This window comes from Xyrauchen texanus, chromosome 11, assembly GCF_025860055.1.
Source record: "Xyrauchen texanus isolate HMW12.3.18 chromosome 11, RBS_HiC_50CHRs, whole genome shotgun sequence".
NCBI lineage: Eukaryota > Metazoa > Chordata > Actinopteri > Cypriniformes > Catostomidae > Xyrauchen > Xyrauchen texanus.
In genome coordinates this window covers 23,985,234-24,129,412 of record NC_068286.1, presented here as the reverse complement: position 1 = coordinate 24,129,412, position 144,179 = coordinate 23,985,234, and the positions used below count along the sequence as shown (strand labels likewise).

At 41.5% G+C, this 144,179-nt stretch overlaps 1 protein-coding gene and 2 pseudogenes across 1 annotated transcript; 1 reads left to right on the top strand and 2 right to left on the bottom strand.

Moving 5' to 3' along the window:
* The window catches only part of LOC127651334 (protein DPCD-like), a 33,626-nt pseudogene extending 25,666 nt beyond the window's left edge, over window positions 1-7,960 (bottom strand).
* A 24,579-nt stretch (window positions 7,961-32,539) lies between these two features.
* On the bottom strand, window positions 32,540-41,186 carry LOC127651333 (alpha-internexin-like; annotated as a pseudogene).
* On the top strand, window positions 40,250-92,479 carry LOC127651244 (cytosolic purine 5'-nucleotidase-like). Its single transcript, XM_052136991.1, has 18 exons — window positions 40,250-40,416; window positions 48,248-48,377; window positions 51,086-51,159; window positions 61,531-61,648; window positions 61,767-61,862; window positions 61,970-62,061; window positions 67,192-67,249; window positions 67,891-67,984; window positions 81,304-81,357; window positions 81,455-81,538; window positions 81,701-81,742; window positions 81,893-82,000; window positions 82,564-82,630; window positions 83,054-83,224; window positions 83,398-83,449; window positions 84,047-84,107; window positions 84,759-84,935; window positions 89,429-92,479. Exons 2-18 carry the CDS (start codon window positions 48,274-48,276, stop codon window positions 89,654-89,656), a joined length of 1,680 nt encoding a protein of 559 aa, XP_051992951.1. The 5' UTR covers window positions 40,250-40,416; window positions 48,248-48,273; the 3' UTR covers window positions 89,657-92,479.
* The last annotated feature ends 51,700 nt before the right edge of the window (window positions 92,480-144,179 follow it).

Below are 144,179 nucleotides of genomic sequence, written 5' to 3'. Positions count from 1 at the left end.
CTAGAATTGTTGTTGATTTTCGATTTTATAAAGTAATGAATAATTTATTGAAGTTTGAATCTATATGGTGTTACAGAGATGCCTTGTGTTCAGTTGTAAACGGAGAGTTGTGTTTTGCTTTAAGATTGTAAAAATTGATTAACTGTGAAAAATTGTTTTAATGGTTGGTATTTCTTTATTGTAATAAAAGTAATTTTGAAAAATCAAAAAATATCTCTCTCTCTGTTTCTTTTCTGTTTCTCCAAGACTCTGTATGAACAGAGCCCTGCACATTGCTAGAGGCCCACGTCTCCACACTCCTGTGTACTGACTGAATAAAGCAATTTGTCAAACATAAGTAAATGCCTTAGGGGAGATAAAAGGCCTGGAGAGAGAAAGGAGCTGAGCATTTAACACAGTTCTTTCACAGGAGCCCACACAATGTGTTATAGAAATGGCCATTTAGAAATTGCCAAATTTTTTACTTTATAATCCTGTAGTAACATGCCATATTCTAGATGTAATGGCATATAGACAACATCTCAGTTTAATCAATAATATTATTATAAAAATGAGCTCCCTTAATCCTGTCATGAGGAAGCATGTGAGAAACAATCTTCGGCAGAGGCTATTTGCTCTAGGTGTGATAAATAGTTATTTACAAGTGTATTATTATTACTATTATAATTATGTAGTGTTAAAGGAAATTTTAAGAGTGGTGACTGGAAACAGGGTGGGAAAAAGTAGGACAAAAGGGAGAATCAAACCTTGCATTGTCCCCATGAAAAAACACATCTGTACCTTCATTATACCCATGTCACTGCAGTGATGCTAGGGGTGCTGTTTGTCTGCAATTTCTGTGTTTCCTACATACTATTGAAGTGCAAGTAGATGCGCTGTGTGGCAGGTGCTATTTAAACTTTGTGCAAATAATCACTCCGTTCATTTAATCACATACATACTGTGCTTTTAATGTGCACTGCATGTTTAAATCATCTTTCAGCCAGTACTATTTCTTTGGAAAGGAAATGACACTGGTACTTTCCTCTCAGGTCATAGGGGTCAGATCAGGTAGAAATAGATCCTTGTGGTAACAATTTCAATTATTACTTTGTTTTAGAGTGCAGGCTATCCTTGTTGCATAATGACTTGTTAAATATTGAGACAGTTTCAGGAAATACAATTATGAATGTAACCGGTTTTTATATTATGGGGTGGTTCTCTTTAAAGGAATCTGAAATGCTTTAAAGGAAGAATGTGTTTTTAGATTAAATAACTTCCAGATATCCTCCCATCTTTCTGTTTTATCTGACGTTACTTTTAGGAAATAGGATTTGAGAAAGCAAACTGTTAATTCACTTCTTAAGGAAAAACAGCAGTAAAACAATTTGTGCCCACAAAATGCTGTTTGACAACATCAAAATACATAAATAAAATAAAACGCTTTGGATCAAAAAAAAGTTTACATGCTCATATTGTTTCATGGTTTTTGATCTTTTATTGGACACACTTCTGTAGCATGATCATTTTGTTGTATTCAAATAAATTGTACATGCTTGCACATATTCTTTGGCTTTAAAAGTCTCTCATGGGAAACTTCTGCTGTGTATGGGGCTTTGCCATTGGTAGACACAATACTGGCCTGCATCCATTGTTGTATCCCGTTTAACACAGTGTCCACTTTTCTTCTATTGTAATGTTGCAAATATACCTTTATGCCTGAAGCAATTAGTTTATGTAACAAACATAAATTATTCTTTTATTATTATTTTTCCTCCTTTTATATATATATTTTATGTATTTTGAGTATTTGTATGTATGTGTATTCAGTGTTATCTGTATATGTGAAGCACCATGACAGTCTGAATGAATTGCCCCATGGGAATTAATAAAGCTCTAAACGTAAATGTAAACGTAGGTTGGTGAACTTGTTAAAACTAATCAAACTTATGTAGGCAGGCAAGTAAATCCTATTATAAAACCTGTGTTTGATTAACTTCATGGCTGTAATTCTCATAAAATTTGCAAATCATTATCACAGAAGATGTAAACTGATAAGTCATCATAATTGTGACTGGAAAAATGCAGAGCCTAATTTTGTATTGGTCACTGTTTGATTCACATTAGCAAATTGCAGATTTCAAATATTTTTATATTAAATAAAACAAAGTAAAAAAAAAGCTATTATTTACCTGTTATTTAAAAAACATTTAATCAAAGATGAAGTATGTAACTTTTTCTGTGTTAATATAATTTCTCCTATCCAAGCAAGGAGACACCTAGAAGTAAGCCATTCATAGGTACATTTTCTCGAAACCTGTAAGCACAGTGTCTCTGTGGCGCTATAAAAATTTTGTTTGTTTTAGTTGTTTTGAGTTACTCAACATTATTCCACCAGTCCAATGAGTTGTGGGTGGAACCATCTCTTTGTTTGGCCAATGGTAGACAGAGTGCGAATTCAGAAGGTTGTTTTGAAAACAATGTTTTTTTAGCAATTACATTTGCGGAGCTAGTATCACAGGAATTACATACTTCAGCTGTAAGTTTAATGTTTGCAATTTCCTGTTGGGCCTTATTGAGAAATAAGCAAAGTTTGGTAGTTTCCAACTACAGTCAGGGCCATAAATATTGGGACATCGACACAATTCTAATCTTTTTGGCTCTATACACCACAATGGTTTTAAAATTAAACGAACAAGATGTGCTTTAACTGCAGACTTTCAGCTTTAATTTTTACATCCAAATCAGGTGAACGGTGTAGGAATTACAACAGTTTGTATATGTGCCTCCCACTTTTTAAGGGACCAAAAGTAATGGGACAATTGGCTGCTCAGCTGTTCCATAGCCAGGTGTGTGTTATTCCCTCATTATCCCATTTACAAGGAGCAGATTAAAGGTCCTGAGTTCATTTCAAGTGTGATATTTGCATTTGGAATCTGTTGCTGTCAACTCTCAATATGAGATCCAAAGAGCTGTCACTATCAGTGAAGCAAGCCATCATTAGGCTGAAAAATCAAAACAAACCCATCAGAGAGATAGCAAAAACATTAGGTTTGGCCAAATCAACTGTTTGGAACATTCTTAAAAAGAAGGAACGCACCGGTGAGCTCAGCAACACCAAAAGACCTGGAAGACCACGGAAAACAACTGTGGTGGATGACCGAAGAATTCTTTCCCTGGTGAAGAAAACACCCTTCACAACAGTTCGCCAGATCAAGAACGCTCTCCAGGAGGTAGGTGTATGTGTGTCAAAGTCAACAATCAAGAGAAGACTTCACCAGAGTGAATACAGAGGGTTCACCACAAGATGTAAACCATTGGTGAGCCTCAAAAACAGGAAGGCCAGATTAGAGTTTGCCAAACAACATCTAAAAAAGCCTTCACAGTTCTGGAACAACATCCTATGGACAGATGAGACAAAGATCAACTTGTACCAAAGTGATGGGAAGAGAAGAGTATGGAGAAGGAAAGGAACTGCTCAATGATCCAAAGCATACCATCAGTGAAGCATGGTTGTGGTAGTGACATGGCGTGGGCATGTATGGCTGCCAATGGAACTGGTTCTCTTGTATTTATTGATGATGTGACTGCTGACAAAAAGCAGCAGGATGAATTCTGAAGTGTTTCGGGCAATATTATCTGCTCGTATTCAGCCAAATGCTTTATAACTCATTGGACGGCGCTTCACATTACAGATGGACAATGACCCGAAGCATACTGCGAAAGCAACCAAAGAGTGTTTTAAGGGAAAGTAGTGGAATGTTATGCAATGGCCAAGTCAATCACCTGACCTGAATCCGATTGAGCATGCATTTCACTTGCTGAAGACAAAACTGAAGGGAAAATGCCCCAAAACAAGCAGGAACTGAAGACAGTTGCAGTAGAGGCCTGGCAGAGCATCACCAGGGATGAAACCCAGCATCTGGTGATGTCTATGCGTTCCAGACTTCAGGCTGTAATTGACTGCAAAGGATTTGCAACCAAGTATTACAAAGTGAAAGTTTGATTTATGATTGTTAATCTGTCCCATTACTTTTGGTCCCTTAAAAAGTGGGAGGCACATATACAAACTGTTGTAATTCCTACACCGTTCACCTGATTTGGATGTAAATACCCTCAAATTAAAGCTGAAAGTCTGCAGTTAAAGCACATCTTGTTCGTTTCATTTCAAATCCATTGTGGTGGTGTATAGAGCCAAAAAGATTTGAATTGTGTCGATGTCCCAATATTTATGGACCTGACTGTAGTTACACTTGTACTAACTTTTTAAAAACCTTTTCATAAAAGGCATGCAGTTTATTTTACTGGGCTATTCAAAGAATAAATCACATCTCTTTACTTATCTGGAAATTTGTTTGATTAAATTTGAATGATTATTGAATAATAACATGGAGATTGAAGTGTGCGTTTGAAGAACACTGTAAAAATGTCCATAATTTTTACGGTAAAAGACTGTAAAAATGCTATGGTAAAACATTTTTAATTGGTTAACAAGAAGTTACCATAAAATATGCATTTAAATGTAAAAAGTATGATTTTTCCATTATTTAAAATTTATATTATGTTTAACAAGAGATTACATGTACTTTTTACGATACATTTTTGTTAAAATTACGGTACAAAACAGTAATCGTATTCTCAGATTTCCCTGCATGACCCATTACATTTCATTATATTTTACGGTTATAGTTATGTTTCTTCTTAGTTTTAATATCACTTATTTATTTTGGGGTGTTCTGTGTTATATTTGATGTAGTTTAGTTAATGTTTATTGCATAATTTTAATTTCACATGTGTCACCCTGATGGGGTTAAAGGAATAGTTCACCCAAAAATGAAAATTTGCTGATAATTTACTCACCCTCAGGCCATCCAAGATGTATCTGAGTTTCTTTCTTTATCATAAGAGAATTTAAGATTTTTAGGATTTCATTTCAGGCCTCCTCCTTTAAACAATGCAAGTGAATGTACTCCAAAATCGAGGCTGTCTCGTTTCAGAAAAGGGAGTAGGATACTTCGAATGCAGCCTTCAAATATGACCTTCTTTCATGGGAATTCAGAGGATGCATGAGGTGCATCCTTTGTGGGCACTCATAACCCACAATTCTTGCTTCAACGGAAATGGCAAAAAAAGTACCTCAGTATATGGGTACAGAGTATATAATATGTATAATTATATTAATATATAATTAAAATAAAGTATTAGACTAAAAGTACACCTGTAAAATCTATTTTCTTTTCTCTTTACATCATTATAACTCTCCTAAAATGTACCTCATACATTCTCTTCTAAAGGGACTTTGTTCCCTTCTCACTCAAAGTGCTCCCACTTGTTAAAGAGTGGCGTGCTGTCATAACAACCATGTTCCGTTCCGTTTCCGTTTGTCCTACGAAGGCCGTCTTTTTTTAAACAAGACTTGTTTAACGGAGGACACTTGGTATACTGCAGGCTTCAAAGGACGCATTCTACCTAGCATGCAGCCTTCCAAATGAGATACAGCCATTGTTTACCAAACAGTCCAAAACAAATTCAAAACAATATAAAATAAATAAATAATTTCCACATAATACTAAAAAAACCTTACTGCAGTAAATAACCATATTTTCTTTCATAGCAATGCCATTGCGTTATCTACTTGTGCTTTTTCTTTAGCAGAAATATATATAAAATCACATCACTTTATTGTCACTCAACCATATAAACAAGTGCAACAGTGGGTGAAAGTCTTGGGTGCAGTTCCGAGCAACAAAGCAGTCATGACAGTGATGAGAGATCTGTTCCCTGATGGAGGGAATGAGACGTTGTGTCGATGTAGTGACACTAGGGGTATCTCTTGAGAGCCTCGGTTACCTTTTATCTTTGAGAAAAGGCCAATGAGAATTGCCGAACAGAATTTGCATGCCCCTCCCCCGGACATACGGGTATAAAAGGAGGGAATCCTGTGTCTGTTCTGGTTTTGAGCTGAGGAGCTGAGAGTAAGGTCCTGGCCCTTTCAGCGGCTTATTACAGTGTTGTAGGAAGAGGGAAACAATGTCTCATTCCCTCCATCAGGGAACGGAGGTTACAACAGTAACTGAGAAGTTCCCCTTCTGTCACTCACTCAACGTTGTGTCGATGTAGTGACTCTAGGGGTTTCCTATTTAAAAATGCCACAACACTGAACATGTTACGTGGACTGCTGATGCAGGTGCAAGCAAGCTGTTGCGTGCAAAAATAGCAGGTGCATCAGACTGCACGTAACCTTCCTCAACGCCCCAAGAGATGTCATGTAGTTCCCCACATCCCTGAGAAAGGGAAGCAACGTAACTAGCCTGGGTGCAGGCCGCACCAGCCGTGGCCTTTTCCCTCTCTATGTTTTCTCTCCACAGAGTGATAGATGTGGCTGGGGCCATCTAATGCTATAACACGCATCGGGGAAGGCGTTCTTTTCCAATCCTATTCTAATCCCGCAAAGACCACATCCTGCCAATCAAGGGAGGTTAACATTTGGCAAATACATCACATGGGCTTACCAGCCACACATGGAAGTGGCGCGGTGGTAGGTCCTGCCTCGACGGGGACAAACACAGTGACCGGGGGGCAGAGGGAGCTCTGCCCAAAGGAGACATGGGTTCACCAACAGGGGGGGTCCATACCGCGGAAAATACATCACAGGGGAAATTGGAATAATCAGTACATGTTGAGCACCTGTTCCAGCGCAGGCAAGTCGGTGCCTGCGGTGGGTCTGGCTGTGAACTTCCTCCGCTGAGATCGGAGACAGAGGGCTAGGGAGGAAGGACACCCAGGGTTCGTGACTTGTGGACTTGACTGGGGGAGTAGAGCGCACGTCTTCACCTCAGGGGAGGGGAAAGGCGCTATGCACAAGCGATACACCCGGCAAGCTTTTGTCACCGTATTACCGAATTCTACATGTTCGGACCTTTCAAAACCGGCTCAATCCGGAGATTGTAAAATCTCGCAAAGGTATTGGGTGTTGCCCATCCCGCTGCTCTGCAGATGTCTGCTAGAAAGGTGCCATTAGCCAGTGCCCACGAGGATGCCACACTCCTTGTAGATTATGCTCGAACCCACAAGGGGACGGGCACAGCCTGGGTCTGGTAGGCCAAAGCAATGGCATCCATGATCCAGTGGGCAAGTCTCTGTTTGGAGACAGCCTTCCCTTTCCGCTGTCCACCAAAGCAGACAAAGAGCTGCTCAGAGTGTCTAACCTCTGAGTGCGGTCCAAATAGGTGCGCAAAGCACGCACCAGACACAGCGATGCTAAGGCTGGGTCTGCCTCCTCCCGAGGCAGCGCTTGCAGTTTCACTACCTGATCCCTGAACAGGTCGTAGGAACCTTGGGCACTTAGCCCGGTCATGGTCTCAGGATGCTGGACCAAACTCTAGGCAAGTGTCGCTGACAGAGAGCGCTTGCAGGTCCCCAAACCTCTTGATGGAAGTGAGCATGATCAGGAGGGACATCTTCAAGGAGAGAGCCTTTAGATCGACTGAATTTAGCAGCTCAAATGGGGCTCCCGAAGGCCCAAGAGGACAACGGAGAGAACCCATGAGAGGAACAGGCATGGCCTAGGAGGGTTCAGCCTCCAGGCTCCACTAAGGAACCTGATCAGGTCGTGCTTCCCTAAAAACGTACCGTCCACTGCATTGTGGTGAGCCGCTATGGTGGCTACATAAACCTTCAAGGTGAAGGGGGACAGCCGCCCCTCCAGTCTCTCCTGCAGCAATGAGATTACTGACCCGACTGCGCACCTCCGTGGGTCTTCAGATTGGGAAGTACCAGTCCAGCCCGCCACTCACGGTGGGCCGGGTAAGCATAGCGGACAGCTCGGTATCGGCCTCAGACTAGGCCGGCAAACCCGTAGTTCAGTCGAGTCCTCAGTGTCGGAGTCCGCCAAGATGCTCTCCGATGCAGCGGGAAAACTCTCATCCAGCTCGGGGGCTACGAGAGAGACATCAGAATGCATAAGACGAGCTGGTCCCATCTCGGAACCGGACGGGGGCAAACGAGTGTGCTGGGGAACGGGTGGTCCGCAGGGATTTACCCTGCAATACCGCGCCCGTTAAATTCCCAAAATCGCACCCAGCACCAGCTGCGCCAGCCCTATACCCATTGGTAGAAGGCGCGACGCGGGGGGGCGGCTAGAGTGGCTTTCCCTCGGAAGAATGAGAGCCGTGACCACAACGTTGCCAAGGTCATGTTCTCGCAGTGAGAACATGAGCCGTCCACATATGCACCCTCTGTGTGATCTCTGCCCAGACACGAGAGGCAGCGCCTGTGGCCGTCAGAAGCGTGGAGGTAATGAACACATCCAGTAATGACACAAAGACGGAAGGGCATCTTGAAAAAGACGCTTCAAACGTCAATGTGTTTACTCGTTTAGAGAAATATATACTCTTTTAGAGGGCTGTCAAAGCGCTCAGGAGCGTAGTCTGCACTGGCATGCAGAAGAAGAGAAAAGCCACTGAAAGATTAGAACGGATTAGAGCTTCAATCGATCAAGATCATGTATAGGTAATCAATGAAAAGTTTATATTTTTCCCGGCATGCATTTTCTTTGGGGTTTCTGAAGGTTGAAGCATCCAGGATACACACACCAAATGACCATTTTGAACAATACACTTATACAAATACAAAACTGCAGCAAAGACAAACCTTTGTACAACACAACAATCTTGTTAACAATGACGCACTTCCTGTCTACTCCTCCACGTGGCATGTGACCGTACCAACGAGCTTATGTCATCCCTCTCATGACGTAAGTGCGCATCACAGAGATGTACGGAAGTGAACATTTGTAGATAAAAAGTGAATAAGTATTGTTTTGTTTCTAAAAAATAATCAATGGTCTGGGCTCAGAAGAACTTTATTTCTCGACTGGTTTATTTCTCGATCTTAAATTCTGTTTTGATGAAGAAAGAAACAAATTTTGGATGGCATGAGGGTTAGTCAATTATCAGCTAATTTAAATTTTTGGGTGAATGATTCCTTTAAGTGTTTGTGTGAGTGACACGTCGCACTAATGGCACTTTTCCTGTTACGAAGGCAGACGAAAGCAGACGAAGGCAGACGAGGAGTGGGGATCTAAATGCAGTTTCTTTATTGGGTGAAACAAATGGTGAACAAGATAACTCTGAATAAAATAATACAGGGAACAAACAAAACATCCACGTGGGGAAAACAGAACAAAAACACGATAAACATCCAAGGAGTACACAGGCAGGAGAAACATCCACGGAGAGCAGGGATAACATTCACATTTGAACATACTCATGCAACGACCGACAAAGGATGGAGAAATAACAGGGTTTAAATACACAGGGATAATGAGGACTAAACGACATACAAGTGAGAACAATGACTGAGTGCTGGCAGTGATGAGGGCAGGGAATTATGGGAAGTAGTAGTTTATGACAGTTGACAAGTGAAACACGGGGCAGACAACAGGGGATCGTGACATTTCCACTGCACGTTACATTTCGGCTCGACTCGACTCTACTTGCTTTACTTTTCTGAGCTTGCTTTTCCACTGCTGTTTAGTGCCGCCACAACGTGGGTGGGATTATAGGCTGATCATCATAGTTGAGCCGCCTCTACTGCCGTGACATCATCTTAAATGCAACACAAAACAATAACACGATCGCTAGCTGTTAGCTACTACCTCGTTGTGCTGCATAAAGCGGTTGTTGCATGGTGATTTTACACAAGTGTAACAGTTAAATTGGCCTAGTTGTTTTAGAAGCAAGTTTTCCAGTAGCTGGTCAACTAAATAAAGTCAAGCTTTCAAGCAGAATATAGAGTTAATGTAACAAATAGTACCATCCTCCATCGTGGACTACATCGAGTCCAGGGCACTCTCCCTCCCATTGCTCGTCGGTCTAGATAGCATCCATTTGGTCCAACCACTTCCACTTTTCCTTGATGGTTCTGTGGTCACTTTTAAGTTTTTTTTTTACTTTTCCCTACTCTGTTGGTAGGTCTGGTGGTAGTCGTGTGCGGCCAACAGCTGAGACACTTCCTGAAATAATTTTTAATTTTGTGTTGTTTCGTTCATCGCTAACGAGAGGAACGTCTGCACCTCGTTTATTGACCATGGCGTGGTTTTGCGCACAGCCATTTCTTTTTACAATTCGAAAGTCGCGTGAACAAATGATACTGCTATTGCTGTTGCTAACTTTAAAACTAGCGGGTTGATGTCCCGTGTCACAAATCCAGTGGTAGTGATGATTCTCTCTGACCAATCAGTGATCTGCAGGGTTCTGACGTCACATTTAATATCGGCTCAGCTCACTTGGAACCTTCGACTAAAAAAAGTAACAGGTACCAGGTACTATCTACAGTGGAAAACTGTAAAAAAAGCAAGCAGAGTCAAGTCGAGTCGAGTTGTACTGTGCAGTGTAAAACCCCATTAGTCTCTACATGTTTATTGGTCATTGCTCCAGGAAGGGCCACTATTGATGAACTTCATGTCATCATGTGCCCTTCTGTAATTACAATGGTGATTAACAATACATTATAAAGTGAAAAGCAAATGTGTACAGTTTCGGAAGGTTAATATAATTGAGTTTATTATTTAATAATATAAACTTAAAAAATTACTGCACCTTAAAATTATAGTTATAGTACAATTTACAGGTAGTTCTGTAAAGTTGTTTACATTTTTACTGTATTTGTTAAATAATTATTCTGGCAACCACAGCTGACAGGTTTTATTTTCACAGTGTAGCACAACCTCCTTTGTTGAGACTAAGCTTCATAATCTTTATGGGTGAAAGAACAAGCAAGAAGTCCAAGCAGTAATTTTCTTGGTGATGTGTAACAAACTACAGCACACTTCAATTAGACTGAATTCTTTGAGGAATTGTCACTGAATGGCAGATTCTCTCATAGGTAAACATTTTCTGAATTATTAGCTGAACGTTTAACAGAAAGATTAAAACAAGCATAGTCACTTTTTCTTCTATTTGCAACAAAAGTAAGGTTGAGACAGGAAAAGCCTTCTTATTCAGCTTGGCTGAACTCACCCTCTGCTGCTTTCTTTTTATCTCTTGTTGTTTTTTATTTCTAATTCTTTTGATATTATTACCTGACAATATCTCTTTGAGACACTAAAATTTATAAAAATGGTGCAAACTGTCAATGTAGAGTTGTTGTGTAATATGGTTTACATTAGTTGTGTTTAGTTGTACACGCCATATTCTATGACTCAACACTGACTATAGAATAGGATTTGGCTGTCCCATTCTTTTAAACCATTGTTATGATCCATGCCATTTGATTATATTGAGGAGGTAAACAAATGAGCAAGACCAATGTGCAAATGGATTGAGTGTTCCCTATTAAATTACAATGGATAGTTCTCACAAAAATGAATCTTTTTTTTCTTCATACAATGAAATGGAATGTATACAGAGGCTCAGTCCTTCACATTTTGCCTAATATCTCCTTTTGATTTGCAAAAGTGTGTTACACAGAGCAACATACTGTAAGGGTGAGTGATGGATGAAAGAATTTTCAAGTCAAGTCAATTTTATTTGTATAGCACCTTTCACAACACACATCGTTTCAAAACAGCTTTACAGAAGATCAGCATTAACAGACGATAAAACTGTAATGTCTATAAAGTCAATGAATCATCATTGTGCAATTTAGATAAAATAAAATTCTTAATCGTGTTTAAAAATAATTAAATAATAATTGTATTAATAACCCCAGTGAGCAAGCTGTAGGCGACTGTGACAAGGAACACAAAACTCAATAAGATTTAGATTAATGGAGAAAAATAACCTTGGGAGCAACCAGACTCACTGTGGGAGCCAGTTCCCCTCTGGCTAACATTATGAATGTAATGTAAATATTACTTATGTATAGTTAAAATCATGGTTTAAAATTATTAAACTAAGTAAGGGTTAAGGGTCAGTGTTTAAACATCGATTGTGTTTGAACTGTAAGATTAATGACCACAGTCTTTGAAGTCCATCTAGATTAACTGCAGAAGTTCACATAGATGCAATTGTCCTTGTTAATTGGCTGATGAAGGCTTTTGTTGACAATAGTTAGTCTATGCATTCCATTTCAAGATCGTAGTCCATCAAATAGACCGAGGTGATGCAGGTTGGAGTTGGCATCAGTTCATCCTCTGAAGTCCATCATAATAGACTGAAGTGATATATGGTTGGCTTCAGCTGCATTTAGTCATCATCATTCAGAGACATGTAGCAGTGGAGTCCAACATGAAGCAGGAATGGTGCTGGATCAAGCCGGTTCTGGTGACCTCATGATAGGAGTCCCGAGGTTGAGACAGGGAAACAAATAAAATAATATAAGCATAGATGCAAATCAATTTATTGCAGAGTTAGAGATCATGATCACTGTTTCTGGTTTCTGGTTCCGGCAGACCCAACTAAAGCAGCCTAATTGTGGGTTGGAGGATAAATTAGGTGTATGCCTGGCTAAATAGATGAGTCTTTAGTCTAGACTTAAATTGAGAGAGTGTGTCTGCAACTCGAACAGTGTTTGGGAGACTATTCCATAGTTTAGGAGCCAAATATGAAAAGGATCTACCTCCTTTTGTGGATTTTGATATTCTAGGAACTATTAACAGGCCAGAATTTTGCGATCTTAATGAACGTGATGGAATATAGCATGGTAGAAGATCACTTAAGTACTGCAGAGCTAGACCATTCAAAGCTTTGTTAACAGAATTTTTAAATTAATACGGAATTTTACAGGTAGCCAATGTAACGATGATAAAATGGGGCTAATGTGATCATATTTCTTGGTTCTTGTTAGCACTCTGGCTGCTGCATTTTGAACCAATTGAAGTTTATTTATTGATATTGCTGGACATCCTCCCAGTAATGCATTACAATAATCTAGTCTTGAGGTCATGAACGCATGAATTAGTTTTTTGGCATCAGCAACAGAGAGCATATGCCTTAATTTAGCAATATTTCTTAGGTGGAAGAATGCTGTTCTACAAACATTTGTAATTTGATTTTCAAAAGACAGATTGGTATCAAATATAACACCTATGTTCTTCACTGTTGAAGGTGATGTAATAGTACATCCATCTAGAGTCAAATTATATTTTAGCGGCTTATTTTTAGAGTTTTTTGGTCCAATAATTAGAACCTCTGTTTTGTCAGAATTGAGTAGAAGGAAATTTCTGGCCATCCTATCTTTTATTTCATTGATACACTGCTAATTTTGAGAATTGTGAAATCTCATCAGGTTTTGAAGAAATATAAAGTTGTGTATCATCAGCATAGCAGTGGAAACTTATTCCACGATTCCTGATAATATCTCCCAGGGGAAGCATATACATGGAGAAAAGCAGAGGCCCTAAAACTGATCCCTGTGGCACTCCATATTTTACTTTTGTTTGGTTTGACAATTCCTCATTTACATAGACAAAGTGGTAGTGGTCTGCTAAATATGACCTAAACCATGCTAATGCAACTCCACAAATTCCATCATAATTCTCCAGCCTATTCAAGAGAATGTCGTGATCTATCGTGTCGAATGCAGCACTAAGATCTAAAAGCACTAGAAGAGAAATGCAGCTGCGATCAGATGATAAGAGCAAGTCATTTGTAACTCTGTTAAGTGCAGTCTCTGTACTGTGATGAGGCCTAAATCCTGACATAAACGGGAGATTTGAAATTGGTCTATAATTAGCAAGTTCTACAGGATCAAGTTGTGGCTTCTTAATAAGCGGTTTGATAATTGCCATTTTAAACTTTCTTGGGACATGTTCTAAGCATAGCGAGGAGTTAATGATATTAAGAAGAGGTTCTGAGATTACAGGAGATACCTCTTTTAAGAGCTTAGTTGGTATAGGATCTAACAAACAAGTTGTGGCTTTTGATGTTTCAGTAAGTTTTGTTAGCTCTTCATGACCTATGATAGCGAAGGATTGGAGTTGCACATGAAGAAAATTATTAGACGCTGTTTTCTGAGGTGCTATGACAGATGATTGCATAATTCCAATTTTATTTCTGATTATTTCAATTTTATCTGTAAAGAAATTCATGAAGTCATTACTCTTGTGCTGCAAAGTAATATCTGGTTCTGTTGAGGCTTTACTCCTAACCAATTTAGCCACAGTACCGAATAAACATCTAGGATTGTTGTGGTTATTTTCTATGAGTTTACTAAAATATGCTGACCTGGCAGCTTTGAGTGCGTGTTTGTAGCTACAGGCACTATCCTTCCAAGCACCATGAAATACATCTAATTTTGTATTTTTCCACATGCGCACCATTTTCCGAGCTGCTCTCTTGAGAGCATGAGTGTGATCATTGTACCATGGTGCAGGGCTTATTTCTGTAATTTTCTTTAATCGAAGTGGGGCGACAATATCAAGGGTGCTAGAGAAGACAGCATTTAAATTGTTTGTTATTTCATCAAGTTCTTCTGGGCTTTGGGGTTTATTGAGTGTATGAGATAGATCTGGAAGAGTATTAGTGAAGCTATCTTTAGTGGTCGAAAGAATAGTTCTACCTGAACAATAGCATGGTGTAAATTGAGTAAAATTAGTTGATTGCAGCATACAAAAGACAAGGTAATGATCTGAGATGTCATCACTCTGCTGCAGAATTTCTACATTATCAACATCAACTCCATATGAAATAATTCAATCTAGCGTATGATTATGGTGATGAGTTGGTTCTGTTACATTTTGTCTGACTCCAATGGAGTTGAGAATATCGATAAATGCTAATCCCAATGTATCATTTTCATTATCTATGTGAATGTTGAAGTCACCAACAATTAAGGCTCTATCTACAATAACTACAAGATCTGATAAAAAAATTTGCAAATTCACTAAGGAAAGCAGAATAAGGCCCGGGTGATCTATACACTGTAGCAAGGGTAAAAGATGACAGAGATTTTTTATTTATATTTGACAGTGTCAAATTAAGCATTATTAGTTCAAAAGACTTACATTTATATCCTGTCCTCTGAGTAACACCAAAAACTTCACTGTAAATTGTAGCAACACCTCCTCCTCGACCCTTCAGATGAGGCTCATGTTTATAACAATAACCTGGGGGAGTAGATTCATTTAAGCTAATATATTCATCCGTTTTAAGCCAGGTTTCAGTCAAACAGAGTGCATCCAATCTATGATCTGTAATCATTTCATTGACAATTAGTGCTTTGGTAGAAAGAGATCTAATGTTTAGTAGCCCTATTTTTATATGATGTGTATTTTTAATTTGTTTGTTTTGTTCAAGTTTGACCTTAATCAAATTTTTCTAAATGATTTAGTGAGGTTATTGTGTTTCGCAGTTTGGGAAACAGACACAGTCTCTATGAGATATCTAGGTGATACAGTCTCTATGTGTTGTAGTTTATGTGACCTGTGTGACATCTCAAGGCAGCTAGCAGACGTTCGGATTAACCAGTTTGTCTGCTTCCTGACCTGGGCCCCAGTTAGTCAATTACTATCATTTCCCCTTCTGTCACTCACTGAACGTTGTGTCGATTGTAGTGACACAAGGGGTCTCTTATAAGAGCCTTGCGTACCTCTGAACTTGAGAAAAGGCCACTGTCAAGTTGGCAGACAGAATTTGCATGCCCTGCCCCTGGACATAAGGGTATAAAGGGGTGCGGGCGAGCTACTGTAAGACAGATTTTTTTTTTTGGAGTCGAACGGTTGTGTGATCAGCGAGCTGTGTGTCACGACTGCTTCACCCACCTCTGCAAGAGAGCTTTCTGTTGGATCTGACAGCGCATTCCAGCGGCTTTCTCCTCTCTGCAAGCTGTGCAGACTCTGCCCCTGGGCGCTTCGACAGTGCTTCTCTCCTAAAAGAGTTATATATTTCTAAAAGAGTTTATTCTCCTCTAAAAGAGATTTTTCTGGTAAAAAAGCAACATACACAAGCGAGCGTTGAACGTCCTTTTCAGGATGCGTGTTTTTAAAGATGCCCTTCCGCCGATGTGTAGTTCGCTGCCTCGTGTGCCTGGGTATCGATCACACTGAGGCAGCATTTGTGGATGGTTCTTGTTCTTACTGCAACGTTGCGGTCGCGGCTTTCGTTTCTCAAAACGAATGCCACTCCAGCCGGCCACTGCATCACTCCTTCCCACAGGATTAAGGATGACCCGGCTGGCGATGGAGTCGATTTGGGGATGGCAGCGGGCTCTGTTTCGCCAGGCACAGCCCCACGAACCAATACTTGCGGCTTGATGATTGGTACCTCAGCTCCGGGCATAGATCCCAGCCACGCCCAACCTTTATTCCCGTAAGTACATGACGAGCTGACGAGTTTGTGAAGGGCACCTTTTACTGCCCGGAACCGACCTGCTCGCTCTTCTGCTCTCGCTATGCTGGATGGACAGTTGCAATCCACCTGTGTCCCGAAAACGCAGCCACCCCTGCTTGCATGCCATGGCTCTCCTGCAAGTACACCAAGCCGGGGCATTCAAATAACTGCACCAGGGTAGTCCCAATACCAACATGCTGCAGGAACTGAGCTCTGCCACCGACCTTGCTCTCAGGGCTACGAAGGTCACAGCACAACACTCGGGTGGGCGATGGCCACCCTCGTGGTCCATGAAAGCCACCTGTGGATGAACTTGGTCAAAATGAGTGACGTTGACAAAGCCCGTTTTCTCAACACCCCAGTCTCCCAGTTCAGTCTCTTCAGAGATCTCTTCCATCTCTCACATCATACCAGGGTAGTCCCGATCCCGAGTGCAGCCTAGTGCTGACAAGTCTCGAGAACATCCCTACAGGACCCCCTCCTCTGTCTACAACCTGCCCCCTGCCGGGTGCATGGAGCAAGGTAACTGCTTAGCAAACAGATGTGTTTAATTTAGCAACCACGTAACAAATCACATATCTCTGCAACAGAAAATTGTAGAGACTTCCGGGTTGAATTATTTAAATCAGGATGGAATTTATCCTTGATAACTATTACCCTGATAACTGCCTAGCAACCAAATGGGGTTACAATAGCAACCAAGTACAAATTACATATCTATAAACCAGAACTTCATAGAAACTTCCGTGTTGACTTATTTTACTCAGGATGGCAAGGAGCCTTGATAACTATCACCCTGGTAACTGCTTAGCAAACAGATGGGTTTACCCTAGCAACCAAGTAACAAATCACATATCTCTGCACCAGAAAATCGAAGAAACTTCAGGGTTGACTTATTTCACTCAGGATGGCAAGGAGTCTTGATAAGTATCACCCTGGTAACTGCTTAGAAAATAGATGGCGTTACCCTGGCATCCAGGTAACAAATCAAATATCTCTGCACCAGAACATTGTAGAGACTTCCTTGTTGACTTATTTCACTCAGGATTTAAATTATCATTGATAACTATCACCCTGATAACTGCCTAGCAACCAGATGTGGTTACCCTAAACCAAGTAACAAATGACATATCTCTGCACCAGAAAATCATAGAGACTTCAGGGTTTACTTATTTCACTCAAGATGGTATTATTCTTGATAACTCTCACCCTAATAACTGCCTAGGAACCAAGTAACAAATCACATATATCTGCACCAGAACTTCGTAGAGACTTCCTTGTTGACTTATTTCACTCAGGATGGTGAGGAGTCTTGATAAGTATCACCCTGATAACTGCTTAGCAACCAGATGGTGTTACCCAAGCAATCAAATAATAAATCAAATATCTCTGCACAACATTGTAGAGAATTCTCTGGTTAATTTATTTCCCTCAAAATGGAAAGTAACCTTGATAAGTACCACCCTGGTAACTAACTAGCGAGCAGATGCGGTAACCCTAGCAACCCAGTAACAAATCTCATATCTCTACATCAGAACTTCATGCAGACTTCCGTGCTGACTTATTTCACTCTGGATGGGAAGGAGTCTTGAAAAGTATCATCCTGGTAACTGCCTAGCAACCAGATGGGGTTACCCTAAAAACCAAGAAACAAATAACATATCTCTACAAAAAACAACATAGAGATTTCGGGGTTGACTTAGTTCACTAAGGATGTTAAGGAGTCTTGAGTATAACCTTGGTAACTGCATAGCAACCATATGGGGTTACCTTAGCAACCAAGTAACAAATCACATATCTCTGCACCAAAACATCGTAAAGATTTCTGGTTTGAGTTATTTCACTCTGGATGGAAAGCATGCTTGATAAGTATCAAGCTAGCTACCGCCTAGCAATCTTTTGGGCTTACCCTAGCATCCAAGTAACAAATCACATATCTCAGCACCAGAACATTGTAGAGACTTCCGGGTTGAATTTTTTCACATAGGATGGCAAGGAGCCATGTTAAGTATAACTTTGGTAACAGCCTAGAAACTAGATGGGGTTTCCCTAGCAACCAAGTAACAAATCACATATATTAGCTCCAGAACATCATATAGACTTCCAGGTTGACCTTTTTCCATCAGGATGGCAAGGTGCCTTGAAAAGTATCATCCTGGTAACTGCCTAGCAACCAGATGGGGTTACCCTAGCAACCAAGTAACAAATAACATATCTCTGCAAAAAACATCGTAGAGACTTCTGGGGTGACGTATTTCACTCAGGATGGCAAGGTGCCTTGAAAAGTATCATCCTGGTAACTGCCTAGCAACCACATGGGCTTACTCTAGCAACTAAGTAACAAATCAAATACTTTTGCACCAGAAAATCGTAGAGATGTCCAGGTTGACTTATTTCACTCAGGATGGAAAGGAGGATTGATAAGGATCACAATGGTTACTGCTTAGAAAACAGATGGGGTTACCCAAGCAACCAAGTATCAAAAATCTCTTCACCAGAACATGGTAGAGACTTCCGTGTTTACTTATGTCCAGGTAAGAGCCTCATTAAGTATCACACTGGTAACTGCTTAGCAACCATATGGACTTACCATAGCAACCAAGTAACAATTTATATTTCTGCACCAGAACATCGTAGAGATTTCCAGGGTTGAATTATTTCATTCAGCATGGTAAGGAGTCTTCATAAGTATCACCATGATAACTGCCTAGCAACAAGTTGCGGTTACCCTAGCATCCAAGTAACAAATCACATATATCTGCACCAGAACATCGTAGAGACTTCAGGGTTGACTTATCTCACTTAAGATGGCAAGGATCCACGATCCATGAACATCGTAGAGACTTCTGGGTTGACTTATTTCACTTAGAATGGAAAATAGCCTTGATAAGTATCACACTAGCTACCACCTAGAAACCACATGGGACTACTCTAGCAACCAAGCAAGATCTCACTTAGGATGGCAAGGATCCATGTTAAGTATCACCTTGATAAATGCATATCAACCAGATGGAGTTACCCTAGCAACCAAGTATCAAATCATATATCTCTAAACAAAAACATTGTAGAGACTTCTGTGTTGACTTATTTCACTCAGGCTGTTAAGGAGTCTTTTTAATATCACCCTAGTAACTGCTTATCAACCAGATAGTTATAACCTAGCAACCAAGTAACAAATCACATATCTAAGCACCAGAACCTGGTAGAGATGTCCGGTTTGACTTATTTCACTCAGGATGGAAAGGAGGCTTTATAGGTATCAGCCTAGTAACTGCCTAGCAACCAGATGGAGTTACCCTAGCAGCCAAGTAAAAAAATCGCATATCTCTGCACAAAAACATTGTAGAGATTTCTGGGTTGAGATATTTCAATCAGGATGGAAAGCAGGCTTGATAAGTATCACACTAGCTACCACCTAGCAACCATATGTGCTTACTCTAGCAACCAAGTAACAAATCAAATACCTTTGCACCAGAAAATTGTATAGACTTCCAAGTTGACCTATTTCACTCAGGATGGCAAGGAGCCTTGAAAAGTACCATTCTGGTAACTGCCTACCAACCAGATGGGGTTACCCTAGCAACCCAGTAACAAAACACTTATCTCTGCACAAAAACATCATAGAGACTTCTGGGGTGATGTATTTCACTCAGGATGGAAAGGAGGCTTGATAAGTATCACACTAGCTACCGCCTAGCAACCATATGGGTTTACTCTAGCAACCAATCAACAAATCAAATACCTTTGCACCAGAAAATCATAGAGACCAGTCCAGGTTGCCTTATTTCACTTGGGATAGCTAAGAGCCTCATTAAGTATCACCCTGGTAAAAGCTTAGCAGCCAGATGGGCTTACCCAAGTAACCAAGTAAACAAATCACATATCTCTGCACCAGAACATCTTAGAAACTTCAGTGTTCACTTATTTCACTCAGGATGGCCAGGAGCCTTCATAAGTATCACCATGCTAACTGCCTAGAAACAAGTTGCGGTTACCCTAGCATCCAAGTAACAAATCAATCATCCCTACACCAGAACATGTTAGATACTTCTGGGTTGACTTATTTTACTTAGGATGGAAAAGAGCCTTGATAAGTATCACCCTGATGACTTTTTAGTAACCAGATTGTTATGCCCTAGCAACCAAGTAACAAATCAAATATCCCTACATCAGAACATGTTAGAGACTTCTGGGTTAACTTATTTCACTAAGGATGGCGAGGAGCCTACATAAGTATCACCCTGGTAAAAGCTTAGCAACCAGATGGGCTTACCCTAGCAAACAAGTAACAGATCACATATCTCTGCACCAGAACATCGTAGAAACTTTAGGGTTGAGTTATTTCACATAGGATGGCAAGAAGCCATGTTAAGTGTCAACTTGGTAACTGCCTAGCAACCAGATGGGGTTACCCTAGCAAACAAGTATCAAATCATATATCTCTAAACAAAAAGATCGTAGAGACTTCTGTGTTGACTTATTTCGCTCAGGATGTTAAGGAGTCTTTTGAATCACCCTGGTAACTGCTTATCAACCAGATGGTTATAACCTAGCAACCAAGTAACAAATCACATATCTTAGCATATATATATATATATATATATATATATATATATATATATATATATATATATATATATAGATAGATAGATAGATAGATAGATAGATAGATAATATTATCATGTAAAAAAAAAAAATCACGTTTTGGAAAATGTTTCCATTGGAAAGATCATACAGATGTACTGTAGTTAAGTTTGTACCAGGTCGGCAACTATGCCTATATATTGGTGCCATAAAGAAGGAAATGCTATTTAACGATATTTGACATTTCCTTAAGATTAATTAAGCCTTGTTAATAAAGCCTGACAAACCTGTCAGACTTGTCTCTCGTACAAAAAAGCTAAAGCGGTTATTTAGAGACTATGTGCGCTGGAGTGTGCAAACAAGTGCTTTGTATCTGCCACAAAAAAAAATTAGAGAGACTTCTGTGCTAAAGACACACAAAGAAATGGAAGTGCAGCGTAATTCTAGCGGGAAGACTAGCAACTGTACATCATCACTTCATTAGCGGGGTAATTCCTAGCCAATCGCATGTAAGCCATTGCTTTAGAAGTCTGCTCACAATCTATCACATTGCTGTTTCAGTGCGCTAAAACACAGGCAACTAGACGCGCTTCAACTTCTCCTGCCTTCCCTTTCCAACGACATCGTCACTTCATCTCAACTTCTGCCAACATCAAATCCATGGGGAGTAAACCAGAAAACCCGGATCTTCACCCATATCTCATTCACTCAGGAGATCTCTCTCAATCGCATTGCACGACCCGGCGCGGAGGAGCGCGCACCCCGCGAATCCTGCAAAATCATCGGCTCAGGCAGCAGCCGGCTTCCATCAGAAATAAGCCAAGTCATTTTCATATCCATCAAATGCATTCAGATCTAGTCACGGGTTTAGAACTTCCGTTACCATGCTACCTGTTCATCATAACGCATTCGCATCAATATCAAAAGCCAGTATTTCACGTCAACAGCGCATTCACTCTCATAGTATGGCAGGCAATCGCGTAATCTCATGAGGGCAACTCGGTCAAGGTTCATTCACTTGTCATTCACAGTCTGCATGCCCGAGCGTTCCCCATCGGGGAATTAAGATAATTATTCAGGCATATCATCATGTACAGTCAACGCTTATCATACGGGCTCTCATTACTTCATTCAGTAAGATTCCCCAATTTTGCAGCCGCCTTCGCCCAAATCACGTAGTGCCCTACTCACTAGGAAGACCGAGCCCACGATGTGAGCATTCCGAGAGAGCATGACATCACAGTTTCACCCGTCGATGTGCGCCCCCCCTTCCCGAGCACAAACCATGCAAATTACATACCCAATTTAAATGGCTGTATCTACTGGCTCCCCTAGAGTATGGACACAGTTGTAGTATCTTTTGAGAGAAGACACTTTGGGCTTCACTTCTCAAGTTTCAGAATTAAGATATTTTGTTATTTAAAGCAAAACTACAATCTCAAAAAAAGAAAAAACTTCATATATGAGACTTCATATATAAGATAATATACAGTTTTACAACAGGAATGCTGCTCAGATTGCATAGTCTGTCGAACAACGACGAAGTGTAATTCTTCCAGGCGAGATCTCATGTGAACATGGAGAACATATCAAGATTTATAATTGCGTACAAAAGTGCTACTGGACGTTATAGAATGAACTCTGTCACGGACAATTGACCCAAGCAGGCTGAACTGGATTCATCTGGCGATCGCTATTTCATAATAAGGTATGAAGTCCCGTATTTGATATTGCATGTTGTCATCCGCACTTCCGGCACAAATAAACAAATTGCTGTTTCTGGAGGACTGCTATCATGCAACAGAGATCAGATATTAACGTCGAACATTTAGACCTTCGAAAAGATGTAATCTGTTATCATTAATCGCATGCATATATCAGAATGCATATATATTAAACGTAAGCAGAGTGACTTCACTCACGAGTGCTAACAAATACGTATCAACAGGTTAAAATAGCCTTCACCAAGCCTTGTGAAAGAATTTACATCGTTCAGTACAACATTCGATGAGGTTTCCAGAGCACCTCCAAGGGCGCATTTACGCGATCCATAAAACGCAGCATTTTCTTACTCCAGACGTACTTCCATGTTCTCCTCACTAGCACCACTGTTGCAGCGCGCCGCTGACACCTAGCGGTAGGCTCCGCACCGCTTCCCCTATTCACCAGATTATCTACCACCAGTGTAAGGCATTTCGCTATGATCAGGTCATACAGCGAGTAATTCCCATCTCATGGCATACTTCCATTTTATTATCATTCAGGCATCATCAAAGAGCAGAAATTCGTTGGCATGTCTTCACAAATCATTCACTCATCGTGGTCAGACCACTACAGCAACAACTAATCAGAACCAATATGATCGACAGCGTAAATGCCGGAATTCAGCCATACATGTTTAGGCGTGCGTGTATCTGGTCTCCGAAATATGTCAGAGACAATGATTTTAACTTGGCACATCAGCCGTCAAATCAGCTATCAAGCACATTCTGAAGGAGATTTGCAAATATTCACAAAATATAAAGTGCGATACTGCATCTTCAGGTCGTAAAGGTGGGACATGAACAGCCGGAACTGATCCATGCTCGAGAATCACATTCTTGAAGATCCCGATTCATATCAACACACATTCACAAAGCAGTCTCGTGCAAGATGATTTGCGCAAACATGCACACATTCTCGTATGTTTTGGGGCACACCTCCTTCAAAAACTAAACTGTCCACTGCATCTTCAGGGCTCTATGCCAGGAGTACATGAAGACTCTCATGTTCCTTTTACAGCCAACAACTAAACTCTCATGAAGCTGAGACATTATTCTTCTCACCGTATTTGCTCCACCTTGAGGAATAAGAGGGAGGAGAGAGAGAGAGCGAGAGAGAGGAAAAAAAACAAACAAAAAAAACACAACGAGCCACGTCTCTAGAATTCTAGACATCACACACATTCTCTAACCATGCAAGCTTCCCCCCTAAAGAAACATGAGAGGATCAGGGCTATTTTCACGTCATCCCCTGGTCAGTTTGGGTCTCCTAACGCAATCTCCAGCCCCATCAGGCCACCTCAATTTTGCCATGCATATCATTTCTCAAGGCCACTCCGCCGTTTTTCCGCCTCCTCACACTAGCTCATTCCATAGACAGCCTCTCCTACCCACCAATCGATGATGGCTGGCAAGAATTTCCGGACGACACGCCCCTATTTCTCCGACATGGCTCCCTCCATAGGATTCAGGGGTTGCCGTCTAGGACCATGGTTCACAGGGGAATGGCCAGAATTATACTTTCTTCAATATAGCTTCCTACGCTCCAGATGCTCTCTTAGTAAGTAATTGCCATTGCTATATATTTCATAATTTAATGTATTTATCAAATGTTCTCGATCTACAATCCCAGTCTCGATGCGGCTCAGCCGAGGGAAGAAAGAAATGACACCGAGACCCAAGCTTCAAATCCTTCCTTGCCATTCGTACAGCACTTCATCATACGGTCCAGCAAACAACCTTCCCCTCTACCCTCCAATGAAATGGTTCTTTACCCTAAATGGGGTAAAATACATGTTTGAGTTCAGAAATAGGAAATACATTCGCAGAACCACTGCAGCCTCATTCCGAGATGACACAGCAAGCTACATCTACAAAAGAAGTTTAAAATGGGCCTTTCTTATTCCACACCCATCATCACGGCCAGCGTCATATGGGTTCCCTCCAGAAACTCAAACGCATCGTAGTCATGCAACAATTCCGCAGTCGTTACTACAATCAATAAAGTCTGGCCCTCCTCGAACCATCATGCCCCCTATGAGACGTCTGACATGGCAGAGCATTTCCTGTAACTTCATCATCCCAGCCAGACACATTCCCGGGTTTTTCAACTTAGTCTCTGACCCCCTCCCTCGCTTCGCAGGAGTTCCACAGACCAGCTCGACGGGCACCCTTCGAGGTATACTGGAATCTACTATGAAGATGTTCGGCTGCTGCTCTCCCCAATTGTACCTGAAATAGTCAACTTGACCCAAATCATCAAACAAGCTCAACTCCCCATCAGCCATAAGTTCTCCTGCATATCTGGTGGTGGTTGGTGGCTCTTCCCCAGCTCATCCTTACCTACACAATGATTCAATTCAAGCAAGCTCACCGTTCGCAAGGACAGCACATAACTATGTCCTCCCCCTCACCAGGCTCCCATAATCTCAAGCACAGTTCCGTCGCATAGGGATTGCTCAAACCAGCCGCCCTCGCCGGAAACTCGCACCATAACGAGATGGCTTTCAACAAGGTATGGCACGACAACATCACCATTATCGTATGGCGTTATGTATGCGTTGACTCTGGCAAAGATAACCATCAAACAACTTTCCCTCGTCGGAGGGTTTTCATATCAAATGTTTTCTTTCAACAAAGGGATTGCACGCAACTTCGCCATAACCATATGGCTTTACGCATGTTGCTCACCTTTCGGCAAAGATACCTCAAAAAACGTTTCCCTCGTCTGAGGGTTTTCATATCAATGTTTTCTTTCAACGAAGGGACTGCACGCAGCGTTGCCATTATCGTATGGCTTTACACACGTTGCCCACCTTCGGCAAAGATACCTCAAACAACTTTCCCTCGTCGGAGGGTTTTCATATCAAATGTCTTTCAATGAAGGGACTGCACGCAATGTTGCCATTATCGTATGGCTTTACACACGTTGCCCACCTTCGGCAAAGATACCCCAAACAACTTTCCCTCTTCGGAGTGTTTTCATATCAGATGTCTTTCAACGAAGGGACTGCATGCAACGTTGCCATAATCATATGGCTTTACACACGTTGCCCACCTTCGGCAAAGATACCCCAAACAACTTTCCCTCACCAGAGTGTTTTCATATCAAATGTCTTCAACGAAGGGACTGCACAGCAACGCTGGCCTAACATAGGGCTGCATACCACGCTGCTCGCCTGAGGCAGATTCCGCACAACCAGGGGCCTCAACGGAGTGCCCAAAAACACACACACACACAAAAAAACCTTCCCATTGCAAAGGCTTCACACAACCATACCAGAGATATCACAAATTGAATGTCAATTCTGATGCTCACATCTCTATTTTTCTTCTCCAGAATGAATGCCCAACACAAGACCCGGTTCGTACCAAACAGGATCATCTCTTTTGGGGGTAGTATACTACTTTCTCTCTTTTTGGGGGTAGGCTCCTCGACCCTGCCTCCTATCTCCGGCAGGATATGACGGTTCCGGGCACAACTCCCTTGGACCGCCGGACGGGGCCTACGCCAAAGAGAGAGACATTACTTTCTGTTTTACATTTATCAAATAAATGGCATCTTAAACTTCACTCAAGCCTGCGTGTCTTCCCGATAGAACATGAATTATGCTACAATGTTACAATTTATGTGTACGTCTGTCCATAATACAGATCAAAGCTGAAACTTAGTTATCAATACATTAAACTGTATCACAATTATATACATGTTAGTGAACTGTGCAGTCTGCAAGAAGATACAGAGAATGTTAACGGAAGATGAAAATAGAGGTATCTGTTTCGGATTGGGATTATGTGAGGTGGGTTTCGTTGTGTGTCACAATGGGATATTATTCATTGCTTGTTCGCAGCTTTGCAGAGATATAAATCTTTGAAGAACTGCAGTTAATGTCAGAGTCCACTCAGCTCCCTACATAACGAGAACAGTGCAGAGGGACAGAAATTAGTGTGTTACCATGGCGTAGATGGGATTGATAAACACATAGGTTGTGTGTGTGTGTGGTCATGCCTGGGTAGAGGACGAAGATGTATTTTTTCTTTGTGGCTTTGTGCAATCAGATGATTGTAATTGTCTTTGTGAAGCTGTAACTTTCAATGTGAAAAAAAAACACAACAAGCCCATGACAGATTGTCCTTATACCCTTCACTCCTGATCCCTGAAGACATAAACTTGGATTATGGGGTCGCTAGGTCACAACAGTTGTAATGATTGGTGTATAATTTTTTTGTGTCCCTTCCACATAAAATAGGGTGTGAAGAGATTTTCAACCAGTATTAAATAAACATTTCTGGAATAGATTGCATACCCTAGTTTTAACTAATGTTAACTAATACAAATTGTGATTTTAAAAATATATTAGAACATGTTGAAATTAACATTAACTTAAATTTATAAATGCTGTAAAAGTGTTGTTCATTGTTAGTTCATATTACGTAGATGGGATTGATAAACACATAGATTGTGTGTGTGTGTGGTCATGCCTGGGTAGAGGACGAAGATGTAGTTTTTCTTTGTGGCTTTGTGCAATCAGATGATTGTAATTGTCTTTGTGAAGCTGTGACTTTCAATGTGAAAAAACACAACAAGCCCATGACAGATTGTCCTTATACCCTTCACTCCTGATCCTTGAAGACATAAACTTGGATTATGGGGTCGCTAGGTCACAACAGTTGTAATGATTGGTGTATAATTTTTTAGTGTCCCTTCCACATAAAATAGGGTGTGATTTGGCAAATCGGACCACTCTTCCGTTCTACTTCTACCTGCTTATAGGCAGAAACTGAAACGGGAAGCACCCTCCCTCAGAACGATCCAGTGCTGGTCGGACCAATCAGACTCTGCGCAACAAGACTGTTTTGATCACGCGGACTGGGAGATGTTCCGGTCCGCCTCTGATGACGACATCGAGGTTAATTCTTCTAACACGGAGGAGCGTAAACAAGCCAGTTATGCCCTCCGTAACACTATCAGTGCAGCCAAACGCCAGTACAGGCACAATCTTGAAGGTCAGTTCAACACCACTAACTCTAGAAGTATGTGGCAGGGAATTAATACCATCACGGACTACAAACGGAATAAAGACTCCGCCTTGAACACCGCTGCATCTCTCCCGGATGAACTTAATACATTTTATGCTCGTTTCGAGGACAACACCACCGCCCTCGCGGAGAGAGCACTCGCGGCTGACGCTACAGAGGTTGACTCACTCTCCGTCTCTGTTGTAGATGTAACCCGATCCTTCCGACGGGTGAACATCTGTAAAGCTGTGGGTCCAGACGGCATTCCGGGCCGCGTCATCAGAGCGTGCGCGAATCAACTGGCTGGTGTTTTTACGGACATTTTCAATCTGTCCCTCTCCCTGTCTGTAGTCCCCACATGCTTTAAAACATCAACCATTGTGCCTGTACCGAAGCAAGCCACAATCACTTGCTTAAATGAATGGCGTCCTGTTGCTCTGACCCCCATCATCAGCAAATGCTTTGAGAGGTTAATCAGAGATTACATCTGCTCTGTTCTGCCCCCCTCTTTGGACCCATTGCAGTTTGCCTACCGCAACAACCGCTTCACTGACGATGCCATTGCATCTACACTACACACTGCTCTCTCCCACCTGGAAAAAAGGAACACATGTGAGAATGCTGTTTGTAGACTACAGCTCAGCATTCAACACCATAGTGCCCTCCAAGCTTGATGAGAAACTCCGGGCTCTGGGCTTAAACAGCTCACTGTGCAGCTGGATCCTGGATTTCCTGTCAGGCAGACGTCTGGTGGTTAGAATGGGCAGCAATACCTCCTCATCACTGACCCTCAACACTGGAGCCCCGCAGGGCTGTGTTCTCAGCCCACTCCTGTATTCCCTGTACACACATGACTGTGTGGCAACACATAGCCCCAATGCCATCATTAAGTTTGCTGATGATACGATGGTGGTAGGTCTGATCACTGACAATGATGAAAGAGCCTACAGAGAGGAGGTGCACACTCTGACACGCTGGTGTCAGGAGCACAACCTCTCCCTCAACGTCAGTAAAACCAAGGAGCTTGTGGTGGACTTCAGGAGGAAAGACGGAGAACACAGCCCCATCACCATCAATGGAGCACCGGTAGAGAGAGTCAGCAGTTTCAAGTTCCTCAGTGTCCACATTACTGAGGAACTCACATGGTCCGTCCACACTGAGGCCGTTGTGAAGAAGGCTCACCAGCGCCTCTTCTTCCTGAGACAGCTGAGGAAGTTTGGAATGAACCACCACATCCTCACACGGTTCTACACCAGCACTGTAGAGAGCATCCTGACTGGCTGCATCACCGCCTGGTACGGCAATAGCACCGGCCACAACTGCAAAGCCCTGCAAAGGGTGGTGCGAACTGCCAGAAACATCATCGGAGGTGAGCTTCCCTCCCTCCAGGACATATACACCAGGCGGTGTGTGAAAAAAGCTTGGAGGATCATCAGAGACTCCAGCCACCCGAGTCATGGGCTGTTCTCACTGCTACCATCAGGCAGGCGGTATCGCAGCATCAGGACCCGCACCAGCCGACTACATGACAGCTTCTTCCTCCAAGCAATCAGACTTTTGAACACTTGATCTATCAGGATCAAAATTAGCACTGCACTTTATTAATCTTATATCCCACACTGGACTGTCAACATATTCTCCTCAATATACTACTTCATATATATATATATATATATATATATATATATATATATATATATATATATATATATATATATATATACTCCTTACTTATTGTATTGTATATTGTGTGTATTGTTTACTGTACATTGTATATAATTATTGTGTTGTGTAAATATGTGTACATTTGATATGTAAATTGTGTTGTGTAAGTATGTTGTTTACTGTAATTATGTCTTGTCACTGTCATGACTGCTATGTTGCTCGGAACTGCACACAAGAATTTCACCTACTGTTGCACTTGTGTACATGGTAGTGTGACAATAAATTGATTTGATTTGATTTGATTTGATTTGTTAATTAATGTTAACAAATGGAACCTTATTGTAAAGTGTTAACGATATTTTAAAAAATGTAAATAATTTAATAGGAGGTGTTTCTGACCATGCAGTGGAAGTCAAAGGGGTCCAACACTTTCAAGTTCCAAAAAGGACATGAAGGCAGTATAAAGGTAATTCATATGACTCAAGTGGTTTAATCCATAACTGATAAAGCGATATAATTGGTTTTGGGTGAGAAACAGACCAAAATGTCACTCCTTTTTTTACAATAAATCTTACCATCTGCAGTCTCCTTCATGCGATTATAATTTGAAGCTCAATTCAATCGATCATATCGCTCCAGAAGACATGGATTAAACAACTCAAGATTTATGAATTACCTTTATGCTGCTTTTATGCCTTTTTTGGAGATTGAATGTGTTGTTGCACCCCATTGACTTGCATTTTATGTGCAGAAACACTTCATTTGTCCATCAAAATAACGTATTTGTGTTCATTAGACGAAAGAAAGTCACATGAATTTGAGATGGCACAAGGGTGAGTAAACGATGAGAGAATTATCATTTTTGGGCAAACTATTCCTTTCCTATTCCCTTTGCTTATTAACGAAGTTTTTAGATTTTTGTATTTCACATAGATCGGTAATTGAAAATATAAATGTGTATGTATACAGTAAATTAAGTATTTTATATGCGATGTAAAACATTAACATTTGATGATAAAATATGAATGCTCATTTTATGTTGCATTAATGGCCAATAGTTACATTTAGAACACTCTGCCTTGATTTAGCCAGTCATGCTCCATTTGGCATGGGAGTTGGTGTTCTGTTGCCCAGCCCGCTGCTCTACAGATGTCTGCTAGGGAGGTGCCATTGAACAGTGCCTACGAGGATGCCACACTTCTGGATCACATGGCCGAGTCGGACGGTCCTGGCCAGCCAGCGCGACGTTTGGGAAGTGAAAGCCAAGCGTCCAAGCTCTGTGCAAGGGGCACTAAGGGGATGATCTTTTTTGACATACTTGGCGGGGCTTCACAGCAGAGTGGAGCAGTTAGTATTTTGTCAGGATGCAAAAGCTTTTCCCGAGGCTTTGGTGCTGAGAGAAGACTAGAAGCACTTACCTTGCTCCGCGCACCCGACAGGGGGTGGGTTAGTGACTGAGGAGGAGATTCCATGTAGGCATTCTCTGGACAGCAGTCATTGGTCCGGGTACGCTTGGGAGCCTTCCGGGTCCTCGAGGACGTCCGAGAGATGGGGGGCATGCGTTTCCTGTATGGTGCTTGACGCTGGGACTGAGAGCTGGGACCAGGTTGTGGCGGAACTGCCTGGCATTTAGAAGCCGCAGGGGGACGACCTCTGCGAGCAGATGGAGCACGGTCAGTAGTGTCCGCGCTGTGTCATCCTCAATCCCATGGGAAGAAGAAACGGTGCGGGGGGGTGGCTGGTGTGGCGTTCTTTTTTAGGAAGGAAAGTCGCGACCGCAACGTTGCCATGGTTAAGTTCTCGCAGTGAGAACAAGAACCATCCACAAACGCCACCTCAGTGTGATCATGGCCCAGACACACGAAGCAGCGTCTATGACCTTCAGGAGCGGAGAGATATTGACTGCATCCAGGAACTACACAGGGGTGGAAGGGCATCTTAGATGACATCGCATCCTGAAAAGAATGTTCAATGCCTGCTCTGTGTGCTCTTTTAGAGAAATAAACTCTTTTAGGAAAAAAATATTGTCTTTTAGAAGCGCTGTTGAAGCACCCAGGGGCAAAGCTGCACTGGCGTGCAGAGGAGGAGAAAGTCACTGATATGCGCCGTAGATCCAACAGCAACGTTCTGCAGAGGTGAGTGGAACAGAAGTTATCTCAGCTCGCTAATCGGACAACCGCTCGGCTCCGAAGAAGAAATCTGAATGAACAGATGCACGATTCCCTCCTTTTAGTCCGGGAGAGGGACATGCAAATTCTGTCTGCCAATATCTCATTGTCCTTTTCTCAAGTTCAGAGGTAACCAAGACCTTCAAGAAAGTCCCCTAGTGTCACTTCATTCGACACAACATCGAGTGGGTGACAGACAGGGAACTGATTTTTTTGTTCATGATGGGGTTACCAGGTCTAACTTGAAAAAAAAAAGAGAACAGTGCAAAAAGAAGCAAGTGGTACCAAAACCTGCCAGCAGAGGTGGGTAGAGTAGCCAAAAACTGTACTCAAGTAAAAGTACAATTACTTCAAAAACAGAATTACTGAAGTAGAAGTAAAAGTACTAACATAAATAATTACTTGAGTAAGAGTAAGAAAGTATCCAATTAAAAGAGTACTCAAGTGAGTACTTGTTATTATGCTCAAATCCTATCATTTTAAATGGCAAGTGAGGTGGGTTCGGGAGGGGGTATTTAAACTGGAATCAAAAAAAAAATATTGGAGAGGAATTTGGCTGTTGGACATTGAGTGATTGTTTGGAAACTAAGCACGTCTTGCGTTTGTTACTAAGAGCTAATGAAACAGAAGCAATTAACCGTAGGGCACTCATGCAACTCATCCAGAGAATACTCACAGCTGCCATTGTTAAAAGTACTATAAATAAAGCTACAAAAAGCTACCTTTCACCTTCAACCTAGGGCACTATGAAACTTTCAAAGTGCTGTTAATCTTTTATGCATGTGTTTGTTTCTTTTGGATTTTGTCACATAACTTAAAAGGAATGTACTGAGAGAATTCTATTATAGTGCAGCCCTTAGAGAAAGAAACTGTTACAGTAGATAATATATGCACTGCAGCTATTGGTAGTTAGTTGGTAGTTTGCTACAGAGGGAATGGTTCCATGTGACAGAGAGTGAGGTTAGATAATAAAGGGTAAGTTGAGACAGACTAGATTCCTCACTGAGACCCCCTTTGTGGAGGGGAATTGCTGGGGAAATGAAAGAGAGTAATGGAAATGCAGATGGAGGAGAGGAAGAAAGAGGGCAGATATTTAGTTTTTCTGGATGGTGGGATTCATGTCTCCAGAGTCGATTTTATAATTTTTCTTGGAATCGTCAGACTGGGAGGAGCCTTTGCCAGATTTGCTGCTCTGGTGTTTGTTGCAATCATACTTGACTTCCTTCTTTCCACTCACGATAGTGCTTGGAATGTGGGACTGGTAGCTGTAGCTGGACACTGAGCCAGGAGTGGGGTAGATGATTCCAGTGCTAATACTTGTCTCCTCCCCTCCCAACAGTTTACTGAGACAGACAACACTGGAGAAGATGAAACAATGAGCACAAAGGAACAGTGCACGAAATAACTGAATTAAAATTATCAGCGAATCCCATGAGAACAAGATTGAAATTTTCATTTCAAGTCACAGTTATGTAGATAAAGCTATACTGTATGTAATAATGTGTATTGTAACATAACAAAACAGCATTGGACAATTACTAGGATTTTCCTCCACATAGCAATAAGAAACCATGTTTATACCTGTAAGCAGTGATTTCAATGTCAACGCCATCTTACATTTACATTTACATTTATGCATTTGGCAGACGCTTTTATCCAAAGCGACTTACAGAGCCCTTGCTACAGGGACAATCCCTCCGGAGCAACCTGGAGTTAAGTGCCTTGCTCAAGGACACAATGGTGGTGGCTGTGGGGATCGAACCAGCGACCTTCTGATTACCAGTTTACCAGTTATGTAGTTTAGACCACTACACCACCACCTCTCCAATCTTGACATTCAGCAAGTCTTGGTACTCCCTAAGGTGACGGGCCATCGCAGTTTTAGTGGTCCTAAGCTCATTTTCTAACTGCCCACTTGTATCCTAGATCAGGGTTTCTCAACCTTTTGCCTACTGCGACCCACTTTTTTTTCGTATGCCAGTCATACAACCCACTAAGGCTGGAAATAATTCAATAACTGAAATGCCTCTTAGATATACAGTGAGGAAAATAAGTATTTGAACACCCTGCTATTTTGCAAGTTCTCCCACTTGGAAATCATGGAGGGGTCTGAAATTGTCATCGTAGGTGCATGTCCACTGTGAGAGACATAATCTAAAAAAAAAATCCAGAAATCACAATGTATGATTTTTTAACTATTTATTTGTATGATACAGCTGCAAATAAGTATTTGAACACCTGTCTATCAGCTAGAATTCTGACCCTCAAAGACCTGTTAGTCTGCCTTTAAAATGTCCACCTCCACTCCATTTATTATCCTAAATTAAATTCACCTGTTTGAGGTCGTTAGCTGCATAAAGACACCTGTCCACCCCATACAATCATTAAGAATCCAACTACTAACATGGCCAAGACCAAAGCGCTGTCCAAAGACACTAGAGACAAAATTGTACACCTCCACAAGGCTGGAAAGGGCTACGGGAAATTGCCAAGCAGCTTGGTGAAAAAAGGTCCTCTGTTGGAGCAATCATTAGAAAATGGAAGAAGCTAAACATGACTGTCAATCTCCCTCGGACTGGGGCTCCATGCAAGATCTCACCTCGTGGGGTCTCAATGATCCTAAGAAAGGTGAGAAATCAGCCCAGAACTACACGGGAGGAGCTGGTCAATGAACTGAAAAGAGCTGGGACCACCGTTTCCAAGGTTACTGTTGGTAATACACTAAGACGTCATGGTTTTAAATCATGCATGGCACGGAAGGTTCCCCTGCTTAAACCAGCACATGTCAAGGCCCGTCTTAAGTTTGCCAATGACCATTTGGATGATCCAGAGGAGTCATGGGAGAAAGTCATGTGGTCAGATGAGACCAAAATAGAACTTTTTGGTCATAATTCCACTAAGCATGTTTGGAGGAAGAAGAATGATGAGTACCATCCCAAGAACACCATCCCTACTGTGAAGTATGGGGGTGGTAGCATCATGCTTTGGGGGTGTTTTTCTGCACATGGGACAGGGCAACTGCACTGTATTAAGGAGAGGATGACCGGGGCCATGTATTGCGAGATTTTGGGGAACAACCTCCTTCCCTCAGTTAGAGCATTGAAGATGGGTCGAGGCTGGGTCTTCCAACATGACAATGACCCGAAGCACACAGCCAGGATAACCAAGGAGTGGCTCTGTAAGAAGCATATCAAGGTTCTGGCGTGGCCTAGCCAGTCTCCAGACCTAAACCCAATAGAGAATCTTTGGAGGGAGCTCAAACTCCGTGTTTCTCAGCGACAGCCCAGAAACCTGACTGATCTAGAGAAGATCTGTGTGGAGGAGTGGGCCAAAATCCCTCCTGCAGTGTGTGCAAACCTGGTGAAAAACTACAGGAAACGTTTAATTGCAAACAAAGGCTACTGTACCAAATATTAACATTGATTTTCTCAGGTGTTCAAATACTTATTTGCAGCTGTATCATACAAATAAATAGTTAAAAAATCATACATTGTGATTTCTGGATTTTTTTTTTTAGATTATGTCTCTCACAGTGGACATGCACCTACGATGACAATTTCAGACCCCTCCATGATTTCTAAGTGGGAGAACTTGCAAAATAGCAGGGTGTTCAAATACTTATTTTCCTCACTGTATAGGCTACTACTCCGTAGGCCTATGTTTATTATAATTAATTTCACAAAAACACAGAAACATTTTCAATAGACAGACTATGAGGCAAACTGATTTTTTTTACTCACGTTAATGTGACACTTGAGACTGCCGCTCTGAAATAATCATATCCAGACGCGGTGGAATTTGGGAAATTGCGACTCGTAGTGTTGCACACAAACTAGCTGCTGTCAGCCTATTCCTGCTTTTTGTTTTCGTTGCAGTCACTGTTGAAAATCCTGACTCGCAAAGATAGGTAGTGCTAAATGGCAAGAGAAACTTCGTTGCACGTTCTGCAAGTTCAGGATATTCGTGTCTGGTTTGAATCCAGAATGAGCTCAGGTCTGTTTCGCGAAAAGCAAGCTGCAGGCTGCCGTCAGATGCAAGTTCCACTAACTGTGTTTGCAAATTAATGGGGAGTACAACATCCACATCACTTGGATCTACTGAAAAAGGATTGCGAATCCACGCATTCCCAACTCTTCGGTCATTGGGGAAATAATCAGAGAATTTCTGTGTTAATCTGGTCAGGTGTTCCCGGACAATTCTCTGTATGTCGGTGCTGATGTGAGGGAATTCCTGCAGAACATCAGTGAGGTTAGGAAACATGTCAAAAATTTTCTCCTGCACTCTCTTCTCCCACAATACCAACTTCCGTTTGAATGCTTCAATTTTGTCAGCCATCAAGAAAACACTGTTGTTTCTCCCCTGAAAGGATAGGTTTAGCTGGTTTAGCTGGTCAAAGATATCGGACATGTATGCCAGTTTCCCGAGAAATTCAGGCTCCGTATAATGCTTTGCCAGGGGAGACCGTTTCTCCTCCAGAAATGTGTGCACCTGCTTGCGCATTTCGAAAAGACGATTAAGAGCGTTTCCTCGCGAGAGCCACCTAATTTCACTATGGTATAACAACTGGCGGTGGTCTGATTCCAGCTGGTCGCACAAAATTGAAAACAAGCGGGAACTGAGAGAGCACTGTTCTTCACTAAATTAATTGTTTTGACAGCAATGTCCATTACCTCATTTAAGGGCACTGACATTTCTTTGGCTGCAAGGCTTTCACGGTGTAAAAAGCAGTGAACCCACGTCGCCTCAGGTGCTCTGTCCAAAATTTTCTCACAAAACCACTGTTTGCCAGTCATTGCGGCCGCGCCATCCGTGCAAATACCTACGCAATTATTCCAAACCAGGCCATTCTTTGTGAAATAGCCATCAAGGCAATTGAAACACTCATCTGCTGTCGTCCGTGTCGAGAGCTCATTACACATCAGTAGATCCTCATGTGTTGCACCTTCGCAGTTGTAGCGTACAAATGCAAGCAATAATGCCATCTTTGAAATATCGGTTGATTCGTTGATTTGAATGGCAAACAAGGGGCTTGCTCGCACTCGATCCAAAAGTTGCGTTTCAATATCATCGCTCATGTCTATAATCCGTCTGGAGACAGTGTCGTTGGAGAGTGGGATTTCTTTTATTTTGCTAGCAGCACTTTCCCCTAGTACCTCGCGGCACATGTCAACTGCACATGGGATAACTAGCTCTTCACCAATATTAAACGATTTCTTAGCACGGGCGATATGGCCAGCTGCCAGATAACTTGCCTTCAGGGTGCTTTTTGACGCTATTGTGAGCGACACAATACTACTTTGCTGTCTTTTAAGTAGGTCTCACTTTCGTACAAAGTAATCCACAGGTTTACCCAAACAAGTTGGATGTTTAGTCTATAGGTGACGTTCAAGTTTGGATGGCTTCATGGACTCATTTGCCAAGACCTCACCACACTCGACACACTGTGGTTTTTCATCCGAAGAAGTAAATCCATATTTAATATAGTCCGGGTTGTACTTGCGTAGTTTACATTTTGCTGCCTTTGAAGTTGAAGGAGTTTCCGAATCTTCTGCTTTTTTCTTTTAAAAAACGGATGCATTTTGTCAAGCTAACAGGCCGTGGCTGAGTATAATTTAATAATAAGGTCTGACATAGCAGGTAGGGCTAGTGTGTGTAACATTATGTAAATAGAGTAGGACCTTGTCCAATAAGAGCCTTTCACGGCAATAATAAATTATTTTGATAGGATAGTTGAAATACAGCGTTAGAAGCCACGGCAATAATGAAGTAAGACATTCGAAAATCAGATTCGTTGGAGGACTGGCTATGTTTACATGCACAACTTTTGTTTCAATCTGTGCGCGTTTATATGATTAGGTGTTAAGGCTTTTTAGTCCGATTGAGCCGCCAATGCGTTTACTAACAGATTATTTTGTTGCACTTGCACGTATTGCAATGAGCCTATTGTGAAGCTCACTGATTGGCTGTGCTAGTGAACACTGAAGTCTTGCGACCCCCTACAGAATTATCAACGACCCACTTGTGGGTCGCGACCCACCGGTTGAGAAACCCTGTCCTAGATGATGTTAAAGAAAGAAAGAAAGAAAGAAAGAAAGAAAGAAAGAAAGAAAGAAAGAAAGAAAAGAAAGACATTTTTGAATTACTTTTTCAAAACAAATTCAAAAAACTATTATGGGTGGAAGCAGAGACTTGCCTCCATTATTTAGTGACATTTTATAATGATAATTTTATGATACCTGTCATATTAAATTATGCTTAATATATCCAGTATATAGTGTGGTGTAGATTTGCCTCACAATCTGTCCTGCTAATTTTCAAGTAGTTTCAGCACCACGGGCAGAGACACGGGAAACATCCCAGTCAACTGCTGGTCACGCCCATTTCACAAGGCTCTTTTGTCTGCTCTCTCACCAAAAAAAGTTTCAAACACCGGTTAATCTGTTTACAAAAATATCTAATAAAAACATTTACAGTATTTTCAATATTGAATCAAATGGCTGCACAAAAGTAAAATCTCTTTCCCAACATTCGAACTCAGTTGAGCACGTGCAAAACATTACTGATAAACCAACCTGGTAGCCTACAGTCTCAGCGTAGTGTCTGTCCTCCATCTCATGGATCTGCCTTTCCAAGGATTTGTTGGTTCCCTTTAGACTTTCAATCTCAATAGTTTTGGACTGAAGCTGCCTCCTGAATTCATTCAGCTCTTCCCTGTTCGTGCAAATTAACTCATTGCTCTTGTTGGCCTGTTCACTAAGATCAGTGAACTTGGACTTGTACCACTCTTCGACAGATTGCAAGTTCTTAGTCGCAATGACCTTGTGCTGGCCGCGAATCTACTTAAGGGCGGCGATAAGGTCGTGTTTAGCCACTTCCATCTCCACAGACTCCTGGGAGGCTTGGACCAGGTCCATGAGCTCGGAGACCTCCTCTTCATGCACCTTCCTCATTAAGTTTATCTCGTCCAGAAGGGACTATACCTTTTTCTCCAGGTCCAGGCGCACCATCATAACATTGCCCACGTCCTTCTTGAAGTCTCCTCGCGCATTCTGATCTCCTCCTCGTACTTCTCCTGGAATTTCTGAAGATTCTCCTCAATGTTGTCGTGCTCAAACATCACCTGGTTCTTCTCAGCCTTGAGTTCCTCGAGTTGGGAACGTATTTCCCTGATCTCTTGCTGGTAAAGTTTGGCCAAACTGGAAGGCTCTGTCTGGTGCTGGAGCAGGGTCACAAGTTCGGCTTCCTGCAAACTTTCTGGATGAACATCGCGAAAAGGTCACCGAGCCCTTGCATCTGCCCCTTCTCATTCGTGTGGATGATTTTGAACTCATTATGCGCTCAATAAGATCTACCAACTAAAAAAAACAGTTTCATTTAAAAAAATAAAATAAAATGCTTGTTGGGACTACTGCATGTTGATATCCCTACATGGAATTCATCTTCAAATTAATTAATAAAAAAAATTAAATAATGTTCAATATTGATATTATCCAGTTTTAACACTAAACCCAAAACAACTACAGCACAATAGATTACAATAGACAGGGCATTTACCTTATTCTGATGACTTGCACTGAATGGAATCAGACAGTTTTGCATAATCAGGGCAGTAGCTGCTGGTAGCTAGTCTCAAACACTGCTAGCTTTGCAATTTCGCGCTCTGTTCTCAGAAGCCTTTGGAGGGCACAAACCTAGTTGTCATGGCAACTGAATAAACAAAAATCTCGCCTGGTCAAAATGTACTCATCAAGTTCAAGTCAGACAGAAACTAAAAGAAGGTAAGACATTATATTTATTTTTATTAAAATTTAACGAAAGCACATTTCAATTTTGTGCGATCTAGCAGCATTGCCTAGATCGACTGGTAGATCGCGATCGACGTATTGGGCACCCCTGACCTAGATGAAGTGCTTCATGTAGTTACATATTATTATTTAATATAACTTAATCATCCTTACTATAGTAGATTACATAAAATTATAGTAAACTTTGAAAATTAGATCAAGTAGAACTATTTCCATAACCTCATTGGTCCCAAGATGAGAAAAAAAATTCAAAAGTTAAGTTAGGAAACACAATAATTTAGTTTTTATATGGGTAGGAACTATATAGTATTAAATGTCCAGTATACATGAAAACTGGACATAAAATCTGATATTATTCTGATATCAAAATGTTTATTTTCACCAATTCTGCAAGATAAAACCTGCACATGTCTTGCGTCTACTGCTTGTAGAATTTTGAACGAACAGGTTTATCAGGTAAAATATGAAAAGTATATATGATTAAATATTATTAAAATAAAATATTATTTCAATAATATTTGATCTGATAAACATGTTAGTTTAAAAGTATCATTAATAACATAAGTGTAAAGTTCAAAGTAGTCCCCCCATATCATATGCAATTACACAAGAATGTGTGTGTACTATAAATTAACAACATTTACGGTTAAATATTTTTTGGAGAAGCTTACACATTGTTATTGCCCTAAAGTTATTACAATGCAATATGTTTTAAATGGACACTGTAGTGTAAACAACAATATCAACAACATATTTCTCACTTTTAACATGTCCAATGCACACTATATATTAAGTTTAGTTCTTATTTATATTTTCCTGAGAAAATCCTAACCAACCAGTCCTAATAACCTTGTAAACAAAAATGACCAACCATCTTCAAGGGTCTGACGCTGTCCCGCCTTCACGTTTTGCTCGGTCTAATGTGTTGACAGGATTTGCTCCACCTACCTTGGATGTAGCCAGCTCAAGCACCGCCTTGTCCTGCCCCTCAACAACTGGTTATAGCACGATGATGAAAAGACGAGCTTTTTGATTTACAGTAACAGTGAGACTTGCGGGTTCAGTTCTTTACTAGACCGTAATTTCTATAAAAGTGACCTTTTCGAAAGCGATCGCGGTTTAAAGTGCAGCCGGTGCATTTGAGCTTTTTGGGCATCGACGAAAGGTGAGTGAGTGAATAATCTGGTTGGACTTGCAGCTGTTATTGGTGTCAATGGTTTGGTTTGAGAGTTCGTGTGAATGTGTCTTTGTATGCGCTTTGCGTTTATGCTTGCTTACGTGAAAAAAGTCGTTGATGTTCTGCATGAAGCGCAGATGACTTTACAGAGTCTTACTCCAATGGCAATTTGTACACAGCGTAAATAAAGAATACCCAGCGGGATAACGAACACATAATGCTTCACATTAATACATCTTTTATACATAAATAACCTGTTTGAATTTGCTAGATTGTCAAGCTCTCAGCCCTGTTACATGGGAAAGTCTATAGTGTTTACCAGGCCAGCGCTTTTGCAGTTCTCGGAGGAAATGTCCTTGATTTATTTTTATTATTACTGATTTTTAGCAGCTTAATTTAACTTGTAACTATGACATGTAGCCTACAACATAAGCGTCTAAGGAGTGCAAGCCAATACAATTTTTTTTAGTACGTAGTCTCCAGTAAGATGTTGAAAGGAGGTAATGACTATACACAACTGGTTTGTAGCAATTATGTAGGCAAGTTTGATTTTTGTTTATATAAAAAATAAATATAAAAATAAATATAAAATATATATATATATTTAGCATTTCTTCTTCTTCTTCATCTTCTTCCTTTTTTGTGTGTGAGCAAAATAGAGCTGCCCACTGTGAAATTTCAATAAATCACCAACCTTCAACTTTTCCCTGTAGGCTACATATCAGCTGAACTTTCTGTGTTTGAACATTAAAACCCATGCTTTCTTTTTTCTAGATAGACCCCAAGTATCCATTATAACTGCCTGCTTGTGCTAAATTTGGGTTTTAACCTACTTGTTTTGGAAGTATTTTCAAACCCTACAGATTACTGTATGCATTAGAAAATAAATGGCTGGTGGGAAAGTGTCCTTCCTTTTGCACCTATAAGGTCTCCAGCTTGTTTGTGCAAGTTAGGGCTGGGTGATATATAGAAAATATTTTAGCCTAATTGCTTAAAAAATATTGCGATATCCGATTACATCGTCAACCCACTTGCCGAGGGTCGGTGATTTTTTTTGCTTAAAAAAACTGAACAAAAGACATTTCTAAATTCAAATTGCACTTTAAACTATAAGATAAAAGCATATAAATAATGAAGTGATTAAAAAATCTTATTTAACACCTCCCAAATCCAAACATTTACGAGTCAATATCACTATAAAGTGCCTTTGGTGTCCTCATCAGAATCACTCAGTCATCATGAACATAATGCAAAATAATGAAATTCTGAGGTTTTATTGTAAATGCCCAAACACTTACACACATACAAGTACAATGATAAGTCTCTTGAAATGTGTTTTTCTGATTTTATACCATTTTCTTTGATTGGATGTATGTGATTTTGGCATGTCCCACAAGCTACTCAGCTAACTTCAGTGAGTGTAAAAAGTGGTTAAATTACATAAAATTAAAATACTTCTTGAATGTTCTTTTTGTCCTCATCAGATTATTTAATAAAACAAGTCATTTTGATTATTTATATTTTATTTTCATAATAATATTAAGCCTTTTGCATGTGTCCCTGAAATTGCTGTCCACCCTGTCATTATTGGGTAAACGCCCCTTTAAGAAACCAACTGATGTACACAGTGACATCCCCTCCCCCATTTGTTCTTTCTTCAGTGGAGGTTAAAACATCTGCTGCACACACAGTAAGTATCTACACTTATATTAAAAAAATGTCATCATATTGTGTTTGTAGTTGCGTGTTGTCAAGCTTAATATGTCCACCCTGTCATTGTGAAATATTAATTAATATAAAAACTTTTCAGAAATTCAAAATATATATTTTAAACAGTGCACAGTCAGCTTCAGTCAGTGAATCACTTTGCTAACTGCTACACACCATGTGCTCATTAAATGCTAACTTTAGCCAAAAATGTCCACCCTGTCATTGTCCACCCTGTCACCAAGCCTTCCATTGACAGGGTGGACATGGTTCATGACAGGGAGGACATTTACAGTTTTTGCCACATTTAGATTTTTTTTTTCACATATCAGAACAGTTATAACACAGTTATAACACATATTATAACAGTAGATTCTCTACATGAGTGGACGTGAACTTTTTTGTAGGTGCGTTCACACAGTCTCTAAATATATGAACAAGAATAAAAATAAAGCAATATAAATATAAATATGTCCCCGCAGTATCAATTAAAAGTAAGTATAAAATAAAAGAGAGCAGAGTAGTGCAGTGAAATGTAGAGCCAGAGGTGGAGTGTGGAGAGTGTCAGGGTGAATACCGGGCATTGTTGATAAGGCAAGTGGCGGATGGGAAGAAATTGTTCTTGTGGCGTGAGGTTTTTGTCCTGATGGACCTCAGCCTTCTGCCGGAGGGGAGTGATTCAAAGAGATTGGGAGAGATCAGCCACAATCTTTCCAGCAAGCTTCAGGGTCCTGGAGTCGTACAGGTCCTGGAGCGGGGGCAGATTGCAGCCAATCACCTTCTCTGCAGACCTGATGACACGCTGCAGTCTTCCCTTGTCCTTGGCAGTAGTAGCAGCGTACCAGATAGTGATGGAGGAAGTGAGGATGGACTCGATGATGGCTGTGTAGAAGTGCACCATCATTGAATTTGGCAGGTTGAATTTCTTCAGCTGCCGCAGGAAGTACATCCTCTGTTGTGCTTTCTTGATGTTCAGCTCCCACTTGAGGTCCTGGGAGATGATAGTTCCCAGGAAGCGGAAAGACTCCACAGTGTCAATTGTGGAGTTGCAGAGGGTGATGGGGGCAGGTGCAGGTGAGGCTGAGTTCTTCCTGAAGTCCACAACCATCTCCACTGTCTTTAGAGCGTTGAGCTCTAGGTTGTTTTGGTTGCACCAGGTCACAAGGTGGTCGACCTCCCACCTGCAGGCGGACTCGTCACCATCAGAGATGAGTCCGATGAGGGAGGTGTCGTCCGCAAACTTCAGAAGCTTGACGGACTGGTGACTGGAGGTGCAACTGTTAGTGTACAGGGAGAAGAGCAGAGGAGAAAGAACGCAGCCCTGGGGGGATCCAGTGCTAATGGACTGTGAGTCGGAGACGTGTTTCCCCAGCCTCACGTGCTGCTTCCTGTCAGACAGGAAGTCAGTGATCCACCTGCAGGTGAAGTCAGGCACACTTAGCTGGGAGATCTTCTCCTGGAGCAGAGCCGGGATGATGGTGTTAAAGGCAGAGCTGAAATCAACAAACAGAATCCTGGCATAGGTTCCTGCGGAGTCCAGGTGCTGGAGGATGTAGTGGAGGGCCAAGTTGACTGCATTGTCTACAGACCTGTTGGCTCTGTATGCAAACTGCAGGGGGTCCAGGAGGGGGTCGGTGATGACTTTGAGGTGAGAAAGCACAAGGCGCTCAAAGGACTTCATCACCACAGAGGTCAGGGCGATGGGTCTGAAGTCGTTAAGTCCTGTGGTCCTTGACTTCTTGGGAACAGGGATGATAGTTGAAGACTTGAAGCACGGCACGTGACATGTCTCCAGTGAGGTGTTGGCACGTGACATGTCTTCAGTGAGGTGTTGAAAATGTCTGTGAACACTGGAGACATCTGATCAGCGCAGTGCTTCAAGCTGGATGGGGAGACAGCATCCGGTCCAGCAGCTTTCCGGGGGTTCTGTCTCCTGAAGAGTTTGTTGACGTCCCTCTCATGGATGGAAAGAGTCGTCACTGGGGTGGGTGGGGGGCAAGTGTGAAATAGACTTCATGTCAGGACACTGAGTCACACCTCCTTGTGTGTTATTTATTATTGTGTTTTATTGATGAATTGTCCGATCTTCATTGGAGTGCTGTGAATTTAGATATATTGTGATGTGGTATTGGCTCTTACCCAGTGTGTAGTGTTTTAAGAATATGCTGACGTCAGCTTTTTGTTCACTATCTTTGCTGTGAAATTGATTAATAAAATGGTATTTCTTTGTACGGAACAATTTCTCTGTTTGTTCAGTGCGCGAACCTAATTGCCTAATTCTATAGAAGCCTTGGTGGTTACTTACAGTTCCCCGGGTTAGACCTCGGGGTGGCGTAGTCGATTTATATTTTTGTAATAAAAATTAATTTCTGAAATCCTTCTTTATATTGCTTAAGGGTTTCTTGTTGTTCCTGTTGTTTCTTTAATGTTCCTGTTCTCTTCTAGTTCACCCATTAAAGCATTTGTCCACCCTGTCATGCTAGGTTCCACCCTGTCATCTTGTTGTCCACCCTGTCATGTTCAACTTTTATGAAAATAAAAAATAATTTTAACAAGTTAACAAAACCTTGTGTGTGATTTCTTAATAAACAAATGAGGCCCAGTTAGTATTGTTTTAAAGTTTGACTAAATATCTTTGTTGTTAGATTTTATTTAGAAAAGAATGTGCAACTATCGCATATTTTATTGGGCAAAACATATTTAGGCAGTAACTTCATTATTATCAAAAGTCTTTTACCATTAACTAAAATGCAGATCTAAGTTTTATAATCACTATGCAATGAAAATGTATTTATTCTACTTTGAATTTGTCCATGACAGGGTGGACATATTTTATGGTTTGCTTGTATATTGTCAGCTTGCAGTTTATTTATAAAAAGTGCTGGAGCTTGACCAATATGCATTTCTAACAGCCTAAGGTCTCCTTAATACAAAACCTATAAAGTTAAATGGAAAATCTCAGATTTTTTTGTGGAAATTGTGAAGTCTCAAAGGCACTTTATGGTGATTTTGACCCTTACCATCTCCAACGGCCCCATTTGCCATCACACAAATGTCCGTCAAGGACACCAGATCGAAAATTCTAATAGCCTACAGATTAAGAATTTAAGGCAATTATAAATGTAAAGACAATGATTATCAAAATAAATAAGCCTAATATTCCCAAAATAATGCTGCCAAATGTGTATTCTTATCGAATTTGTTTTTGTATTGCATTATACATTTAATGCTGCATAAAGAAAAGAAAATAAAACTAAATTTTAGGTTCAAGGTGAACATGTCTTGTCTGACTTTATGATTCATTCACTTTGGTCATATTTTCTTTAATACAAAGATATATATTACTGAACCGGCAGAGTTGTGTTCACATTGCATGCTAACCACGTCGAAGTAAAGTGAACTAAAGTCACAGCCCCTTCTGAGATTATCAGAGATCATTTGCTGCATTCTCATATGCAATAGTATTATTGCAAACAGTTTTCAGATGAATGAAACTGAGAAAAAGGAGTGAAAACTCTTTACATGCGCTTGTTCTACAAGACACGAGGCCAATCGTTCAGTTGCAATGATTGGTCTGCTGGTTCGTCCAGTTATGGATGAATTATTGAGTCACATGATTTTTTTTATGGTCATATTGTATTCCTGTTAGACTAAATAGGTGTGTATTTGGAAAATGTGTTTCCATCATAGTTTCTTCTTATCTAAATGTTTTTTTTAATCCACCTCATGCAAGCTTATACGTTTTCCACATGCATTTTGGAGATTTTATTAGCATTTTGTTTCCATCAGAGGTCGAGCAATATAGGATTTTGCTGATACCGATAACTAAGTTGGGAAGACAAGCCGATAACCGATTAATCGGCCGATAGTTTTTACAATTGATACTGAATGAAAAAAACAACATTTAAAGTAGGGATGCACTGATACTACTTTTTCTCTTCCGATTCCGATACCGGAAATCTCAGTATCGGCCAATCCGATATCAGTGTTGTTTTTTTGCATAATCGGTTTAGAATATCTTTACATTATTGTGTGGAACTAATTGGGAGTACTCTTTATTATGTAAAATGTCATATATAATCAGCAAAACCGTAATATCGGTCGACCACTAGTTTCCATCCAGCAGATTTTATTTGATATCCTAAAATTCAATTAAAAAGCATTAAAGGAAACACAGCAATTGACTGCTTTTTTTTGTTTGTCTGTTCTTAAAAATGTAATAAAGTGTGTTTCTTCGAGCGCATGTCTTTTTGACTAACAGCATTTCTTGTCATGTGTTACTCCGAAACGTCTTGCAGGTGGTCGACCGCATATTGCGGTTAGATGAGCAAAATGACCCGTGCATGAAATACATTTGGACGAGAAGCTTGCAAACTATTGTGCTATTTTCACACCCTGGTCACTGTATAATATATTTGGCAAGTTAGACAGGTGTCAAACTCGAGGCCCACGGGCCATAACCGGCCCCCCCGGTTATGGCCCCCCCCATCTGAGGGTTGTCCCCTCCTAAAATATCATTAAAATATGTGTATTGTAAATAATATAATGATATATTCTTAAAACAATTGTTTAAGAAATAAAATAATACAAATGTAAATGGGGCAACAACAAAAAACCCCTTGGTGTCCCCTTCAAAAATTGCGCTTTAGAATTGTTATGTTTATTGTCCCCCCCCCAACATTTTGATGACATTTTCGCCCCTGCATGTGGCCCGCAAGCTGATTTCTAAAATGTATGATGGAAGGTAAATGGAACGTCTATCTGACCAATCAGTTAGCTCTTTCCTCATGAATATTAATTCCCCTGGAGCACATTTTACATTCTCCAAAAGATAAACAAAACCGCGCTACCCAGAACAACTATCAGCTTTGGTTAAGCAGCGTGAGCGCAAATAACATGCGTTCATATGCCTACCACTCTAAACCGTTCATCATTATCAACAGTGCTAACTGCTGCCTGGATCAGTGGAGAAAAATGCAAAGAGGTGCTTGAGCATAGGGCAGATGCATTTTTCCCGGACTGCAACATGCCATTATAAACAGCGCTTGAGTCAAGCGTGGTAAGGATAACAAACCACATTTGAATTCTAATGCAAAACTTCAAATGTATCATTGATTAAACTACTTTAAAACCATGTTAAACAGCCCAGCCATTATAAACAGCAACGACAGAGAAATCATGGAGCAAAAAAAAAATAATAGAAGAATTTTCACTCCACATACACATCATATACCTTACAAACATTTACCACGGATTTACTGTAAAAACACTAACTGTATTAATTATGGTATTTTGCCAGTAATAGTTTCTAAATGTATTTAGATTACTGTTCTTCTTTACTGTCTCCCATAATTTTCATAATTATTATGATCCAAGCTATCAGTTTTCCTTCTGTGTAAAATCTGGTCTCTATAATAATGCTGTATGATCAGATGCCTGATGAAAGACATCTATAGAGGAGACCCATTTTAGTTGCTCTGTCAAAATATTTTAATTTAGCCATATACAGTTTAGGCATTAATTTTCTCACAGATGTTACTGTAAATATAATAATTTACATCCCAACCTCAAATTCAATGCTTTATTGACAAATGTGCATTTTAAATGCACAAAATATGCAATATTACTGGATATTGTATGGTTGCTACCAGATCAGATGGCTACAAACCAGCCCTTTGAGGGCATATATAATGCTGAAGTGGCCCGGGCTGAAATTGTGTTTGACACCCCTGCTCTATACTGTGTGAAATACTCTTGCTTCAGTAGTTGGGCAGATGCTTACATTTTCTGAGGTGTAATCTTTCGAGAGGGAGAGAGAGAAGGAAATTTTTCTAGTTGCTTGCCTAAAAATTCTATTTTTTTTCTATTAATAAACTAATTTAGGAGTGTATTGTCTTTACCAGAAGATGTGAAGATGTAATATTCGTCTTTTCAGTCAGGGCTAAGTGTATTTGTTAGTTTGGTAGCTGATAGAATCAAAAGATAAAATAATCTAATCTGAGAATCTAAAGATTACAAAGCACATTTCTTCTTTTAGTATCTGTTTTGAATTTGTTTCTTTTGTTCCTAAAGAATTGAAGAAATCAATTAAATATCTTTATTTGTTTGACAGACTCCGTTGTAGATCTGACTGATTTAATGATGATGACATCATGGAGTGATCGACTTCAGGACTATGCAGACCTCCCAGCAAATTTGGATGGACTAGCTATGAAGAAATACTGGAGAGAGGCCTACCATAGGTATAGACTGGCTGTGTTTAACATTGGGCTGCTAGTAATGGTGCACAAATTAATAAATAAATAAATAAGTAATCGAGATTACAAGTTGGCCTACAGCTGCCGGAATTAACTAATCGTGAAATGTATCAGTTACCGAATTTCCTTTTGGTGTACTATTGTAGTGTCTAAATTTCCTTTTTATAAAGTTATTTTTTGCAACATTGAGCATTGTAAACAATCAGAGACATGCACATCATTGCACATGAATGCAATGATGAATCAAAGTGTTTCAATTATTCTAGGGCAGACAGAATCAAACTTTTTAGTAATTAAAAAAAAAAAAATTCAATCAACAACGTTTTGCAGATTGGATTTTAAACCTGGTAAAATGTGTTAAAGTGAGTTGAGAGCACTACTCTACAGTCTTAATAGCTGCTTAAGGTATTATCAAATTAGCGAAAACATTTAATAAACAAACATACAAAGTGCAGGGTCCCAATTCTACAGAAATTATGAATCAATAACAGTCTTAAAGAGTGAGTTTAGCAGTTTAATGTATGTTTTATGAATCACATAAACACAGTATAATCGTGTAATAATCGTGATTACAAAATCAAGAAAAATAAATGACGATTAATGCACAGCCCTAGCTGCTAGGCTGAAAGTTTTTTTTCAGTGTCCCTTTCAGAGACAACATCACTGTTTTTCCAGTGTGGTAGACCAGCTGTCTCTTCCTCTGAAGGAATTTGTATTTTGTATATTTACAAAGGTACAGTACTTAAAATCTTTATATTTAGTTAGATTGTCATGTTGTTTGCAATCCACAAATTTTAGTAGAGCCCATTTGGTTTCAGAGTTTAAAACAGTTTTCACTGAGCATTCCTTCAGCACTTCTTGATTTTGTATGCATTTTATATGCCACGTTAAGAATGTCAGTGAAAATAAACAAAAAATACTAGTGCTTAGATTGGCAACTCTTTCTTTAAACTGGGATTTTTGGCTATAATAGAGAATGAAGTTACCTAATTATAGGCTAAACCCTGCAGCTATGGTTCAATTCTGGAAACAAGCACGACAGGACATGTGAGTACGATGAGAACATAGAGGAGCTTGTGCAATGTTTAACCCCACAAAAAGAGTTTGTGTAGGAAACTGTCATGCATTGGCATTATGTAGTCCTCAATAGATAAATCTAGCCACTTTAATGCATGCCTTCACCTATGGCTATCATTTGATAAATGTTTCATTAATTCAATCAAAGGTAATGTCTTTAATAGGTCATAGTTTACTCTTCCCACTCTACATGAACTTTGACTTCACATTTCATGCTTAAGCCAAAAGCTCACTTCTTATTTCAATTACCTAGATAATTGAGGAGAGATAAGGAAAGGTAAATGTGAGTGTCATGGAATGGCTTCCACTGTTTGTACCATCTATTTGAGGTCCAAAGGCAGTAGTGTTCTTTCAAGTGTGTGTTGTCCCTCCTTTTGTCCATTCAGTGGAAATTTGTGATGGAAACCATCCAGCCTATTAGCTGCAGAATATACAAAATAGAAAGAAGATTGTGGCCTTGAGATATATTATTGATACAAAACCTGTACCCGCTGTTGTTCTGTAGAGTATAGTATAAGTAGCCTATAACAGAATAGGTGCACACTCTGTTTGTCTGAGTCACCGCACCCGCCAGGTTGTTTTTGATTATTCTGGAAAAGGGAAGCAAACAACCCCTAATTAACAACGGGCACAACAACAGAGAATGCTATAGAACTGGCACAATAATTTTTGCAACAAGTCAGAAATTCAATGGCAAGAAAGTAGAGAGAGGGGGCTATTGTTTGAGCTGTGGGGTAACAGGGTGAATGGGGAAATGGGCTTGACCGTCCAGCTATAGCAGGGACATCAACTCTCAGAATGCAGTGTGTGTGTCCTACATGGAAAAGTGAATCATGGGACATAGTCCAATGTCATGCCACCACAAGTTAGGATTGATGAAGAAGTTTTTCTAGAAGGTCTCTCTCTCTTTTATTGTAAATAGTAGATTTTATAAATGTTTTATATTTTTATAAAACACTTGTCTAACTTCTCTGATAAAAATGGGCCTTTTTTTCTTGTCACCATTGATGTTATGAGAAATTTTTTTTCTGAAAATACATTGAGCTGCTATGTGAAAGTTTAGATTTTTGTATTTTTTTTAATGTTTGAAATTGGTTCTGGATGCAATATGGACTTTAGAGCTCTTGTAAGAATACGGACGAAGAGGCACTACATGACACAAAAATCAATGTGTATCTCTTATTGCTTCTGAATTACGTGTGTCAGTACCACATTATATGGAGTGCATGCTCAGATTCTGATTCAGCCGTCAGTGTGCACATTAAATGCAGATTGCTATTAGCATGCATGCCCTGCCGCAGGGGGATGGGAGTGATTTATTCGCTGAAAGGCCATAGGGGTTTTTATATAGTTTTTTTTGAAAGGTATCTGTTGAATGCTGCCAAGCAGATCTAAAAGTTTAATATCTTTTTAGAAAACTGACTTAAATATTTGCCTTAGGTCTGTTGAGCTTGATTGACTGAACATAATTCTTTCACTCCAAGAATGTATTTTAGGTTGTATAATGTGTATTTAGAGGATTTTAGGCTCTAAATATATTATCTGTTTTGGGTTTTTTTATTCAAAGTTCCTGGCATAACCAAATAGAGCATTGACTATCTCACTTTTTTCCCCAGAGTGTTTGTGAACAGAAGTTTGGCCATGGAGAAGATAAAATGCTTTGGCTTTGACATGGATTACACTTTAGCAGGTAAGATAGTCTCATTAGCTCAATTATACTTCTTGCAACCTGATAGCGACTTGAACGCCCCTTCTGCATCTACATTACAAGGAATACCTCAAAACCCAATGATCTGTTCCTATGTTTGAGTACCCCTAGGTGTCTCAAATGGAGGCAGCAACACTCCTGCTCAGAATCTCAGGGTAAACATACAGTACAATTCTTGGGTATATTTAGCCACCTCTCATCTGCTTCTGGAATACAGAGGTGATGTCTTTTGTTACACAATGTACTAAATTTTATCTGCTCTGAAGCCTTGAGAAAACATCATGCCTTGTTTGTCTTGTTGTAAAAGTGTGTTGGAAAGACCATTAACATCAACAACCCGCTTCATTTATTTATGTAATTTGGGTCAGCTAAGAACAAGAAATGAGAGAAGCTTTGGTTCTTCTGATGTAACAGTTTAACATAGACCATATGCATTGGGTTTCTGAAATCCCTTTTCTGTTATGGGTCCCAGGGAATAACAGGAAGCTTTTTTTCCCAACTATCTTAAAATACATCACTGTTAATCTGTTATTATTTTTATAAACTTTTTCATTCCTGGTCTATCATGGATTTAATCTGAACACTTTTATCCCATGAATGTTTTTCTTTATTCATTTATATGCCTCTCAGTAGTTTTTTACTTTTAATATACAGTTGACAACTTTTTTTTTATCACTATGTAGGGCCCTATTTTAAGAGCTCTAGCACTAAGTGAAACACTATGCTTTAAGTCATATGCAAAAAGTCAATGGACATTGCTATGCAATTTTGATATTTTCATGCAAGCATTTCATGCAAAAAGTCTAAGTGGGTTTAGCAAAATTGCACATGCAAAGCATTAAAGGGCTGGGTGGGTCAAGTGCTATTTATTTCTGAGGCTCTTTTCCGGTTTTGCACTGTTTGCATCATATTATATACACTGTAGTTCATGTAGTCAAGGATTTAAAACAATAACAAAGGAATTAGAATGCTACTGACCCTGAAGCATTTCCAGTATCATTACCGGATCCTTTAAATTAGGCTCTGAATTAACACATTTTCTTAAAGAAAATAAAACGTTTGCCTGAAGTGACTTATCCAGATGTTTTGTTGATTGCTGTTGATGCTTCTGAAAGGCCCCAGCGCATTTACCTATTTCTCAGGAAAAAAGCAAACTGCGCTTTTTGCCACTTCATTAACATACAATACACCCACAGTTTGCATGCATGCACCCACAATTGTGCAAACAGTCCTACCAACGGCAACTTTCGCTGGCACAAAAATTGCCCTTAGAATTAGCGCGCTCATGAAAATTAGATGAGACATAGCGCATCATGCTGCGCTTAACGTGGTTTTGAAAATATAGCTCATATTCTTTGTTGATCTCAATCAAGGACTACAAATGAGTATTAATTTAAACCTTACAGGGTTTTTAGATCACACTCCATCAATATGCTAGATCCGAGCACTGATTGATATTTTCTCTTATTTGTTGAGTCCATTCCCTAGCCAAATCCCTTTTGTGATTGGGACCAGCAAGCAAGATAATACCCTGCACATGTACAGAGCTGTGGCACAAACTCTCCATCTAAGCTTGGTTTTGACAGCCTTTCAACCTGATAGTCAATTAAATCACAAAGGAAACCTGCCACCTCTGTAATACTGGCCAAATGTTTTTTTTACTGGCAAAATAAATAAAATACTGTTTTAATGGCAGTATAATTTTTACTCCAGAAAACTGCAGATTTTTTTAATTGGCAAATTGAAGACCCAAACTGTAGGGTTTATGAGCTGTTGTTTAACAACCTGATAATACAGTCCAAAGTCAACCAGAGGCTGAATGTAGTGGGTAAGCTTGATGGGTGGGTGGTGGGGGAGTTTGTTTATCTTTCTCAAAGACCACAAATTTTATTTTCTAGCTAATTGTTACCTGAGCAATGAACTCCAGCCAGCCATCATCCCCTCGGCTTATCAGCATGCAGTTTTGCTTGTGCAGTATATTTATATATCCAGGAGTGTGTTTGCCTTGTGGTGGATGAAACAGATCTTCATTATCCGAGTGGCCACAGGTTGACTCACAGACCTTTGCAAATGGCAAAGTGGCAAAGAGAATTATAAAATGTTGCATATAGGAGCATGTAGCTTCTCTCTGTAGCTCCATGGAACACAGTGAAATGGAGATAGAGGAACAGAGAGAGAGAGAAGGAAGGGGCAGTTGGGTTTATGCACAGCTGATATTTGGAATCTGACCTGAGTTAGTGACTCTGTTGGAGTTTGCTTGCCTGGCTGTGGCTCTGTGGGGGATTCACTTCTAACCACCTCCCCTATCAACAGCCTGTCTGTCAAACATCTGTAGAGATCAGACAAGGCCTGACACAGACCCTGAGGCTCACTGGATGCATTTGTAAAACCTCAGAGAGTCTATGCCAGAGCTTTTCCATAATCTGCTCACATTCACACACATCCCAGTTTCGTAAAGACAAAAATGACAACACAGTGTGATGTCTAATAAACATTGTCTTAAGTTTACTGAAAACCTTTGACATTCTCTCTCAAGAAGCTCCACTCTTTCATCTTCTTGTACACAAATGCCACTAAGGTACCACTAAACTAAAGATTAATTTAATTGTCTGTGCGGATGGTGATTATCTCCCTGGTCTTGGTATCACTCCAATTTGCCGTCATTGCCATCTTCTATTTGTTTGTTTTGCATTATTATCTGTTTTAGGCTTGTAATTGTAAGAGATTTGTATGGTAGATAATGATTTAATTCCAGCAGTTACTACTTTTATAAAAAGCAAATTTGTATCATTTTTGTATATTTCCGATGTTAATTGTTTTTTAAATATTTGTTGCTGCCTACCTACTAAGTTGTGTCACTCTCTAGGACAGTAAAGACCGAAAATGGAAGTGAACATTGTCACACCAAAAAAATCTGTATCATGGTGCATTGCAATATGATTAATATTGAATAATTATACTTTTATTAAATATTATGGTTACACTTTAAAATAAGGTTCAATTTGTTATTATTAGTTAACAACATTAGATAACATGAACTAACAATGAACAATACTTTTTAAGAATGTATTAATCTTAGTTAATGTTAATTTCAATAATATCAACAAATAAATTTTTTAAATCAAAAGTTGTATTAGTTAACATTAGTTACTATTAGCACGATGAACTAACAATGAACAACTGTATTTTTATTAACTAACATTACCGAAGATAAATAAATGCTGTAACAAATATGTTGTTAATTGTTTATTCATGATAGCTAATGCATTTACTGATGTTAACATATGCAACCTTATTGTAAAGTGATAACAATATTATTTTAAAATAATAATAAAAAAATTATTTGCAGTGATTTCTGCCCTGCAACAGATACATTCAATTCAGTAATTGTTTTCTTTTGTAGTTTAGTTTAAGTCTAAACAATATCTACAAAATAATCAAGAACACAACGTACACAGACAAGGTCAAATGTAGCCTTTTTCTTATGAAATGAAGAAATCACTAATGATTATTAATTTGCTGTTTATTTGTTGGTGTTTTTTCCCAATACTTTCTATTTTCTGCTATCACTGTCTATTTTATGTATGTCTAAGAAGTACCCGACAAATAAACAAATTAGTAGTAAACGCATTGTTTGCCATGTTGACCTGAACTTAAACACTTTTTTTAATCCTTTTTTTCTCCCAATTTGGAATGCCCAATTCCCACTACTTAGTAGGTCCTCATGGTGGCACAGTTACTCACCTCAATCCGGGTGGCAGAGGACAAGTCTCAGTTTCCTCTGCTTCTGAGACCGTCAATCTGCACATCTTATCATGTGGCTCCCAGCATGTGGAGGCTCATGCTACTCTCCGTGATCCGCACACTGCCACACGCCCCATTGAGAGCGAGAACAACTAATCGTGACCACAAGGCGTTTTCCATGTGACTCTACCCTCCCTAGCAACCGGGCCAATTTGGTTGCTTTGGAGACCTGGCTCGGCACACCCTGGATATGAACTCACGACTGAAGGGGTGGTAGTCAGCGTCAATTCTCACTGAGCTTCCCAGGCCCCCAAACGTATAAATTTATTGAGAAGGCAGCTGACCTCGAGACAATTGTTTCCATCTTTTCAATGTTATTTTCATGATTTCTACAAGTTGTAATATTGAAAATAAAAGCAATATTTGGAAGAAAAACAAAGAAATGTATTATTTGGGATCTAATGTGTTGGAAAATAGCAAAACTATTTTTTGGAGGATTAAGAAAAAAAATGCATGAACAAATAGTTGCATGTGTCGTAACGTTGCATACAGGCGCGAAAATCAGTTCGTGGGGAGTGTGACTGTAACATTGTCGCAAAAGATGGACAAACAGGAGATTTGGACACAGTGCTGGCCCTATCTAATAAGCAACAGATGTGGCTGTATAGGGCCCCCACAACCACCAGGGGGCCCCCAACCACAGGATAAGTTCAGAAAATGTATTATTTGCACCAATTATAATTAGCAGTGGCACACATCCTGGCTATATGCATGTCAATAGTTTGACTGAACCAGTTGAAACTACAAAAAATATTATATAATCATTAAAGAAAAGGCATATATAAATATGTGAATTTAACCCTTAAAGGGCACCTATTTTGCCCCTTTTCTCAAGATGTAATTTAAATCTTTGGTGTCCCTTGAATGTGTCTGTGAAGTCTCAGCTCAAAATAACCTACAGATCATTTATTATACCATATTGAAAATGCCAATTTTTGGGTGGGAATAAAAATTAGCTGTTTTTGTGTGTGTGTGTGTCTTTAAATGCAAATGAGCTGGTGCTCCCCACCCTGTATCCAGAATAGGGTGAAGTTTTGACATCTCTGCTTCGGATAACTAGACATCATAAGCAATATGACTGACAGCGAAAATAGTAGTGTTCAGCCATATATGCTTGAACCGGTGTCAGACACTGATGAGGGAGAGTCTCCATCAGAAGTAACAACTTTGAGAATGAACCAGGAAGTTTCCGAATGGTTATTTGATACATTTGTTTATTTGTTGTAGGGTTTTTTTCAGCAGTTTTGCAATGATTGATGAACAACACACACAAACACACAAATACTGTTACAACATTCACTATGCACTATAATGAAACAACACAAACAAACAAACATCAGTCAACAGTGTCACTTTGAACAGAATCTGCAAACGGCTTGTTCTGAGACAGTGCTTATGATTAACAGGGATTAAAAAAAAAAGGACTGGGTGGATTTTTATCATTAAAGCAACTCTAGTTGTGTACAAAACTCAAAGAGCTTTCGAGATGAATATAAAATCCCGCTGCCAGTGATGTATTAAAGTTCTGTCACAATACTACATGTAATGAATATGTTGTTATATTATATACTGTTTTAGAATTCAATATAACACACTGCTGTGCAAATCCTATCTGCCACAATTTACACCATGGTGCAATTATAATATGCCACTATTCTCTATAAATTTAAATAGCATCTACATACTTAATTTGGAATTCATTTTAATGCAAATTTAATTAATTTGCACAGTCTTGGAATTTCATAAAAGTTAAATATTAATTTGTGCATGTGATTGTTGTGTTTGGTTATTTAAAAATAAACATGGTTTCATTTGTGTACTTGTGAAGCAGTACCTGTGCTAATAAACTAGTTATTCGTTTATTTTTATTTATTTATTTTAGCATTTTTAAGCTTCATACTTTTGAAACCTCCAAATAAAAGGCATGACAAAATAGAACACAAAAATCTAAACTTTTAACACCACAAAAAACATTGACAGAAAGCACAAAGGAAATTTGGTCTACCTACAAACCTAATGAGTCATTACAAATCTTGTGAAAGTTTGCTGTATATGGTTTTGCTTCTTTTTACTTACAGTATTAGCCTATAAACCTACTGTATTGTACTCTTACTGTATGTAAAAAAAAAAAACTTTTGCTGGAAAAATTGCTTTGAAATACAGGCACATGATAGAACAACTGCAAATGTGTTCTCAAACTGTGTAACAAATTAAATTAGGGATGTTCCAGAGTTAAGTTCCTACCCTGCCCTAACACATCTGCCTGTAATTATTTAATGACATGTTTTTCTGTACATGTCTTTCTTATTTAATTTCTCCTTCAGTTTGGTGTCAGGATGGAACAAGAAACATAGGGGCTCAGGGTCTCGCAGAGAGCCTTTTGTTGCTGAAATGCAAATCTGTTCAGGCTTGGGGTCTAATTGGGTTTAAATCTGTGAGGGCAAGTGGGTACTGTTTCACTGTGGATTAGATCACGGGGCAAACAGGACCCTGCTAGCCTTTGTTACATGAATGTTCTGGTACCCTTAGTTTGCCATGTTGGTGTGGACATGTATCACAGGTGCTGTTCTAAAGAGAGAAATAAGGGAACTCTCCCAGAGAGTTTCTTTAAATACACTTACAGCACCATGTACATGTCTTTTATGTTTTATTTTTGGTGTATGGTTAGAGAGAATGGAAAACCAAATATCCAGATCCCATCTAGAACAGATTTTGCTTGGAGGGCATTTACAGTAATTCCAGTCGGAAATGTTCAATATTTTGCCACTTCACAGTTGCTGGTATAGTTATAAATTTTAAATAAAGTGAAAGTGATTATTTTTGCAATTGCATTTGTTGCCACTAGTCCTTCAGAAAATACTTTAAAGGGTCATTACTGTTACGATGCAGGAGGCAGACAAGGGGTTGGATCCAAATGCAGTGATTTTATTAACAACGGTGAAAACTAAAGGACAAAACACAAACAAAGGAAATACCCGCGATGGGGAAACAAAACGCAAGCACGGAAAACATCAAAGGCAGAACAGGCAGGATGAACATGAGGAGGAGCACGGAGACAGGCATCCACAAACATCAACGATAGACAAGGGACTGGAGAACAAACAGGGTATAGGAGGCCACAGGACAGAGGCCGGCTTTGGTGGCCTAGGAGATGGCCGAGGGGCAAGGACCGGTTCAGGTGGCCTGGGAGGAGGAGTGGCCACTGGGGAGGTTGGTGAAGCCGCGTGAGGCGGAGCCAAGGAGGACCTCTGAGGTGGAGCCGAGGGAGGCTCGGGAGGCGAAGCCAAGGGAGGTTCGGGAGGTGGAGCCGAGGACGGCTCAGGAGGCGGAGTCGAGGGAGGTTCAGGAGGTGGAGCCGAGGGAGGCTCGGGAGACGAAGCCAAGGGAGGCCCCGGAGGCCGGGCCGAGGCAGGCCCAGGAGGCAGAGCCGAGGAAGGTTCAGGAGGTGGAGCCGAGGAAGGCTCAGGAGGCAGAGCCGAGGGAGGCTCTGGGAGCTCAGGAGGCGGAGCTGAGGGAGACTCATGAGATGGAGCTGAGGGCGGTGGCGCCGTAGGCAGCTCTAGAGGCAGAGCCAAGGAAGGCTCAGGAGACGGAGCCGTAGGAGGCTCTGGGGCGGAGCCGTAGGAGGCTCGAGAGGCGGAGCCGTAGAAGGCACGAGGGGCGGAGCCGTAGAAGGCTCTGGAGTCTCTGGGAGCAGAGCCGTAGGAGGCTCTGGAGGTGGAGCCGTAAGAGGCTCTGGAGTCTCTGGGAGCAGAGCCGTAGGAGGCTCGGGACGTGGAGCCATAGGAGGCTCGAGAGGCGGAGCCGTAGGAGGCTCTGGAGTCTCTGGGAGCAGAGCCGTAGGAGGCCCTGGAGTCTCTGGGAGCAGAGCCGTAGGAGGCCCTGGAGGCGGAGCCGTAGGAGGCTCTGGAGTCTCTGGGAGCAGAGCCGTAGGAGGCTCGGGACGTGGAGCTGTAGGAGGCTCGAGAGGCGGAGCCGTAGGAGGCTCTGGAGTCTCTGGGAGCAGAGCCGTAGGAGGCCCTGGAGTCTCTGGGAGCAGAGCCGTAGGAGGCCCTGGAGGCAGAGCCGTAGGAGGCTCTGGAGTCTCTGGGAGCAGAGCCGTAGGAGGCTTGGGAGGTGGAGCCGTAGGAGGCTCGAGAGGCGGAGCCGTAGGAGGGTCTGGAGTCTCTGGGAGCAGAGCCATAGGAGGCTCGAGAGGCGGAGCCGTTGGAGGCTCGGGGGGTGGAGCCCTAGTAGGCTAGAAAGGCTTGGGGGGGCGGAGCCCTGGGAGGCTCAGGAGACTTGAGATGCGGAGCCTTGGAAGGCTCGAGAGACTTGATGGGCGGAGCTCTGGAGGGCTCGAGATGCTTGAGAGGCAGAGCCCTGGGCGGCTCGAGAAGCTTGAGAGGCGGAGCCCTGAGAGGCTCGAGAGACTCGAGAGGCGAAGCCCTGGGAGGCTCGAAAGGCTTGAGGGGCAGAGCTCTGAAAGGCTCGAGAGGCTTGGGGGGCGGAGCCCTGGAAGGTTCGAGAGGTGGAGCCCTGGAAGGCTCGGGAAGCTCAGAAGGCGGAGCTCTGGAAAGCTCGGTAGGCTTGGAAAGCGGAGCTCTAGGAAGCTCGGTAGGCTTGGAAGGCGGAGCTCTAAGAAGCTCGGTAGGTTTGGAAGTCGGAGCTCTAGGAAGCTCGGGAGGCGGAGCTCTGGTAAGCTCGGAAGGCTCGGGAGGCGGAGCTCTGGAAGGCTCGGGAGGCAGAGCTCTGGAACGCAAGGGAGGCGGAGCTCTGGAAAGCTCGGGAGGCTCAGAAGGCGGAGCTCTGGAAAGCTCGGGAGGCGGAGCTCTGGAAAGCTCGGGAGGCTCAGAAGGCGGAGCTCTGGAAAGCTCGGGAGGCTCAGAAGGCAGAGTTCTGGGACGGTTGGCTCTGGGACGGTAGAGGCTTCTGGCGCTGGCTCTGGGACGGTAAAGGCTACAGGCGCTGGCTCTGGGATGGTAGAGGCTACAGGCGCTGGCTCTGGGACGGTAGAGGCTACAGGCGCTGGCTCGCTGACCGTGGCAGGTGTGAGCTCTGGCTCACTGACCGTGGCAGGTGTGGGCTCTGGCTCGCTGACCGTGACAGGCGTGGGCTCTGGCTCGCTGACCATGGCAGGCGTGGGCTCTGGCTCGCTGACCGTGGCAGGCGTGGGCTGAGAGGCGGAAGCTTTCCTTCTCTTCCTCCTCCGGGCGGATGAAGTTGGCCTTGCTGGCTCGTTGACGGCGACAGGCATGGGGGTTTGCTCGCTGACCGGAGGGACTGGCGTGACAGGGAGAGCTAGGGACGACTGAAGAGTCACCGCTGTGGGAGGGGAGGCAGGATCCTCCTCCACAACATCCACAGTAAGTGGCGAGCCGCATACCAGCAGCGTCTCCGCCACAAAATCACAGAGCGTCCAGCTGCGCGTCGCCGGTGGCAACCGCTCCCTGAGCGAATCGGTCAGGCCATCCTTAAAAAACACCACCAGGGAAGAGTCAGGGAAGTCGGTGGCACACGCTAGGTTCAGGAAGTCCCTAACGTGATCCTCCACCGGGCGGCTTCCTTGCCTCAAATCCAGTAGGCGACAGCTTGCCCGGAGAACCGCTGGATCCATATGTGGTCTATCGTTCTGTTACGATGCAGGAGGAGGCAGACAAGGGGTTGGATCCAAATGCAGTGATTTTATTAACAACGGTGAAAACTAAACGGACAAAACACAAACAAAGGAAATACCCGCGATGGGGAAACAAAATGCAAGCACGGAAAACATCAAAGGCAGAACAGGCAGGATGAACATGAGGAGGAGCACGGAGACAGGCGTCCACAAACATCAACGACAGACAAGGGACTGGAGAACAAACGGTATATATACACTGGATACAAGATGATGACAAACTACAATCAGGTGAGCACAATGACACAAGGCTGGCAGTGATGAGTGCTGGGGATCATGGGAAATGTAGTTTTAACACGAAGACAGTGAAACACGGGGCGGACAACAAGGAAAACGTGACATGGAATGTGAACAGAGACGGGTGAAACAGAAAACACGGGACAGATAGAAAGGGATCATAACAATTACATATTTTTTTCACATTTTATTATTTCCCCTCAGTTTAAATTATAATGTTAGTAAAGGTTTATTTTATTTATTTTACTTAATTACTTTGCACCAAGAACGGAGATAATTTAGTAATATATTTTCCACCCTGTCTCTGGCCCTCTGACTGAAACGATCCGTTTTGACCTCAGCCTTTCCTTTAAACATCAATATTAGTTTTTTTGCATTGGATAGGAGGTTTTGAGTTCTGACAGTAACTTTACCTTACAGTATGTTAACTCTAATATATCAAAAGATCAAGAGAATTTTTATTACTCATGACATGAATCCTTTAAATGAAAAAATAAAACAAAATCCACTGCATCATACTTAAGGATCATTAATACTTACTAAAGTGCTCATTCAAATGTAACATAAATAATTATGTAGTTCTGTCATTTTTTATTATTATCTTTGCTGTTTAATATGTGTGTAATATGCTCTCTAAAAAAAATCTCTTTCTATAGTTTACAAATCACCTGAATATGAGTCTTTGGGATTTGATCTGACTGTTGAGCGGCTGTTCTCCATTGGCTACCCACAAGAACTACTCAGCTTTGTTTATGACCCCACTTTCCCTACAAGGTGATGAACTCTCATTTGCGGAACATTACTTTGAAACAGTTATCATTGCAAAGACTGTCTTATGATAGAATATTAATAGGATAATTAACACATTTAAACCTTTATTGTCCTTACTCAGAGGTCTGGTGTTTGACACCATGTATGGCAACCTCCTGAAGGTAGATGCTTATGGAAACATCCTGGTCTGTGCCCATGGCTTTAAATTCCTTCGTGGGTGAGTAATCACAAAACCCTGTACTGCCCTGCCTGGATTGTCTTGTTACTGATCTCTGTTGAAACCAGTGGAGTATGTTCTTATAATGTTCCTGTGCTCCCTGCCAGCCCTGACATCCAAGAGCTCTACCCAAACAAGTTTATCCAGCGTGATGACACAGAGCGCTTTTACATCCTCAACACACTATTTAACCTTCCAGGTAGCTAATTCATCACTGTCCCTTATCCCTGTCACTGGCTGCCACTCAAACACACATTTACAGTGACGTGAGTGAGTGATGTCTGACGTATCATATTTATGAGTTATGAGCACATGAATGAATTGTGGATGATATACGAATTGCCGAGTTGGGATGTTGGAAGGGGCATCTCAAAAGATGACAAAAAGCAATGATTTTGCAAAATTAGTTAAACTTTTATTTCAATAATTTAAATTTATTATGTATGATAGTCAGCTAATTATTCACCCTTCGTGGTTTAAGAAAACGTTATGGTTACTGTTGTAACCTCCGTTCCCCGATGCAAAGAACAAGAAGTTGTGTCAATTGTAGTGACTGTAGTGCAAATAAGTTACCTATTCCTCGTCCTCCCTGACCTTTCACAGCACCATTGAAAGAAGGCTCACTGGGGGAAATGCGTACTTGCGCAGCCCCCTCTGTGCCTGAGAGGGGCCTCCGTTACGGAATACCAGAGCGGGCAGTGGGAGTTGTCTTGGGAGGCAAAGAGGTCTATCTGTGCAATGCCGAAGCAGCCCCAAATCAGCCGGACCACCTGGGGGTGGAGCCTCCACTCTCTGCTGAGCGAGACCTGTCGCGACAGCGCGTCCACCATCGTGTTGCAGTCACCAGGGATGTGAGTGGCGAGCAGTGACCTGAGTTGCGGCTGACTCCAATGGAAGAGATGGCGGGCGAGTTGTGACATGGGACGGGAGCGTACGCCGCCTTGGCTATTTATGTACGCAACCGTGGTGGTGCTGTCTGAATGGATCAAGACGTGCTTGCCCCGAATCAGTGAAAGAGACCTCCGCAGGGCAAGGAGTACTGCCAACAACTCGAGGCAGTTGATGTGCCAACGCTGGCGGGGCCCGGTCCAGGAGCCAGCGGCTGCGTGCCCGTAGCACACGGCGCCCCAACCCAGTTGAGAGGCGTCTGTGGTGACCACGACACATCTGGACACCTGCTGTAGGGGGACTCCTGTCTGCAGAAAACAGAGATCTGTCCAAGGGTTGAAAGTCTGACGGCAGGAAGGGGTGATAAACACAAGGGATGTGCCGCGGTGCCATGCCCATCTCGGGACTCGAGTCTGAAGCCAGTGCTGGAGCGGTCTCATTTGCATCAATCAGAGCGGCACGACCGCGGCTGAGGATGCCATATGCCCCAGGAGCCTCTGGGACTGTTTGAGAGGAACCGCTGTGCCTGGCTTGAAGCGAGCAAGGCACGCAAGCACTGACTGTGCACACTCTGTCTTGAGGCGCTGACATTGTGACCAAGTCTAACTCCAAACTGAGAAAGGAGATGCTCTGAACTGAAGAGAGCTTGCTCTTTTCCCAGTTGACCTGAAGCCCTAAACGACTGAGATGCGTGAGCACCTGGTTTCTGTGGGCGCATAGTAACTCTCAAGAGTGTGCTAGGATGAGGCAATCATCGAGGTAATTGAGTATGCTGATGCCCCTTTCCCGCAGCGGGGCAAGGGCTGCCTCTGCGACCTTGGTGAAGATGCGAGGGGACAGGGACAGGCCAAAGGTGAGGACCTTGTTCTGATACGCCTGGCCATTGAATGCAAACTGTAAGAAGGGTCGGTTTCGAGGCAGAATGGAGACGTGGAAGAACGCGTCCTTCAGGTCTACCGCCGCGAACCAATCTTGATGCCGAGCGCAGGTTAAAATTCGCCTCTGCTTGAGCATTTTGAACAGGTGTCTGTGTAAGGTCCGGTTGAGAACTCGCAGGTCCAAGATTGTCCGCATCCCACCACCTTTTTTGGGTACAATGAAGTAAGGACTGTAGAAACCCTTCTTCATCTCGGCTAGAGGGACAGGCTCATCTCTGTGGAGTGGCAATCTCTGCTCGTAAGGTGCTTCAGTTTTCGCCGCGCAATGGAGTGGAGCGAATACTGCTGAAACAAGGTGGGAGCTTGTTGAATTGAATTGCGTAGCCAAGTTGGATGGTCCTGGCAAGCCAACGCGATGGGCTGGGGATCGCAAGCCATGCATCTAAGCTCCGTGCGGTTGGCACTAACAGGACAATTGTTTTGGACGTACTGGGTGGGGCCTTGCAGCTGGGGGGAGCAGGTAATAGTGCGTCGGGAGGCAAACACGCGTCCCGAGGCTTAGGTGCTGAGAAAAAGCTCAAAGGACATACCTTGCTCCGCGCACCTGGCAGAGGTCCTTTAGGGACGTCCTCGAGACTCGTCAGCGCTGGCCTGCCGGGGCTGGGCAGTAGTGGGTCCGGAGGCGAGATGGCCGCGTCTGGGGAGCTGGGACTGCAAGGTTTTGGTGCCGGGGTGCCGTGAGAGCGGCGCGCGGCGGTCTGATGACCCAGGAAGTGAGGAAATCGCTCTTTTATTGAAAATTTTGGTACCGCTTCCCAAAGGGGGTGCGGCGAAAAAAAAAAAAGGGAGAACTGAGGATTCTCATCCCGGCCCTCCACCGGGGGATGGAGTGGTCTTGCTACCATCTCCGGAACATACGTCTGGCTTCCTGGGTGCACAGTATCAGGAGCGTTTAGGGGCTTTACTGGCCCTGGAAGAGGTCTTGGAGACGGGGGCGTACGCTACCTGCGGGGTGCTCGACACTGGGGCTGAGAGCTGGGCCCAGGTTGAGGCAGAGCTGACGGTAGTTTCTTCGCAGGGGGATGCCCGCAGCGAGCAGACTGAGGGCGGCATGCCCTGTGACAGCCCTGAGAGCGAGGTCAGTGGCAGAGCGCAGTTCCTGCAGCACATCGGGATCGGGACTACCCTGTTGCAGTTATTTGAGTGCCCTGGCTTGGTGTACCTGCAGGAAAGCCATGGCATACAATGTGAAGGCGGCCTGTCCAGTGGCGCTACAGGCTTTCGCTGTCAGCGACGATGTTGTACTACAGGCCTTTGAGGGGAGTACCGGGCTGTCCCGCCAGGTGGCGCCATTCTCAGGACACAGGTGGATCGCAACCGCCCTGTCCACCTGAGGGACCTCCGTGTACCCGTGGACCACTCCGCCGTCCAGGGTAGCGATAGCGGACATGTGAGGAGGTCAGTTCCGAGTAGTAAAAGGTGCCCTCCACAAACTCGTCAGCTCGTCATGCACTTCCAGGAAGAAAGGTACCGGGGAGGGCGTGGCTGAGAGCGGCACCCGGAGCCGAGGTACCAATCATCAAGGGTTCCAGTCCAACCCTACGCTCACAGCGGCCCGGGAAAGCATGTCGGCCATCTGCGCGTCAGACTCTGACTGGGCGGCCTTGCCCGAGGATGGGAGGCCGGTCAGGTCTTCAGCGTCAGATGACTGAACACTCTCCGATGCAGCGGCGATGTCATCATCCAGACCTGGCTCCAGGTATGATGCAAACAGGCAATGAAGCAAGCCAATGTCATCCCGAGCACGGACGGAAGCAAACGAGCGTGCCTGGGGGCGGGTGGTTCGTGGGGCTGTGCCCGGCGAAACCGAGCCTGCTGCCATCCCCAAATCACCTCCATCGCCAGCTGGGTCATCCTCAATCCCGTGGGAAGCAGGAGCGACGAGGGGGGCGGCTGGAGTGGCGTTCGTTTTGAGAAATGAAAGCCACGACCACAATGTTGCCATGGTCATCTCCTCGCAGTAAGAACATGAACCATCCACAAACGCTGCCTCGGTGTGAACGCTACCCATATACCCGTATGTCCGGGGGCGGGGCAAGCAAATTCTATCTGCCAACTTAACATTGACCTTTTCTCAAATTCAGAGGTACGCAAGGCTCTGAGAAGAGACCCCTTGGGTCACTACAATTGACACAACGTCGAGTGAGTGACAGAAGGGGAACTAATTAGAAATATGTTAGATACCATGCAATAATTATATCATATATGTTGTATATAAGTGATGTTAATTCACCGGTACAACAGAAAAAGAGCTTTTGCCATTGTTCATTGTGTAATTGTTTAAGTTTGGCTTCTTCTGTATTTGTTTCCCAATGAATTCGTGACATGTAATAGTAACGAATGCCCGACTTGCAGGTACGAGCTTCCTAGGTGCACTTGAAGGCAGCATGAGTGAGTGTGTGTCTGAAATTCCTGAACTGCAAAGTGTGTTTGAACAATTTAGCTCTTTGTTCTAACTATTGTAGAGTACATTGCTGGCATATTGTATTGTATATAATAATCAAAAATTGGTTTTCTTGTGTTTTATTTTGTCTCTTTTAAATTTAGTTGATGTGATTCATTCTCATCAAAATACGGGCTTGGTTTGAATTATAAGCTCATAATTGAAGTATTTTAAAGATGTTAATTGCTGTGAATTGCATACTTACAGTCTATGGTAATTTTTCGGGTGATCAAATCAGGCAAGTCAGATTGCTATTTACAACAGGTATTAACATATTATTGATATCTCAAATTCATCTCCTTTGACTTATGATAAGATTTTGAGGGGAGGATCTCTGATTTCCTGAGTACATCACTCACTGTCTATGTGTATGTTTATCAAGTTCAAAAAAGTTAAAACATAAAAATCACAGTAAGTTGGCACAATGTTGCTTTCAAATCCACTTTCAAATATTTATCTTACCTTACAAAAATCGAGAGTTCATTAAAAAATTACCGCAAATTCTCCACCGATTATTTTCACATGCAAAGGAGCAAGCAAACGAGTCCACTGTTTCTAGGTTTGCTGGCCAGGTTTGCTGGTAAGGTTTGTGGCAGGTTCACCACTACCTGTGAAGAGCTGCAAACTTCTGTCAAACATTTGCAGCGCATCACATGTTCATTTGTATGTGAAAATAATAAGTGTCAAAATTGCTGCAAATTTGCACCTAGATTGCCAGAAGATTTTTTGTAGGGTTACTGTAAACTTGCCGTTTTGAGCTGAATGGTTATTGTTCGAGTCGAGGACCTGATTGTGTTCTATATTACGGCATGTTGGTATCAGGCATACCTGACTGCATTTACTATATATTTGTGCACATTTCCAAGTGTTTGTGATCAGATCATTTACACCTGTATTTCACGCTGAATGCTATGTTGTGATGGATCACACAAAACGGATGTTAATACCAGAAATAAACAGGGTCAAAGTAACAAATTGACAAAAGCTGCTTTAGTAAGTTTTGCAGGCTTACATTTAGGTTCTTTTTGCACTCTTCCTCTATTTATCTCTCTCCACACAGAAACATACCTCTTAGCCTGCCTGGTTGACTTCTTCACAAACTGTGACCGATATTCCAGGTAGGTATTCTATTGACAATGATTCTATTACTCTGTTGCCTTGGACACTGCATACAGCCTTACCAGTGATTCATACCCAGTATCACATACTGTGGGTGAGGACTATTTGACACTCTCTATGTCATTTCACCAGCAATCATGTTACTAATTGATAAGAAAGTCTTAATACAGAATAAATACTTTACAACATGCTTTAAGATGGTTATCTTGTAGCCTGTTCAACTCTGTTCCAACTTTGTTTTATGATCATGCATGATGTAACTTATCCATTTACTGTAACTCTCTAATGACTAATCACAGTGCATGTAAAGAGTAAGATAAGTAAACATTTTATAATTGTAACTTGCACTTAGAAAGCATGAAAATAATTATATTCATGCACTATAAAATACATCAGACAGCCAGTATTTAGTCTAGATCAAATCTATTCAATTGAATAGTCTGTGATTGTTTTGGTGTGGATGCATGTCCTCTGAAACACCTGTTGTTCCTTTTAGGGGGAGAGAGCTTTCCTGTTTGGCTCGGACAACCTCAAACAAGGGAAGACTGTCCCATTTAAACATGTCTGACTGTCGATAAAATGTGTCAGAGCTGGTGCTCACCCTCTTAATCTGCTGTCCCTTTGTTCTTTAAACCTTTAGCTGTGAAACAGGCTTTAAGGATGGAGACCTATTCATGTCCTTCAAGAGCATGTTTCAGGATGTTCGAGATGCTGTTGACTGGGTGCATTTTAAGGTAAAGTACCCTGCCGAAGTATCCATATGTACGGAAGATGCAAGCAGCTATGATTGGCAGTGAAATGTAAATAAACTGCATGTGTTTATTGGTACACATTTGCAGCAGTGTCAGACATTTTGTTTTTAGCAGCTTTTTTTTTATTTTTTTTTTAATAATTTGAAAAATGAAAAATGAGACACCCTACGGTCTCATGGAGTTAATGGACACATGAAATAAGTACACAAGACTGAAAATTCATATGAAGTGTGCCATTTGGGACAGGGTCTATGACCGTGAACCACAATAGTCACATCTATGAGGTAATTCAAATGTAGAATAATTTTTAATGTCATAGGATGTCATAGGTCAATATCTTTTGCAGCACTTAAATGTGTTAATCCAGAAGGCCAGTATTTATCTGGAGGTCTTTGTACAGGTTTATTAATGTAATTATAATTTACGCTTATGTGTTCCTATGATATGCAATGGAAGTACATTTTTATGTTTAACATGGGTGTATTCACAATACATAGCATAATAATAATATAGCATACTAATATTTTAAGATTATTTATCATTATGTTAAGTACATCATTAAAGTTAAGATAATAAATGTATTTATATATTTTGTAGTAGCTAATATAACAAGCAAGTACACTGCGGGAATTATGAATTATACCAATGGAGTCGTATGGATTGCTTTTATGCTGCCTTTATGTGCTTTCTGGAGCTTCAAAGATTAATTTGCAATGTGTTCCACATTCAAACCAAAATATCTGACTGAGTACGTTAAGGGCCCCAAAAGTCCCAGAAACCTTGAAAAACAATATCTTAATGCAAATCTCACCCAACAGAGAAATCCCCTCTCCCTCCCCCTCCCCTCCACTCCCCACACACAGAGAATTGGCAGGGGGCACGTTGTCAGAGAGAGACAGAGAGAGAGAAAAACATAGAATGGGAGCGGTCACTCTGTCAGTCAGAGAGAGAAAAATTCCAAGAAATCCACATTCAAACCACAATATCTGACTTTCTGTTGGTCGGAGCTAATGACTGTAAATTAGAAAGTTGTTCGGCTTGACGAGAACAATATACACGCCGAGTTTTGTAACTGTAGATAGAACTAAGTTATAACACACTTTATGTGTCCATTTTTAGTCCTAAATCAATTTCCTCGCCACGGCCAAACCGTTTGAGATATCAAAAATCCATCCGGAATGTAGCATCCTCAATGTCTTGACTTCATGCTGACCGAGTTTGGTGGCGATTGGATTCATTCTCTAGGAGGAAAATATATAACTCCAGAGCACGTGTTTCCAAACAACCCATAATAGCCGACTTCCTGTTGGGCTGGCGTAAAACTTAGAGCACGAAAGTTGTTCGGCCCGATGAGATCTACAAGTGTACCGAGTTTCATATTATTACATGCACGCATGTTTGATATATGGACAAGTGTTCGAATCCCATTCCAGGGGGCGCTGTCGAGCCCCCCTGCCACGCCCGGGTACCATCTTCAGCCAGGCCCTGATGGCCGTGGGTTCTGACCTGTGTGCAAAGTTTCAAGAGTTTCGAGCACGTTAAGGGCCCCAAAACCTTGAAAAACAAAAATAAAAGCATTTTCACTCTTCAGCAAAATCAGCACCCTCCCCACAGACACAGAGAGACGTAGGGTCAGTGAGAGAGGGAGAGAAAATTCGCCAAAACATCCACATTCAAACCAAAATAGCTGACTTTCTGTTGGTCTGAGCTAATGACTGTAAATTAGAAAGTTGTCCAGCTCGATGAGAACAATATAATTTCTGAGTTTTGTGACTGTGGGTCAAAGTGTAAAGCAACCCCCCCACTTTTGTCAAAAGGTGGCGCTACTGAGACCCTGCACCACGCCCGTTTCTGAAACTTTGCACATGTCTACTGGCTAATAAATGTGATGTGTCTGTCGAGTTTCATGCAATTTCAAGTATGCTAAGAGTCTCAAAAGCATCAAAAAAGAATATTCTAGTTTGAAGCGTTGCCGCGGCGACAGTATCGAAGATATCAATAATCCTTTCACATGTCTACATCTGCCGTGTGTTTACATTATACACCTAAAGTTTTAAGTAAATCGGGTAAAAATAAGAGGGTGATTTCAAAGCATTTTGAAAGTGACACACTTCCTTCTGCCAGTTGGTGACGCTATAACTTTGACTCACAATAGTCACATCCATGCGATCGGCCTCTTACAGCGATCATGCTGCTGCGGTTTCATGGAGATTAATTAATGTATGCAGAAGTTATAACACACTTCCTGTTTCTCTTTTCGTGCCATTATTTCATTTCCTCGCCATGGCCAAACCGTTCGAGATATCAAAAATCCGCTAATTATTTTTCATCCTCAATGTCTTGACTTCATGCTAACCAAGTTTCGTGTCGATTGGTGGAATTCTCTATTAGGAGTATTTCACATTCCATTGCATGCGTTTTCCAAAAAACCCTAAATAGATGATTTCCAGTTGGCCTGAGGTAAAAAGTAAAAGTATGAAGGATATATGAAACGATGAGATCTATATGTGTACCCAGTTTCATATTATTACATGCAAGCGTGTTTGATTTATGGACCATGTTTTTGGACCCTGTTCCAGGGGGCGCTGTCGAGCCCCCCTGCCACGCCCCGGTACCAGCTTCAGCCCGGCCCTAATGGCCGCGGGTTCTGACCCGTGTGCAAAGTTTCAAGAGTTTTTGAGCACGTTAAGAGCCCCAAAAGTGCCCCAATAGTCATAAAAAAAAAAATAAATAATAATAATAATAAATATAGCTGCAAGCAGCGATGGCGGGCCCAAGCCGGTGGCACCGCCACCCCTGTGCCTTTAGGGTTTCTGTGCACGATGGGCAATAACGTAACCTCGCTTTGACTGTCGAGAAGAAGATGTGTGCTCTAGAGCTCCAACGAACATTCGCAACGACAGCTCTCGACCTAGTTAGAAGCATTTCTTGTTTGCATGACATGTGGACTTAATAAATCCTTATCTTGAGCCAAATAAACAAGCTGACATTCAGTACAACCTGTGTCTTTTGTTTAGAACACATACAAATGTTATTTATGTTTTTAGTTTGTCAAGAGATTTAAAGCACCGTTTTTGAAGACTGCGCATGTGCTGAACGTGCTCTACTATGTAAGAACAAGCCGATTATTGAATCTGGAAATGGGTGGGGCCTGTAACACCTTTAGGAACCAAACGTGCAACACTCATAAATACCGGTTGTAAATCACATTCCCTCACTCGTCTTTGAGATGGCTTCACGTGTTTGGATCGTCGGCAGTTCCATCATCCGCACACTGCATACTCGCTTCTGTGAGCAGCGCCTGGACGGAAACCTCGGTCTTCAGTGTGAGATCACCTGGGACGGCAGAGGAGGCAGACTCTGGGAGCAGCTGTTTCCAGCTCTGCGCTCTCTCAGGGCCAAAGCTACAGCTCCAGATATTCTCATTATTCACCTGGGAGGGAACAGTTTGTGTCGGGTGGGCGCAACCGCCTCGATTTTCTTCGGAAATAAAGAGTGACCTGACCGAAGTCTTACAAATGTTTCCCAGAACCAGGATGGTGTTTTCTGGCATTTTACCCCATCTAAATTGGAGAGGACAGACTGGCAGGACTGGCTATGGCACTGAACGAAGCCGGCGGTGGATCAACGGCGCCATGTCTGGCTTCTTGGCAGAGAGGCAGATGTGCTGCATTCACCACAGAAACATCGGCTTGTTCCATCTGTGCAGAGACGGAGTCCACCTGAGACCAGAGGAAACCAGCTTCTGCCGAGCAACCTCCGAGAAGCTCTGCAGGTGGAACTCAGAAGATGAAGCAACAAATGTCCTTTTAAGGGCAGCAACAATGGCTCTTTTAAGAGCCACGTTCACTCATTCAAATAAAAAGCATTTTCCAAGTGTGTGAAATTCGTTGTTCCTCACCTTACTTGATGTCGGGTTTCAGATGACTTGTTTTTAAATAAAAATGTCGATTCCTCTTATCCATTCCTTTGTAAGCATTTCAATATAACTTTCAAACCATTCAAGAATCGATGCGCTGTTTTCTGTGCTGACCACAATCCAAAACGTGCCATAAAGCAGTGGTTCTCAAACTTTTTTGTTTTGGTTTATTTATATAAAGACACAGAGAATATTACTTGCCTTACCTGATTAGAACAATGAAAAAAAATAAATAAAATAACTAGGGAATCACTAAAACGAGAGAATTATTCTTATTTGATGATACTCTCAAAACATTCCACAACAAATCCTTGAAATTGAATGATATTCAGAACAGAACACGAATAAAAAAAACGCTCTCTTTAGAATCAAAATGTTTTTACATTTGCGATGTATTTGGATGCTAAACTATTCTTTATTATAGGCTTTGTACTTTACTCACGCTCCAATACCGACGTAGAAAATTATCCTCTTTATATGCGCAAAAATATGCTTGGAAACATCACAGTGGAGCGGTGCTTACTGTGAATGATACAAATTGTACTACTGACTATTTAAACTAGGGCTGGGCGATATGGCAAAATATATTATCACGATATTTTTTTCCATATTGATCGATATCGATATTTTACGATATATAATTTAATAATGCTGCCCGTTTGAAAAGTATACTGATAATGATGCCTGAAGAAACCAGAAGGTTCAATAGTTGAACTATATAGTTTATTAACATAAATAAATAACAATGCAAACATTTAACTGTGCAAACATGGATTGGTTGAGAATATATTTTGTTATAAAAGAATATTGATAAACTTTAAATTTAAATGTTAACATTTTACTTTTAGCAAACATGCTTTATCTGCCTTGACAAAACAATGCAAGTTAGCTTGCCTTGTAACTTATTATAAAATATAAAACTAAAAGCTGTGACTACAGTACTATCACATCAAATTTCTTTGGCAGGGCAGCAAACATTTCAAAATGTTTGCAGAGGTACAACCAAGACAACAAATGTAAACAAGTGAACCACAAAGTCCCTGGCAGATTTAAGTACTTAACTGTCAGATAAATAAAATATTAATTGTGTACTGGTTTTAAATATCTCAAATGTTTTAGAGGTAGCAATCTGAGTAAAAAGTGCAAAATGTAAACATTGTAAACCAGTCACTATGCTACACCTTTTAGGTAGTGCTCAGTCATATGTAACCCTAATTACCCTATTATAGGTTTTTTGCCAGAAAGACTAGTCTGCAAAACTTTTGGACGGAGTAACATTAACATGGGCCCGCATTTTCATACTCTCGGTGTGGTCGCTGGGATGGTACCTTTTCAGGTGACCGAAAAGGTTTTATTTGTTGTGTTTCCCGTCTTGGTTATCACCGACCCGACGGCATATTTCGCGAGACCGTCTTTATTTGCGCGTCGTCGCTTTCAGATATCCAAACCACTTCCATATAATTGACGTCTTGTTACCTTTTTTGTCAACAATTTCCTCAGCTTTGGAAGATAGTTCGAGTTCGTCGTTTCCACTAATTTTTTCTTTACACTCACTTTCTTCATTGCCGGTAGCTCAAACAGTGCTCTGCTAGCAAATGGGCGTGTACTTAGACGCACAAGCCAAAATCTGCGTTCTGACTGGCTGTTGTCCGTTTATTTCTGCTTTGTAATAGGCTGTTAGGTCTATCCATATCGAGTAAACATGTCAAAAGTTTATCGTCGTAGTCTAAATAAATATTATCGCGATGCCATATCGAGATCGTTTTATCGCCCAGCCCTAATTTAAACAGAATAATTTTTATATGTTAGGTTTACTATTTTATTATTCTATTTTATTGCGGCTATAATGAACAGGCTGCGATGTCAAGATTGCAATGATGGAGTGTGTGTGTGTGTGTATTTGTAACCTTAAGTAATCATGGTTTATTTATTCATTTATTTATTCATTTGTTCTTTTATTTAACATGCATGTGTGCATTATTAAAAGTACCATTGCAGCAACGAGAACGGGTCTGAGCCAAATTATGTTAAAGATGTGTTCTGGTGACTGGCGTGTTTTTAAACCAATCAGATAAGAGTAAATCGAGAGTTAGCGATTAGCTCATCTGATTGGCTACATGAAGAAGGTGGACCCGCCCTCCACTTCAGGCTCCCGTTGGAACTACGTCATTTCAACAACAAATGGTAGATTTATCAGAAAATTAATCAGAAAGAAAATCAATCGCAAAGATCGCAAAACAATAATTATAAAAGTGGTTGTTTGCTGCCATTTTTTTTGTTTTCTTAAAAATGTAAAACACAAGCATCGATGTTTTATCACAGTTTTACAATAAAAATAAGAGTGATTTCAAAGCATTTTGAAATTTGATCATCATTCTCGGAAGTTTTGATAGGTTCGCATCGATCAGCCCATCCCTACTTTCTTTAGACATATGTTTCATGTGTTGGTTTTAATAAAGACTCGGAGTACTCATAAAACTCACAGAACGAAATATGCGTCACACTTTACTGCGTTCTCAACAACATGTAAGTCTTATTCATACGTTAAAACAACGAGAATACAGAAAATAGGCTTAGAACTCCACCTAGTGGTTATATTATAGAATTAAAGGAGAAATTACATGAGACAGCTTTATAACTTAAATGGCTTTAACTGAAATAGACAAGTTTAATATAACTATTCTGATAAGTGTATATTTCCAACATCATGTTTGTGTTATCCGTTTCTGTAAGTTTTTGTGACGTGTTTCAGAAAGATAATCGCTTAGACAGAGCAATAGTTTATTTTCATCTTAACCGGACATCACAGTTGATCACTGCAATAATTCATAATTCAATATATTGATACCCGATTTCTTTATCAACTGTTTGTTCAATTGAGACATAAGGGGGTGATTTCAAAGCATTTTGAAAGTGACACACTTCCTTCTGCCAGTTGGTGGCGCTATAACTTTGACTCACAATAGTCACATCCATGCGTCCGGCCTCTTCCCGCGAACACACTGCTGAAATTTCATCGAGATCAGTTAATGTATGCAGAAGTTATAACACACTTCCTTGCATTTATGCTGCCTTTATGTGCTTTTTTGAGCTTCAAAGTTCATTTGCAATGTGTTCCACATTCAAACCAAAATATCTGATTTTCTCTTGGTCAGAGCTAATGACTGTAAATAAGAAAGTTGTTCGGCTTGACGAGATCTAGAAGTGTACCGAGTTTCATATTATTACATGCAAGCATGTTTGATATATGGACAAGTGTTTGAATCCCATTCCAGGGGGCGCTGTCTAGCCCCCCTGCCACGCCCGGGTACTGATGGCCGCGGGTTCTGACCTGTGTGCAAAGTTTCAAGAGTTTTTGAGCACGTTAAGGGCCCCAAAAGTCCCGGAAACCTTAAAAAACAATATCTTAATGCAAATCTCACCCAACAGAGAAATCCCCTCTCCCTCCCCCTCCCCTCCACTCCCCACACACAGAGAATTGGCAGGGGCACGTTGTCAGAGAGAGACAGAGAGAGAGAAAACATAGAATGGGAGCGGTCACTCTGTCAGTCAGAGAGAGAAAATTCCAAGAAATCCACATTCAAACCACAATATCTGACTTTCTGTTGGTCGGAGCTAATGACTGTAAATTAGAAAGTTGTTCGGCTTGACGAGAACAATATACACGCCGAGTTTTGTAACTGTAGATAGAACTAACTAAGTTATAACACACTTTATGTGTCCATTTTTAGTCCTAAATCAATTTCCTCGCCTCGGCCAAACCGTTCGAGATATTAAAAATCCGTCCGGAATGTAGCATCCTCAATGTCTTGACTTCATGCCGACCGAGTTTGGTGGCGATTGGATTCATTCTGTAGGAGGAAAATATATAACTCCAGAGCACGTGTTTCCAAACAACCCATAATAGCCGACTTCCTGTTGGGCTGGCGTAAAACTTAGAGCACGAAAGTTGTTCGGCCCGATGACATCTACAAGTGTACCGAGTTTCATGTTATTACATGCAAGCATGTTTGATATATGGACAAGTGTTCGAATCCCATTCCAGGGGGCGCTGTCGAGCCCCCCTGCCACGCCCGGGTACCATCTTCAGCCCGGCCCTGATGGCCACGGGTTCTGACCTGTGTGCAAAGTTTCAAGACTTTTCGAGCACGTTAAGGGCCCCAAAACCTTGAAAAACAAAAATAAAAGCATTTTCACTCTTCAGCAAAATCAGCACCCTCCCCACAGACACAGAGAGACGTAGGGTCAATGAGAGAGGGAGAGAAAATTCTCCAAAACATCCACATTCAAACCAAAATATCTGACTTTCTGTTGGTCTGAGCTAATGACTGTAAATTAGAAAGTTGTCCGGCTCGATGAGAACAATATAATTACTGAGTTTTGTGACTGTGGGTCAAAGTGTAAAGCAACCCCCCCACTTTTGTCAAAAGGTGCCGCTACTGAGCCCCTGCACCACGCCCGTTTCTGAAACTTTGCACATGTCTACTGGCTAATAAATGTGATGTGTCTGTCGAGTTTCATGCAATTTCAAGTATGCTAAGAGTCTCAAAAGCATCAAAAAAGAATATTCAAGTTTGAAGCATTGCCGCGGCAACAGTATCGAAGATATCAATAATCCTTTCACATGTCTACATCTGCCGTGTGTTTACATTATACACCTAAATTTTTAAGTAAATCGGGTAAAAATAAGAGGGTGATTTCAAAGCATTTTGAAAGTGACACACTTCATTCTGCCAGTTGGTGGCGCTATAACTTTGACTCACAATAGTCACATCCATGCGATCGGCCTGTTACAGCGAACACAGTGCTGAAGTTTCATCGAGATCAATTAATGTATGCAGAAGTTAGAACACACTTCCTGTTTCTCTTTTCGTGCCATCATTTCGTTTCCTCGCCACGGCCAAACCGTTCGAGATATCAAAAATCCGCTGTCAATTTTTCATCCTCAATGTCTTGACTTCATGCTGACCGAATTTCGTGGGGATTGTTGGAATTCTCTAGGAGGAGTATTTCACAATCCATTGCATGCGTTTTCCAAAAAACCCTAAATAGATGATTTCCAGTTGGCCTGAGGTAAAAAGTAAAAGTATGAAGGATATATGAAACGATGAGATCTATATGTGTACCGAGTTTCATATTATTACATGCAAGCATGTTTGATTTATGGACCAAGATTTTGGACCCTGTTCCAGGGGGCGCTGTCGAGCCCCCTGCCACGCTCGGTACCAGCTTCAGCCCGGCCCTAATGGCCGCGGGTTCTGACCCGTGTGCAAAATTTCAAGAGTTTTCGAGCACGTTAAGAGCCCCAAAAGTGCCCCAAAAGTCGTAAAAAAAAATAAATAATAATAATAAATATAGCTGCAAGCAGCGATGGCGGGCCCAAGCCGGTGGCACCGCCACCCCCGTGCCTTTAGGGTTGCTGGTGGCACCGCCACCCCCGTGCATTTGGGGTCGCTGTGCACGATGGGCAATAACGTAACCTCGCTTTGACCGTCGAGAAGATGTGTGCTGTAGAGCTTGCATCAGTGTGGGCTCTGCAAAAGTGCGCAACGAGGGCACTTATCAACCACAAAGTATGCGCGAGCACCCTTCTGATACCTAAAATGAAAAATGACACACCCTACGGTCTCATGGAGTTAATGGAGACATGAAATAAGTACACAAGACTGAAAATTCATATGAAGTGTGCCATTTGGGACAGGGCCTATGACCGTGAACCACAATAGTCACATCTATGAGGTAATTCAAATGTAGAATAATTTTGAATGTCATAGGATGTCATAGGTCAATATTTTTTGCAGCACTTAAACGTGTTAATCCAGAAGGCCAGTATTTATCTGGAGGTCTTTGTACAGGTTTATTAATGTAATTATAATTAAATGCACTGCTGAAGTTTCATCGATATCAGTTAATGTATGCAGAAGTCTGACAGATTTTGACAGACTACCTTGCTTTTATGCTCCCTTTATGTGCTTTTTGGAGCTTCAAAATTCATTTGCAATGTGTTCCACATGCAAACCAAAATATCTGACTTTCTGTTGGTCTGTTTGTTCACTTGAGACATAAGAGGGTGATTTCAAAGCATTTTGAAAGTGACACACTTCCTTCTGCCAGTTGGTGGCGCTATAACTTTGACTCACAATAGTCACATCCATGTGACACACTGCTGAAGTTTCATCGAGATCAGTTAATGTATGCAGAAGTTATAACACACTTCCTTGCTATTTGCTCCCTTTATATGCTAACTTTATGAGGTTTTTGGAGCTTCAAAGATTCATTTGCAATGTGTTCCACATTCAAACCAAAATATCAGACTTTCTGTTGGACTAATGACTGTAAATTTGGAAAGTTGTCCGGCTCCCTCCCCCTCCCCTCCCCACACACACACACACACACACACACACACACACAGACAGAATGGCAGGGGGCACTTTGTCAGAGAGAGACAGAGAGAGAGAAAAAACACAGAACGGGAGGGGTTACTCTGTCTGTCAGAGAGAGAAAAATTCCAAGAAATCCACATTCAAACCACAATATCTGACTTTCTTTTGGTCGGAGCTAATGACTGTAAATTAGAAAGTTGTTCGGCTTGAAGAGAACAATATACACGCCGAGTTTTGTAACTGTAGATAGAACTAACTAAGTTATAACACACTTTATGTGTCCTTTTTTAGTCCTAAATCAATTTCCTCGCCATGGCCAAACCGTTCGAGATATCAATAATCCTTCCGGAATGTAGCATCCTCAATGTCTTGACTTCATGCCGACCGAGTTTGGTGGCGATTGGATTAATTCTCTAGGAGGAATATATATAATTCCAGAGCATGTGTTTCCAAACAACCCATAATAGCCGACTTCCTGTTGGGCTGGCGTAAAACTTAGAGCACGAAAGTTGTTCGGCCCAATGAGATCTACAAGTGTACCAAGTTTCATATTATTACATGCAAGCATGTTTGATATATGGACAAGTGTTTGAATCCCATTCCAGGGGGCGCTGTCGAGCCCCCCTGCCACGCCCGGGTACCATCTTCGGCCCGGCCCTGATGGCCGCGGGTTCTGACCCGTGTGCAAAGTTTCAAGAGTTTTCGAGCACGTTAAAGGCCCCAAAACCTTGAAAAACAAAAATAAAAGCATTCTCACTCAACAGCCAAATCATCCCCCTCCCCCCAGACACAGAGAGACGTAGGGTCAGTGGGAGAGGCAGAGAAAATGCTCCAAAACATCCACATTCAAACCAAAATATCTGACTTTCTGTTGGTCTGAGCTAATGACTGTAAATTAGAAAGTTGTCCGGCTCGATGAGAACAATATAATTACTGAGTTTTGTGACTGTGGGTCAAAGTGTAAAGCAACCCCCCCACTTTTGTCAAAAGGTGGCGCTACTGAGCCCCTGCACCACGCCCGTTTCTGAAACTTTGCACATGTCTACTGGCTAATAAATGTGATGTGTCTGTCGAGTTTCATGCAATTTCAAGTATGCTAAGAGTCTCAAAAGCATCAAAAAAGAATATTCAAGTTTGAAGCATTGCCGCGGCAACAGTATCGAAGATATCAATAATCCTTTCACATGTCTACATCTGCCGTGTGTTTACATTATACACCTAAAGTTTTAAGTAAATCGGGTAAAAATAAGAGGGTGATTTCAAAGCATTTTGAAAGTGACACACTTCCTTCTGCCAGTTGGTGGCGCTATAACTTTGACTCACAATAGTCACATCCATGCGATCGGCCTCTTACAGCAAACACACTGCTGAAGTTTCATCGAGATCAATTAATGTATGCAGAAGTTATAACACACTTCCTGTTTCTCTTTTCGTGCCATCATTTCGTTTCCTCGCCATGGCCAAACCGTTCGAGATATCAAAAATCCGCTGACCAATTTTTCATCCTCAATGTCTTGACTTCATGCTGACCGAGTTTCGTGGCGATTGGTGGAATTCTCTAGGAGGAGTATTTCACATTCCATTGCATGCGTTTTCCAAAAAACCCTAAATAGACGATTTCCTGTTGGGCTGAGGTAAAAAGTAAAAGTATGAAGGATATATGAAACGATGAGATCTATATGTGTACCGAGTTTCATATTATTACATGCAAGCGTGTTTGATTTATGGACCAAGTTTTCGGACCCCGCTCCAGGGCGCCGTCGAGCCCCCTGCCACGCTCGGTACCAGCTTCAGCCCGGCCCTAATGGCCGCGGGTTCTGATCCGCGTGCAAAGTTTCAAGAGTTTTCGAGCACGTTAAGAGCCCCAAAAGTGCCCCAATAGTCGTAAGAAAAATAATAATATTAATCCTAACGAAAACAATAGGGCCTTGCCTTTTCAAGGCTTGGGCCCTAATAATAATAATAATTCTAACGAAAACAATAGGGCCTTGCCTTTTCAAGGCTTGGGCCCTAATAATAATAATAATAATTCTAACAAAAACAATAGGGCCTTGCCTTTTCAAGGCTTGGGCCCTAATAATTCTAACGAAAACAATAGGGCCTTGCCTTTTCAAGGCTTGGGCCCTAATAATTCTAACGAAAACAATAGGGCCTTGCCTTTTCAAGGCTTGGGCCCTAATAATCCTAACGAAAACAATAGGGCCTTGCCTTTTCAAGGCTTGGGCCCTAATAATAATCCTAACGAAAACAATAGGGCCTTGCCTTTTCAAGGCTTGGGCCCTAAATAGCGCCCTTTTTTTGAATTTATTTATTTATTTTTTTGTGTAGATTACCAAGAGGGTAGAGAAGGAAGGCTGTGTGTGTGTGTGTGTGTGTGTGTGTGTGTGTGTGTGTGTGTGTGTGTGTGTGTGTGCGCTAGAATGGACATTACCATGCGTGTAAGTTTGTGTATGGTTGAGTATTTTGTATTGAAATGTTGGCAGCTTTTTTAATCTTTAAGAAGGCATATTTTTTTCTAAATATTTTTTTTAAACTTGTTCGTCCATTTCTTCCATTCATGTCAATTACTTCAATTTAATATCAAGTCATTTAAACACATTCTAAGTCTGAACAATTGTGGCTTGTACCTATAATAAATCAACTTAAAAAATATCTGTAAAAATTGCAAATGATAACAAGAAATAATCTGTTAGAACACGTGAAATATTTGGCCTACATGTCTCTGCTGTCTTCTAACATGGTAGATTAAGCCAATGAAATGACTGAATTAATAGAATATTAGGAAATGCATCAAATGCTAAATAACAGATAAAAACAATATCCGAAATGGGATTTCACTTAATTCTTTGCCCCCACAATTTAAATATCAGGGGCATTTTTGTCCTGGTACATTTATGCCACTGACTTGCAATAGGATTCATATTTACGTGTTTAAGATGCATTTTATAAACTTGCTCTGTAACTGAGGTATATTTCAAAGCTTTTATTTCATTTCTCAGGGAACGCTGAAGGAGAAAACAGTGGAAAACCCGGAGAAGTATGTTGTGAAAGATGTAAGTTTTTCCAAGTTTTAATTTCAGATTTTACTGTATTTTCTTTTTTGCATTAGGGATTGGAAAGAAAGTGTTTAAAAATTATAATTTTTTAAAGGCAAAGTTGCCATTGTTGTTGAGCCGCATGAATGAAGTCACCAAAGTTTTCTTGGCCACCAACAGCGACTACAAATACACTAACGTGAGTTGACTGGTGCACACACACACACATTGCCACCACACAAGCAAGTGATACAGATACTTATTTACACGTTGTCTGTTTTCATTCACCTCTATACAGATGTTTTGATTCTTATTGGGACCACATATGCACATATAGCTGTTGTTTTAATTTGTTTTACAGAAAATAATGACATACTTGTTTGACCTTCCTTATGGCCCAAAGGTATTAACATTTTATTCAACCTCTCTTTAAACCTCTGCAAAGAGTTTCCTGATATATGTGTATTATATATATATATATATATATATATATATATATATATATATATATATATATATATATATATATATAATCGGCTGTTTTATATCATAGCATGGCACTCCACACCGTCCATGGCAGTCCTACTTTGACCTGATTCTAGTGGATGCTAGGAAGCCTTTATTCTTTGGAGAGGGAACGGTTCTAAGACAGGTGGATATGGTGAGTACATCACAACCAAAACCTCTACTATTACAAATATAGAAGTAGACTCTCAAAGTCAGCAGGTGTAGAATTGCACATTCTGGGACCTTTTTTCCTGCTTATCATGACCACACAGTATTTAAGTCAGCAAATCCTCTTTCCTGTCTTCTTTTCAACAGGTTCACTTTGCACAAGGTTCCCATTGTCATGGAAAACTGGAAAATATCAGGGAATATTTTAATTGTGACCCAGAATTGTTTTATATATTTTTTTCATGAGACAGTAAATATAAATGTTTCTATTAATGCTCAGCTCTACAATATATTGTCTGCAAGAGATTGCTCTTTGTGAGTGCAATCTCTATTAAATTATTATAATTTTTTATCTTTATCCATTAATTAATGAAATGTCATAGAATTGTATTGTGTAGGAAACCTGCCCTTTGCAGTATTGAATGTTTGCCTATATTTCGGTGTTATGAGAAAATTTGGTGTGATTGACATTATGGTAATGAAATACAATTAATGAATATTCAAACAGTCTGGACATCTAAATATTGATAAGTCTATTTTCTTTCTTAGACCACGGGGAGACTGAAAATAGGGACGTACACTGGACCTCTACAGCATGGCATTGTCTACTCTGGAGGTACTGGATATTATTGGACAAAGACACACACAACACACACACATACACACAGATTCACACATATCCCCTATCTCACATTGTCAACCGTTTCAATACAGATCAACACTTTGTCACGTGGTTTTCAGTTGCACTTGCATACCATCTCTTAGTCCTTATTTATGAAAGTGTAACTTGCATGCAAGAGCTAATAGTGTAATTAATAGTTTTTATATAGTTGGCCAAGAAATTGATCATACTCTACTGTGGGGTTGCACGATATGGTGAAAAAATCATACAGCAAATATTTGACATAGTATTATATGGCAGTTTCAATATTAATTGAAATAAAACTGCAGCCCTACTCTGGGCATCAATCATATGACTGAAATAATGGGAAAATGTGACACTTTTCTAAAGATTTATGTTGTTATGTTGTCTTCCCAGGTTCCTCTGACATTTTGTGTGACTTGCTCGGAGCAAAAGTGAAGGATATTGTGTACATTGGGGATCATATTTTTGGGGATATCCTTAAGTCCAAGAAGCGACAGGGCTGGCGGACATTCCTAGTGATTCCTGAATTGGCTCAGGAGCTGCATGTTTGGACAGACAAGAGCTGTGAGTGTCACTATAGTGAGAGGAGCCCTTCAGCAACATAAGCCTCCTTGTAAATGAAGGAACGGTCATGCAGAGAAAGAGAGAGGGGAGGGGGATAGATAGATAGATGTTCACACTTGAAAGGGTAAGAAAAAGATGTAAAACACAATTATGATCTGTTCTCTCATTAACAGCTCTGTTTGAGGAACTGCAGGGCTTGGACATTTTCTTGGCAGAACTATACAAGTGAGTAAATCTTTTTCGGTTCCTCGCTGCATGTGTTTGTGTGTGTGTGTTAGTGTGTGTGTGTGTTTGTGTGTGTGTGTACTTGCATGCGAGTATGGATGTGGATGGTCTCATAAACTCAAAGGTACAGTATGAGAGAGTTCACCTATTGATAAGTGAAGACTTTTACGTCTTTATGTATGAACCTAGTGACATCACCATCTCTGAATCACACGGTTACTATATGGTTTCCTGTGTTTTATTGATGTCTGCCCATTTATCCTCTTTTCTCCTCTTTCACTACACATATACCTAGAGTAGGGCTGTACAGTGTAACAGTTTTGCTCACATTCACGATAAAAATTATAATATATGTTATAATATCCATTTGCACCTATGAGGAGCAGGGCAACAAAGGGCATATTACAATGAGTCTAATGTCTGCTTTGCTATTTACAAATCTCGAACGCTCAAACTTAGTGGATCGTTGTGGACCTGTTCGCAGTGATGTTCCTTCTATCCTACGTACTGGAGAAAAGTTTGATAGAAATAAATGTGATTAATAAAAACACAAAATATTATAGCTCTTAATTTTCTCTCGCTCACATTCTTCTGTAGGCATTTGGACAGCAGCAGCAATGAGAGACCAGATATCAGTACAATCCAGAGAAGAATGAAGGTATACCCACATAATCGCACACACATTGGAATTCCTATTGTTTCTATTTAAGGTGAAGTGTGTAATTTCTGCATCACTAGCATTACCAAACAGAATTGCAAAAACAGTTTCCTAAAAACCCCTCCAGTTTCATGTTGGTCAGACAAACACTGGACAGATTAATCTCAAAACTCATCCCATTGGTTGAGCCAAATTTGCTATGTCTGGCTGGTTGCGATGCTCAAACATTGCAATGTTTTGATAGCACCGCTGAGCCACAGTGTTTACACTTTTGGGAGGAATCAACCTAAAAATGGCTATTTATAGCTGTCTTATGTTAAGCTTGGATAGGAGAAAGTATTTTAACAGTACAAAAATTATATACTTTACCCGGTCTGTCTCTTTAATGTGAAACGGCTGGAATTTAAACTTTGTTAACAGTACACATCTACAAAGTGATTCATTTTATATCCCTAAAAACGTTTGAGGAGTAAAATTATATTCTGTGTTGTTTTTAACGCTATGTCTATAAACATCATCTTTGGCATTGTAATAATTTGAATTGTCAAATATCCCAGAATATGCAAGCTTGAGAATCCTATTCTTGTGATTATACACGTGTGGTATTGCATGCTTATTTGGTCATTCTCTCTGTGTGTCTTGACTCATCAGAAAGTAACTCATGACATGGACATGTGTTACGGGATGATGGGCAGTCTCTTCCGTAGTGGTTCTCGGCAGACTCTGTTTGCATCTCAGGTGATGCGTTACGCTGACCTGTACGCTGCTTCATTCATCAACTTGCTCTACTACCCCTTCAGCTACCTGTTCAGAGCCGCACATGTGCTGGTGAGAACACACACACCCAAAAACACAAGCACACCCACAAACACATACCAACATGATTGGTTTAATATCAATACATACCAATAAAATTTAACCCCCTCACTAAACGTTTATTCATAAGACCTAGAATACCAAAAATGATGATTAGAAGCTGAGACGTAATCTAGACCGGTATTGGGCACTTATCTAAGCAATGCTTCCTCCACAATATAATCAAATGTTCTTTAAGTCCCCATTGAGTGGTTTAATTCAAAACTTCATTGAAAATCATGCCCTAATGTTTTTGTCTTTAGGCCCCCAGTGAGCAAGCCAAAGTGCATCTGTGGCAAGGAACGAACTAACGAACGGTGGTTCCCTTCTGGCTATACAGCATGAACATAATGCCAATATCAGTTAGTTATGTGTAAAAGTCACGATACCGAAATTTCCAGGTTCTCAATAAAGATTTGGACACCACAGCAAAAATATACTAATATAGTAATGTGCTATTGAACACACTATTAACTATTTGACTATTTTTATTGTCAAACTTCAACGTAAATAAAAAAATGTATTCTTCAATTGTTCCTCAATTAAGTGTTAGGTAGGACCCTACTGACATTTGTTTTATTTTTTCCCAGTTCCTGTTTTTCAAGTTTTGAAGTTTAAATTAATTTCATCATCATAATGGTGTCTAATTAAATAAATTCTTAAAACTTTTAACAAGTGAAAATAGAACCTTTTCAACACACCATTGCATTTGTTTCAGAACAACAGCACTTTTGCTTGTGATGTAATTTTGTAATTATTATTATTATTTATATTACTACATTACTACAGTGAATATTACATTTTACTACACCGTTGTTAAACATTTCTGTTGCAATTTCTTTCATTTCAAGTGAAAGAAAGCTCACGCAGTTCATTCAGATTAAGACTGAAGTCTTTCGCAGTTTAATAATCACACTAGGACATATCACAATAAAATGTTATTTGTTGTGAATTTCAGTGTAAAAGAGTACACTCAAATAAGCGTGGAGCATTTGGAAGCAGCATGTGTCAGTCAGACAGCATGCTGGGTCGGATAAAGTCGTTGCTTGGTACTACTGTAGAAACACTGGTATCGTGACATCTTTTTTATTTTAGTATCAACTTAGTTCCGAAATACCGGTACTTTTGACATCACTAATTTGTAATTCAAGTCATATAATTGGGTAAACAGTAGATTTTTTTTGGTGGGCAATGTCTAAATGTTTTTGGTAGGCAAAGCTTAAAACTAAAGGATATTGTTCAAATGGAAGATTACTTATGAATATTAAGAAGTACAGTATATCTCGAATTTACTGCTGAGGGGCACGTAGAATCAGGGTCCTTTGCTGTTTGGCTGGTAAAGGCTTTAGTTGGAAGTAATTTATTGTCTATGTATTCTAATTTAAGAGAAAGAAATGATGCAAGCAGTGGCCAGTAAGAGTGTTACTCACTGTTCAAACTGGCAGATGTGCTTGATAGTAGTTTTCTCTGTGCAGTCCATAAAATTTTTGAGATAATGCAGGCAGTGGTCAGTTAGGTGTGCTATGCAGTCTGATTGGTAATTGGCAGCTATTCATTGTCTGTGAAGTCCATCTTAAGACAAAGTTGCAGGCAGTGACCAGTGGAGCATCCCTTACAGTCCGTCTGGAATTTGGCAGCAGTTAATCCTCTGTGAAGTCCATAGTAGCACCCCCACTGTCTGGCTGGCCCAGGCTGCAGTTAGTATTCATCGTTTAGCAACACATTGCAGTGGGAGTGGAATGTTGGGCTGGAACGAAGCTGGATCTGTCATGCTGCGGGATGAAACAGGGAAAGAAAAAGAATAATATTATCGTAGATGCCATTCACTTAGAGTTATAGAATATGAAAAGTGTTTTTCATTCCAGAAGACCTGACTAATGTTGTGCAACTATGGTTGAGGGATGAATTCTGTGTATGCTTGGCTAAAGAGATGAGATTGTAGTCTGCTTAAGCTTAATCTGAGAGAGTGAGTCCCAAACAAATCTAGTAAGGCTGTTCCAGAATTTAGGAGCCAAATAGAAAAAAGGTATTACCTCCTTTTTTGTATTTTGATATTCTAATATCAACAGGCTGAATTTTTACGACCAGACTGAACGTGATGGAGTGCAGCATGATGGAAAATGCAGAGCTAGGCCATTCAAAGCTTTGCAAGTAATAAACTAAATTAAAAACATATATTAAACCTAACAGGCAGCCACTTAATACCGTCTTAATAAATGAAGCTTATTTACTGAGCCGGAAGGACGTCAACCCAGTAGTGCATTACAATAATCTGGTTTTGTGGGCATGAACGCATGAATTAGCTTTTTTGGAAACCAGAAACAGAGCATGTGTCAGAATTAAGCAATATTTCTAAGGTGGAAAAATGTTGTTCATCAAACATTGGAAATGTGATTTTCAAAAGACTGATTGTTATCAAACATAACACCCAAATTGGTAACCATAGAAGACCACGCAACAATACATTCATCTAGAGACAGATTACATTCTAGCATGTTATGTTTAGAGGTTTTTGGTCCAATAATTAAGACATCTGTTTTGTTAGTATTGAGTAAATGGAGAAGTGGTAGCGGTTGGATAAATAGGGCCAAAACCATGCTAATGCCTGTCCACAAATCACAACATAATTCTCAAGCCTATTCAAAAGAATGTCATGGATTTGTGGTATCAGAGGCTGTACTAAGATCTAAAAGAGCTAGAAGAGAGATGCAGCCACAGTCAGGTGATAATAACGGCTCATTAGTAACTCTTATAAGTGCAGTCTCCTCCTCACAGGTACAAAAATGAGCATAGTTGGGGGACACAATATTTTGTAGTATCTAAAATATAGATGGAAGATCAGTCTATAATGAACCAATTCTCCAGGATCAAGCTGTGTTTTCTTAATAAGGAGTTTTATAACATGCAGTTTGAAAGTTCTGGGGACATTTCCAAAGAGTAGGAAGAGTAGGGAGTTCTCTATCCGTAAAGAATAACCCTACCACAGCACGTCAGCACAACACTGGAACTGAACAGTGTGTATTGCTTCTCTTTCTCACTTACCTCCACTAGCGTTCAGATACGTGTCTCTTACTATTGCCTTACATTTATCACACACACACACACACACACACACACACCTACAAACACAAACAACACAATCCCACATCCCAAAAAACATACCATCATGGATACTGTTGTAACCTCCGTTCCCCGAGAGAAGGATTGAGCCGTTTTGAACCTGAGAAAAGGCCAATGTCAAGTTGGCAGACAGAATTTCCATGCCCCGCACAGGACATAGGGGTATAAAGGGAAGCGGGGCAGCCAGTCAGGATTTTGCACTTAGGAGCCGAAAATAAGGAATGGCCGTTTACAGTGGTAGGTCTAGTGCTGAGGCAGGAGGGGCTTAGGGAACTAAGTACAGAGCACCTGTGACTCGTAATAGCGCGTCGGGAGGCAGAAGAGAAAAGAATCAAAAGCACTTACCTTGCTTTGCACACCCGGCAGGGGGGTGGGTTAGAGACTGAGGAAGAGGTCCTAGAGAGGCATTTTCAGAACTGTTCAGCGCTGGCCTGCCGAGAGAACAGCAGTTGGAAATGCGCCGTAGATCCAACAGCAGTGCTTATTGCCAGTAGAGGTGAGTGGAACAGTGGTAAACACAGCTTGCTGTTGCACAACCGTTCGGCTCCGAAGAAAATTTCTTACTGGCACTCGCTTCCCCGCTTTCCTTTATACCCGTATGTGCGGGGCGGGCCATGCAAATGCTGTCTGCCAACTTGACATTGGCCTTTCCTCAGGTTCAGAGGTACATTTGGCGTCCCAGGAAGACCCCTTGTGTCAATTCATTCGACACAACTTCGAGTGAGTGACAGACGGGGACCCACACATACCCACATACCCAAAAACACACTGACACACAGGTCTGTAGCAAGGTATTCATGTTTTAAAGGAGTATTTCTCTCAAAAATTACAATTCTGTCTTAATTTACTGCTCATAATTTTCATCCACATGTCATTCCAAACCCTTTGACTTTCTTATGAGAAACACAAAATGAGATGTTTTAATAAATATTGCGGTCTATCTTTTTAATACATTGGCAGTGAATTGTATCCTGCGTGGTCACACGAGAACTTGCATTGCTCTTGAATGAGCTTATCCTATGCACTTATGAAAGTGCAACAGACATATTTTTGTTGACAAGATTTTTTGTTGACAAGATTTTTGATTTTATGATGTCACATGGACTACTTTTATGATTCTTTGGATCCTTTTTAAGCTTTAAAATGAGGCATTATCCACTGCCATTGAGTAGAAAAGATATTAATTTAATTGGTGTTCTGCATAAAAAGAAAGTCATATGTGTTTGGAACCACTTGAGGGTGAGTAAATTAGGAATTTTCATTCTTTTTTTCAATTTGCAGGAATTTTCTTTAACATATCTGTTAAATGATTTTCTTTTCTCTCTTTCTCTCTCCATCCCTCTCAGATGCCCCATGAGTCCACAGTGGAGCACAGCCACGTGGACACAGACACAGAGTCTCCTTTGGCCACACACAACCGCCACTGCATGGACTGCAAGGACATTGACTGCAAAAGAAACCAGCTCACACACTCCATCAGCAAAATCAAACTTCCCCACCTGTTCGCTCAACCACCGCAGGAAATCACACACTGCCACGATGAAGATGATGATGAAGACGAGGAAGAGGAGTAGATGGTGTTAGGACCCTTATAGGGTAAAGATCCATAGGGAGAAAATGACAGTGATGACAATAATTATATTGTTTTGTGTATGTGAGGAATGGACATATGAAGTAAATAATGGATAAACAATTAATAATAATTGAAATCATTTTTGTGATTTTAGTAATGATTAGGGTGGGATCTGAAATTGTTTTCAATATGGATATAATCATCATTGAATCAGCTCAAATGTGATAGACATCCAATGAAAAGAGTGAAGGGACATGGTACTTTACTGTGAGCTGATGGAGAACCAATACATTTACATGCATCATACTGTGACAAAAACACAAACTAATCAAAGTTTATTAGTATGAGGGAAGAGTTGATTTCAGTTGTTTGGTTCTAACACATACTGTAAACAGCTTATTATATTCAGAATACCATGGTCCAGTATTTTATTATGGTCATATTATTTTAAAAGATGTTTAGACCTTTTTTTATAACTTTCAGTAGCTAGTCCATCCAGTTAGATTAGCTTAGTTAGCTACCTCCTGCAAAGATTGTATCCAATAACTGTCTCTTAGAAAATTGTGTATGTTGGCAGAGCATCTGTGTCCTGAGTGTTTTATGAATGTGAATGAAGCACAGAGAAACCGAAGCACACGGTTTAGTGTGACGTGTTCGAGGAAGTGTGGCCAACAAAAGAATCCAGTAACTTTGCAACGGCATGCAGCCATTTTCTGTTTTCTTTTTTTTAGGGGTTTATTATTACCCTTTTTCATCTATTATTTTTATACAGATATCTTGGCTAGACGTAATGCTACGCAGTAGCTATTAACAGATGCTTGTTTTACAATTCCCACAGAAAATGAGAATCCCTGAACACACACAGACACATATGATTTCAGTAACAGCTCCTATTTTGGCAAAACCAGAATAGCGCATTTATTTTTATACAGTTAATATAAATTGGAAGAAACAGTCTAAAGTTTTGACTTTATCCTTATGTGCCATTAAAGAGATACTGTAAAACAGTATTTACTGGATGTCACAAACTATTCAAATATAAGTGAAAAATGTGTGTTTAGTAGGAGATCTTTAAAGGAGCTTATCCATCAAAAATAAGAAATTGAGATCAGCCAAGGAAATGTATAGATCATTGTGAGGAAAAAATCAAACGTTAAATGGATAGTTTACCCCAAAATGAAAATCCTCTCATCTTTTACTCATCCTCATGCCATCCCAGATGTCTATAACTTTCTTTTTTCTGCAGAACACTAATGAAGATTTTTAGAATATCTCAGCTATGTAGGTCCATACAATGCAAGTGTATGGTGGCCAAATTTCTGAAAGTCCAAAAAGCACATAAAGGCAGTATAAAAGTAAATATATGCTCCTGTGGTTAAATACAGTTCTTCAGAGGTGATATAATAGGTGATGGTAAAAAAAAAAGATCAATATTTAAGTCTTTTTTTTTTATTATTATTATATATCTCCACTTTCACTTCCATTTTGTCGATTTTATATTAAAAACATTTGTCAATTCACATTCTTCATGCATATTGCTACCTATCGATTGAGGTTGGCCAAAGGTGGAGATTTATAGTACAAAATGACTTAAATATTAACACCTTTATCACCTACACTGAAATGGAATGAGGGTGAGTAAATGATGAGAGATTTTAAATTTTTGGAGAACTATCCATTTAACAGCTGGGCATTGTGAAACTGATGTGATAGGTTTGGTAACAGAGAATGCTGTTGCTCTGGTGATTGTTTCTATGGAAATTAATGCAGTCCTGGCTAATGTTTGAAATCTGTTGATGGTTTACTCCCATGTGGACCAATATAGTGTACAGAATTTGTTTTCTTTTTAGCTGATAGGATTTAGACCCTTTTTAGATGTGTAACCGAACAGCAAGAATGTGAAACCCAGTGCGTTTGTAAGATATCAATGCCTCTGAGGAATAAGGTGGTTCATTATAAGGAGGAAGAGGTTTTTAGATCTGGGAAGTATTCAGAGCGCATGGCACAGGTAGAAGATAAGGAAGATTTGTGTGGATTATATATGCATTACTCAAAAAATATTATGTAGGATTTGAGTGAATTAGGCTACACAAACCATAGTGCAACCTGTGTTACTCATATAATATGCATATTGTAACTGTTATTGTTTTTATTTTAGAGAATGTAGTTTTTCAATGAGATGAAAGTCAACAGGGAAGACCAAGTATGTATGAAATGTAGATACCTACAGTGGATATTTTGTATGTGTAGCCTACAGTTGAACATAGTTAGATAGAAACTGGACATCTCACTATGGGACAGCTCTTTCAAAATATGCTTGTTCTTGTTCCCAGTCTTAAAGACATCACAGTATAAAGTGAATTGTCCAAGTTGTCCATTACTTGGTAAATAAGAGCTTATCTGTGTTCACACAGCCTCAGTAGTGTGTGGGTGTGTGACTGGCTCACTGGACATGGATTAAAACTATTCCTGGGCTAGTTTACACTGATGTTGGCAATTGTTCTTTTTAGTGTGATTGTCTATGTGAGGTAAACTGGCTAGTGATTACAGAAAGAATTAGTACGATAGAAAAGCATTACATTTAAACCATATTCGTCCAGAAGACATTCCTTCTCAAGGGCAGAATGAACTGCTGAATGATTGTTTGGTGCTAGTTATCATCCCAGATACCTCCTTAACGGGTGAAGAGCTCAACCTTTCAGTCATTGGCACAGTAGCGTGGCACGTGCAGATGTCTCTGTTTGAAACAATGTTTTTGTTTTACTATCTTTGCCATAGTTCACAGTTATATCTGTTAAACCTGACAATAAACTACTAATACATACTAAGTGTTTGTTCCTTTCTATTTATTTTTTATCTTTTTCCTTATTTCCTTCTTTTTTTTTGTGATGTTGGTAACGTTTTCATTAGCTTTCAGATTAGCAAAGGAAAAGTATAAAACTGCTTTCTATAAGATATTTAAGAACAAAATAGCCATGACACTTATTAATCTCCACTTTTTTGTTGTTTTGTTGTTTTTTGTTTGTTTAGGGGCAAGTGATTTCATGTCTCCAAAGTTCATTTCTCCCTGAAATATGATTTTCTTATTTATAGAGTTCTAGACTATTAGTTATACAGTACATATGGGAAATTACACTAAGATAAAGAGAATTTTCCACTATAAATTCACCATTGCTCTCCTGTACTTGCTTGTGTCTCTTTACTTCTGATAACGTCTCGGGTTACATGTGTAACCCTTGTTCCCTGTAAAAAGCAGAATGAGATGCTGCGCTTTTGCTAAGCGCTACGGGGAACAATCCTGCATTGTGAACAGCTGTGAATTTGTGTGTAACACGTCAATGAACATTGACCGGAATTTATAGCCTCGGCTGGTGATGATCATTAGATGCACCTGTGGCCAGGCTATAAAATAGAGGCGTCACCAGCGTGTTGTCAGATACCTTTTTCTGAAGAGCAGTCCTGGGACGTCCCAGTGCAGAAAAAAGCGCAGCATCTCGTTCCGCTTTTTTCAGGGAACAAGGGTTACATGCAATCCGAGACGTTCCCTTTACAAAAAGCTTCACTATGATGCTGCGCTTTTGCTAAGCGCTACGGGGAACGCAATACCCACGCCGCCGCACTGGGGCTGTCTGGACCCCTATGGTTGTGAACTGTGCTCACAAAAACACGAGAGATCTCAGACATGAGCTTGATGTCGACTCAAGGGCGTAAGAGCCCGGAGTAGCAGAAACATCTAACCCATAAAGTTCGATGAACGTGTGCGGAAAGGACCAGCCTGCCGCATCAAGAACTTGTTCAGGCATGAGCCTGCCATAAAAACTGATGAATGTGCAGGGAGAGGACCAGCCTGCCACGTCACAAACATGTTCAGGTGTGAGCTTGGGATGTCGACTCAAGGACGTAAGAGCCCGGAGTAGCATGAACATCCAAACTATAAAATCTGATGAATGAGTGCGGAGAGGACAAGCCTGCCGCATCACAAACTTGTTCAGACGTGAGCTTGAGATGTCGACTCAAGGGCGTAAGAGCCCGGAGTAGCAGAAACATCTAACCCATAAAGTTCGATGAACGTGTGCGGAAAGGACCAGCCTGCCGCATCACGAACTTGTTCAGGCATGAGCCTGCCATAAAAACTGATGAATGTGCGCGGAGAGGACCAGCCTGCCGCATCACAAACTTGTTCAGGTGTGAGCTTGGGATGTCGACTCAAGGACGTAAGAGCCCGGAGTAGCATGAACATCCAAACTATAAAATCTGATGAATGAGTGCGGAGAGGACCAGCCTGCCGCATCACAAACTTGTTCAGGCATGAGCTTGGGATGTCGACTCAAGGACGTAAGAGCCTGGAGTAGCATGAACATCCAAACTATAAAATCTGATGAATGTGTGCGGAGAGGACCAGCCTGCCGCATCACAAACCTGCTGCAGAGGGACCCCTCTAGCCAAGGCTTTAGAGGCGACCACTCTGGTGGAGTGAGCCCTGACCCCTACTGGCAAAGCTTGACCGCGCACCTCATAGGCCAGGGCAATAGCATCCCTCACCCAATGTGACATAGTCTGCTTGGTAGCGGCCGCCCCCCTGTTGCGGCCCCATAGCAGACAAATAATTGCCCTGACTTACGCCACTGGCTAGTGCGGTGGACATAAGCCTGAAGGGCGCGGACTGGGCAGAGTCCGTGAAGTCTTTCCTGCTCCGGCGTTAAAAACGGCGGAGAGCAGAAGGCTTCCAGAGGGTGTAGTGTTGAAAAAGGCACATTAGGAAGGTAGTCAGGATGAGGAAGCAGGATAGCTTTGGCCATACCTTTGGGCAAACTCTAAACAGGCCGGCAAAACAGACAGAGCCTGTAGATCCCCGATTCTCTTAAGAGAGGTAATCGCCACAAGAAAAACCAGCTTGAGTCAGAAGTCTGTCAGACGCTGACTCTAGAGGTTCAAAGGGGGTCTCAACCAGACCCTCCAGGACTATTGCTAAGTCCCATGAGGGAGTTCTGGTCCTAACAGGAGGCCTCAGTCGCCTGGCTCCACAAATGAAGCGAGCGAGTAGAGGGTGCCTCCCCAAAGTAGAGCCCTGCACGGGCCAAAAACTCCAGCCCTAGCCCGACCCCAGCCCGAAAACAAATCCAATTATTCAGCCCGAGCCCGATGCCAGTATTTAAGCTCTCTGATGTGTGCTCTCTAATGCAATTAAATTCAATTCAAATGAGCTTTATTGGCATGACAAATTGTACATTGTATTGCCAAAGCATTTATATGAGCATAAAAAATAACAGAGTAGAACAAATTATGTATTGAACAAGTGTGTCATTTTGTTTTTTTTATAAATAAATAAAATAAAAAAATTAACAGTGTATATATGCCTACTTTCAGTGGTGTTTGTTTTTGTGTGTGTGTGTGTGTGTGTGTGTGTGTGTGTAAATCTTAATGCACGCTCTCTCTAATACACGCAAACACACATGCTAATAGGTAAAGTTATTATAGGCCTCAAATATAAAGTTACAGTGCCACCGGCAATCAACAACAACAACAACAATTTATATAGCGCTTTTCTAGGCACTCAAAGCGCTTTACATAATATAGGGGGAATCTCCTCAACCATCACCAGTGTGCAGCATCCACCTGGATGATGCGACAGCAGCCATAGTGTACCAGAACGCCCACCACACACCAGCTATTGGTGGAGAGGAGATGGTAGAGTGATGTAGCCAATTCAGGGATGGAGATTATTAGGAGGCCATGATAGATAGGGGCCAATGGGGGGAATTTGGCTAGGACACCAAGGTTAAACCCCTACTCTTTACGAGAAGTGCCCTAGGGATTTTTAATGACCACAGAGAGTCAGGACCTCGGTTTTAACGTCCCATGCGAAAGACGGTGCTTTTTTTTTACAGATAGTGTCCCCATCACTATACTGGGACCCACACAGACAAACAAATATTGTCCCCTGTGCCTGAGACAGAAGGTCCCTCCTGTCCGGAATCGCCCAAGACGAGCCGTTGAGGAGAGATATCATCTCTGAGAACCAAATCCTGTTCGGCCAGCAAGGCGCTATCAGTAAGAGGCAAGAACCTTCCTGGCAAACTCTGGCCAAGACTCCCGGGAGCAGAGAAACCGGGGGAAATGCATACAGACACATTCTGGGCCATGTATGCGCATCGCGTCCAGACCCAGGGGGGCTGGGTGACTCAGAGAGAAGTAGAGGGGACATTGCGCAGTCTCTTGTGAGGCGAAGAGGTCCACTTCTGCTCTGTAAAATCTCTCCCAAATTTGTTGTACTACCTTGGGGTGGAGTTTCCACTCGCCCCTCGGTATGTTTTGTCTGGACAGAAAATCTGCTCCCACATTCAGGCGTCCAGGGATATAAATTGCCCTGAGTGACAGGAGCTTGCCCTGGGCCCAAAGGAGAATCCGACGTGCCAGCAAATTCAGGTGGCGAGAACGTAGACCTCCTTGATGGTTTATGTAGGAGACTGCTGCTGTTTTGTCCACCCGCACAAGGACATGGCAGCCACTCAGATGTTGGAGGAAGTATTTCAGGGCCAGAAATACCACCATCAGCTCGAGGCAGTTGATGTACCAATCGAGCTGATGACCCTCCCATTCCCCTTGGGCTGGACGACCACTTAAGACCGCATCCCCGTAGCATCCTGCGATGACATGACGCACAGAGAGTGGGACCCAAGGTAAGAAACCGGGGTCTGAACCACATAGAAAGGGAACAAAGCGCTTGGCGCGTAACCCTTATTTGCCTTAGGGGACTTGGATGAAATCCCCTGGCTTTTAGCCACAGCTGAAACGGTCTCATATGGAGAAGGCCCAAAGGAATCACCGTGGACGCAGACGCCATGAGACCTAGTATTCATTGATACTGACGAACAGTGCAACTTTGACCTAGCCTGAGATTGCTCAGGGAGTTCTGGATGGACCTGACACGAGCGGGAGACAACTGTGCCCGCATCGTGATCGAGTTCCATATAATCCCTAGATAGGTAATTTCCTGGGTCGGAGAAAGAATGCTCTTTTGGACGTTGAGTCTCAGACCCAGAGAACCTAGATGAGCCAAGATATCTCTGTACTGAACTGCCAGTTCTTGAGACTGTACTAGTATCAGCCAGTCGTCTAAATAATTCAGAATCCGGATGCCCTGGAGTTGCAAAGGAGCCAGTGCTGCATCCATGCATTTCGTGAATGTGCGGGGAGATAGGGCTAGGCCGAATGGAAGAACCCGATCCTGGAAGGCTTTGTCCCCGAAAGCGAACCTCAGGAACTTTCTGTGCTGTGGCAGAATTCCAATATGGAAATATGCGTCCATGAGATCTATCGTGACCAGCCAATCATGATGTTGGATCTGAGACAGGACCGATTTGACAGTTAGCATCTTGAACTTGAACACCCTGACCGAGCAGTTCAAGCCTCGAAGATCTAGAATCGGACACAACCTCCCACCCTTCTTGGGAACCAGGAAGTATCTGCTGTAATAGCCTGACTCTTTCTCTGGAAGGGGAACATGTTCTATGGCCCCTTTTACCAAGAGATTTTGCAGTTCTTTCGACAGTAGACATGCCTGCTCCGGTCTTACGGTAGTGGGAACCACGCTGTTGAAACGCGGAGGGCGGCGAGCGAGTTTAATTCTGTAGCCTCTTTCTACTGTCTTTAGAACCCACATAGAAATACCTGGCAGAAGTTTCCACGCTGCCAGGTTCTCTGCCTCTATCGCCCGAAACACCAAAGGCGGCGGGAGTGAAGAGGTTTCGTGAGGGTATCGGGAGGGCCGAAGTGGATAATACACGCGCCCCAACCCGAAGGGAACTACCCCCACAAGGTTGGGTACAGCCCGTCAGGGTTTCTTTCTTTTAAAAATCACAGCCCTGAGGTCTTTCTTGGGCGGCTGCTGAGGGCGACGAGCCTGTCCCCAGTCCCTACGAGGGGGAGCACAACTCGCCACGCTCTGTTTTTGAGCCTCCCTCCTAGCAGAATTGGGAGACTGGGTGGCCGACGGCCCCGCCCCCTGATTGCGGCGAGGAAGAACCTGCCCAAAGGCTTCCTCATGGCTTTTCGCCTCCTGGAATCTGGAGATAACTGTATTCATGGCGTCTCCGAAGAGACCAGAAGGCGAAACCGTGGCATCGAGTAAGAAAACTCTGTCTTTATCCCGGATGCCTGAAAGGTTAAGCCATAAATGCCTCTCCGTACTGACCAAAGCGGACAGAGACCGGCCAATGGCACGGGCTGACTGCTTGGTTGCACGGAGAGATAAATCTGTAACTCGACGAAGTTCTGAAAAAGCCTCTTCGTCGAGAGTTTGACCTGCCGCTTGATAAGCCCTCCCCACTAGCATGGAGGTAGTTCTGCCTGGCCTAGAGGGGAGAGCAGGTTTTTTCAAAGATGATGCCGAACCCGGCGAGAGATAACCCGCAAGTGTCTCTTCGACCGGTGGCATCCTTGAATACCCTCGCGCCTCAGCACCCACGATAGTCGAATATAACGACGTCGAGGGCACGTGAACGAGCGAGGTATAAGGTTTCCTCCACGAACGAGCAAGCTCATCGTGGAGGTCATCAAAGAAGGGAAGGGACTGATGAGGCGTTCCCTTCCCTTGGCCACCAGACAGAAATCTGTCCTCTAACTTGGAGCGTTTGGGGGTTTCTTGGTCACGTGGCCAGTCTAATTGTAGTCTGGCCACTGCACGAGTAACCACATCAAGTAACTCTTCAGAGGATTTTGTGTCATGCTTTGAGTGCTCGGATGTGGGTAACTCGGAATCTACAGATCCAAGAAAATCGAGGTCCCCTCGTGAAAGAGGCGCCCGGAGCGCGCTTCAAGATCACACGAAGGACCAGCCGGATCTGGGGAGAGAGCGAGCGAAAGGGGCGTACCTGTCTCTCGCTCCTCAGCCAGATCCATAGGAGAGCCCCACGAATGAAGTGCGGGTGCCGGCTCTCGGAAGCGAGGCGAGCGCGAAGCATTCTGACCGAAAGTAGGTGACCCAATGTGAGAGCCGCGTACGCTTCCCCCAAACAAACAAAACAAAACTCATGCGTGTCCTTGTCAGTCATGTAATGTTGACAAGGAAACATGCATCGTTTGCTCTGTTTCTCTGCCATTCTCTTTTATATATATATATATATATATATATATATATATATATATATATATATATATACACACACACATATACACAGGTGAAACTCGAAAAATTAGAATATCGTGCAAAAGTTCATTAATTTCAGTAATTCAACTTAAAAGGTGAAACTAATATATTATATACTCATTACAAGCAAAGTAAGATATTTCAAGCCTTTATTTGATATCATTTTGATGATTATGGCTAACAGCTTATGAAAACCCCAAATTCAGAATCTCAGAAAATTTGAATATTACATGAAATCAATAAAAAAAAAGGATTTTAAATACAGAAATGTCGGCCCTCTGAAAAGTATAATCATGCATATGTACTCAGTACTTGGTTTGGGCCCCTTTTGCATTAATTACTGCCTCAATGCGGCGTGGCATGGATGCTATCAGCCTGTGGCACTGCTGAGGTGTTATGGAAGACCAAGATGCTTCAATAGCGGCCTTCAGCTCTTCTGCATTGTTTGGTCTCATGTCTCTCATCTTTCTCTTGGCAATGCCCCATAGATTCTCTATGGGGTTCAGGTCAGGTGAGTTTGCTGGCCAATCAAGCACAGTAATACCATGGTCATTGAACCAGGTTTTGGTACTTTTGGCAGTGTGGGCAGGTGCCAAGTCCTGCTGGAAAATGAAGTCAGCATCTCCATAAAGCTTGTCTGCTGAAGGAAGCATGAAGTGCTCTAAAATGTTCCGTAGACGGCTGCGTTGACTCTGGACTTAATAAAGCACAGTGGACCAACACCAGCCGATGACATGGCTCCCCAAACCAACACAGACTGTGGAAACTTCACACTGGACTTCAAGCATCTTGGATTGTGTGCCTCTCCATTCTTCCTCCAGACTCTGGGACCTTGGTTTCCAAATGAGATGCAAAATTTGCTCTCATCAGAAAAGAGGACTTTGGACCACTGAGCAACAGACCAGTTCTTTTTTTCTTTAGCCCAGGTAAGACGTATGACATTTGAAGCCCATGTCCAGGACCCGTCTGTGTGTGGTGGCTCTTGATGCAGTAACTCCAGCCTCAGTCCACTCCTTGTGAAGCTCCCCACACATTTGAATGGCCTTTTCCTGACAATCCTCTTCAGGCTACGGTCATCCCTGCTGCTTGTGCACCTTTTTCTTCCACACTTTTCCCTTCCACTTAACTTTCTATTAATGTGCTTTGATACAGCACTTTGAGAACATCCAACTTCTTTTGCAATTACCTTTTGAGGCTTTCCCTCCTTGTGGAGGGTGTCAATGATGGTTTTCTGCACAACTGTCAGGTCAGCAGTCTTCCCCATGATTGTGAATTCAACTGAACCAGACTGAGAGACCATGTAAAGCAAAAGTGCACAATCAACACAGCAAATCAGAACATATTTGATGTTTAATACAGTTGTTCAGTCATGTCATTAATTTGTAGGCTAATTCACCATGGGTTTCCTCAGGAATTTCCAAAACATTTTTTAGAAAAGCGTTTTTTTGTTACTTGTAGAGACTCGTGTTTTGTTCTACTAAATAAATTATTCACAGTCATACCTCAAACATGACTGTTTGGTACCAACTACCACAATGATGTAAGTTTACATGCTTGAAAAATTGGACAATATTTGAAGTCTTTAGATGGCAACTTGTAAGCAACGATTGAAACGTCCACAGAGTGGTGCCAAAAGCAATCTGTATTTTTAGTTGTAAATTATGTAATACAGTCAACAAAAATGCATATTTTATGATACACCCTAACCCAAACCCCAGTCCTAAACCTAAGCAGTTTTTGAATCACGTTCACCATTGTTTACGTTAATACGTTACTTCCAGGCTCCCATGTCTTGGAAGTTTCTTATGCAATGTGCCATGGATAGCACTTGAGGAAAAGGTAATCTTGGTTGGCACATGAACTTTCAGAAGCTACATTTCCTATGTCGATTTACCATGCAGTCATTTTGCATGGACAAACTTAAATAAGTTAACAAACCAACATTGTTTTCTTTAACGCTTATGAAAAATTTTGGCAGAACCGTTCTGCTACTAATGATCTTATGGAATATGGAAAGATCACTGTTCAAAAGAGTAAATAAATATAAATTGTTCACCATCACATTTGGGTTCATTTCTAAAAATCACTGTATGCATAGCTGTTCATTGTTCATATAAATAACCATCAGAGTATAATAGTGACACATGTAATACACACAAGCAAAACCATTTAAACACTATGGCACCTGTCTTACATATGTGTGATTGGTAGAAAGCTCTAATGCTGTAGTTGTTTTAAAGACTTTCAGCAACTGTCATTGTAAAGACTCACATTTTTTTAGTATGAATTCAGTTAGGAATCGTACAGATGCAGATGGATTCCACATAAAGTTATAACAGGTCTGTTATCCAATTTAAATAAGAATGCATTCAGTTCAGTATATAAAGTTATCATGCCATGGATAGATTTTTTATTTTTTTTAAAGCAGACAAGTAGGACCTGTTCATCTTTGAAAGTGAAAAAAAAAAAGAACAATATACAAACATGATACTATAAATATATACAGATATATGTACCTATAATACAGTAATCTTGATAAATCAGCTTTAAATAAAACTAATGTGATTTTGTAATTATTTTTTTAAAGGCAATTTAATTTTTTAAAATGGTGTAAAATGTACTGTGGAATATCCCAGATTACAACAGCAATATTTCTGAAATATGCATGTAAAAGACCCTCAACGGTGCATACATAAGGATGTATTTGTAACTATGTATATATAGCATGTGCGTGATATCAGTGACACTCATAGAGGCACAACAACATGCACACACAATTATTTAGATGGGTCTTTGCATGTGCAAATCCTCAGACATGCACATATTTACAAACACTATAAATAAATATGTAAGTAGAATGCTCTTGGTTCACTTTCCTTATTTGGAACAGTCAGTTTACCATAAAATAGTATCTGACTGGAGTTTTTGTTTTTGTACTAGTGAATGTCACATGGGCAGTGTGTGTGTAGCTGCAGGGGCTTGTAGAGCACATTAATGTCCATTCTCCAGACTCTTTTGGGCGGGGGCATAAATAGTTTGGTTAATCTGAATGAATGTGACTGAACCAGGTTACTGGACTGTCCCATCTTGCCTTGGGTCAACCCAAGCCCAGGCCCCAGAACCTAGAATAGTTTGGGGTAGTGAAGCAGGTCCTGCATTCTGCTCTCCGCTTTGCTCCACCACCCCAGTGAGGGCTAGATGGCTCCTTCACTGTGGCCTGTGTGGTTCGACTTGTTGTGGGCAATGCAGTTTTGTATCTGGTTGAACAGATTGGTGGTTTCATCTGTCACTCCATCATAAAGATCTGTCAGAGTCATTTCAATTTTGGTGTACTCGCTCTCCAAGGACTATGGCGTCTTGTCCATGCGTGATGCTCTGAGGGCATTCTGATACTGCTGGCGTGTTACCTGTCAATAACACACAAAAAAGGTTATAAAAAATATTTTCTAATTTTCTTTCACAGAAAATGGATATTCTTCTCTGCTATTAACACATAGTGTAGTGGGCTAAAACACATAACTGGTAATCAGAAGGTTGCTGGTTAAATCCCCACAGCCACCACCATTGTGTGCTTGAGCAAGGCACTTAACTCCAGGTTGCTCCAGGGGGATTGTCCCTGTAATAAGTGCACTGTAAGTCGTTTTGTATAAAAGTGTCTACCAAATGCATAAATGTAAATGTAACACCTAGCAGAGGAATTCTTTCAACTCATCTTTCTCCACATGAGCCATGGGATTCTACCATGAACTCATGCCTGGCATCCCCATCTAAAAGTAAGGTGTATCCACTCACACTGCCAGAAAATAAAACTAAGGAGGAGTATGTTAGCAAGTTGTTGAGACTTGGAATCACATGTTGGAAACAGCAGCAGGATTCATCTTTGAAGATAAGAAAGATGGTGGTCTGAAACCATGTATTGACAGGGTTGAACAATAAAGCACATACATCTTTTGTCATTAATCCATTAATCAATACTGGAGAAACTCCAGAAGGTTAAGATTTTCAGTAAGCTTGGGGAGTGTAATGCGTGGAAGTCAGCCTTTATAACTAGTTCTGAACACTATGGATATACTGTATTGTTGTATGTTTTACCAAAAGCCCCATCAATGTTTCAGTCTTTTATTACTGAAATGCTGGAGTACAAGATTAATCAGTTTGTTGGTGTGTACATTAATGACATTCTCATCTGCTCAACTTCTGAATCTGAACATGTCCATTATGTTCATCAATTGAAAGAACCACTTCTATGTAAAAGCAGAAAAGCGTGAGTTCACTTCTCTACCATTTCTATCCTATGGTATGATCAAAGCCCTCAGGATATGAAAAGTCAGTGTTTACAAAATTCTTCAAGTTAAAGCTGAATGAAGCAGGATCCATCCAGCAAATGTTGCACTGAGCTGATCCTGCTACAAGAGATTTAAGTTAAAGGAATTCTTCACCTCCTCTCCAATCTAGACGAAACATCCAGAATCTGACAAAGCCATTAGGTCTAAACCCTGAACAAACTTGATGGGCCCTTTTCTTTATCAGGATTAACTTCACATATCGTCCTGGGCAATGGTGTAATGGGGACTAAAGAGGTGGGCATACTGTGAACTGTTTGTGTGTGTGTGTGTGTGTGTGTATAAATAGAGGTGCAGTCAATATTTCATCAGTTTAATAGCATAAAATAGGTTTAAATACATGATCATGTTAAATGTGTTTGAGTTTAGCAGCAAAGCTTGTTTTACAGTGCAGACTATGACATGTGCTGTTTGAGATCAGCATTTCACTGTATCACTAAAAATGTCCTACCTCCTTTCAGAAACAGAGAATATGGTTATATATCCCATCCCATCTGAAACAAATGTTCTGATTGGTTGTTCAGCTGAGTCAGACAGTGTATCTTGCCCATGCCTTCAGGTCAGCACTCCCGAGTCCTGCCTCCCACCGATCTGTACGCTTGAAGGAAGATTCACTGTATACGTTTTAAAATAATAAATCCACAGCTTACTCAATGGTCCTGTTCCATTTCCTTAGTATTTTAAAAAGTTGCAGGTCAATAGCCAGCTCGTTTTTTCTGGCGGCCTATAATATGTATCATTATTCATTTTAGATTGCCATGCAAAATCCTTAGGAAAAAAAAGGTGGGCATAGAGCATATGTACTAAACTACAGTACTGGTACAGGAAGCTAAATATAAAGGCAGATGCTCTATTTTGATGCATTCTTAAGAAGCAAGCTCTGCAAGGTGAACCAAGATCTCTAGTTGCCCAACTGAACAGACTTATGTTCCTAAGGCTCTAAAGAATCAGGTTGTGCAATGGGTGCGTACCTACATTAAGTTTGGGTCTCGAGTCACCTTTGTGTTGGTGAGAAACAGGTTCCTGTGGCCAACTCTGACTGCAGATGTTTTATTAATCTGTAAAATGTGTAACATAATTCCAATATTTTATAAAATTGCTGGGCTTTCAGAGCCCAATGTCAAAATCAACCAAGCTCAGATATCGCTATTGACATCACAGAATTTCAGGGAAAAAAAATCATCACCATCTGAGGGTTACTCCACAACCTTGGTCATTGTAGACCTACACCTACTGTCAGTAACTTAACATCAGCTGATTTCTGGTTAACAGCCTCAATCAAACAGCCAAACTGAATTGCTGAACCAGAAAATCAGATTTGTTTTTAATTATTTTTTGTTGTTATTGTTGTTTATAATGCAGTCAGTCCCAACAACTAAAAAATAAGTTCCTGACATGGGCGGAGTATGCCCAGTATTATCTAACCCATTCACACACTGGCTTGACACCTTGAGTGAGTTTTCATTAGAGACCTAATTTAATTCCCTGGTGTGGTGAGCTGTCTGTTGTCCTGTTCATAGGCCAATGGTTGCATCACAAATGAGAAAACCTGTGATGCTGCTCCAGATGTATAAATTACTGTAGACCAATGGTAGATACCATCAAGCACCCACACACCATCCAAGACATTGCCTATTTTTCTACCTGGGACCTATTACTGAGGAGTCATTATCAGTCATTACAGTTTCATATGAAGTCATATGACAAGTGAATCCAGCTTCATACTATTTACAATGACCCCCTAGTACTTTCAAGAAAGATACCAGCAAGATGGTGGGATTGTGTAGCTTGTTGGATCAGATGCTTTTAACCCAAGTGACTTTGGGTTAATTTAAGTTAACTATGGCACACCAACTGAGAAACTACCTTTAAAGGCACTATATAAAAATAAAATATCTTATTATTAACTGCTGTTCTTTTTGTCTCTTTCTCTCTTTATACTGGTGCAACCTACTACATTCTTTTAGCAATTACCATGACAGGACCTTAATGGCAGTCCTGCCTTTTGGTGATATTATGATATGAACGAACGATGCAGTATCTGGTGGTATACTCATGGCAATTTATCTTGGTCAGAAATCTCATTTAGCACTTCTGGTTATTGTCTTGCATCTTGTGATTTACACTACCTGAATTTTATATTTGGTTTGGATCTTTGCTTTGCTTTTTGGATCGCACACTCTGGATTTCCCTGTGACCTTTTGATGTAATAAATATCTCAGAATGGATTTTCCTGCCTCGTCTGCATCTGACATGCTAACAGAAACTTAACATAAATGTGCGGGAAAATGTGCAATGTATGGCCTCTAAAGAATTCCATTGATTCTTATTTTTTTGTTTGTATTGGTTAAGCAATGACAATACCAGGGATTTAAAGAAAATTTTTCCAATTCTATTGTTTACCTTAATATACTGTAGGTCCGACACAGCTCTGACTGAATAGTCTGGCATGTAGATCTGCAAGAAGTCATTGAGCTTGTTGTTACTGTTGCCCAGTGATGGTGTGATGGCTTCAATCCGCTCAATACGGTTTAAAGAGTCAGAATGGTTCAGTCCAAATGACTGAGGGGGGGATTTGTTTTCTGCACAGGAAAAAGGAAAAAAAGCAGAGCAGCATGACTTTAGTAAACTGGAAACACAAACAAATACACTAAAGGTCATAGAAACAATCTGAAAAGTGAGGGACACAACATGAAATGTATTAGCCACGCTCATGAATATTAATTACGTGACAAACCCATCAGTTTATCAATGTTGGCACATTAAAATTATTTCCTCACTTAACAGTGATATGTGTAATCTTTTCAATGTTTAAAATAAAACGTTCGCCAATAGCATCTTAATATGGAGAGACTATAAGTAATATACAGTATATAGACTATAATAGTAATTAAGCTAGTCCTAGCTTAATTCCCTTGTAGACACTGAGGCACTATCAAGTGTCTCACTATGCGCTTTTCGCTTGTGCATCCTGACCAATTTGGGGTTAAAATATCTGTTTGGTCTGACCAATAGCACAAAAAAAGTACTAATGTTTCCAATTTTTCCATATTGTTTTTTTTTTTTTTTTTTGTGGCACTGGTGCAGCAGAAACCCCCCTTAAAATTATTTATTTTGGCTTGTCAGATTGTTTTAAAGCAAACTTTACATATACAATAAGTAGCACATGGTATATTATTTTTTTTTTTTTAGTTTATAAAGGTATTTGGTAGAGGTATTTGAGTGTATGTAAAAGTGCTGGCAGTCACAGGCAAGAGAATGCTAAAAAGCCTTAGAGCTTTCAAAGAGAAGACTAACTAGTTTTTAATTAAACACAGCTTATATTTTCTATTTCATAAAGAGGAGGGGAAATTTACAAGTACACACACAGACATATTTTAACACACAAACACAAGCTAACACACAACTGACACTCAATTACACAATTTCTTGCACTTCAGCTCATACATTTATTCTCTCTTTCTTGCTCCTTAACCAAAATATGTGAACACACACACACACACACACGCGTTTACATAGTGGGGGAGTATTAATGCCACAATTTGGTTTGACTGTATGTAATATGTGTTTTGATTGACATGTAATATGAGGGGAGTGGGAATCCCCTACGTCTTCAGTTCAAGACTTAGGCTCTGATGCTGGGCTGAAGGGGCCCAATTCTGAATACTACATGCTGGTAGCCAGCATGTGGTGTGTGAGAACAGGGAACAGTGTCTGTATGTGTATGCAGGTGTGTGGGTGACTATGTACAGAGGTGTGCATGTGCGTGTGTGTGTGTGTGTGTGTGTGTGTGTGAGCGTGTATTTATCACTTTGTGGGGACCAAATGTCCCCATAAGGATAGTAAAACCCGAAATTTTTGACCTTGTGGGGACATTTTGTCGGTCCCCATGAGGAAAACAGCTTATAAATCATACTAAATTATGTTTTTTGAAAATGTAAAAATGCAGAATGTTTTCTGTGAGGGTTAGGTTTAGGGGTAGGGTTAGGTTTAGGGGATAGAATATAAAGTTTGTACAGTATAAAAAACATTATGTCTATGGAAAGTCCCCATAAAACATGGAAACACAACATGTGTGTGTGTGTGTGTGTGTGTGTGTGTGGCCTCACTGTTGCCCTCTCTGCTGGGAGGCCTGCATGTAGTGAAAATGTGTGGGAGGAATACTGTGGGTTTACTAGTAGAATGCAAAGAGAGTAAATGTTAAATCAAGGAATGGCCTTGTCATTGTTTTAGGATTCAAAAAGATTCTGACATTAAATATTACAGATGGGATTTATCCAAATGTATGTATATTATCTTAACAGATATAAGTTCTCTTTTGGCAGTTAACAGTATGTGGAGCCATACAGGAACAATGTGACAATCCTCTCAAGTGCATGGAGTCAACCAGGGCTGGACTAGGAAGAGAAATCTGCCCTGGATTTTACATAGTAACTGGTCCAAAAGTTGAGTGTTCGCTGTTCTTTTCTGCATATCACAGCACCGTTTTGTGGCTCATTTTAGCTTATCGTGGCCTATTCAGCCCCTTTTGCGGACGACCCACTGGCCCGCTCGGTTCTCCCGATGGCCAGTCCGCCCCTGATCGGCCCCAAAGTGTGACGGCCCAACGGGAAAATGTCCGGTTTGCCAGATTACCAGTCCAGCCCTGGAGTCAAATATATCAGGAAGACTTCTGACTCAGAGGGAAAGTCAAACGTGGGTTTAACTTAACCTGGATATCCAGCAATAGGCTCATCTCTACTGACCACAAAGGTATGAGACAGGGATAGGTGAACTGTAGACAGGAATAAGGAAATTAAATGGAGAAAGAGAAAATTATCAACAGAAGGAGGGAAACAAGACAGCAGGTTACAACAAGGGGAAATTTGAAATGCCCAGAATAAAGCCACAGCGTTCACAGGAAAGCTCACTAAAGAACTTGAGAACCTCACACTGTTCAGATCCACAATTGAAAAGATGCTCCTCACTCCCCATAATGAAGCACACTTAGTAATACCACAAGGCCATGTTCTCACCAGCAGATGCCAGTTATGTCCTGTGGTTTTCCACAAATGTCTGTTATCTTGCCAGCTGACACATGGTTAAAAGAATTTAACTATAAATATTAGATGGTTTAATAACACCTACTAAAAAAAAAAAATAATAAATCCAAGGAATGCTTCCCCCAAAGACTTTCATATACTTTCATGGCCAGTTGAACCAATAAAATATACAAAATCTAACAGACAAATCTACAGGATCGAAGCAAATAGCCTACTTTTGGAATAATTAGATACAAGAAACAAGTCACCAGACATAGAACTATTAGTGTAAGCAGTATGACCAAAATATTTACAGTATAAATAATTTTATATTTCAGTAATGGTTTATATCACAATTTTTTTTTTTTCCTGAAATTCAATGAAAATGGTGAATTAAAACCCATGTGGCAAATGTGTGTTTTTTGATGATCAAAATATATAAATACTAAAATAAAAATGAGTGGTACTACACCTCATTTGATAATTTTCTCTTTTTATTTAGAACTTGGTGGACCAAAACCAAAAGATTACTCATAACTGTTTCTGATTTTATTTTAATCAAGTTGTATGTCTACTACAGTACAAAAATGATAGCACTATCTCTACTGCTGCTTGGTATAAACATTGTACCGGCCAGCCCTAAGGACAATAAAAAGAATAGATCTGTTAAATGCACCTCCTAGAGACGGTGACCCTATGCCATCCTGCCAATTTGCTTGGTTGGCGACGCAATGTCACACCATCACGATTTTCCGACTGAAGTAAGAAGAGCATGTCTCTCGCCCCTTAACAGTAAAAAATCAGTAGTGTGGCACAGCAATGCAGCATCTGTTCAAGAAGGTAACTTCGATGCTGTGTCAGTAGCTGACACATGGGAGCTTTATACCATAACGCCATGCCATTGAAAGGCCAAAGCCAACAGGATAGTAAAAAGTAGGGATGCACTGATCCGATACCTGGATCGGTATCGGCTCCTATACTGAAGATTTTGATCGGGTATTGGTCCGATGAGCCCGATCTAAATCCAATACTGTGCATTAGTCATGTTCGTTACGGTCAAGCTCAAAAAATTATATAAATGAACCATTAAAACACAATTAATGTAGTGCATGAAGTTTATAAAACCTGCAAATTGGCAAATGTGTTAGAGGAAGCCCAATTTTCAGCCAATGTGGCTGCATATGTGACATATGTCTTATAGTGGCAAGCCCTTTCCCCATGTCCAGGAGGAGGTCATACTTCTGGTAGAAAGAGCTATTACACCAATGGGACATTGTAAGCCTTGCGAATCATAACCGAGCGCAAATGTCATCCACGACCCAGTGGGAAATTCATTGCTTGGAGATGTCCAAACTCTGTAAATGGCCTCCAAAGCAGTTGTTCTGATAGCCTGAATTTACTTGTTCATTTTTACATTTTACATTGTATGCATTTGGCAGACGCTTTTATCCAAAGCGCCTTGCAGTGCATTTATTACAGGGACAATCCCCCCGGAGCAACCTGGAGTTAAGTGCCTTGCTCAAGGACACAATGGTGGTGGCTGTGGGGATCAAACCAGCAATGCTCTGATTACCAGTTATGTGCTGTGGCCCACTATGCCACCACCGGTCAATGTACATGCGTAATCCAATCACAGGGCAATGCATGTGTTGTCTTTAGCATCATCTGACTCAAAGGGAGGAAGAGAGAACAGGGTAACAACTTTGGTCCTAAATGGGGTTTCCAGAACTATGAGCAGATAACCCTCATTGGGCTAGAGAATGGCCTTAGACAAGCCTGGTCCAAACTGCAAGCAAGAATTACTGACTGAAAAAGCCTGAAGGTCCCCAACACGTTTTACTTCTGCTAAAGTGAGTAGCAGCACAGACTCCAGTGAGAGTATGCGTAAGCTTACTGTCTACAGTATAATGGCTAAAATGGGGAACCCGTAAGTACATCTAACACCAGCACTAAGTCCCAGACCGGTACAGTAGTAGGGCGAGACCATCTCAGTCATCTCGCAATATGCAAAATGGTTTGCCTACATACAGGCCATCAAAGAGATCATGAGTAGCCACTATGGCAGCGAAGTATGCTTTGAACATGGATGGAGTAAGTCCTGCATCCAACCGCTCATTTAAAAAGGAGAGATAATTTATCTGTATCCAGTATTTATGCTGCATTAGTCCAGTCTGCCTGAACTGGAAACACTTCTCATATTCTATCAGAATCAGAACTGACTTTATTCTCACTGACCGGATGAAGATCAAAAAGTGATGCATTAGGTTTAGGGTTCCAGAGCACGAGAGATGTCGACACAACCCTGAAGGAGGAAAATTCTGAAAACTCTGGCTAACATGGGGTCAACGCCCACTCCTGCCACGGACAATGAGCCAACGCCCACGCCTGCCACGGCCGACGCGCTGGAAGTCTCATCCATCCCAGAGCCAGCGTTGCCAGCCTCGTCCGTCCCAGAGCCAGCGTTGCCAGCCTCATCCGCGCGGAGAAGGAGAAGAGGAAAGGCTTCTGCTCCCCAGTCTCCGCCTGCCACGGTCAGCGAGCCAGAGCCCACACCTGTAGCCTCGACTGTCCCAGAGTCCACGCCTGTAGCCTCGACCATCCCAGCGGCTGTAGACTTGACCGTCCCAGAGCCAGCACCTCTCGAGCCTCCTAGGGCTCCGCCTCTCGAGCCTTCCAGGGCTCCACCCCCTGAGCCTCCCTCGTCTCCGCCTCCAGAGCCTTCCATGACTCCACCTCCTGAGCCTTCTACGGCTCCATCTCCAGAGCCTTCTACGGCTCCGCCTCCTGAGCCTTCCATGACTCCGCCTTCCATGGCGCTGCACCCAGAGTTCTCCATGACTCTGCCTACCACAGCCCTGTCTCTGGAACCTTCTGCGGCTCTGCCTCCTGAGCCTTCCATGGCTCTGCACCTGAGTCTTCCACGGCTCCGCCCTCCATGTCTCCGCCACCTGAATCGTCCATGCCTCCACCTTCCACGGCTCCGCCCTTGGAGTTCTCCATGGCTGTGGCCCTGTGGCCACCTCCCGGGCCTCCTGACCCAGTCCCTGTCCTGTGGCCACCTCCCAGGCCTCCTGACTCAGTCCCTGTCCTGTGGCCACCTCCTAGGCCTCCTGACTCAGTCCCTGCCCTGTGGCCACCTCCCGGGCCTCCTGACCCAGTCCCTGTCCTGTGGCCACCTCCCAGGCCTCCTGACCCAGTCCCTGTCCTGTGGCTACCTCCCGGGCCTCCTGACTCAGTCCCTGTCCTGTGGCCACCTCCCAGGCCTCCTGACTCAGTCCCTGTCCTGTGGCCACCTCCTAGGCCTCCTGACCCAGTCCCTGTCCTGTGGCCACCTCCCAGGCCTCCTGACCCAGTCCCCATCTTGTGGCCCCTTGGACTGCCTGTCTGCCCCTTGTGCCCCCCGTGGACTGCCTGTTTGCCCTTTGTGCCCACCTTGGACTGTCTGTTTGCCCCTTGTGCCCCCCTTGTACTGTCTGTTTGCCCCTTGTGCCCTCCTTGGTCTGCCTGCCACACCCCCCGTTCACTCCTTGGACGATTTTGTTTTTGTTTTTTTGAGGAGCGTCCGGAATCCGCTCCTTTGAGGGGGGATTATGTCACGATTCCCCGTTGTCTGCTCTATTTTTCTCCCCTGTCACCTGTCCTGAACTACACTTCCCATAATCCTCTGCCCTCATCACTGCCAGTGTTATTGTTCTCACCTGTTTGTAATTTAATCATCATCCCTGTGTATTTATGCCCTGTTTTTTGTTAATTCGTTGTCGGTCGTTGTATGTTATGGTTGTCCTTGATTGTGTTCCTGCCCGTGCCCTCCATGGATGTTTTTCATGTTTATACTTTGTTTTCCCCTCGTGGATGTTTTGTTTGTTCCCTGCGTTGTTTTATTTTTAGTTATCCTGTTCACCTTTTGCTCCTTTATTAAAAAACTGCAATTAGATCATCACTCCTCATCTGCCCTTGTCTGATTCATAACAAATAAGACAGTAAAGCTAAATGTGCAACCCACAAAAAACATTCTTCTTTCAAGAAGGTATTGTAGTTAAAACCTTACATACTCCTAGTATGTGTTAAATACTTGCAAAAATCCCAGTTTGCTCTAGGTTAATAATCTTAATCCCTCAACGAAACAGCCAAGTTTACCTGCAAAAGAAGGATGAAATAGTCCACAGGCTTGTCGCGGTGAAAGAGGTAATGCTGAGGGGCATTCTTATTCTTCATATGTTTCATATTTGAGCTCCTGGATGACGTTGGGTTGCTTGAGGAGACACAGAAGGATCTTTTCAGATATCTGGATTGGACTGAAAGTCTCAACCTCTGTAAAGTACAAGAAGACATAACCATCATCAAAATCATTATCAACTTCATCTTCAATAGCAATGGGAATAGTAAGGAATTCTGATTCAAATTCCACTTAAAGGAATATTTGGGATTCAATTAAATAAAAAAAAATTGCAAAGAATGTTTTTTTTTATTATTAATTTATTTTATTATTTTCCTTTAGGTTCACTTATAATGTAAATGTTTTTTGAGCAAAAAACAAAAAACAAAAGTTAAAATGTGTTATTGCATTACTTTTTCCACTCTGTCACTGGCCCGCTGTCTGTAACGCTTGGTTTCTGTGCTAATTCTCATTTAAGATCTCAATATACACCCACTTTATGATATGGCTAACATCTTTGCAGAGCAAATTTATCAAATCCCCTATTGGCACACATGATTGAGAGATATTAGTGTTCAGCTCATCCAAGTCCGAGACCAGGCCGAGACAAGAGTAGGTTGAGTTTTAGTCAAGACCAAGACAAGAACAGGGTTGAGTCTGAGTTAAAACCAAGACCAAACGAGGCAGAGTCTTTGACAAAACTCGTACAGGCCTATGACATCTTAATTAATGTGTCAGATGTACAGTAGTACATATCAAGTCTCATAAATTAAATTTATCTCATATATTACTTTCTTAAGCTAATATAGTATAAACAATAATACCAGCTGAGAATAAAGATTCAATAAATGCCACAGGTTAAGTGAACAATATTTTATTATAATGACAGTTAATGTGACAGTAAAAAAAAAAAATAAAAAAAAATGTATTAAAGGAACAAGGTGCCTAATGTGGCTTTTCATGTCAATAGAGACAACTATCTTTTGTGTATTATTATTTTCCATTAATTGTAAGTCAAGTAAAAATGTCTGCAATGCAAAAAACAGTATTACTTTACTCTAAATAAAATTTACATATAAACCTAACAATAATGCATTAATTTAATCTAGACTTTTAAATTGTAAATAAAAAAAAAGAATTAAAAAAGACACAGAGCAAAAAACAGAGCAGAACACAGGTGTCTTGAGATGCGTTTTGAACAGTTTAATTTATTTTTCACTTGAAAAAATAGCTTATTGATGCTGAAAATATTAAAATGTGGTGCAATGGTCAGAGATGTCTGTCTAGCATATGTTTACATAGGAACCTTGTGGTACCAACACAAAGAGGCACCAAACCACTTTCCCACACTTTTGGCGGGCATGGCCTGTGTGTGATAGGCAAAGGCTATAGCATCAACAACCCAGTTGGCTAACCTCTGTTTGGAGACGGCGTTCCCTTTCCACCATCCGCCAAAGCAGACAAAGAGCTGCTCAGTACAGGTCTCCAACCCTCTTGATGGAGGCTAACGCTATCAGGAGGGCCATCTTCAGGGAGAGGGCCTTGAGATCGACTGAATCCACTGAGAGATCCCAAGAGGGGAACAGGCAAGGCCGGGGAGGATTCAGTCTCCGGGCGGCTTTCAGGAACCTGATAATGAAGTCGTGCTTACCAAGGGACTTGCCATCTACTGCGTCGTGGTGGGATGCGATAGCAGCTACATAAACCTTCAAGATGGAGGGGCACAGCCTCCCCTCCAGCCTCTCCTGCAGGAATAGAAGCACTGACTGAGCTGCGCATCTCTGCAGGTCTTTGGCTCGGGAAGAACACAAATTCGCGAACAAGCGCCACTTGCAAATTCTGTCTGGCAATTTCTCATTGGCCTTTTCTCAAGTTCAAAGGTACGCGAGGCTCTCAAGAAAGACCCCTTATGTCACTACATTCGACACAACGACGAGTGAGTGACAGAAGTGGAACCAAAGTATTTAGAATATGTTACTGACCTTGAATAATCTAACAGAACACGCTACAGCATGTATTCTGTAATCTGTTGTGGAATACCCTCCCAACCCTGCACTGTTAACCATGTAATCCTACAAAAACAACAATTTAAACAACTTTACAGCTCAAATAATATGCAAGTTTGTAAATAATAATAATAAATAAGAAAAGTGCTTTTATAAAATGATAAGCTTCACATTTCTGCCTTTAAACCCTCCAAAAACTGTCCTTATTCACTTCTTATGAAAGTGCTTCACTTTAGCCTTGATTTGTGATTTTCTTTTTAAATAAAACACTGATCAAGTCAAAATAAGTTTTTGGGGTAATCAACATTTTGCCACAAATGCTGTCCATTGAGCTTTACTTGACAGATTCCAGAATATTCCTATAACAATTCCAGTGATGTTTTGGTACTTGAAGAGCAGCACCTTATGTGTTCTAAAGTCTTATGACCCGTAGGTACATAACACAGTGAGAGTTCTTGCTAGGTTTCAAATAGGACATGACAAGTGATTTTTGTGACTTTGCAACTGATTCAAAAGACCGGCTGATAAGAGTCATGCATTTGCGAATCAGACCACACTGGTTGGTAGGCTACATGTTATAAATGTGGTACATGATATATGATGTATTTATATACAGACAAATTCAAATCTTATCTACTACAGTAGCGAGTATGCTATAATTTAGACAGACCATTAGTTAGACTTCAGTAATTAATCCATATTCTGATGTTCACTTATAGACATTTTTACATCTGCATGTCAGTAGGTGTGTATTTTGCTCTAGCCTAATGACAGTATCTTATCTCTACTGTCTTTGAGTTCCCCTTCTGTCGCTCTCTCCACGTTGTGTCGGAGAAGTGACACTAGGGGTCTCTCTTGAGCACCGAATATACCTCTGATCTATGAAAAAAGCCCAATGAGAAGTTGGCAGGTAGTATTTGCATACCCCGACCCAGGACATACAGGTACAAAGGCGAGGCAAATACTAGAGTTCATTCAGAAATTTTCTTCGGAGCCGACGGTTGTGCATGCTGTACACGTGAGATGATGGCGCAATACAGTGGCGATTTCTCCTTCTTGCACGGCAGTGCAATTGCCCCTGGGTGCTTCGACAGTGCAGAAACCCAAACTCTAAGAGAGTTGTTTAAAAGAGTGATTTTCTGTAAAAGAGCAATACACAGGATAAGTATCCTTTAAATTACTACTGTAAAATGGCTAAAGGAAAAAAATTATAAATAAATAAGTGCCTTGGAAAGCAACTATGCTGAGACAATATTTTGAATTGTTCAATTATATTTAATATTAAATTTTATAAATTATAATACATTTATCTTTCTTTTTACTGCAATCAACAAGTGTAATGCACTATGAAGAATGCTCTCTATGATTAATACACTATTGTAACAGACTTCATTTTGGATTTTAGTTAATTGTTGTCACATTGAGTGCCTTTACACTCTATGGTGTATATGTGTGTGTGCAGTACATTATCCCCTCGGGGCTTGCCGTAAATGGTGAGTGTGCATGCGCACAGAGGCTGTTTTGTTGTTGTGTGCTTATGTCTGGTTGGTTCGACTAATGGTGTGTAAGCTAATAAAGAGAGAAGCTCGGATTAAAACTCTGTCTGCAGTCGTTTGTTATTTTCTTATTTCTAAGTATCTAGGCGAACTCCACGTGAACGCTAGGTTACATTGGTGGCAGCGGTTTTGGTTTATTTGCGTTTGCGCGGTACAGTGTTGCGGCGGGTGTTTAACTAATTAGCTTAGTATTACAAGTTGTAGATAGTTAGCGCACGCGAGTTCATCGCTTGGCGGTCATCGTGTGGTGTAAGGACGAGTATGACTTCCATCCGAGACGGGAACGTGACAAGAGCAACAGACACGTGAGAATTGAGCTACCGCCGCCGTTCTCCGGTGATGAGAAGCAGAGTTTTTTATGCTGGGCGCGTCAGTTCGAGGTCGTGGTCAGGGCGCTTACAGAGAGTGACGGCGCTGCTTCCTACAATTACGAGCCGGCAAGAATTCTACCGACACGTTTGAGCAACGCAGCATTTCTTCTGTGGGACAGTTTTCCTGATAATGTTCAGGCGGATTACACAGCTATGAAAGAAAGACTCAAGGAAGCGTTCGGGCAAAGACAGTTTATGGATCGTTTCAGAGCTAGCCTATCGGCCCGCCCTCGTGCGGCGCGGGAAAGTTTGGAGGTGTATGCGGCTGAAATCAGCAGGTTGGTCGACGAAGCTTTTCCTGAATATGGTGATAAGGCTCAACAGGAAGAAGAGTTTCGCCGTTTCATGGCTGGTCTGGATCCTGTGCTCAGAACAAAATGCCTTGAACAAGGTGCAACAGATTTAGAGGAGGCTGTGATAATTGCAGGTCGGTGTGAGAATGCTAGAGATGTGATAAAGACTGATTACATGGCTGTTAATGCTGCTCACGGTCATAGTGATGGAGGTGCAGTGGCTGCTGTTCACTCTGGAATGGACAATGTTGGACTGTACAGAGCAGTGGATCGACTGGCTGAAGAAATGAGGGATATGAGAATGGCGCTGAGATGTTTGGGTGATGAGAACCAAGTACTGAAAGCAAAAGTGAGTCCTAAAGCAATGGATGAGTGGGACGGAAGCCGCCCTCAGTCTAGTGGAATGTGCCAGTGCAGCTGTGGGGGTCGTGGATGCCAGTCACGTGTCTTTGACAGTGCACCTGAGAGGGAATTATTCTGACACAATGATGAGCATAAGTCAGGTACGGATGTTCGTGGTTATAAAGACTCATACTCTACTCAATTTTCTACAAGACGCAGCCCCAGCCCTGGTCCTCGCAGATGGAACAGCTATGAGGAGGATTCTAGGAAGCGCGGAGTGCGTTTCATGTCTCCTGGTGTAGGGGAACGACGCAACGGGCCGGGAAATGGACTGTAGCTGATGTCGCGGCCCAAACATCAACTGTATTGCCTGTGGGCCCTCAAAGGGATGACACTAATGACAGTAATTCAATTTTACAAGACATTAATGAGAACACGAACACTGACAAGGAACAGCTTGTGTCGTATGTGAGAGGAGTGATTGAAGGTGTTGAGGTTCAAATGTTAGTGGACTCTGGTTCCAGTGTATCATTTGTGCAGATCGCCGCATGTCTATTCCAGCACTTCGTAATCGCCCACTGAAAAAGGACTATGTGGCAGCCCGTGCTGTGAATGGACAGATGCTAGATACGTTGGGCACCATCACCATAACATTCCAGCTAGGAACAGAGTCATGGCAGCATGTATTTCATGTGGTGAGAGAAACCACACAGCCTGTTTTGTTGGGGTGGGACTTTCTGTTGAGGAATCATGCCTTACTAGACCTTAGCCGGGCAAAGTTACAACTGTGGGACATCTCTATCCCTCTTCTTACAGGAAAAGACTTTGTTCCTAGGTGCTGCAACGTGTCTCTGGCCACCACAATATAATTACCGCCCCTCTGTGAGTCAGTTGTACCAGTTAAAGTGGGTTCACCTAATGTGGCTCATTTATCGAGTGACTTTGTTGGCTATTTGGAACCCAATGTGGCAGATTCTTCCAGTCTAGTGGTGGCTCACACGGTAACCACTGTTCACAATGGACTGACAAAAGCTCGGATTTTGAATTCTACCGGGCAGGACATTTCGTTAAAAGAAGGTATGCACCTGGGTGAGTTTTATTCAGTTGATGACTCGGACGTACAGTTAATTCATGCTCCAGTTAATATAGCGGCAGCAACTGCTTCTAGAGTAGCACCTCCTGTATTGCTGGATGAGTCGCCTATTTCAGAGTCCGAGAGAGCTGCACTCTCAGCATTGCTGTTGGAATACAATGACATCTTCAGTTCCTCCATGCAGAATGAGGGTAAATGTAAACTAGTGAAACATCACATCAGAACTGGTGAACAGACACCTATCAAACAGCGGGCATATCGTGTGTGTCCCGAAAAACGTGCTGAGATAGAGAGACAAGTAGCCAGTCTACTAGCGGATGGGGTCATTGAGGAGAGCCGCAGCCCTTGGGCGTCACCAGTCGTTTTAGTAAAAAAGAAATGTGGCGCCTGCCGTTTCTGTATCGACTACAGACGCTTGAACAGTGTGACTGTAAAAGATTTGCACCCTCTGCCCCGTGTGGATGATACATTGGATGCATTGGCAGGCACTGCGTGGTTTAGTACATTAGATTTTTCTAACGACTACTGGCAGGTAGAAGTTGCTGAAGAGGACAGAGGAAAAATGGCATTTACGACTGGACGGGGGCTCTATCAGTGGCGATCCATGCCAATGGGCCTCTCAAATTCCCCCGCCACATTTCAACGTTTAATGGAACTGGTCCTCAGAGGACTCCCGTGGCATATCTGCATGGTATATCTTGATGATATTTTGATTTTCAACAAAACATTCGATGAACATCTGTCTAGCCTGCAGGAAGTGTTTTCGAGAATCCAATCGGCCGGTTTGAGACTGAACCCAAAAAAATGCCACCTTGCCAGAGATCATGTAGTCTTTCTGGGCCATGTAATTTCTCAAAAGGGCCTTCAGCCTGATCCCAGGAACACGGACAAAGTTAAAAACTGGCCAGTTCCCCGGTCTCCCTCAGAGGTCAGGGCATTTGTGGGACTATGTTCTTATGACGATTTGTCAAAGACTATTCAAATTATGCTGCTCCATTGAACCAGCTTGTTGGAAAGAATGTGGCCTTTGTGTGGACTGCTGAATGTGATAAGTCATTCAACTTTCTGAATGGAGTGTTGTCATCTGATCCAATAGTGATACTGCCTGACTTCAACGTGCCTTTTAAAATCTATACTGACGCCTCTAACTTTGCTGTCGGTGCGGTGCTTGCTCAGGATAGAGATGGATTTGAACATGTGGTTGCTTATGCCAGCAGGGCATTGAACTCCACACAGAGGCATTGGTCCACCTTTGATCGTGAGCTGTGGGCCATTGTGTGGGCAGTAAGAGAGTTCAGACATTACATTGGACTTGCTTCATTTACCATTATCACCGACCATCGACCGTTATTGGCCCTTCGGCGTATGTCTATTGAGGACGACCCAACAGGAAGGAGAGGAAGGTGGATTATGGAGCTCGATCCGCTGAATTGGATCATTTTGCATAAAGATGGACGTCAGCACATGAACGCGGATGCACTGTCTCGTCGTCCTGTATCACCTGACCTGAGTGAAGTGGAGTCAGGTGTTAAAGAGGTACTGACATTCCAAGTTCCTCTGAGGTTGCTGATTTTGCAGGGGAAGTAACTGCTGCAAACTTACCTGACAATCTAGAAACTATGTTTTCTCTGAAGGCTTTATCGCATGATACATCTGATGTTAGGGCTATGCAGCAGGCTGATCCTGATATTAAAACTGTTGTTAGCTGGGTTGAGCAATCACATAGGCCATCCAGGAGACAATTAAGAGGAGCCTCTCAATGTTTAAGAAAGTTTTGGACTGAGTTTAATCGTCTCTCAATTATTGATGGACTGTTGTGCCGCTGTATAATCTGTTCTCTCACATTTGACCCTATAGTCCAAATGGTTGTTCCCGCTGTTATGATTTCTGACATTCTTTTGCAACTGCATGGGGCCCCAGCCTCTGCCCATTTCTCCTCTGAGCGTGTGTGGGAATGGGCGAGACAATTCTGTTACTGGCCTTCCATGTACAGAGACATCAAAGCATGGTGTGAGCAGTGCAGGGCATGTCAGACTCGTCGAGGTCCTGTTCCAGTCCACCGAGCACCTATGGGTGGGTCCCAGACGGTTTGGCCATTTGAGAGAGTCGCTATGGACATCTTGGAGCTGCCTATGACAACAAAAGGAAAAAAAAGTATGTGCTAGTCATTGAGGACTACTTTACTAAATTTGCCAATGTGTATGTGTTGCCTAATCAAACTGCTCAGACGGTGGCGCATTGCCTGTTTGAGGACTATGTATTGATTCATGGCATTCCTGAGACTTTACATTCGGACCAAGGTCGTCAGTTTGAGGCAGAGGTGATTCAGAGCCTTTGCCTTCTGCTGAACATTAAAAAGATGCGTACCACTCCCTACCACCCAATGTCGGATGGTATGGTCGAGCGCTTCAATAGGACTCTGATTGATCAATTGGCTAAGACGCTGCTAATTTATGGTGGGGAATGGGATGATTATGTGAAGCAAGTGGCTTTTGCTTACAACACATCGCCTCACTCTAGCACTCATTTCACACCATATTTTCTGACCCACGGACGGGAAGCACGGGTCCCCGTTGATGTACTGTTACCCGCCTGTGCTCTGGACTCAGTGATGACAGGTTCCCATGCTGAATTTGTTTCATCACTTCTGACAAAACTGAACTCTGCTCATGACCGTCAGAAAATGTACCATGATGTAGGAGTGCGTCACCAGCCTTATGTCGTTGGTGCCATGGTGTGGCTGAACAACCCAGTGGAGAGCCGCATGAAACTGGCACCCCATTGGAAGGGGCCGTATAAAATTGTACAAGTCATGGATTCGTGTGGAGAACGGGGACTGACTTATCGAATTGTCAATCCTTTGGACTCTGATGAAAGGGCACAGGTAGTACATTATAATAGGGTGCGGCCTTATACATTGCCTGTTTCTCCCGTGTCACAGAACAAGACATTGTCCGATGTTCCGGACATTGTCCAGGATGGTGCCTTGTACTAAGCTTGCTGTTTCACTTTATACAGTTGTGTATTTATGTATGTTTAGCAAGTTGATTGCTCTTGAATGTAAACGAGGACGTTTATTCTGGTAGGGGGGGGACATATGTAACAGACTTAATTTTGGATTTTAGTTAATTGTTGTTACATTGAGTGCCTTTACACTCTATGGTGTATATGTGTGTGTGCAGTACATTATCCCCTCGGGGCTTGCCGTAAATGGTGAGTGTGCCTGTGCACAGAGGCTGTTTTGTTGTTGTGTGCTTATGTCCGGTTGGTTCGACTAATGGTGTGTAAGCTAATAAAGAGAGAAGCTCGGATTAAAACTCTGTCTGCAGTCGTTTGTTATTTTCTTATTTCTAAGTATCTAGGCGAAACTTACTTACTATATTACTATGAAACCAAAAAGTGGCAAAAACTTTTCTGCTAATATCAAATATTATCTCTGCTGTGTGCAAAAAAAAGCAGTTTGTATGCTTTGTCCTGGGCTTGAACGTAGAATTTTTTTACAAGTATTTATCAACAGCATGTCACCACTTTCATCCCCATAAACAAAAAAGCTCCTCCTCTGTTAGAGCACCCTAATTATACTACAGTCACAGGATACACTGGGGTAAATAAAGCAGCAAAGCAGTACACTTGCCTGTTGCTAGGAAATGCAGAGTAGCCAGAAGAAGATGAGGTGTTATTTTAACCTTCATTTCATTATCCATGTGCTTGAAAGCTTAGAATTCCTGCTTCATCTCTCGATGGAAATTTTCTTTTTTCTTTTGTCGGCTGTCAGGAAAGTGAGAAGACAGGGAAAGAACGTTTTTAAACAAACTTCTTGAATGATGAGTACTATGTGCAAAACATCTTGGCTCAGGAATTCAAATTTATAGGACTTTAAAGGGTTGTTGTAAAGGCAGGCTATTTGAGAGTGAAAGCTGAAAGCATCTGTTCAAATGTACAAACTCTACATACACAAAATCATGCCATTCCAAGAATATTAAATGGAGAAAGTGCAAAACTAGTATAATATATTTCTAACATGAGTAATTACATACAGGACAAATCTCCACTGTGCTCCATGCTGTCATTTCTCAGAATTTTAAAGTAGGGATGTTCTGATAGACTATGGAAAGAAAGTCTATCTATGGAAAGAAATTGGTACTTTTATTCACCAAAATGGCATTCAACAGACCACAATGTGTAATCAGGACATTAATAACATGAAAAATTACTATTACAATTAAAAAAAAAAATCTGAACTTCTTAAACTACTTCAAAGAGTTCTCATCAAAAAATTCTCCACGTGCAGCAATGACAGCTTTGCAGATCCTTGACATTCTAGCTGTCTGTTTGTCCAGATACTCAGATGACATTTCACACCACGCTTCCTGTAGCACTTGTCATAGATGTGGCTGTCTTGTTGGGCACTTCTCACACTCCTTACAGTCTAGCTGATCCCACAAAAGCTCAATGGGGTTAAGATCCATAACACTCTTTTCCAATTATCTGTTGTCTAATGTCTGTGTTTCTTTCCCCACTCTAACCTTTACTTTTTGATTTTGTTTCAAAAGTGGCTTTTTCTATGCAATTCTTCCCATAAAACCTGCACCCGAGTCTTCTCTTTACTGTTGTACATGAAACTGGTGTTGAGCGCGTAGAATTCAATGAAGTTGTCAGCTGAGGACATGCGAGTCGTCTATTTCTCAAACTAGAGTCTCTGATGTACTTATCCTTTTAATTAGTTGTTCATCTGGCCTACCACATCTCTTTCTGTCCATGCTAGAGCCAGGTGTCCTTTGTCTTTGAAGACTGTAGTACACATTTGTATGAAATCATCAGATCTTTGGCAATTTCAAGCATTACATAGCCTTCTTTCCTCAAAACAATGATTGACTGATGAGTTTCTTTTTTGCTATTTTTGACATAATATTGACGTTAAGACATGCCAGTCTATGGCATACTCTGGCAACTCAAAAAACAAACACAAAGACAATGTTAAGCTTTATTTAACTAACCAAATAGCTTTCAGCTGTCTTTGATATAATGGCAAGTGTTTTTCTAGAATCAAATGAGCAATTTAGCATAATTTTTCAAGGATAAGTGGTTGGAGTGATGGGTGCTGGAAATGGGGCCTGTCTAGAGTTGATCAAAAATGTATTTTTCAAATAGTGATGGTGCCATTGTTTACATCAGTAATGTCCTGACTATAATTTGTGATCAGTTGAATGCCACTTTGGTGAATTAAAGTACCAATTTCTTTCTGAAACAGCAAAATCTGTAAATTTTTCTAAACTTTTGGCCACCAGTGTAAATTAAATAAAACTTTAATCAAATAAAGTATAACAATTATAACAAAGTTACAATTTCAACATAATATTGTATAATTTTTTTTAGTAAATGAAGTGCTTATATACAGATCCTCACAGCACAATCCCAAATACAACATTGGAGTTATATTTGTCAAATAAAGTGCTGCATAATAGAGCATCACAGATGTGAGATATTGCTTAAATATAAAACAGTTACAAGTGATTTATTATTATTATTAATAGTAGTGGCAGTGGTCTATTTCTGTCATGCTTTTTTCATTTAAATTTATCTTGAATTTTGGTGGAGCTTTTATTTTGAAGTAATTCTATGTTGTTAGACCAAGGAGCTCTGACATAATGATGGCAGATTCCCAATCCAGAAAAGCAGGTCACTATGTGAATCACAGTAATTATTAAACCGCAAAAGGCTACTATATAAATAAATAAATATATATAGTCTGAATATGACTCCTGATAAAAGTGAATTAGCTTTCTGCCTGCTGTCATCTGCCATAAAAAGAGCATGCGGTGCTCATAATAGTATTTTCCATGTATGATCCAAGGATCTCTAAATGTATGAGCAGTTTGTGTCTCTATGCCTGCACAACACCGGGTCCTGGTCAGATGGTATTTAGAAGTACATGAACGCGTTATCGGACCTGATTCTGATACCAGTATCGGTGCATCCCTATTATAAAGCGTGAAGTATTTCTGCTGCTCTTTGTAAATGTACGAGTTTGTTTCATGGCACATACGATATAAGTCTGTCTCATCCAGAATTTCAGACTTGATGATTTCTTCAATGATGTCCTCAAGGGTGACAATGCCAAGCACTTCGTAGAATGGGTCGCCTTCTCCTTCATTGATAACCCTCTGTACTATTGCCAGATGAGATTTACCTAACAAATACAGTTGCTTAGATTATCATAAGGAAGACTTACACAAACCAATTTTAAAACATTTAAACCATTTAAACTTTAAGCAATGTATTTCCTCACTGTTTCAAAATAGACCTGGCTTTAAAAAAGAAAGTCTGTAGCTACAATTGGCAGGCTGATAATGGTATTACAGCAACAAATCTTTTCACGATATATCAACAATTCTATTATGGCTTCTACACCAAATCTTTACAAATCATTCCCCTATATTCTTTCAAATCAATTACTACTTTCTCAGGTTTATGTAGCAATATTTTAGCCCTTAAACACTGCATCTTCACAATCAACACTCTTCAGTGTTAATGTTTCAGAGCATTCCTGGTGAGAAGCCTTGGGCTCTCAACTCATTTCAAAGTATGACACCGTTTCCTGAAACACTGAGGTTTTTTGTCTTTATTATTGAAGGTCTAGAGGTATTGAGTAACTAGGTTCAGTCTCAAAACATTGTGTATTTTTTCTTTAAATGATAGTCCAGTCTTGGTCTGATATCACCGTTGGAGGGGACAAATATTACATAAGCATTGTGTTTTCTCAAAGAAAGACTCTCAAAGAAGAATTAAACTAAATAAGGACAGAACTTCTCAACAAGGACATGGGTACACTTTCCCAGTTTCCCTTGTATCTTTATTAGATAGTCCAATGACAAAAGCAAAACCCTCTCTTTGTAAATCCTGTGAAGCAAAACACCAAACAAATTCTTTGCTTTCCTCAGCTTGGGAAATTTAGAAGGAATTTCCCAGAGGGCCAGGCTAATATTAGCCCTGAAATTAAGTTTCCATTCCACTTGGGCAATACTCTCACCAAAGTGACTGCTGGGTGACCTGTCTAAGAGATTGTCGTTTATATGCAGATGGCCATTAGCTGAAATACTAGGAATCATAAGACGCTCTTGTGGCAGACCCCATGACAACACACAAATAATGATTGGGTGTAAATCTCTACTTAAAGAGTGGAATTAACTCGAGTGTGCATACTGTACCTTAATTTCCTTATTCATTGCAGCCTTTGCAATGACTTCACTGAATGTAGGCATGTAGCTTGATTCACTGAACATCCAGTGATATATTGAAACAAAATGTATACTTTGTGTGCGCTCTTAAGTACTATTTTAGTAATCCCAACAAAGGTTGGAGTAACCATTTTAAGAAAGTAACAATAAAAGGAGTTTGCCCAAAAATTAAAATTATCTCATCATTTACTCACCCTCATGCCATCCCAGATGTGAATGACTTCCTTTTTTTTTTATGCAGAACACGATTAAAGATTTTTTTCAAAAACATCTCAGCACTGTTTGTCCATACAATTGGTTTGGGGTTAGAACAGACCAAAATATATCTTTTTTTTTACTGGATTACTTGATTTACTGGTTTATTTATGTGTTTTTTGGAGCTTTGAAGAACTGGTCACCATTCACTTGCATTGTATAGACCTACAGATCTGAGTTATTCTTCTCAAATATTTTACTTGTGTTCTGCAGAAGAAAGTCACACCTCTGGTATGACATGAGGTTGTGTAAATAATGAGAGAAGATACATTTTTGGTGAGCTAATCCTTAAACGCAAAAAAAAAAAAAACCTATGGCCTGTTGCACAAAACCGGTTTCCGTGGCTATCAAGGTAAGTTTGAGTTTAGATTGAGCACACTCTGGTTTTTCGTGCTCAAGAAGGTGGGTCAGTTTTCACCTGTGTTCATCACTATAGCAACCTATGCTACATGGCTAAGGTGCCACAGAGCACATTTTATTCTGGGTTACAGATGCAAACTGATGCTGAACCAATTAGCTGTGAGTAAAGTGACATATCTGACGCAATGATCTCTCCCTCTGTATCTCTTGCTTCAAATTAAAGTGCCCTTCACAGGGAAATGTATATAGTTCATGACTTTATATTTACAGTACATATTAAGATTTTATATATTAGTAGACCTGTAAATTAAGATATTATAAAATTGTTTATATGAGAGATCTGGGAACCTTGTATCTGTTGAGCAGCACATTATAATTTATTATTGAGTTTCTTTGCATTTCTTTACACGCTGTACCTGTAAGCAGTGCATATTGCTGAGTACCTCGAAAAAAATACTGCTTGCAGAAGTGTTTGTAAATTGATTCCCACATATTAAAGACAAATGTATTGTGTGACGAGTCTTTGCACATTAATTGATATACTGGTAAAAATTATATTGCAGACTAAGACACAAAGTGACAATGCTTGCACTTCATTAAATTATTTTGGGCTTTTTAATTTAAATGAATATAAAAGCTTTTACATTTTAAATAAATATATAGTTTTATGCTTTTAAAATGAATAAGCCTGTACGTTTATTTTACCGATTTCGTGCAACAGGCCATAGGTCAGTCAAGAACCAGTCATTATAGTGGGTATTTACAGCAGCAGCTGTTCTTCTTGTTGTGTAAATGTTAAAATTCTTCATATTTTCAGAATTATCTTTTGATCTTCAGTGGAGATATAACTCACACTGAATGTCTCGCAAGAAGTAAATTAATTTTAAATCTAGGCCTTAAGTGATACATGCCATTAAGAAAACACAGATTCACAATGAATAATTCACCGCATCATACATTCATCTAATAATTCCAATTGACATTTTAAAAACACATCCACGCATGAAAGCAAGAAACAAGGAGGTCTAAGACCAAGAAAAATCTCTCTAATAATATTTGCAACTTAAATTTAGCTTGCAATAAATTTTGTTTCGTCAGGGTACATGGTTACTTTTCAAAACTTGATCCGACACTGAATGCTCAAGCAGCCAACACTTAGAAAACTCCTGATATTGCTATAACAATGCAAAAAGCAGTTTACCAATTTGCTTGAAGTGAAAATCAGTCCTCCTTTCCTGTTTAATTAATCAATCACACAATCATGCAGAACATCTCAGGTTTTTAAATCCATAAGGATCTCTTTCTCAATGGCAATAACAGCAGTGATGACCGCCGACTCATCGGCAAGATATTGCGCTCTGCGCCTTCAAATTACGGGCATCACTTAAAGCATGATTGAATCACTCAAGACCAGCTAGAAGGCCTGGACTGTGACATTTCCTTAAGACCACACCCACAAGAACAAATAAATCAATCTGATTGGCTGATGAATCTGACAATCTGACTTTACATGCCTATTCACCTACACTGTTGGGGGATTCTATAGAATTCTGAAGGCCTGACGGGGTGGAGCTCAGTCTCACACACTGCTTTGGCTAAGGAGCATGGCTTCGGGCATGCAATTTGTGAAACAATTTGTTGTGTTCTGTGTAATTGCACTAGAGGGCACTAGGGAGTGCAAGAGAAGAGGAAGATAAAAGAGGAATAGGAGAAGTAGTGCAAATAGTGATGTTGATATGAGTTCGTAAAATAAAGTAGTTAATAATCCTACTTACCTCGTCAAATGCGTTGATGTCCTAGAGTTCACTGTTTACTTGCATATTAATACCAACATACAACAATTGGCGACGATGGCGAGTCTTCCCACACCTGCTCCGTTCCTGCCATGTGCTTCTGATCCACCGATACCCTTCTGCACGTGGAAAAGAATCTTCGAGAACTACATGCTGGCTATTAATGCGTCAGGAGATTCCTGGACGGCTGCTCGAAGACGCGCAGTTCTTTTACATTGCCTGGGGACAGAAGGACAACGTATTTTCTACACTTTGCCGAATACGGGTACGACTTATGTTGACGCAATGTCTGCTTTGGAAGCGCACTTCATTCCGAAAGTCAATGTTGTTGTTGCACGTCACCAGTTCAGACAGAGAGCTCAACACGCGGATGAAACGATTGCGCAATATACTTCAGCGTTACGAGAATTGGCAGTCAATTGTGCTTATGGTACAGTAGAGGATGAAATGATTCGGGATCAGCTCATCGAGAAAGCGTACGCTGCAACAGTGCGCGAGAAACTTTTACTGGACCAGCCCGCTTCGTTGGTGGCTGCTGTAACTGTTGCGTGCCAGATTGAGCAAGCGTTGCACAACGTGAATTTACTTCGAGATACTGCTCCGGTACAGGCGGTGAGTTCAAAGACTTCTCATTATCAATCGACTAACGTTACACAAGACAGACCTAAAGCTAAACCGAGTAAGTTTACTGCGTCACAGCGTGCTTGCTACAGATGTGGCTCTAATAAGCACTTGGCAAACTCATCTGATTGTCCAGCATCTAAAGCTAAATGTAATTCATGTGGCAAAACAGGACATTTTGCGAAAGTATGCCGTTCGACAACATCTGTTCGCGCGGTTCTGCCCGAAGTACAAATATGCACTATGAACTGTGCAAATTCTGACGACAGGATTAAGTGTTGTGTGCACATTTCTACTGACACAGGGCATTCTATGGAGACCGAGTTTGTTGTGGATACAGGCTCTGTAGTTTGATTTTGCCAGAGACTTTGTACAGGCATTATTTCAGTACATCTCCACTGTCTGCGCCGAGTGTCCAATTGGTCACGTACATGAGAGGACCTATTCCAGTCCTAGGATGTCTCACAGCTAATGTGTCATTACATGGGGTGTCTGCTACCGTTCCACTCTACATTGTGAAAACGGATCTGCCTTATTAGGCATGGATGTACTTAAAGCACTGAAATGTACGATTAACCATGACTGTACTGTTGCTGTTTCTACTACCTCTGCTTCAGTTCACAGTGTTGCGAATACTGAGCCTGTGGGGTGTGTGAAAGGCTTCATGCACAAGGTCAGAGCTCATGATGAAGCAGTTCCAGTTCAACAAAAACTCAGTCGACTTCCCTTTTCTGTACGTAATGCAGTCTCAGAGGAACTACAATCTCTTCTGAATCAAGGTATTATCGAGCGAATCGATGCTTCTCCCTGGGTTTCGCCCATAGTAGTCACTACAAAGAAAGGAGGAAACCTTAGACTTTGTGTTGATCTTCGTGAACCGAACAAAGCACTACTAGTTGACAAACACCCATTACCCCATATGGATGAGCTGTTGAGTGAGTTGAGGGGTGCAGCTGTATTTTCGACTATTGATCTAACATGCGCGTACCATCAACTACCCTTACATGCTGACAGACGTGACTTCACTGCCTTCATCACGCATGAGGTTCTTTTCAGATTCCGTCGTGTTCCTTACGGATTAGTGTCTGCTCCTTCAGCATTCCAGAAAATGATGGAGACGGTGCTAAAAGGTGTTCCTGGTGTACGAAACTATTTGGACGATATAATAGTTTACTCTGTTTCACAGATTGAACATGACAAAACTCTTCACACTGTCATTCAAAAATTGGCAGATGCGGGTTTGACACTAAACATGCAGAAGTGCACATTCAACAAGACTTCCCTCAAATTCCTGGGACATGTGATCTCAAAGGAAGGAATCTTACCAGATACTGCTCACATCGAAGCTATAGCCGATGCTCCTACTCCACACGACGTATCTGCTCTTCGTTCATTCCTTGGATTGATCTCGTGGTACAGTAAATTCTTCCCAAACTTTGCCACGGAGGTGGAACCCTTACGTGCTCTTCTGAGAAATGCCCCTGAAACTTTGTTCGAATGGACTGCTGAAGCAGATCGCTGCTTTAACAAAATGAAAGCTGTTCTAGTGGAGAGCCCAGTGCTTGCACTTTTTGACCCTTCTCTTCCTACTATCGTGTCAACTGATGCTTCGGACTATGGGCTTGGTGGAGTACTGACTCAACTCCATGCAGATGGTGTAGAGCGCACTGTCGCTTTTGCTTCACGTACACTAAGCGCAGCCGAGAGAAAATACTCTACAGTGGAAAAAGAGGCTTTAGCTTGCGTGTTCGCGGTAGAGAAATGGCGCCCATACTTATGGGGTCATCACTTTACGTTACGTACTGACCACAAAGCATTAACTACTTTGCTGGCTACAAAAGGAATTGGACGTGCTGGAATGAGAGTAGCCAGATGGTCAGCCCGGTTGCTGTGTTTATCGTACGACATTGAATACCGCCCTGGCGCTCAAAACCAGGCCGCAGATTGCTTATCAAGAATACCCTTACCAGTGATGAATGAGAACATTGAGGAACCAGAAATGGTTGCCGCAGTCTTTTCAGGGTTACATTCAGTGTCCATGGAGGATTTCACAAAAGCTTCCGAATCTTGTTCTGAGCTGTGTTTACTTAGAACGCAAATACTGAATGGCTGGCCACACAACAAGAAGGATGTAGATCCAGCTCTATCATAATTCTTTTTCATTCGTGATGAACTGTCAGTATACAATGGATTGATCATGCGAGGTGAACATCGTGTTGTTGTTCCTGTTTCTCTTCGTGCAACCTTGGTGAAGCTGGCTCACGAAACACACCAAGGTTTGGTCAGAACCAAACAAAGGCTACGTGACCTGTACTGGTGGCTGAAAATGGATTTGTTAGTCAACTCAGTGATTTCAACCTGTCTTACTTGTCAACTCAATGATAAATCTGCAAAGATAGCTCCTGCTCCATTACAACCTGTCGATTTGCCGGATGGACCTTGGCAAAAACTGGGTCTTGATATCGTCGGGCCTTTCGAACATGCTGCATCAGGTTGTCGTTTCGCAATTTCATTGGTGGACTATTACAGCAAATGGCCAGAAGTTGCTTTTTCTTCACATGTCACTACTGAGGTTGTTTCTTCTTTCTTACATTCTGTGTTTGCACGAGAAGGAAACCCTTTGTTTGTTGTTACAGACAATGGACCTCAGTTTCTATCTTCAGCTTTTTCAGATTTTCTTTCGGAACGGGGTATCAAACACCTGCGTACAAGTGTTTACCACCCACAAGGAAACGGTGCAGTTGAATGCTGGAACAGAGTGCTGAAAGAGTGTATCTTATCTGCGGAACAAATGATAAAAGCTTGGAGACCGTCAGTAGTTGCGTTTCTTCAGAGTTACCGTGCTACTCCTCATGCTACTATCGGTGTATCCCCATCTGAACTTTTGCATAACCGGAAAATGAGAACGAAGATAGACATTTTTCCTGTGGGGGAGAAAAGTGCCAAATGTGCTGGTGTACGAGATGCTGTCAAGGAAAGGCAGGAGAAAAGTAAGAAATACACAGACAGGAGGAGGAGAGCCAAACCTGTTTCTTTCAAGGTCGGGGAACAAGTAAGAATCAGGAAGCCAGATCATGTTCCTAAAGGAAGCCGTAAGTATACCTTACCTTTGTCGATTCGTGAAGAGATCGGACCAAGTTCATTCTTGCTTAGCGATGGAAAGAAATGGAATGGACTGAGACTGACTAAATTTCCAGATCAAACTGAAAAAACTGTTCAGGGATCAAATCTGCCTGCTCAAAACCGCTCAATCACTCTCAGGAGGAGTGAAAGAGTTGTTAAACCACCAGGGTGGATGAAAGACTTCATAAAGTAGTGAAGTCAAAAGACAACATGATTGTGAAAAAAAAATGTTTGAAAACCACATGTACTTGTTCTATTGTGTTAAGGTACTTGATTTGTATTTAAAATGGCATTTCTAAATAATACTGTCTAGGTTAAGAGACCTGCAGTAACATAATATTCTTGTATGTTAAAAGGTGTTAATATCATTGTTGTCTTAACACATACTGCCTTACGGGTTAAATACTGAATAAGTCACCTACTGACTTTATGTAAGGGGGGGATGTTGTGTTCTGTGTAATTGCACTAGAGGGCACTAGGGAGTGCAAGAGAAGAGGAAGAAAAAAGAGGAATAGGAGAAGTAGTGCAAATAGTGATGGTTGATATGAGTTCATAAAATAAAGAAGTTAATAATCCTACTTACCTCGTCAAATGCGTTGATGTCCTAGAGTTCACTGTTTACTTGCATATTAATACCAACATACAACACAATTGTCACAATTTGCTTGTAAGCATCGAGGAATAAATTCTGATCTGATTTTTGTTTTTTGCTATTCATTTGTAGATTAATTAGGAGTGGAAAATGATTCAAAATGCATAAGCAAAAAGGTCAATGAGAATGAAATTGCCACTGATCATAAGTAATGCAAACTTCATTTAATGAAATGCCGTCTTTAAATCAGTTTTAAAACACTATAGGAAAAATGGAAAAGAAACCAGTGTTCATCTGTGGTAATGTCAACAGTGTTACTGTGTCCGACCAGAATTAAATTAGAAATGCACCCGCTCTTTCCACTTACACATCCATAGGCCTTGTAGGGAAAGTATGGTTAGACATTCAGCAATGTTTTGCAAGGAGAAGTGTTTGTAAGGTGATTCTCACATTTTAAAACAAATGTATTGTGTGATGAGTCTTTGCACATGAATAAATATACTGGTTAAAATTATATTGCAGACTATCGCACAAAGAGACATTGCTTATACATTGTTAAATTATAGTGGGCTTTTAATTTAAATGAATATAAAGGCTTTAACATAGTCGGTAAATATATAGATTTTTATGCTTTTAAACATGAATAAGCCTGTATGTTCTTATTGTGAACCTATATACTGTAAATTAAATTACACATTTATATTCAGTTTTATTTTCTTTTGTGGCAGCATCTGTTTCTTCGTGCTGTGTCTTTTGAATTTCACTGGAGATATAACGCACACTGAATGTCTCGCAAGAAGTACATTTTGCGAACTGTCTCCAATCTTCACCCACTGGCTGTTTATGGCAAACGTGACTTATTCATGTGCAAAAGCTTTAGGGTTAACCATGAACTCAGGATCAAACTCAGTTAACAGAGAACATTTGTACCGAGCATTTCGATTGCTTAACCCTATCTAAACTGGTTTGGCTCTGGTTTTGTCAACCTGAAACTTATTCTGAAACTCTGAGTTCTGAGTTTATTCAAATAGCTTTGTGCAACAGGCCACAGGAGACGCATAACAGATGTAAACAAACATTGATGCATGGGTGCTGACTGCCGTTGTTGCTGCTGCTACTCTGTTCAGAGTTATGAAAGAAACAGGCCAGGTGCATCTGGGTGTGTCCTTGGAAAGAAAGACAGAGAATGCAACACAAGTAGGAGGTCAGTGCCGTTAAAAGTTCAGGTCCACTTTGAGCTCTTGTTCCCATTCTCCATTTCTCCATGGTCCAGTTCTGTGGTCCCGCACAGCCGATTTCCATTGACTGCTTACTGCATGACCTCAGATTTGAGCCATGGAGCTTCTTACACAAAAACATTTTCTCTCTAGTTAGCTCTAAAATTTCAAACATGTTAGATATCCTGCAACTAGGAATTATTTCACTATCTGTCCAATGAGACAACATTTTTTGGCTCTCAAGTAATTGTCAGAACTTTGTGATTGGCTTAAAGCAGACTTTTACGGCAGCGCCTCCTGACCTCATACATGCACAAATGTCATGGTTACTGTTGTAACCTCAATTACCCGTGGGAAGGAACGAGACGTTGTGTCGAATTAAGTGACACAAGGGGTCTTCCTGGGATGCCAAACATACCTCTGAACCTGAGAAAAGGCCAATGTCAAGTTGGCAGACAGAATTTGCATGCCCCGGACATATGCGTATAAATGGAAGCGGGGCAGCGAGTTTCAGTCTTTTTTGCAGTGAGGAGCCGAAAATGAGGTTCGGCCGTTTACAGTGGTAGGTCTAGTGCTGTGGAACGAGGGACACAATGTCTCATTCCTTCCCTCAGGGAACGGAGTTTACAACAGTAACATGATGTTCCCCTTCGGTACACAGGATGAGACCAACTCAAACCTGAGATTGTAAAATCTGGCAAAGGTATTGGGTGTTGCCCAGCCCACTGCTCTGCAGATGTCTCCTTAGGAGGTGCCATGGGCCAGTCCCCACGATGATGCCACACTTCTCGTAGAGTGTGCTCGAACCAGCAAGGGGTCTGGCCTGGGTGTGATAAGCTAAGGAAATAGTATCAATGACCCAGTGAGCTAACCTCTGTTTGGAGATGGTGTTCCCTTTCTGCCGGGGAGGGCTCAGTCTCCGGGCGCCTTTCAGGAACCTGATAATCAAGTCGTGCTTACCTAGGGACTTGCCATCTACTGCGTTGTGGTGGGCTGCGATAACAGCTACAAACACCTTCAAGGTGGAGGGGTAAAGCCTCTCCTACAGCCTCTCCTGCAGGAATGAAAGCATTGACCGAACTGCGCACCTCTGCGGGTCTTCGGCTCGAGAAGAACACCAAGTCACTTTAGGGCGTAAATTTGCCTGGTGGAGGGAGATCTGGCTTGGTTGATCGTTTCTACGACTGCAGGTGGTAGATTCACTAGGTTTTCCGCATCCCGTCCAGGGGCCAGACTTGGAGGTTCCAGAGGTCTGGGTGTGGGTGCCAGAGGGTCCCCGTCCCTGAGAAAAAAGGTCCTTCCTCAGGGGAATTCTCCAGGGAGGTGCTGTTGCGAGGATCCGAGAACCAGGTCCGGGTGGGCCAGTAAGGGACCACCAGGATGACCTGTTCCTCGTCCTCCCTGATCTTACACAGCACCAGTACAAGAAGGCTCACTGGGGGAAATGCATACTTGCGCAGCCCCCGGGGCCAGCTGTGTGCCAGAGCGTCTGTTTCCGAGAGGAGCTCCTTTCAGGGAGTACCAGAGCGGCCAGTGGGAGATGTCCTGGGAGGCAAAGAGATCCATCTGTGCCATGCCGAATCGGTCCCAGATGAGCTTGACCACCTGGGGGTGGAGCCTCCACTCTCTGCTGGGCAAAACCTGCCACGACAGCGCATCCGCCATCGTGTTGCAGTTGCCAGGGATGTGAGTGGAGCACAGGGACCTGAGTTGCGGCTGACTCCAAAGGAGATGTCGGGCGAGTTGTGACATATGCCGAGAGCGCACACCGCCATGGCAATTTATGTATGCTACCATCACAGTGCTGTCTGAACGGATCAAGACATGCTTGCCCCGAATTAGTGAGAGAAACCTCCGTAGGGCAAGAGATACAGCCAGCAACTCTAGGTAGTTGATGCACCAACGCAGCCAGGGTCCTGTCCAGGGGCCAGCAGCAGCGTGCCCATTGCACACGGTGCCCCAAGGTCTACCGCCGTGAACCAATCTAGTTGTCGAACGCAGTAAGAATGTGTTTCTGTGTGAGTATTTTGAACAGGAGTCTGTGCAAAGCTTGATTGAGAACTCGCTGGTCCAAGATTGGTCACAACCCACCACCTTTTTGGGTACAATGAAGTAAGGGTGGTAGAGACCCTTCTTCATCTCGGCTATAGCGGCTGGCGATGAAAGAGATTTGGGGATGACAACAGGTTCGGTTTCGCCGGTTAAATCCCCACGAACCCCCTGCCCCCCAGCACGCTTGCTTAATTCCGTCCGAGCTCGGGATGAGTGCGGCTCACCTCGCGACCAGTCGGCATTCTCCCTTGGGCCCCCAGAATTGGATGACGACATCACCGCTTCATTAGGGAGCGTCACAACGCCGTCTGATGCTGATGACTCGTCTGGGCCGCTGCCTTCGTGTCTGCTCGCCCAGTCTGAGGCTGAAGTGCAGATGTTCGCAATGCTTTCCTGGGCCGCCGTGAGTGCGAGGCTGGACTGGAAACCTCCGGCCCTCCCGGCTACTCGATCGGTTCCTCGGGTCAGGACGCCGCTCATAGCCAAGCCCCCCGGTTCCTTTCTTCCCGTAAATGGTTGACAAGCTGACGCGGTCGTGGAGGGCACCTTTTTCGAGCCCCCCTGCCACGCCCGGGTACCATCTTCAGCCCGGCCCTGATGGCCGCGGGTTCTGACCTGTGTGCAAAGTTTCAAGAGTTTTTGAGCACGTTAAGGGCCCCAAAAGTCCCGGAAACCTTAAAAAACAATATCTTAATGCAAATCTCACCCAACAGAGAAATCCCTCTCCCTCCCCTCCCTCCACTCCCCACACACAGAGAATTGGCAGGGGCACGTTGTCAGAGAGAGACAGAGAGAGAGAAAAACATAGAATGGGAGCGGTCACTCTGTCAGTCAGAGAGAGAAAAATTCCAAGAAATCCACATTCAAACCACAATATCTGACTTTCTGTTGGTCGGAGCTAATGACTGTAAATTAGAAAGTTGTTCGGCTTGACGAGAAAAATATACACGCCGAGTTTTGTAACTGTAGATAGAACTAACTAAGTTATAACACACTTTATGTGTCCATTTTTCCTAAATCAATTTCCTCGCCACGGCCAAACCGTTCGAGATATCAAAAATCCGTCCGGAATGTAGCATCCTCAATGTCTTGACTTCATGCCGACCGAGTTTGGTGGCGATTGGATTCATTCTCTAGGAGGAAAATATATAACTCCAGAGCACGTGTTTCCAAACAACCCATAATAGCCGACTTCCTGTTGGGCTGGCGTAAAACTTAGAGCACGAAAGTTGTTCGGCCCGATGAGATCTACAAGTGTACCGAGTTTCATATTATTACATGCAAGCATGTTTGATATATGGACAAGTGTTCGAATCCCATTCCAGGGGGCGCTGTCGAGCCCCCCTGCCACGCCCGGGTACCATCTTCAGCCCGGCCCTGATGGCCGCGGGTTCTGACCTGTGTGCAAAGTTTCAAGAGTTTTCGAGCACGATAAGGGCCCCAAAACCTTGAAAAACAAAAATAAAAGCATTTTCACTCTTCAGCAAAATCAGCACCCTCCCCACAGACACAGAGAGACGTAGGGTCAATGAGAGAGGGAGAGAAAATTCTCCAAAACATCCACATTCAAACCAAAATATCTGACTTTCTGTTGGTCTGAGCTAATGACTGTAAATTAGAAAGTTGTCCGGCTCGATGAGAACAATATAATTACTGAGTTTTGTGACTGTGGGTCAAAGTGTAAAGCAACCCCCCCACTTTTGTCAAAAGGTGGCGCTACTGAGCCCCTGCACCACGCCCGTTTCTGAAACTTTGCACATGTCTACTGGCTAATAAATGTGATGTGTCTGTCGAGTTTCATGCAATTTCAAGTATGCTAAGAGTCTCAAAAGCATCAAAAAGAATATTCAAGTTTGAAGCATTGCCGCGGCAACAGTATCGAAGATATCAATAATCCTTTCACATGTCTACATCTGCCGTGTGTTTACATTATACACCTAAATTTTTAAGTAAATCGGGTAAAAATGAGAGGGTGATTTCAAAGCATTTTGAAAGTGACACACTTCATTCTGCCAGTTGGTGGCGCTATAACTTTGACTCACAATAGTCACATCCATGCGATCGGCCTGTTACAGCGAACACAGTGCTGAAATTTCATCGAGATCAATTAATGTATGCAGAAGTTAGAACACACTTCCTGTTTCTCTTTTCGTGCCATCATTTCGTTTCCTCGCCACGGCCAAACCGTTCGAGATATCAAAAATCCGCTGTCAATTTTTCATCCTCAATGTCTTGACTTCATGCTGACCGAGTTTCGTGGCGATTGGTGGAATTCTCTAGGAGGAGTATTTCACATTCCATTGCATGCGTTTTCCAAAAAACCCTAAATAGATGATTTCCAGTTGGCCTGAGGTAAAAAGTAAAAGTATGAAGGATATATGAAACGATGAGATCTATATGTGTACAGAGTTTCATATTATTACATGCAAGCGTGTTTGATTTATGGACCAAGATTTTGGACCCTGTTCCAGGGGGCGCTGTCGAGCCCCCCGCCACGCCCGGGTACCAGCTTCAGCCCGGCCCTAATTGCCGCGGGTTCTGACCCGTGTGCAAAATTTCAAGAGTTTTCGAGCACGTTAAGAGCCCCAAAAGTGCCCCAAAAGTTGTAAAAAAAATTATAATAATAATAAATATAGCTGCAAGCAGCGATGGCGGGCCCAAGCCGGTGGCACCGCCACCCCTGTGCCTTTAGGGTTTCTGTGCACGATGGGCCATAACGTAACCTCGCTTTGACTGTCGAGAAGATGTGTGCTCTAGAGCTCCAACGAACATTCGCAACGACCGCTCTCGACCTAGTTAGAAGCATTTCTTGTTTGCATGACATGTGGACTTAATAAATCCTTATCTTGAGCCAAATAAACAAGCTGACATTCAGTACAACCTGTGTCTTTTGTTTAGAACACATACAAATGTTATTTATGTTTTTTAGTTTGTCAAGAGATTTAAAGCACCGTTTTTGAAGACGAACATGCTCTACTATGTAAGAACAAGCCAATTATTGAATCTGGAAATGGGTGGGGCCTGTAACACCTTTAGGAACCAAACGTGCAACACTCATAAATACCGGTTGTAAATCACATTCCCTCACTCGTCTTTGAGATGGCTTCACGTGTTTGGATCGTCGGCAGTTCCATCATCCGCACACTGCATACTCGATTCTGTGAGCAGCGCCTGGACGGAAACCTCGGTCTTCAGTGTGAGATCACCTGGGACGGCAGAGGAGGCAGACTCTGGGAGCAGCTGTTTCCAGCTCTGCGCTCTCTCAGGGCCAAAGCTACAGCTCCAGATATTCTCATTATTCACCTGGGAGGGAACAGTTTGTGTCGGGTGGGCCGCAACCGCCTCTATTTTCTTCGGGAAATAAAGAGTGACCTGACCGAAGTCTTACAAATGTTTCCCAGAACCAGGATGGTGTTTTCTGGCATTTTACCCCATCTAAATTGGAAAGGACAGACTGGCAGGACTGGCTATGGCACTGAACGAAGCCGGCGGTGGATCAACGGCGCCATGTCTGGCTTCTTGGCAGAGAGGCAGATGCGCTGCATTCACCACAGAAACATCGGCTTGTTCCATCTGTGCAGAGACGGAGTCCACCTGAGACCAGAGGGAAACCAGCTTCTGCCGAGCAACCTCCGAGAAGCTCTGCAGGTGGAACTCAGAAGATGAAGCAACAAATGTCCTTTTAAGGGCAGCAACAATGGCTCTTTTAAGAGCCACGTTCACTCATTCACTCATGAAATTCGTTGTTCCTCACCTTACTTGATGTCAGGTTTCAGATGACTTGTTTTTAAATAAAAATGTCGATTCCTCTTATCCATTCCTTTGTAAGCATTTCAATATAACTTTCAAACCATTCAAGAATCGTGCGCTGTTTTCTGTGCTGACCACAATCCAAAACGTGCCATAAAGCAGTGGTTCTCAAACTTTTTTGTTTTGGTTTATTTATATAAAGACACAGAGAATATTACTTGCCTTACCTGATTAGAACAATGAAAAAAAAAAAAAAATAACTAGGGAATCACTAAAACAAGAGAATTATTCTTATTTGATGATACTCTCAAAACATTCCACAACAAATCCTTGAAATTAAATGATATTCAGAACAGAACACAAATAAAAAAAACGCTCTCTTTAGAATCAAAATGTTTTTACATTTGCGATGTATTTGGATGCTAAACTATTCTTTATTATAGGCTTTGTACTTTACTCACGCTCCAATACCGACGTAGAAAATCATCCTCTTTACATGCTAAAAATATGCTTGGAAACATCACAGTGGAGCGGTGCTTACTGTGAATGATACTGAATTGTACTACTGACTATTTAAACTAGGGCTGGGCGATATGGCAAACTATATTATCACGATATTTTTTCCATATTGATCGATATCGATATTTGTTACGATATATAATTTAATAATGCTGCCCGTTTGAAAAGTATACTGATAATGATGCCTGAAGAAACCAGAAGGTTCAATAGTTGAACTATATAGTTTATTAACATAAATAAATAACAATGCAAACATTTAACTGTGCAAACATGGATTGGTTGAGAATATATTTTGTTATAAAAGAATATTGATAAACTTTAAATCTAAATGTTAACATTTTACTTTTAGCAAACATGCTTTATCTGCCTTGACAAAACAATGCAAGTTAGCTTGCCTTGTAACTTATTATAAAATATAAAACTAAAAGCTGTGACTACAGTACTATCACATCAAAGTTCTTTGGCAGGGCAGCAAACATATCAAAATGTTTGCAGAGGTACAACCAAGACAACAAATGTAAACAAGCGAACCACAAAGTCCCTGGCAGATTTAAGTACTTAACTGTCAGACAAATGTAACCCGCCTAAAAAGGGGTTAACCAGTAAATTGTATTTAATTACTATCATTATTTACCCATATGTTACGTTATGAGAAATGGGGGTTTTATTTTGAAAAATACATTTTATTTTGCGGGAAACCGGGAGTAACGCGCTAAAAATACTTCCGTTGAATAACTGTTCAAATCAGATGGAGCGCTGCTTCGGGTTCTCCCACGAGTTGGAAAGAAAACTGATAAAAAAAAAAAGGGTATGAAAACCTGTCTGTTTTGATGACAGTTAAATATGATTTAGTTCGTTATGTAAATGCTTGTATACTTTATTTTAGAAGTTGGAGAGCCATCCAGAAAATCGCTTTTATCTGTCCTGGTTTCTCATACTGAAAATCCTTTCTTGGTAAGCTAATGTGTTCAATGATTTTGTATGGAAAAAACCACGAGGTGGCTATGCTAGCTCCAGGGAGTGATTATTCAAATATTTCTGTTGTATTGAAGGGATATAACATGATAAAATACAATTATTTCATGGATTAAGGAGAAATGTAAACTAGTTGGCGTGCATTACAAAAATATGCTTTTGTGACATTTTACCTTGTGATATATATGTGACTAAAGGTTAAGTTACATACAGGAGAATATAAAATATCATTTTAAGGTCATTAAAGTGGTTAAATAAGGAAATACTGTAATTTGGATAAATGGTTTTCAATTAAAAAACTGTATTTCAATCATTTTGATTCAAAATCTATAAAATCCTATGTAAAAAGGGATTAACAGAGAGAAAAGATTCATTAGTACAATGTGTTCCTGTGATTACATTTCATTGTAACGACATAAGGTTAAAATGGTATATTCTGACTATAATAGTTAAAATAGCTATTGGTTCTTCATGTGAACTATGTTATGATATTTTCGAACAGTAATATATTGTTGTACAACACTTCAAGAACTAGTTAATATCATAGATATTGGACTGAACCTGTTTTATATACAGGTCAGGTCTTTTTTTCATGAGGCGAGCAGACGTTCCGGATGATCCAGTCCTCGAATCATACCAAGTGAACCATTGATCCATAGATGGCGAGCCTTCCCAATGAGCCGTGAACCCCCACCACAGCATTCCGGAAGCCTGTGGTAGGATTGTGTCAGTCCACCAAACTGGCACCAACGAGATTGTTCCTTTCGACTATTTACCCTTGACTTTGACTATTCCCCTTTGACTAACTGACTCGAACTCTGGATTGAACTCTGGAATTCCTAAGGACGATTTCCAAGGAACATTTTCAAAAAGGACACTTTATTTTATTATATTTTACATTTATTTTGGGCCCATAGCTAGTGTGCACAAAATTGTTGTGAAGTGTTGAAATATTTTGTTGAACTAAAAGTTTACACATTTCAAACGTTACCTTGGTGTTGCTTGGTTATTACTGTACTTATCAGCTCCTACGAACCTAGGGTGTACATACTCTGAAGTGGGTTACATAAATAAAATATTAATTGTGTACTGGTTTTAAATATCTCAAATGTTTTAGAGGTAGCAATCTGAGTAAAAAGTGCAAAATGTAAACATTGTAAACCAGTCACTATGCTACACCTTTTAGGTAGTGCTCGTCATATGTAACCCTAATTACCCTATTATAGGTTTTTTGCCAGAAAGACTAGTCTGCAAAACTTTTGGACGGAGTAACATTAACATGGGCCCGCGATTTTCATACTCTCGGTGTGGTCGCTGGGATGGTACCTTTTCAGGTGACCGAAAAGGTTTTATTTGTTGTGTTTCCCGTCTTGGTTATCACCGACCGACGGCATATTTCGCGAGACCGTCTTTATTTGCTGCGTCGTCGCTTTTCAGATATCCAAACCACTTCCATATAATTGACGTCTTGTTACCTTTTTTGTCAACAATTTCCTCAGCTTTGGAAGATAGTTCGAGTTCGTCGTTTCCACTCATTTTTTCTTTACACTCACTTTCTTCACTGCCAGTAGCTCAAACAGTGCTCTGCTAGCAAATGGGCGTGTACTTAGACGCACCAGCCAAAATCTGCGTTCTGACTGGCTGTTGTCCGTTTATTTCTGCTTTGTAATAGGCTGTTAGGTCTATCCATATCGAGTAAACATGTCAAAAGTTTATCGTCGTAGTCTAAATAAATATTATCGCGATGCCATATCGAGATCGTTTTATCGCCCAGCCCTAATTTAAACAGAGTAATTTTTATATGTTAGGTTTACTATTTTATAATTATATTTTATTGCGGCTATAATGAACAGGCTGCGATGTCAAGATTGCAATGATGGCGTGTGTGTGTGTGTGTGTATTTGTAACCTTAAATAATCATGGTTTATTTATTCATTTGTTCTTTTATTTAACATGCATGTGTGCATTATTAAAAGTACCATTGCAGCAACGAGAACGGGTCTGAGCCAAATTATGTTAAAGATGTGTTCTGGTGACTGGCGTGTTTTTAAACCAATCAGATAAGAGTAAATCGAGAGTTAGCGATTAGCTCATCTGATTGGCTACATGAAGAAGGTGGACCCGCCCTCCACTTCGCGCTCCCGTTGGAACTACGTCATTTCAACAACAAATGGTAGATTTATCAGAAAATTAATCAGAAAGAAAATCAATCGCAAAGATTGCAAAACAATAATTATAAAAGTGGTTGTTTGCTGCCATTTTTTTTTGTTTTCTTAAAAATGTAAAACACAAGCATCGATGTTTTATCACAGGTTTACAATAAAAATAAGAGTGATTTCAAAGCATTTTGAAATTTGATCATCATTCTCGGAAGTTTTGATAGGTTCGCATCGATCAGCCCATCCCTACTTTCTTTAGACATATGTTTCATGTGTTGGTTTTAATAAAGACTCGGAGTACTCATAAAACTCATAGAACGAAATATGCGTCACACTTTACTGCGTTCTCAACAACATGTAAGTCTTATTCATACGTTAAAACAACGAGAATACAGAAAATAGGCTTAGAACTCCACCTAGTGGTTATATTATAGAATTAAAGGAGAAATTACACGAGACAGCTTTATAACTTAAATGGCTTTAACTGAAATAGACAAGTTTAATATAACTATTCTGATAAGTGTATATTTCCAACATCATGTTTGTGTTATCCGTTTCTGTAAGTTTTTGTGACGTGTTTCAGAAAGATAATGGCTTAGACAGAGCAATAGTTTATTTTCATCTTAACCGGACATCACAGTTGATCACTGCAATAATTCATAATTCAATATATTGATACCCGATTTCTTTATCAACTGTTTGTTCAAATGAGACATAAGGGGGTGATTTCAAAGCATTTTGAAAGTGACACACTTCCTTCTGCCAGTTGGTGGCGCTATAACTTTGACTCACAATAGTCACATCCATGCGTCTGGCCTCTTCCCGCGAACACACTGCTGAAGTTTCATCGAGATCAGTTAATGTATGCAGAAGTTATAACACACTTTCTTGCTTTTATGCTACCTTTATGTGCTTTTTGGAGCTTCAAAGTTCATTTGCTATGTGTTCCACATTCAAACCAAAATATCTGACTTTCTGTTGGTCGGAGCTAATGACTGTAAATTAGAAAGTTGTCCGGCTCGATGAGAACAATATAATTACTGAGTTTTGTGACTGTGGGTCAAAGTGTAAAGCAACCCCCCCACTTTTGTCAAAAGGTGGCGCTACTGAGCCCCTGCACCACGCCCGTTTCTGAAACTTTGCACATGTCTACTGGCTAATAAATGTGATGTGTCTGTCGAGTTTCATGCAATTTCAAGGATGCTAAGAGTCTCAAAAGCATCAAAAAATAATATTCGAGTTTGAAGCGTTGCCGCGGCAACAGTATCAAAGATATCAATAATCCTTTCACATGTCTACATCTGCCGTGTGTTTACATTATACACCTAAAGTTTTAAGTAAATCGGGTAAAAATAAGAGGGTGATTTCAAAGCATTGTGAAAGTGACACACTTCCTTCTGCCAGTTGGTGGCGCTATAACTTTGACTCACAATAGTCACATCCATGCGATTGGCCTCTTACAGCGAACACACTGCTGAAGTTTCATCGACATCAATTAATGTATGCAGAAGTTATAACACACTTCCTGTTTCTCTTTTCGC

Coding starts and splice junctions, on each gene's coding strand:
- LOC127651244 (XM_052136991.1), top strand. CDS start 48,274: ATGATGATGACATCATGGAGTGATCGACTTCAGGACTATGCAGACCTC. Junction 51,160..61,530: donor CATGGATTACACTTTAGCAG/GTAAGATAGTCT, acceptor CTCTTTCTATAG/TTTACAAATCACCTGAATAT. Junction 67,250..67,890: donor AACTGTGACCGATATTCCAG/GTAGGTATTCTA, acceptor TTAAACCTTTAG/CTGTGAAACAGGCTTTAAGG.